This window comes from Oenanthe melanoleuca, chromosome 1 (assembly GCF_029582105.1).
Source record: "Oenanthe melanoleuca isolate GR-GAL-2019-014 chromosome 1, OMel1.0, whole genome shotgun sequence".
NCBI classification, from domain to species: Eukaryota; Metazoa; Chordata; class Aves; order Passeriformes; family Muscicapidae; genus Oenanthe; species Oenanthe melanoleuca.
The window spans coordinates 103657795-103801441 of NC_079333.1; the positions used below are offsets into that span (position 1 = coordinate 103657795).

Below are 143647 nucleotides of genomic sequence, written 5' to 3' on the forward strand. Positions count from 1 at the left end.
AGCTATGACAAGTGACTTTATTGTACTCTTAAATACAGTTTCACCTTTTGGACACTTCCCTCACCTGGTGCAGATACACCTGTTATTTAATAAAGATCGAAAACCCGTAGAAATGTAAATACCCTTTTCTCCCCTTTCCAAACCCTTCCTGAGAAATCACAGAATCGCCCCCTGAGCTGCCAGTTCAGCCCTACTAACCCCCCGCTGAAAACCAGGAGACGATACCAGCGGGATCCGCACCCTTCCCGACCCCGTCGGAAAGATGGGATGACTTGTCCTGGGTCCCCATTGTCCCCCCTGCGTGGGACGGCGGTGACACCCCGGGGCGGGCAGCGAAAGGGGAGCAGGAAGGGAGAGGAGAAGGAGGGGACGGGGAGCAGAGGAGAGGGGAGGAGGGGAAGAAGGGAGAAGAGGAGCCGCTGCGGAGGCGCTCCCGCCCGCCCCGCTCTCGACGGGTCGGGACGGCGGCTCCGGCTCCTGTCCCGCATCCCGGCCCCGCTCCCAGCAGGTCGGGACGGCGGCTCCGGCTCACGTTCCGCATCCCGGCCCCGCTCCCGTCCCATATCTCAGCCCCACTCCCGTCCGCATCCCGGCCCCGCTCCCATCCCGCATCCCAGGTCCGCTCCCTTCCCGTACCCACGCTCCCCCCACTGCCAAGTTCCCGTCCCGGATCCCGGCCCCGCTCCCATCCCGTATCCCGACCCCGTTCCCGGCCCCGCTCCAGCCGGCGAGAGGCGCTGCGGGAGCGCGGCGCGGGGCCGGGCCGGCAGCGGCAGCGGGAGCGGTGCGGCGGGACGCGCTGGAGCCACCCCCGGGAGCCGCGGGCTGCGGGAGGAGCCGGGCGGGGAGCGGGGACGGGCTGGCCGTGGCAGGGCTGCACCTGCGGGGTCGCTGCGAGCTGCCCGTGCCCCGTCTGTGCGGGGCTGTCCGGGCTGGGAGCGGCTCCGAGCTCCTGCCCGAGCCTGGAGAGGGAATTCACCTCCGGCCCCGCCGGGCTGCGGAGCTGGCAGCAGCGGCAGCCCTCGGCGGCGGCAGCGATGGTGCAGCTGGTACGTGGTTTTCCTCTCCTGCCGAGGTACCTGCCGAGGTTCCCGGTGAGTCCGACATTCTTGATAGCAACTGGTTTGGGGGGTGTTTTGGTTTTGTTCTCTTTTTCTCCCTTTTCTTTACCCCGAGAGCGGAGCCTGCGGCACGGTGCCGGTGCGGACCCTCCTACCCGGAGCGGGGGCTGCGCTGCCCCGCTCCCCCCGCCGGGAGCGGGTGCTTTGGTGTTAATAACCTGATATTAATGCCCGCATTTTTGGTTGGGGTTTTATTTCTTAACAATGCTTTTTACAATGTGTAACTGTGAAAATCCAAGGCGGTGGATCTTGCCCGTCAGTGCTGCCGTCTGGGGTGGTTGTGCCGTGGGAGGGAGGATCAAGAACGGGCAGGTCTCTGCACCACTAAGCAGGGGAGCAGCTCTGGGGCGCCTAGGCGAAGATCGGCTCTTGCCGTGTGCTGTCTAAATTCTTCTTCTTTTAAAAAGTATAGTTACTTATTCTTAAATACAATCATGTATAACTTCAAATTTATGAAAAATAAAATAATAAATCCTTTTCTTTTATACAAAGAAAAGAATAAATGATGGAGGCTGAGAATCAATTACACAGTAGTTTTGGATGCTTGATAGCCACTGAGTGCAACTAACCACCACTCATTTCAGTATTGCAAGTGTGGAATCATAGCATAGGAGCAGTTAGGGATTCTGCATCCCAGAGTTGGTGATTCATGGAAAACCTCGGCAGGAAACGTTTAATGTGACTGCCAGGGAAGTAGCCCTTTCAATGAATATGAGAAGATAGAGGAGCAGGTGGGACAATTACTCCTGAAGTGCACAGGTGTTACTGTTTTGCTGTGTGCACTTCAGCTGAGAGATTTGTTCAAGGTGCAGCCCATAAGCATTTTAAAGACCCTTGTGGTAGAGACTCTTCGAGTATGTGTTGTTTTCGGTGGATCCAAAAGGAAGAATAAGTGGTTGGATCCTTGCCTAAAAAGGTTGAGGTGAGGAATGGGCTCTTTACTATTAAAAAAAAAAAAAAAAAAAAAAAAAAAAAAGTTTAAGAACAGCTAGTGGTGGAAATTTGAAGTTTGACATCCTGAGGCTAGACTAATAAGTTCTTAGAGGTTTTCATCACTAAAAAAACTAAACCAGGGATGTTTTTTCTAAAGGCAGGTTTATTTATAGCAGGACTTTGTGTGGGAAAATCTTATGGGCTGTATGTAGGGGAGGCCAGAACAGGTGATCACAATGAACTCTTATTGCCTTCATTAGCTGCATAGTCAGGAAAACTCCATCATCTCTGAGAGCACACTCTCCATGCATCCTCTTTCCTTTGCTTCCCGATTTCCTTGATGTAAAAGGACGTTAAGATGTGAATAATGCTGAGAGCAGCCCTGAGGAGAGCTTGAGGGTGTTGGCTGATGAGAAGTTCAGTATGACCTGACAGTGTGCCCTTTGCATCCCACAAAGTCAAACGTGTCCTGGGCTCCATCAGCAGAGTGTGGGCAGCAGGTCCAGGGAGGGGATTCTCTTCCTCTGCTCTGGTGAGACCCCACCTGCAGTGCTGCTTCCAGCTCTGGGGGCCCCAGCATGGGAGGGAACCAACATGGACCTGCTGGAGTCACTTCAGAGGAGACCACAAGGATAAGCAGGGGGCTGGATGACTTCTGATATGAGGACAGGATGAGAGGTTTGGGGTTGTTCTGCCTGGATAAGGCTCTGGGGGGGCCTTGTAGCACCTTTCAGTACCTAATTGGGGTTACAAGGAAGATGGAGGGGGACTTTTGACAAGGACATATAATGATAGGACAAGGGGTAATGCCTTTAAGCTGAAAGAGGGTTGATTTAGATTGAATATTAGGAAAAAATTCTTCATTATAAGGTTGGTGAGGTACTGGAGCAGATTGCCAGAGAAACTGTAAATGGCCCATTCCTAGAAGTGTTGAAAGCCATTTTAGGTGGGGCTTTTAGTGACCTCATCCAGAGGAAACTGTCCCTGCCCGAGGCAGGAGGGATGGAACTGGATGAACCTTTGAACCCAAGCCATTCTGTGTTTCAATGGTTAGACTTTTACTATGTTTTTCTGTGTATCTTTAATAATTATTCCCCAAATGCAATTTGATCCAGAGAGCTCCATGTTTCTGTTTTCCATCTAAGCAATTTATGGAAGATGAGAGTTTCAATGAGAGTTGCTATTCATAGATCTGAGTAAGGTTTGAGGAATGTGGTTTGTAAGGCTTAGACGTGGGTGCAATTCCCAAACACTATCAAAGTGTTTAAACATTTGAAGTTAACATGTTACCATTTCTAAGCAGCCTTCAGCACTATGTTTACTCTTAAGAAACACTAAGTAGCACGTTGACATTTTTAGATTTCATGGTAGTTGAATAAAATAAAATAAATACTTATTTAACCAAAATTCTATGTGAATTTTGGGTTGTAGCTGTACTTTTTTACAGTGGGAAGACAGTAGACATGAAGGATCTTATTAAACAATTTTCAGTGTGATAGAATAGCCACCCAGTTGTTTGCCTGTCTGCAAGATATGTTTGTATTACATAATATTCTAAGTTTCCTTATCAAGAGAGATAAATTTTATATCTGATGATTAGCTACCATTTGGTCTCGTGGGGTGGAGGGAGGAAGGGAATCTGACAGCATGATGGCTGAGGACATCTGCAGAGCTGGCCTGAGTTGTGGCTGAGCACTGTTTCCCAGTGTTTTACTGCTGTTTGCCTTGCCTGCAGTTACTCTGCCTTCTCATCAAACTTTGTTCATACCAGGGATGAGCACACTCATGTATTTGTTGCCTCAGAGCCTGGAAACAGGAAGACAGAATAGGTGAGCACAGTGAGGAGAATAGACCTTGAAGACCAGCATGGATTTGGTTCTAAGGGTGGAAGGTGGGGGGTAATTTGTGGAAGGCACAGGAAACTTATGTGTGTATTTGTTTGAATTTCACTGTAACTTTTCTAAACTCTTTATGTTGAAGGAATGCATAAGCATATATACAGTATATAGCAGTGAAGCTTTCTGCATTTCTTCTGTTCCAAACAGCCTGGGTCTTCTGTAAAAAAAAAAAAAAAAAAAAATTCTGTTTTAAGCTCGTCTCTTAGTCTGTCCTAGGTGTGAGTGAGTGACCCTGTTTTGTGGGGCTTTCCATATCCTGGGACACACCTTCAGGGCAGAATCAATTGCTTGAGAACTGAATTTGTCTGTTTTGATGTTTGGTGGTTTGGGTTTTTCTTTTTTAATCTTTCTCTGCCTGCACTGAAATTTATATATTCAATTACTCTAATCTGAACGTTTTTATTTTCTTTGTAACTTTTCCCTTGGTATGCTTTTTGTATTGCTAAGAAACAGAAATGAAATCAGAAATGAAACAAAATTCCATTGTGGTTTGAACTATATTCCACAAATGAGTATTAACAAGAAGCTCCTTAAATGAGCATTTTATTTATTTTGAAGAGAGTTGCTCTGCACCTTCACTTAAATGCACCTCTGGAGTACTTATATTACCTTAGGCATCCCTCATTGCTGACATAAAACTTTTTTTGTGTGTGAGATATTATCTTTCACCACAGCCTGTCCTTTTTAGGAGTAGTTGCATTCTGTGTGGGGATGACTGGAGGTTTTCATGCAGCTGGACATGATCCTGTCTCTGACCTGGGGCTCCAGGGTCACCCTGCCACCTTTCACCTGTCCAGGCTGTGTAAGAAGCAATGCATCCACAGGTGGGAGGAAAACATGTTCACAGCATGAGGGTCTCCAAGCTTATATCATTTATAAAATATATATGGAGATGGAGGCAATGTAGGATTTGTGTACAGCACCAGTGTGTTCCCAGGGCTTGAACAGGAGTGGTGCTTGGAGAAGATGTTTGAGTTTAGGTTTTTTTTATGTGTATGATAAAAAAGTTGCAGGTATTATCTGAATAATGTGGAAGCAAATGTCCATGACCCCAGGAACATTGTTTTCAAGGATTCTGCTATTCAATATCTGGTAAAAAGTGGAGTTTGAAAGCAAGACATTTGTCACTTGGAGATTATATTTTTTCATTTGCAGTTACTGCATGACACAGCTGATGGCTTTTTGAGCAGTTTTATGTGCTTTGAATCCGAGCTTGCCTCCTTACTTCTGCAGCCATTGAGAGCTTGAAAGAAGGTCAGTCTTGAGAATAGTGCTACTTATTATTGGTTCTAAAACCTCATTCATTTTCCTGAATCTTTGCACAAAATCCCTGGTGCCTGGTGAGTCAGAGAAGAGAAAAATAGAGGGAATAAGGATCTAAATTCCCATTCTCACAATATTAAGAAAATTAAAAGGCTAATAAAGCTAATATTAACAGGTGCTTATACGCACATGCAAATTTGGAAGGCTTCAATTAAATACATATTCAATTAAATATATGGTCTATATTCACTGTAGGCATTAGTGCAGCAATGACACCAACTGCATAATGGAGTGTGTTAATATCAATAGCCAAGAGCATGAGGTTTGTGTGGGGAATGGAGAGTCTTAATCCTGTCCATAGGAATCCAGAAGACTGAAGTATGAGGAAAGTGACTGTTCTTGAAGCCTGTAGGTTTGAAACATATTTAAGTTTTGCACTGAAAATTGACAGTAAAAAAAAAAAAAAAAAGCAACATAACTGCCTGCATGGAAATGTTGCATTGCAGAAGCCACTTTTTCTAACAGTGTTTTCTAAACCAGCTGTTGTTTCTGTAATGTTTTTCAAGTTTCCAACTATAAAACATCTTTCTTGACTCTAGTCATGCTTTGGAATAGAAGTGTAAGTATATTTGTCTCTCAAGGAGCATTTCTATCCTTTTTTTATACAGATGCATTTTAAACCTTTTAAATATTTTAAAATTCAGATGCTACAGTAGTGAAAATGTCTATTAACTGTTGGCATCTTTATCCAGATTAGAGCTCTCTTTATTGATACTACCACTATGAAGTTTTAGAAGGGGGAAAATAATAAGTTTTTAATGGGAATGTAGTTCCTGACTCTGTCTAGCTTTGAACCCCTCACTGTCAGAACAATATGGATGAGTAGGAAGCAGTTAGGAGGAGAACAGCAATTAATGCACTGAAGAATAACGATTTATTAGGTAAGACTGAAAATGAATGAGGGAGAAGGTTGTACCTCCTTGCTATTATGTGTCTGCTGGGGAATTATGGCAGCAAAGAAAGGTGGAGAAGTTTGAGGAGCCTGTGCAAACACAAGTGTCACCTGGCTGGTGAGGGGTAGGTGAGGAGTGCCCTGGAAGAGGGCTGGGAATTCTATGCACCATGGGGTGTTTGCAAACCCTGTGCTTCCATTAGGGAGGGTTTGTTTGGCTTTGGCCTTCCTAGATGCTGATTCAGAACTCAAATGAAGTTTATTCATGGAAATTTAGCCATTTGTTCTCCCAGTATCTAGGCTGTCAGCATTGGGCACTAGAAATAATATTCCTTTGGATTTCCTGTTTTTCTGAATGTATTTCAGCAGGGGTTTGTTTTGGTTATGACTGGGAGCATCTTTAATGGAATCATTTAAATGGTATCATCCACAATAAAATAGAAGTCCTTCTTGATCAAGTTTTTTTCTTACAAACTGTTTTTGAGACAACCTCTGATTTTGCAGGAATTTGCTGTTTGCCATGAAATCACTTTAAACCATGACCTTGCCAGTGACATTTCACTTTTATCGTGGAAAAGAGCAGAAACACGTCAAAATGATTTGTGGTACACTAGTTTTGGAAGTGCACATTCTCAATTAAGTGTCTAAATAATTAATGTCATAGTCCTTAAATTTGAATTGAAATATGAACTCACTTATGATTAATTTTATGAAAACATTTTCATATTAGTTTGTCACACAATGTTTCCAAATATGAAAAGACTGTGTTTGGGAGTAAAAGCAGTTAAGAATTCAGTGTCAGGCTTGGTGAAGTCTTGGACCAGTGATACCTGTAAAATTCCTCTCTCTGAACATTGCAATCTATCTTCTGTCCCATTCATGTGCCCACTGAGATCATGGAGGTTCTGGATTTCAGCCATTGAACCTCTGCACTCATTCACATCTTGGTTTCTGAAGGGATTGATCTGAAACAGTTTTATTACTAAAGACAGAATAATTTCATTAAATTCATTTTAAATATACTGTAGGTTGAATCAGAGGTTCACTGTATCTGTAGTGGGCCATGTTAAAATGCATACCAATATCACAAATAATGCTTTTTTCTGCTGGCCTTTCTCTGTTTAATTGAAAAAGTAAGGTTAAACAGCAATAACTGTTTCTGAACTTTAAATCTGCAGTATCATATTTGATTTGATACCAGAAGCAGCAATCAGACAGTATGTCATGGATTATTGCAGGTTTGTTTGGGGTGTGTCAATGTGTATCACCAGCACACAAACAGCTGATCTCAGCTATGGAAACCCCATGAGCTCATGAGAAATGAGGGCACCTAAACTGCACAAGTGGGTCATGGTGGAATAGTTTTTTGTACATGACGGGTGTAGCACATGCTTTTTGTTTGCCCAAGGCTCAAGAAGCTAGATGTATTCCAAGTCTTTTTTGATACTCTTGCCTTCTGATTTGATGCTACTGATTCTCCTTGGCAGTAGAACACACCTCATGTATAAACTTGCACTATTTTCAAACTGAGTTTATTTTTGGCATTCTCAAAAAAGCCTCTTTTGAAATTCCGGCTTTTATTAATGGGGAGGGAATGAGACCAGGTTGAAGGTTTTCACTGTGACATTCAAGGAACAGAGGAATGGCAAAAGGGACAGAATAATGAATTATGTGACAGCCTCACACAGCCAGGCTGTGAGATTTTTCTTTCAGATTGGATTTTTTGGTTGTTGTTGTTGAATTGGTAATTCTAATAACAAAAGAACCAGTAACAAGATGGGTAATAATTATTGCAAGAGCCCAGTGACAATTAGCAACCTGTGCTTGTGGTTTACAAAGAGTTTCTTTGCTCCCAGTGAGTTTCTGTTGAATTTTAAAGGACCTTGTATACCTGATCAAATTGTGTTTCATTTTAAAAGCATAGACAGAAACTTACTCTTTTGAAAGAGTACCTAAAAATAGCAGTGGAAAATACCTCTAATATTGAAATGCATTCCCTGTGGTTTGATTTATTTTATTTGCCAGTGACTGTGGAGAGTGTAAAAAGAAAGTAGTCCAACTGTACAACAATCTAGAAACAAAAATCTTTCAATTGGTCAGTCACAAATCAAGCAAATGTTTTTGAATTAGCCAAATGTAATTTCTTTTTGTACTATAAAATATCTACATCCTTTAATTAAGAGACCATCACTATGTTCTCTATTAATTAATTACCACTTTTCTGTTGTTATTTAAGTGATTCCATGGCATTGCAATCCACTCAGCTTATTACTTCTGAATCTCCAGCTAATACCTGATGGAATCTGAGGATGCTGATTTGATAAATAAACAGTATTGTACAGCATAGTTTTGGTTTTCTGTCTCTGGGTTTTGTGCACTGCAGTATATAATCCTCAGTAGCAGAGGCTGACTTCTCCCATTGTGTTATTAAGCCCTGGTGTAAAATGAAACTTAAATAGAAGGTCAGCATGGTCATGGTGGTGTCATAATGAATTCTGTGTTATACTTGAGAGATTTTAGACTCTTTAGAAATAAATGGAAATTCTACAAATTCTGCTTTTTGGATGATAATGTGTCCAGTGATTCTACCAGAGGAAGAGTATGCTTTAATGTGCTGGCTTACTGCAGTTCCCTGGCTACCTGAGACCTTTTGGTTTTTCTGCAACAGCTGTAACACAATATTGTGCTAAAAGTATTGGGTTTGAGGGAAGCTAAAAATGAGCTGAAGCCCACTGAACAATATAATGACAATTCAATTTCTTCAGCAGAGCTGTATCAGTTTATATTACCAGAGAGGTTGTATCTCTGTATTTAAAGCAGCTCTAACTGGGCTCTTCATTCTCATAGACAATTCCGTCTGGCACAATGGATGGGGCTTTCCAAGGTTTGTGGCTGTTCTGTATTGGAAAAACATCTAAACTGGATTGGCTTGAGTAGGTTTTAGTCTAAAGTGAGTGAGAACAGAATGATTGGTGAAGCCACAATGGCTGAAACACAAAGGAAGTAATAGCTTTGAGCTCTAGCAAAACCAGATAGTTTTTCACAGGTCTAATTATTTCACCCTCAGAGTCCCTTTTCCAACCCCTGGTACAATTGCTCTTCAATCTTTTATTCCTCTGGAGCCCTAAAGACAGAGTGACTACTTTGCCAAAATGCTGTTATACCTTCCCCACATTAAATAACTTTAATTATTTATGTACCTAGAGACCTCAGCTAGGGTGAGGGTGAGAGAAGCTGTGACAAAATGGAACGAAAAAAAAGAAAAAAGGAAGAGCAATCAGCCAAGTGGAAAACAGCAAAATAGTATTTAAGGCTCACAACCTTTAACTGATACATTGCAATGATGTTTCATGACCTGTGCTAGTGCAGTTTTTCTTGCTCTATGAATAAGAGCATTTACATTATGCCAGAAAGTACAAAAGGAATGGAGCAAATACCAAGGAATACTTTAATTTTCATTCCCACAGTTGTCCATAAATCGAAACTTAAATGAATCCAGTGTCCCTGTACTTCTTTAGTTAAATTTGTGTCTGCACTGTTGCAGTTAATGGACCTGATAGTCTAAAAATTAAAGCCAGCTTTCTAAATTCTGTGAAACCTCCCCAACTGAGTTGTTTCTATACTGATGCCCCAGGGTATTAATCTTAGCTTTCAGTGACATGTTCTCTCAATCTCTGATTTAATTAACTTCTGCACCATTTATAGTGCTGGTTTAAATGAGAAAGTCATCAAAGGAATTATTTGTTTTCATGCATAGTATTCCTTCTTTTAACTAAGCAAATAGTCTCAGCTGTTCCAGAAGTTTTGATTTCTTTTTTTAAGGGATGGTAAAGATGGTTATAGAAGTGTTGAAAGAACTTCCCTTCTGTTAAGAGTGAGAACAGGAGAACAGATGGAATTAACTGGTTTGGATGCACTATAAATGGCATAACCAGAAATTCTTACAGACCAGGTTGCCCGATACCTCTTGCACATACTATAACTTTCATTTTGTATTTATTTATTTTGTGTTTGTGGTTGGTTTTTGTTTATTTTTTGGGTTCTTTTTCCTTCATATTCTTCCAAAATTTCCCAAATTTGACCATTGGTAAGTTTGTCTTCATGTAACTGGTAGCTTTTGCAAGACTTATTGAACATATATGAGCTATGCCTTCTTCCACAAGCTTAAAATATGGTTTTAACCAGATTTTAACAGCATCTGCAAAAAAATATTCCCTGACAGAAAATGTTTCTCATCCTTTTAAGTCTGAGGTCCCTGTCCTAAGACTTGTGTATGAATTTGTGAAAATGGAAATGGTGTACACCTATTACAAAGTAAAGCAATGTGGTGAGTTTACTTCCACGCTCTTTTCAGAATGTTCATCTAGAATGTCCCTAAGCATCAGTGTGAGTATTGCAAAAAACCTAATTTTTGTTAGGTAACATGGCAAAGTTATTGGGAAATTGACCTTTTATAATGGAAAATAAGACCTGTTTGTTTTTAACAGAGAAGGTTCCTGGCCTACCTGATGTTATATGCCAGGCAGGAAGGGAGGGATCCTATTTGCCACAGAAAAGAAAATGAGAATTTTAGGAACTTGATAGAATGGCTGCATTTTAGTGCAATATCTGGTATACCCATAAATAATATCAGTGAGGCTCGTGGCCCCTGATGTGTTTTTCCCTTGGCTTAACCTCTTGGACCAGGAGATGGGGTTGTCCCCATGTGCTGTGAGAATTTGAGAGATTTGCTGTGGTTTAGATGTGCTGGGTGGCAATGATTTCTTCTTTGTACCAGCCTGCTGCTCCTCTTGCAGGATTATCCCTTTCCATATTTTTGTATGTGCTCAGGACTTCTCATGAGCAGTGGTGAACTGATAATTTGCATGACAAAATATCACAGAACAAAAGCATCCAAGAAACTTCCCAAGAATTCGGGGGTTTTATAATAACTTACATGAAAATTACCTCTATACATGGAACTTTTATTTTAGAAATCTGTAATAAAATTACTGAGGAGACACAGTCCAATTGAAGAGAGCCAAGTAATACTAAATCTGCCTTTAAATGAATTGCAGTGAGCTTTGCTGGCTACTGCAGCAGAAGTGAATACGTGAAAAGCTGATGAAAATTTCAGAGCTCAATACAAGAAAGATGTCAGAGCAGGTAAATTGGTGCATGGATTTTGAGACTAGTATAATGGGATATTGTATATATAAGAACATATGAAATGAAATATTGTGTATTCCTCAGAATTCTGCTGAATCTGACAGTCTAAATCCTTCTTACCCATTTCTGTGGCAGCAGGAGAATGAGAAGTCTGAGTAATCTGTGTCTAAGTGGTCAGCTAATCTTCCTTCAGCAGGCTGGAGGGAATGTTCCAGTGTCTAAAGCATTCATACACTTCATATTCAATCCTATCTTCCCTTTGTCTCCACAGCAGGTCATGAGTAATCTCCTTGTCAACTGGTTTGTAGCAGCAATAAGGCCTGCACTCAGTACATCTAGGAGCAATGAATTCATTTATTAATCCTATTTTAGTCCACACCTAGAGATTTGGAAATTTAATTGTGCCTCTCCTTTTGCCTTCATGGGTAGGACATCCCTGTTTCCAAACATCTGGACTGTATATAAGTAATTCAGATTTTTTTTTTATTATTTTTTTTATTATTTAAACAGAATATTTTTGAGTATCCTGGCTTACTCACTTCACAAACAATTGAGGAGAACATCCCACCTGTGAGATCATCTCCTCAGTGATTGCACAGAGACAGCCTCTCCTTTATCTGCCAAGAATCCCAAGGAGATTCTAGTCTGGCAAATCAGATTTTATTCACATGTGAGCAAGGTATCCCTGGCCCACACCACCTCCAAACCTCTTGTTTCTCTGCCTCTGATGTGCAGGCTGGGATCCCTGGCTGTGTCATGGGAATATCTCTGCCCTGATCAGTGGGATGGCTGCTTCCCATGCACTTTGGGTTATTTGGAAGGGTTGGATCTGCACAGGGAAGCTGCACCTGGGAATTGGGTTATAGCCAGGAGAGATGTTAAGGTGTGGTGCTGCAATCAGATTTTATCCTACTCTTACCTCATCTGACAGATGTGGGGTGAGCTGACCAGTTATGTTTGTTCACAACTGTGGGAAAGCACTTGGGCTGCTGAGGGGGAGGCTGAGCAATAAAGGAGTGAATCTTATAGATGAGATTTGACAGCTCTGCATCTCTGATGGTAAAATTCTTCCTGGGAAAGGGAAAATGGAATGTTGAGAAATGAAGTAATTTCTGTAGTGTGTCTATTAGTTTGCCAAATCTACTGAGTAATATTACCAAAATATATCAAAGTTGATCATGTCTTGATTGGAAAATCCAATGATCTAAAGGTTGATCCTTTTTGTACAGAAACACAGTTCAACCTGCAACCCTTTTCCCTCACCATGCACCAAAAATGTGCTCAAGCTCTAATTTAATTAAAGGAACTGTTAAATGTTGTTGTTGTTAATGGAGTGGTGTTCCCTGCTTGAACACCACATATTTCCTTATGGCAGGAGACCTTACTGAGGATGCTGTGTGCAAACAGCTCAGCATCCTGTGGTGTCTCTGAGTGCTGGAGCTCATACTGTGTTTGACCTATGGGCTGACACAGCTGCACTGCAGTTGTGCCATCAAACAGGCTGCTAAACTATGCTGAGTTCAACCAGAAAGTTCTTCCATTTGCCACCCTGAATTGATTTGTAATGTACTGTGCTTCTCTTTTTCAGAGGCTATGCAGTAATGCTACAGGTAGTGTATTTATAAATATAAGAGATGAAGGAGTGGAGGGAGAGGCTGAGAATCTGAATACATTTGCTAAAATGTGGCTTGGAGTTTCTAGGACTCATTATTTAAGAGGAGTAGCTGCCCTTTCTGAGGATTATATATGCTTTCAGAAATGTCTTGCAGTTTTCTCAGTAACAGATTCAAGTACTAAAGACAATGTAGTCTTCAGATATTATTTTCAACAAGTATTTAACACTGAATTACCCCTCCAGAGAGATTGCAGGTTGACAAAGGGATCAGGTTAGCCTCTCTTGTTTTGGGGTTGGTCTGCAGGGTTTTGGGGTAAATTTTAATTAGTTGAGAAACTTCAATGGTCTGTTTCCAGGTACAATCCCCTCACATTGGAGGAGGATATTTCATTCTTTCAACATGCTTTTGATAGCCTGCTTTAGTGACTTTGAATTAAAGAGGAAAAGTGTGTTTGAGCTTGCTGGTTTGCAGTAATCATAGAGGAAAGACTAAAGATGTAGATAGAGCCAAACCATGGGCTTTTTTAAAACTGGGGAGGCTTATTCTTCAGTCATAAAATAAGATTTCTGGTCCTGACAAGTTCTTCTCCTTCAGTCTCTGAGGGGACCCAAATGGTGTCTGTCCCTGCATGTGGGAGCACAGGGCACTATCCACTGGGGAGTGGTGTTCCAAAACCAACAGACTGGAAAGATCACTTATCTACTATGGAATAAATCACAAAAAAACCCAGTCCTTTTCTCTTCCTTAGCCATCTTAATTTATCATATAAGGAGGCATTTTTTTCCAGATTATCTTGGTAATCTGTCCCTGACAAGATGCATTTAGGACTCCTTTTGAGAAGAATCCCTGCTAGGCTGAGCATGAGCTGTTTGCAACAGCAAGCTGATACACGGACTGGTGTGGGGAAAGTAACAAAACCTACCCCAAATCTCTGCTCTGGGTGAGTCAGTGATTGTATAGATACATCTTATTAACCTTTCAATAGTCCCAAGCTAAAACTTGTGTCCTTATCACTCCTATGTACTCCCCGGAGGCATCTATTAAACTGTAGCTGCTACACATGATATGTAAGGAGATATGGAACATGAGTATCTAGTATTGGATCACTGGAAAAAATGTAGCCTTATTCATACTGAAAATTATTAACCAGGCTTCCATAAATATATCCTTAGCACTTAAACCTGTACTGGTAAATGAGGAAGTTTGCATTACAGTCAAGTTGGATGGGATAACTGCTGTGGGGTAGCAAGAGGAGCAGCAGTGGCAAGGACACCACTATTAGCAGCTCCTGACTGTGTCCTGGACATCCTGGAGGTGTTCTTTCCCGGGGCCACCATCCCTGCTGGGCTGGCAGACTTTGGTTTCCTTCTCTGTGCACATTGACCATCTCAGAACTTGTTCTGCTCTGCAAGATTTTTCATAGATTTTTCTACTGGAAGTGTGCATCCACTGTGCTTTCTGTCTCAAACCCTGACCACTGAGTAGTTTAACCTTCACATAATGATGAATTTTGCTATAATTTCAAGTGGCATAAGCTGTCTGTATTACAAATGTAATTAAAAGGCTGAAACACTTATTATGCAGATAGCTGCACTGAATCCTGGCCAAAAAGAGGCAGAAAGATGCTGCAGAAAGGTCAAGTTGTGATTGATATCCTGTGAATGCAGCTCTGTGCAGTTTTCCCCCTGAATAATTCCTTTTTTCCCCACTTTACCTAAAAGATGGTGTCCCAGCAGTATGTTGCTTGTGCCCAACACCTGTTCTGAAAATTTGGATAAGCAGCCCTAGGATGGGCAGACAGTCTGGAAGTTCACTTCCAGGGTCCTCAACTCTCTTGCTTCTGGTGCCACTGGAATTGCACATCTAGCTGGAAAGAGAGTTTGTATGGTATGGTAATAAAGGGACCTGTAGTGAAGAAACATGATTAAAGATGTGTCTGTGCTGGAGTAGGAGCTGCTTCTTGAGGTTTCTATATCTTCCTGCTGTTTGTACAGCAGCCACTGCTATTATGTTATGGAATTGCCTTGGCAGATCACAGCCAGAAGGGTAGATGAGAAAGCTTGTGATCCTTTCTTACAATTATCAAAGACTATCATAGGATTGTGTATATTAGATGGTGTTTGTTTGAAAAAGTCAGATTGTTGCCAAAGACAGGTCAAGGCCTCAGGTCTCCTAAGGTATTGCTGCAATGGATATCTGTAATCTTCTGTCCTGTTCTCTAAAGTAATCTTTAGCAGTTCCACCCAGTTCCTTCTGGTTTGGAGCAGGTCCCACACAGCGATCCCTTGTGCAGCTTTGAACTCCACCCCTCCAGCCCTGTCCCTGGCTGCTGCTCACTGACCACTGCTGCAGGTTGTGCTGCTGGAGAGTTGTGGCTGCTTTGTGTGCAAAGTAGACAGAAGCCAGACAGACTGTTCAGCTCTGGCAGCTTCAGCTGCATGCCCTTGGCTCAGGAGACATCCATCTGAGGCACTGGGTGGGCTGCACTGCAAGGGCAGAGTTTGAAAATGGCCATGAAAGCCACCCCAGATGTTCCTCTGGTTTGAGTAACAGTGTTTTCAAAGGAACCTGCCACTTCATCACACAGTGTGTGGGAAGGGATGCTGATCCTGTGCACAGTGCTGGCAGACAGTCCCTGCAGGCTCCTGCTGGAAGGGCTCCTTGGGCTCCTAAGGAGATCCAGCAGCAGAGTCCAGCTCTTTTCTCACTCAACTAACTCTGCTCCTCAGCCATAAAGATGCATCTCCTGTTACTTTGAGCTGTTCTGGATAGGCATTGTTATAAATCCCACCTTGGGAAGCAGAGGGAAGACTCCACAGAGTCCACTACCTCCTCTGCCCTGCTGGAAGGAATCCTCAGGGCTCTGCACAACCCAGACTTCAGGCAGACAGCAGTGTAACCTGTGAGAATACATTTTTAAACTAGATTTTTGTGGGGTTTTTTTCCTGCCTGCTATAAGAATTTTGGAAAATTGTATTATTATACATGCAGACTTTCAAACCATATTCATTTTGAGGCAGATACTCTGAAGGAACACACTGCATTTCATGGAAGATTTAACAGACCTGTTAGCTTTATTTGCTGTTTGTACAGAAAACCATTGTAGCATTGTGTATAATGGAAAACAAAACAAGGCAACACTCTAAGCTCATCCCACTCTTTGATTGAGCTGTTTATATCCTTTGGCTGGTTTCTGGACAAGTGTCCTTGTGAACAGCCCATTTTATGCTGGAAATGAGAAGTAGGACAGGTTTGCTCACATGTTTTGCATGCCTGCATTTGAGGTGGTCCTGCTTCATCCCCATCACAGTCAGTGGAGAGAAATGGATGCTACCAGACAAGGGCTCCTCTGACCTTTCTAAAATGTTCCTGTGAAGATGAGGTGAGTCATGCCCTGGAAATGCCCATTTCTCTCTGTTGCTTGTTGAAAGGCAGTGGAATGATTAGGTCAGAAGAAATAAGAGAAATCATAGGATAAAGTCATGGTTTGAATTAAAAGGGACCTTTATGGATTACCTAGTCCAAAATCCACCAGCCATCCGGATCTCTACCCCTACCCTGTGCACGTGAATCTCCTAAAGACTTTTCACACCTCTACAGAGAGAAGTCACACAACCTATGATTAGACACCTTTGATATGTGTGGAGATTGGGATTGAGCTTATTTCTTTTCATTAAAATGCAAATCTATTTGCTCTGTTAAATCAAATAGAAAGTCATTATCAAGAATAGTGTAAAATGAGTGTTACTACACCACACTGTTGTGGCAGAAAGGCAAATGAGCACTTGGCATCAAACAGGCTGAGTTAATGGAGGGCTGGGGCTCTCATCTCCTACAGACACACACCACATGCACTTTCCTCATGCAAAGCACTCACACACCAGGTCTGTGCCACCTCCTCCCCAAGCCCAGAGTGGGTTTCACTGGCTTGGTGGATGCTTTCCCTCTGCTCTGACTATGCAGCAGTCTTCCTGCAGCCCTCTTGCAGAGCTCAGAGAGAAATCCATTTTGGTTTGTTCATGAAGAAAGCAAAATCAATGATTTTTGATTTGTTTCAAGTGGACTAAACCTCAGATGAGTCATGAGTTTTTCTGCAAAACGAAATGTTTGATGAAGTGAAGGCACATCCTTTGGAGTACTTTTAGTCCAGCAAATTAGTGAAAGCATTTGAATTTGAAGATACAAATAGATTCCTGTTGTGTGTTTGAAGAGCCTTCATCCATTTCTGTGAAAAATATCTGCTGCTGGTTTTTTGGTGAAAAAATACTGCTGGGGAAAAAAAAAGATAAACCTGCTGATATTTCAGTCAATCACTTTCTGCATTTAAAAGAAACAGATACATTTTTATGAAGTCTTGTTAAGTAAGGAAAATAGTCCATTTGTTCTACCCTGTATTTTCTACTCCATGTCAGATGAAGCTCCCTGTAACAGTGCTGCAGTACAGGGCACTGCCCCAGGGATCCCATAATGTGGTGGTGGCTGCAGCCTCGAGTCCCAGGGAAGAGGAGACAGGGAACTTAAGGATGATGAACAAAGGTTGTGGCCAGATCTGACCAGTGATGGACATGAGAGGGGTCAGCTCCTCCATTCCTGTGATCTTGGTGTCAGAAACAGTCATGTCATAACAAAATATATATCAATTTAACTGCTAAACTGTGTTGATACTGGAAAGAAACACTAGTGATTAGGAAGAAGAATTTGGAATCTTGCTGGCATTGTACTTGCTTTCAATTTCCACAAGAATTCAATGCCAGGAAGATTTTTCCTGCTCCCAAAACACCATGTGTATTTTAATGTGGGGAAAGGATGCTGCAGATTTTTAGAAGTAAAGAATTGATAAATTTTCTCCAACTTGTCTCAGTTAAATTTCATAATGGTGAGTCTTGGTTAAATTAATAATTTATGCATTAAGGTCAGTATTGTTTTACAACTATGTGCAAATCCATTTTATTCTAGACCTCAGTTTACTGCTTCTTTTTCCATTTCATCACAGAAAGTATAAAGACACAGGGATTAACTTAAATGTATTAAGGTAAAGTTCACTGCTGAATGAATTACTGCCTGCACACACACAGTGACTAAAAATAAGACTGAGATGACTCAAACCCTAACTCATATTTTCATGGCTGATTTAACATTGCACAGATGCTATTTGCTTCACAATAGCAGAAATATTTTTTCTTCATTCATTCTTTGATTCAGATCGGTTTGGTTTCTTTGATTTGGCAAACAGATGCATTGAATTTTCTTTCCATTCTTGCCCTGGGAAATGTCTTCTTTTCTGGCCAAATACCCAGCCACAAAGGTAAACCATATTTACCCAATGATGAGCAAAACAAAATAAAAAGGTTGCCACCCTTTTGTGTCATTCTTCCCACTCTTTGCCTCCTTTAAGATAAATAAATTATATTAAATATGACAGATTCCCCTGAATCTTCTCTGAATATAGAAAAGATTCTTAGATATTTGTTTATTCCAAAGCTCTGAAGGAATTAAATTCTTTCCTTGTTTTGCAGGATCTCTATGGAGCATGGGCTTATGCTCACAAATGAGCTGCCTGGTGTTCTTGCTACCTCTGGCTTGTTCTGCACTTGTTCCCCTGCCTGAATGGTTGTTGCATTTTTCCCAGTTTGAAAAATAAGCCAAGCTTGTTGGGGTGGCAGCCAGCAGTGTCTCTGCAGTGAACTTTCTCTGGGCAGTGCTGCTCCCTGAGGGTTTTAACCTGACTGCACAGTTGCATGAGCTGAAATTTCTACAGCAGGAAAACAGAAAATGTAATTTATTGCTTTTTTTTTTTTTTTTTTTTTTTTTTTTTTTTTTTTTTGTGGTGTTACCTGATGTTTTTTATCAGGGCTGAAAAAACAAGCAGAGGGAGACCTGTAGAAGGAGCAATGTTTAATGAATGCTCAGGCTGTCAGTGCTGAGCTTAGTCCTAGCTCTCTTATTTGTACAGTCAGGCAAGTTAATTTACTGCTTCCTCACACAGCAAGGTCTGCTTCGTAGACTTAATGAGCTTTAACATTATTGCTTCAGCCTTTAAACACTCATGATTTTGGTTTTGAAATATTATTACAGTAATTGTAAAAATTAGATATAGCTTGCAGGCATTGGCTGTGGTGGGAGAGATCTGCAGTCCTGTAGGAAGGTACACAACAGCTCTGCCAAGACATTTCCAGCTGGAATTGTGCCCAGCCTAAAAAATGAACTGCTTCTGGATCCTTTGGGTTTGTTTGATTAATAAATCTGGGTTTTTCTAATTACTCTGAAGTCAAACACACTCATACTACACTGTTTAGAAAGAAGTAGACATAAGGAATTGTATTTTCAGCCTCTGTCTCAGCCTGTATTCATTCCAATGCACTGATACCAATTTGTGCTTTAAATGACTCTTCAAACACTGTTGCTGCCACTCAGACATGATCCTTCCTTTATTGCAATACATGACTTCCCAGTTCATGGTCTTCCAGCTCTTACCTCTAAAGGGCTTTGAAGTTTGCTCTTACCCAAAGAATCTGCTGACTATTTACACTGCAATACTGACCAGAGCTCTCACAGGGCTAATCCCTGTCAATTAGCAGAGATCACATTCAATAAGTGTGGTTTGGTTTCCCTTTCTTGCCACTTGACTTCGGTGTCTTAAGTGGCTCTTTCTCACCTTACAAATGTGTTGATTTTGTGCAACAAGCATTTCCTGGTCCTTCAGGACCTGCTGACACTTGGTTTGCTCACCTGGGGTGTGCCCTCTGCAAACACCCTGCTGGGAAGTGAAGCTGGTTTGTCTCGCTCCTGTTCATGGCATTCTGCAAGCAGCATGCCTAAGTGAGAGCAGGAGGAGAAACCAAGCTGGCCACTACAGTTTCAGCATGGTAAGCTTTACATTTGTGCATTGTTATGTCTTCCTGCCATTTTATTTTAATGTGGGCAGCCCTTCTCCTCCTTCCTCCATCATTGGCTTTCATATGGCTCTGGGCCTCAGAAAATAGAGAAATAACTGTGGATGTGGACATGCTTTGGTGGTACCTACTGATACCATCTTAGTTTTGAATTTTATTTCAGACCCCACGTGAATGAACTCAGTGTACAGAGGATTTGTGTGCTTTAAGCAGCACATATATGAAATGTGCCTCTTTTCATCTGAGTGTTGAAGCTGTGTGCACTGGATTTAGACTCACCATGCTGTGAGCTACAGTGCCAGCATGATCTGGGAGGTGGAACCTGTGGCTTCCTGAAGCCTAGGGAAGAGTCAGCAATGCCATTAATCCTGTTCCTGCAGAGTTTCCAGCTGGGCTGTCATACCTCATGCAGCTTTGGTTCAAGCAGGGATTGGTGCCTTTTCAGGAGATGATCTATCTCAGCTTCTTAAGTGGCAAAAGTCAATTACAGCCACCACACCGTGCTGCATTTGGCTACTCTTGTTAGGAATTTCCTTATCAGTATAAAAATACAGTTTATGCCTATCCTAAATACACCCATGCTAGTAAATATATGTAATGCAAACATTTCTCTGCTGGCAAAGGATTTCCTGCCAGCAGTAGGTGGAGGCTCTATCACTCAAGCAGTGTGAGGCAATGCTGTGGTTCCTGTTCCACTGCAGTCAGTGCATGTGGAAAATGTTGCCTCTGTTGCTGAGTCACTAAATTGCTCCATGTCCTGGCCTCCAGCTAGGTAAACATAATGGCTCAGCCCTGGGAGCAATTTCTTGCATCAGGCAATTTGATGACAGAGCCATTGAAGAAAAGAGGATAATTCCTCTCCCTTCATCTTTCAGCTTTGTCTCTAGAGACCAGGATGCTTCTCCTCCTTCCCAGGAAGACAGGGGAGAGAGGAAGCAGATGTGTTTTGCAGTGCAGATGAGTGTTGTCTTGCTGGGCTCAGGAGGATGCCCATGGCAGGAACATTCATGGTCACTGTGCCTGTGCTAACTGCAAACACCACTGATTGCAGTGGATTCACCACAATTCCTGTTTCACCATAATTTCTGAACTGATGTCCCTCAGGGAGGTTCAGTTTTGGGGGTGCTGTAATTGCCACAAGAATCTGTGTGGCTAGAGTTAGCAAAAATAAATGGTGTGTTTTCCACACTGGAATGCTTTTTTTTTTTTCCCTGCTTTTTTGTTTTGTTGTTTATTTTTTAGGCAATCCTTAATTCTTTTGTCTTGGGAGGGTGAACAAATGCTCTCTGGATAGACATGGTATCTGTATGTAGTGGATACAGTTATATGCAGGATAAACTGTACCTTTTTATTAATTTTTGTCTAATTTAGCTGTCTTATGCTAATAAATGCATGTAATTTCTAATGAATCTTCCCACAACCACAGCTTCAAAGACTAGAACTCTGTTCTAGGGATATATTTCTATGAGGGTAAGAGAAGTGTCAGAAGCATGGGGGATAGTTTCACTGAGCATTTTTTCTACTGTTCCCATGAGGCAAGGGAAAACAACCACCGAGTTGAGAAGCTCACTTACATCCAGCCTTGGGATTATGTCACAGTGGAGCAGGAATGAATGAAAAATGTCTCCTTCCTCTGCAAGTCTGTCATCAGATCATTGCTTTACTCTGCCTTAAGAAATTGATGTTCTGACTAAGTGCTTAAAGTGGATTAGAACAAAGCCCATCCTTTTAGGGAAGGTTTGCATTTTTCCCAGTGTCCTAGTTCACATTTTATTGCTCCTCAAATGCTCTGTTGTGTGAAATCTTCACTCACTTTAGGATGAAAACAACTACATTTCCTAATCAGCCCCAGGGCTGCTTAATAAAACATCAGAAACCTGTTAAAAGGAGCATTGTCACCTTTTAAAGCTGGCTGACTGGTTTTGTTTTTAAACCCTAGGCTGATTCATGATTCAGCGTTTGTCAGCTAATTTATTCTGGACCATTTAGAAAGACAGCAAAAGTAGTGCAGGAAAGGAGAAGAGCAAATTTTCCTATTAAGTCTTAATTGGAAATACAGGCCTGGTCTCTAATAATGTGTTGTCTAAATCAGGGGAGTCTTAAGTGGTAGATTATTAACAGCAGCATCTCTTTACTTGTTTTCTCCTTTCCTGTAGAGCAAATGTCCCAGCAGGTTGTGCTGTCATTGTCCTCCTGTCTAACAGCCAGGAGTGCCACAGGAGTGCCCAGCACTCACCACAAGGGGACCAAAGCAGGTGTCCTTCTGTGAGGTGGGGGATGTTTTGGCACATCTTGTACCAGCACAAGGCAGAACAAGCAGCAGTCTTTGGAGTTTCAACACAGAATTTGTCTAATCAGGCAGGAGTGATGCAGGATGCAAGACCAAGGATTTTTTTCTTTACTAGATCTGCTTCCTGAGGGTTAAAGATATCTGCAGTATCTTCAGTCCTAAAAGTTAGCCTGACAAGGTTAACAATGTCAAAGCATTGGGAAAACTTGTTTTAGGCAAAGTCAACTGCTACCACTACTTCAGCTAGCCTGGGGTACAAAATATCACCTGGGCAGAGATCATGAGTGGAACATGTTGAGAAGGAGCCTGTCTGAGCAAAGAGGAGCTTCTCTTGAGGTATTTGCTGAAGATTCATCAGGGAGGGAGCATCTGGTTAGGAAATGCTATTTTTGAATGGCAATTTCATAGTGCAGAAGAAAATCTGGAAGGTGAGGTGAGTCTGAATCTTAGAGTCAATTTTGTGGTAGGTGCATAGGTGTTGGACAGGAAACTGAGCTGTTCAGCATCAGGGCTGTTACTGCAGCCTGAACACAGAACCTGCATTGCTGGTGAGCTCAGTGTGCTGGAGCTGTTCCCCCACAAGAGCAATTAGATAATTGGAGGATGCTGCTTTTTAAGGCTCTCCTTGGTGAGGTTTACATTTGCTAGTACTGAGTATGAGATCATTGAACAGGCAGCCATCCTGGTTCTGTAGGAGGATCCTGTTGCTAACTGACAATGTATTTTAATCTACATAAAACACATTGAACACTTAAGCAGGTAAAAATTGTATTTCCTGATAGCTGTCAAATCCCTCTGTTAGGTGACAAGGACAATTAAAATCCACAAGATTTTTGTCACAGATGTGACTGAAGGATAAATTGCGAGGAATATTCAGTAAAAAATAGAAAGAAAGCAAAACAAACCATTGTGAATAAAATTCAACTTCAGTCGATTTTAGTTATTCTACTAGAATAGAACCTACAAACATATTTCTGTTACTGTGGGTAACAGGAATGTAATTTATGTCTATCTCTCCATCTGGTAAACTTCATAATGCTCTGCATTATTCTCTATGTTGCAAACTCTGATATAGTTTCTGTTGTCTTCACAAACAAGGCTGTAATGGTTTCTAGTCAAAATTCACATAGTTCCCCATAATTCAGTTGTCAGCATGAGATACCAGAATTTTGTTGAATAGACCACTGTGGTTTAGGATTTCTTCCCTGTAAGAAACTGAATGGAATGATCTTTCAACTGATTTATGTCTGGCACAGCAATGTGTAGCACTCCCTGAAATTTTGTCTGACTTATCTGACAATTTGTGTTCTCATCACTCTTACCAGTGCTTAGTTCTGCTCTGGGCTTTGTGTATTCGACCCTCCAGGTGGCAAATGAAATAACTGGATTCCCAATTATGGCTTTGGAAATTTTGGATGTCATATGTGCCTCCCTGCTTTGAGAGAAAAATCTCCCAGGACATTCAAGGATTAGCAACACACTTAGTCAAAGGGAATATTAGAGGCTTTTTTATGGCCTGTACTAGAGTACTAATCTCTTTAGGGTTAAAAGAAAAGCTGAGAAGAAATTACCAGATGTCAAGTTAATCTCATCAAGCAGTTTTTATCTTCCCTGAATTCCCAGTCCCAGAATATCTCACAAGGTAGGGTGTCCTTGGCCTTACCACTGCACTGTGGTTCTGCCAGAACCCCTGGTTACCTGTAGCACATCATCAACCCAATAATGGTGCTTGTTAAAATGTTAAATGTTAAAAAAAAAAAAAAAACAAACAAAAAATCCAAACAGTTTTGCAGTCCCAAATTTCTAATTGTTTCTCTCAGTCCTTCCCTTTTACCTCTTGGCTTTCCTCTTCCAATAAAACCTGGTCCTTTTTTCCCCAGTTAAAAATAATAAATGCCTATGAGAATAATGCTTCATGTCACCCATGCTACCCCTGCAAGGAAAATCAGCAAACAGAATTTCAGAGCACCTTGACCAGACAAGCAATGACTGTGAGATTTGTGCTGGTGCCCCATGCTCTCCAGTCTGCTGATGTTGGCATCTGGTTGGGTTAAAAGGATTTCATCAGGCATTTTTCTAGGGAGTTCAAGGAAGAACTTGACCTTAATAATACCAAAGAACAGTTCACATGTTGGATTTCTTCCTTTTGCTTACAAGTAACTTGGTCTTATGGTATGAATAGAAACACTTTTTTCAAGAGTTGAAGAACAAACTTCATGGTGCAACATTTGATTGTTTTAGAGCTTTTTTTGGGGGGGGGACAGAGGTATAATGTTATTTTTTCCTGTTAAAATAGATTCAGAGTAAAAAAGTATATATTTTTTTCCATGTGGGTTTTTGTTACTTAGCTGTTGTATGTCTAACAGCAATCTAACCAAAAGTAGTTGTATATGGTTTGTTAGCTTGTTTCCCAATTTTCAGTGATAGGAAGCTCATAACTGGCACTTCTGACTTGTATTTCTGCCTTGCATTGACTTGTTGTGTGCTTCAGTTTTGTATCACCTTCATGTCCCATTTTCTTACTTGATGAAAGTGACCTGATAATTAGATCTGTATTGCAGAAACAATGAGATTTTTTTACTGTTTTCTTAGGGAAAAACACAAAACATTTATGGCAGTTGTGAATAAATGGCCCCTGAGATAACCTGGTAAGTCTGTAGGTCATTCTTTAGTGGTTTCTAAACCATTACTAGATTTATCTTTTGTCAAACCAGACTGTGATGGTAATTTAAAAAATCACCCATACATGTTTGTTTTGATTTCCAGGTAGTTTGATATAAATACACCCAGTGATTTTGTGGCTCCAAACTCCAATTATTCAGGAAGCTGATTCTGCAGCTGCAGTGGATGCAATCTGAAAGCCTGCAGTGAGCATCAGCCAGGACCCAAGGACCTTCAATAACCAGGAAAATGCCTGCCTTTCCCAAGGAACAATCAAAGGAGAAACCTTTACTTCTTGTCTAGCTGGAAGGAAAAGCAATACAATCTCACCAGCCAGTTAATTTAAAGGAGCATTTTTCAAAATACCTCTTGGCTGTGTGGATCTTGTAACTCTGACGCCAACGTGCCTTTGGACCTGTGCAAATAAATCATTAAAGTATTGATTGGGCAAAGTGGACATTGATAGAGTGACTCTTGGAGGATCATGACAAAGCACTCAGAGATCATCAATTTGTCATTTTTGTTGGAACATGAAAGGGAAACAATATTAGGAGTACTGAAGAGAGATGAGTACTTGAAAAAAGTTGAAGATAAAAGAATAAGGTAACCCTTTTTGTTATTGCTTTTAAATATGTGGTTGGCAGATATTTTTGTGGTGCCCAGTGGAAGTTTTCTATATGCCAATGTGGTTCGTGTTATTTTTTTTTTTTTTTTTGTAAGGAAGGAAAGGAACTAGTATGGATGCAGCCTCACACAAGGGTGAGTGCTGTGAGATGACACAGTTAACTGTAAATTCAAGTAAAGTATGCTAAAAAGAAAATTGCTTGGTAGTATGGTTCTCAGTCAACAAAAATCGTGTCTGTTGGTTCAAGACGAAAGTAGAAGAAAAATAACAAATGCAAAAATACATAGCAGTGTTTCTTAAATTTCAGATTCTGTAGGTTTAGTCCAGTTTGGCCGAATTTCCTCCTGTAAATGGAAATTTTTAGTAAGGCTCTTGAATTCCTCTGAGAGGAGCTGCACAGAGTCTGCCTTCAGAGCTGGCTGAGGGCGAGAAGCTTGGAAGGTGTCAGAGGAACAGAAAGTTGGCATCTGCCTCTGTTCAGGAATTCCTACAGCATGGGGCAAATGCAAGTTGGTGTCCTTTCTGTTCTGGTGCTTATAGAATAGGGAGGAGGGACACTTCATTTTTCAAATTACTTAGATTTACTAATAATTTAAAATCTCAAGTATTTATCTCACTGATGAATTAGAGTCTCAGGGTATTAACAGAGTCCATGTGTTTTTTTTCTACTTGGAAAAGTAAAAACCAAAGTTCAGAGAACAATGTGAGAGGCAAGCTGAGTCAGCAGCTTTAGTGGGCTCAGTTTGAGTTAGTTCAGCTAAGCATCAATTCTGGAAAGGTCCCTATGCTTTTCAAGGATGGTTTTGCTGCCTCATTTCACTTCCCCCACTGCCCTTTTAAAGTTTCATGCAGTGTTGGTTCTGAGAAGGAGGCTGAGTGTGGATGGATGCAGCACTTGGTGTTGGAAGGCTGCTGAATGTAGCAAAGGACAGAGGGAAATTTCTGCTTTTGCTGGTTTCTGTCCATGAATCCCAAGGCCAGGCTGCATTGTTCTTCTCTTTGATTTTCTAAAAACATTTTAAGCATTGTGCAAAGACATTTTAGACATCACAGAGATCAGCACCTGGTGAACCTTCTACCATGTAAAACCATTATTTGCAGAGTTAGCCACAGGTTTTGAAAGTTTTTCTCCTTCAGCTGAAGCCAGTCTAAGTGTAATGTCCCTGTTGGTGTGCAGCCCATTTACCTGGGGGAACCAGAGGCTCATCTAAAAGAAGAGGGTGAAAACTGGCTGCTTCTGCTGCTGCCAGACTGGAAGGAAAGGTGTTTCTCTAAGGTGGTGTGGGCAAATTAATCATCTTGTCTGCTTTATGGCTTGTGAGATGCAGAAGAAAACAGATGGAGCACTGTTTATTCCAGGCATTCTACTTTATTTAGTAATAAAATAAGAACTTCAAATAAATTATTTTGGATTCCTGAAGTGGTGGCCTTGTAAATGTGTGATGTGCCAATAATCATCTGTCAAAGGCATCAGTATGGAGTGTATCAGATCACCAGATTCCTTAACCCTGAAAGTTTTTTCCTACTATTGTCATTTCCCAATCTCAAATGGAAATGTGAAACTTCTGAGATTTTTTGTGGGATTTCTGTTTCATTTGGTTAATTTGTGATTTCTTTTATTGCTGTTTTCTTCTTTTTTTCTTTTCTTTTTTCTTTTTTTTTTTTCTTTTTTTTCCTTTTTTTTTCTTTTCTCTTTTTTTTTTTTTTTTTTTTTTTTTTTTTTTTTAATATGGTGTCTTAACCCCCCAAATTTCTGGTTTTTATGGCATTGCTGGAATTCACTCTGCCAAATCTACTCATTCTGGGAACTTGCAGCACCCCTGGAGGGTACAGCCCAGCACAGTTCAGTGAAGTCACCAGTGGTATTGGCTTACCAGTATTTTGGCAAAAATGGAAGAAGCACCCTAGGAAAATACTCAAAATCAAGTTAATCTGAAATATAATGCTAATTAGAATAACTAATGCTACATTGTGGTGCTAATGCATGCTTCTAGCACCTGTGTATGAACCAATTGGCTTCATATTTATTGTCACTAGACCATAATTTGGCTGATAACAGTGGAATATGGAAAGATTCCAGAAATATAAAAACTATAAACTGCTATAGACTGTTAACTGCTTCCTAGGAGACTTTTTAATTTTTCTTTCTCAGTACAACTTGGCAAGGATCTATAATCATGGCTTATAAGCATACTTCAGAGGAACATTTGTTGTCTTTAAAATTCCATTTGGTACAATCTGTTATATACCTTATTGAAATACTTGCAGAAGAGCAAGTCCCTCTTTATTTATTTTCAGGGCATTTTCCACTCTAGGAAGATGCTTACTTATACCTTGTTTTCCTATTCCACTCTTTCTGAATCTATCTTGATAATTGTTTCTTTCTCTTCCTATTAGTTTTCAAAAGCCCTTGTAACTTAAAAGACCTTTCTATTCATTATGAAAGCAATTGTAAATGCAGGAGAATGTTCTAATAAAGAAACTGTTAATGGTTGTTTTTACTGTCACTGCTTGTGCTCATGTTCTGCAGTGCAGGTGGCTCTTCTTGTATTTTTATTTGGTGCACAATTATTTCACCCACATGAGAGAGAAGCACAGGAGTCATCAAATTTTTTTTCTGAGGTCTAGTCTTGATAATACAAATAATCAACCTCCTTAATGAAGACTATGATTTATGTTCTTAACTCTAAGTGTGCATCTTGCATGACTGAAAGATTTTTTGGATATTGATTTGAAGCTAATAAGTTAGTAGATTACTTGTGTAAATAACCTAAATATTGCTTTATGATGCTTTTGATATCAGTTGAATTACCATCATGTTGTTTTCAATTGCTAAGATTGAGTAAAATCATTAATTCTTACCTCAACTGTTTTCTTAGGGTTTAAACTACAAAGTTCCTTTCCATTCTTTAAGGAGCACAGCTACAAATGCCATGCTTTGAGAGGAGATAGAGTAAAAATTGCTGAGCTGAGAAAGCAAAGAAGGAACTACCTGGTTTTGTCCAAGAAAAAGGCTTTGATGGGTTGTTGCTTGAACCTCTCAGCATTGAGGTTGCCAGAAGTTGTGTAAGAATTGCACCAGCCCCAGATCTGTATTGACAAGGAAATTAGCATTCCTGTCTTCATCTGACTAAAGTGGTATCTTCTTATCAGTCCAAAGAGACCCTTGGAAACAATTTAGGGTATTATCTTCATTATAATATGGGTGAAATTGTTATCATGGATACCACCATGTGGTAGCTACAGGCAAGTACTGTAGAGAAGCAGAAGTTTGAGGACTGGGAATGGGATGTGACTTATCTGCTGAATATACATTTGGACTTGTTTGTAAGCACAAAATGGTCCCAGGATAACATATGTAATATGGTGTATGGTCTGTGTTTCTGTAAAACTGCTTCTAAATGTTTGAAGGAGAGAGCCCTTGTGTTAAAGCACGTTGACCATCTGTACCTGGAAGCTGCAAAGTTCCTGTCTGGCAGCTCAAACATTGGTGAGGTGTATTGAACACAGTTTAACACGTTATTTCTGAATCAGAGACTTTTCCACCAAGGGTAGTTACTACTGCCAGTACTCTAAGGGCAGAGGTGCCTGTTTTGCTGTCCTGTGTTCTTTGAGAGCCATGATCCTACAGTGGTGAAAGAATTTCTCATGGTGACTAATTTTCATACACTGGGTGTGATCTGTTTTATTGAGGACTAGCAAGGAACAAACAGGGCATCTGTATTTTTTGTTTTGTTTTTTTTTTTTTTCCCCAATTTTAGTATCCATTTTTATTTGGGAGGATGACAAACTTCCATAGGTGAAACTTTTTCTGGGTAAGTTTGTCATCATTATGATATCCAGTGTAATTTCAGTTCCCATGCCTCCTTTCCTTCTTTTCACTGACTTCTGTTCTGCCATTCCTTATGCCAGGTCTCTTTTTCATTGCCAATTCACTCTTTGCTTGTTTCCTTGTGTTGCCATCAATGTGCCTCCTTGCTTGGGTGTTCTTAACACAGGTTTTTTCATGATGATCTGCTACATAAACAAAATGTGAAAACCTGTGATTGAAAAGTATAAAAGATATTTCAGCTACTCACATTTTACAATCCAAGGCGATCTCAATGGAAGTTGGCAATAGCCCAGTTCTTTCTGTGAACTCTCAATAATATTTACTGTCATTTTCTGCATACTGTGCCAGACAGTGAAGGGAATCTGGCTGAATTTGGAGAAGGTACTGAGAATCAGTCTGGAAACAAAATTCTTATTTTTCCTCATACTCAAGTATGTTGATGCCAGTTCCTGTACAGAAAAATTCTCTAGTATCTAAGTTAGCAGTTGCACACATTCAGAACAAGGATGTTTCTATTTATCTGTGCAAAAGCAATTCAATTTGTTTTCCCTGCCTAACTCTTTAGTTGTAATTGACTGAGGGAGAGGGTTGGCCTTTTTTATTTTTAATTCAATTTTTTATGACTCTTTGAACTCTGGAAATTTAGAAGGCAAAATAAAATAGGTTATATTTGGATTATGCTGCTCTACATCTTCAGAGGAAAAAGGGTTTTGAAATGGGGAGAAAGAAGATCCAGTAGAAATTTGAAAATCAAAGTCAGGAATTATGTATACTACTACATCATTTGACAGATTGTTTGGGTGTGTTTTGGGGTGTTGTTTTTTTTTTGTTTGTTTGTTTTTTGTTTTTTGGGTTTTTTTTGTGGGTTTTTTTGGTGTTTTGTTTTCTTTTTTTTATTTTGTTATTGTTTTTGTTTTTTGTTGTTTTTTTTTTTTGAATACAGAAAAAATGAGATAGAAAAAAAATCAAAATAAAAGGTTTTCTAAAATCCTACTGAAACAGAAAGAAACATCCAAACCAGACTGTTTGGTATTAAAATTAAAAGTTTCCTAGCTTTAAATAAGTGGATAATTCTTACAGAGTTAAAGGAAATTATGGCATTAATTTAATTAATTTAAGTGAATGGCTTGGGCAAAGAATGTCTTGCCCCTTGCAGCAGTATAGATATTTTACCTTTGAGGGATAAATATTCTCTAGTGCAAAGCTTACTTGTAATAAAAAATTTGATCTGTTAAGGCTTCTCATTGCTTCCCCTTTGCAGTATTAAAGGGGTTTGAGAATATTTCATCCCTTGAGGCTGCATTTGTGAAGGACCAAGGACCTTTGTCTCATTGCTTTCAGCATCCATAGGGAAGGACCTGAATTCCTTAGGGATTCCTGAGCTGGTGGGCAGCTGTGCCAAGAGCTATGAATTCTGCAGTTGGTTTATTAGTTCATTTTATTTAGTTTTGTTTTGTTTCCTGCTAAATTTTACATGGACTTTTAAGGTCATCTTTGGAAAGGCTCAGGTTAAGACATTCATTGTTACCTGGAATACTGGTTACAACAGAGCTCTTCTACAACATGCTTAACATATTTTCTCAGGCAGTAGAGGGATCTTAATATAATTCATGGTTTTGAAAAATGGCTACATATTCTGTTATACTTAGCAGAATCTAATTTTGATAGCTATCTTTCATCAAACAGCCATTTAGAAGGTTTAGAAATAAATAGAAGGTTTAGAAACTTCAATGAATTATAGGATTCTTCTTTTCCAGAAGCCTGTTAAGTTGCCTTCTGCTGTGTTTTATTTTTCCTTTCATATTACTAGGAGAAGATTGATTAATTCTTGTTTAATCTTTGTCATTAAAAATATCTAGCTTCATCTTTAAACATACTCCTTTAAAATTAAGGAGAGTGCAGATGTTAGACTGGCACAAGGAATTGGGTGTTTATAACCCAGCTGGCTCCTGCCCTGAGAAATAAATGTAAGTCAGTGCAGCTACAGGCTGCTCTTGTTATCCCTTTTCAGTGCAGTGAAAGCAGCTCAGCTGTGCTTCTTTAGGGACTGTTTGGTCATGGATTTTTTCAGATGATTCACCCACCTCCTCCTCTTCCTGGCCCTTGAGACAGTTCATTTTTTATTTTCTTAAGATATGAATTTATTTGTTGCAGTCAATGAAGAGTTCAGCTCAACAAATAATATAGGGAATCTCAAATGAAAGTTTATATCCAGTGTATCTGTCCATGCACTTTTTGTTTGCTTTTTAATTTTTCTTTCTAATTTGTTTAGTTGACTAGAGAAACTGTGGGTTGGTTTATTTTCTCTTAGTTCCCTGGAAGTCATAAAAGATAATTTATATTCAAAAATAAGAAAACAACCACTTCTTAGAATTTATGCTGTTAGCAGATCAGCTACCACCTGATAAGAATTTTAGATTGTTTTTCAAATAAGCAGTGGGAAACACTGCTGCAATCACCACTACCGAATAGTAGGAATAATGTCTTTTTAATGTCACAAGAACATTGGTAACTTTTGGTAACATGTTGATCTCTAAGCAATTTTTTTGAAAAATAAGTTCTGTTTATTGTTTTGCTCCTATAGACATTTCCTCATTTTAAATTGGAACTATTTAAAACAGTTTTTGTGCCCCAAAATACATCTAAGCCCAAAAGGGTCTGAAAGTTGCAGTGGGGAGGGAGAAGGTTGGAGTAGAAGGAGTTCAGTGGAGGCTCTGCACCTGGATGCAGTGCACAGGACACAGTGATTATTGCCAAAAACTAACAACTGCCAAAAACTGTGTGTCAAGTTTCTGAAATGCAATGGGTCATGATTAATTTAATTTTTTTTTTTCAGTAAAAAAAAGCCACTGGAAATAAATCTGTTATGAAAAAAATAAGCCTTTGCTAGTGAGTAGTATTCTAACCCTTTTGAGGATTAACAAAGTTCATCTTCTGACTCACTGTGACACTTGGGTAAGGATCAGGTGCTTGATGTGTAGACAGAGACTCAGTGCCAAAAGAAACTGGAATTGAATTATTTGTGTCTCTTTAGTTCTTTGGTACATGATTGGCTAAGTCTTTGCAAACGTGGATAAAAACTAAAAATATAGCTCTTTATCAAGATATCAAGATATCTTTATCAAGAATGTCAAACATTCATTGGTGGTTCTGCTGTATAAAAAGTCAGAGTTTTGACAGGAGACCACGAAAAAACAAGATAGAAAATGATCAATGATCAAGTAAAGAAGTGGTGGTCCAGTTTGGCAATCAAATTAGGTGAGATTAGCAGGGGAACATTGTAATTGAGAAAAAGGAGGCAAAAGGAAGGCAAGGAAAGGTGGGACCTGCTGCTGGGTGGAATAGAGGACCCAGTGACAGAGCAGAGGAAAAGGCCACTGTGCACAGCATCTTGGCTCAGTCCTTACAGCTCACACTGCTCTTTGGGAATTGCAGCTCCTGAGGTCATTGCAAAAGTCCAGCAAGGTGAATTTGAGCCTGGGAGGGGCTGCAGTACCTCTCACTGTGTGGAAGAACAATCAATCTCAACAAATTTCCCCAAGGTCAGCTGGTACTCAAAGTGGCCGTGTAGCACAGCTCTTCATCTCTGACAACTTCACATTGCTGGAGGGGTGACAGTAAATCATTTAGCATTAGTGAATGTTGTTTGATGTTTATGAGATGTGAGTGACCATGAACCTGGTGGTAATTAGAAGTCTGCACAAGCACCTAAAGGTGTATTTGTTATTCAAATGGGTAGATGTGGTGTCTCCTGAAAATGGTGTGCTCAAGAGCATTCTGGTGGTGATAGTGGTGGGTTGCCTTTAGTTCTCAGTCCACAAGAAGCAGATGAGCTCCCATTTGATGTTTGGAGGTAGATTCAAGATTGGGGCTGGCAAAAATAGGGATCATCTCCCTTCTCTGTGCACAGTGGCAACACCAGCACCACTGGCAGTTTTCACAGCACAAGACATCTGCCTGCATTTGGAGCTGGCTGACTCACAGAAGGAAATGGACACGTGCCTGGAGCCAGAAGCATCTCTGCAGGAAGTGGGGAGGTGTGAGATGCAATCAATAAACTGCAGGAACATTTAGCAAAGTACCAAGAAACCATGTGGAGCCTGGACAGACTTTTGCAGGCTCAGGCATGAGAGAAAGGCTTGGATTGGATGTGGGAGAAGGGTCTAAAGCTGGATGAAGCACTCACTTATGGATAGAGGCCAGCAGAGGAAAACCCTGGACTGGGATTTGCACCTTCTGCCTGGGGGGATTGGACATGCCCTTTTTCTAAAGCTGTCAGAGGCTGAGCATCCACAGGTCAGGTGGCTGCAGAGCAGCTGCTCATGGGCTCCCAGTGGGAAGCAAAATGCTGGCCAGTGTTTTAGCAAGGCAGTGTATCCACAAATAACCTAATTCTGTCAGAGCTGGCTCCCTGGTGGGCCAGGCAATGCTCCTGGTCTCCTTTACTGGGCTGCAACCTGCAATCTTTTATTGGTTTTATCTTCCATGTGGTTTCCTTCTGGCACATTTTTACTGATCTTTAGGTGGCAGCAGGTTTTTAAATCCCCTCTTAAGCATCTATGTGTGGGTACAGAGATAGGGATTTTAGTGAGCTGGAGTGCTTCATGGCTGAGGGACTTTGGGGGCTCCTGGCTGATGATGGGCATGAAAAACAGCATAGGAAAAGGGGACATAGCAACACCCAGGCATGTAAAACTGAAAGAATTTAGCAGCCACTTAGTTACACCTCACTGTTGTTTTCTTGTTAAGGACCCGACTTCCTGACCACTGAAATTGCAGACTTCAAAATTAAGTCTTAAACACGAATATTTTATTCTGTAGAATCAGTGATAGAACTGGTAAGATCTGCAAGTGACACTATTCAAACTGGCATTCTCCTTTTTTACTTTGTGGCATCACAGCATAACACCACTACCTATTTAGATCTTTTGGTTTGGGCTCTTTTAAGCCTTTGAATAACTGGTGCAAAGTTGCACATGTACTCCTAACTAACTCACTCCACACTGGCATATTATTAAATGCACACTAATTGCCTAAAATATTTTCTTGTTTTCCTTCTGTGCATGCCCTGGGTAGTCTCAGTTCTGAGTTGCTGTCAACCTGGGCTCAGCATGACTTGAATTATTGATGAGGGACAAGCAAAGATGGTTTATCAGTTCTCCAGAACTGCTCAGCTATCTGCAGTTACTTATAGTGATCTACCAGATTTTCCTCTAGATTGCATGTCTGACAGCTGGAGGATAGATTTATTCTGTGTTGTGTGTGTCAAGAAACGCAGCAAATACAACCAAAAAAATGCACTTACTCATGTCTTGTATTTTTAGCACAAAATTTTAATTTGTTGATAAGTTCTTACAGATCACTGAGTTAAATCTCCAAATTAAAAGATTCTATTTTTTTTTACTTCTAGGAAATTGAAAAACGAGCTCCTGGAAGTGAGACGGAAAGGCGGAAACCGCCACTCTGAGCAGGACAACAGCAGGGTCTGCATTCGCTGCCAGAAAAGCCTGGGCTTCATCTTTGACAGGGGGGAGCTGTGCCAGAGCTGCCAGCTGCGGGTGTGCAGCTCCTGCCGCGTGCTGGGAGCTGATGGGCACTGGAAGTGCTCGGTGTGCGCCAAGATTGCGTAAGTTGGGCGGTTTTATAACCACCCTCGGGGGTTACAGCCCTGACAGTGATTTTGTGCCCTGTCCTGGTTTGGAGGACAGGTGTCTGCCAATAAATACAGAAGTTTCTCTTTGAAATGGAGAATGTAAACCCCCTCCCTCCAAATTATTATAATTTTGAAATTAAGGGGCTCTCAGGCAAAGATATGGGAATTAGGAATAACAGTTCTTTACTAGGAAAATTAAAATAGAAATACAGTATTGCATAGAAAAATCCCAAAACACTGACAGAGTCAGAATACAACTTAACACCCCGTCAGTCAGTCAGTCAGGGTGTTGGCAGCAGTCCCATTAAATGGTGGCTGCATCCTCCTGCAGTGGCAGATGTGGTTCAGCTGGAGCAGTGCTCCTGTAGAAAGGTGCAATTTTCCTCTCAAGGTCCAAAGATGATATGGAAAGGTCCAGTTTTCCTCTGGAATTCAGTGGAAAGAAGGTTGCCTTGCTGTCCAAAATCTCAGTTTTTATCTAGGTACTAAATGTTTGGCTCCTCCCCCTGGCTGGAGCATCTCCCAGTGGGATGATGTAATTTTATCAGTCACACAGTGGGACTCAATGGCCCAGCAGCAATGATATTTTCCTGGAGGGAGGATGGGTTGTGGAAAAGATAAAGATGATTGCCCCAGCTGGTTTTAAAGATGGCCCATTAGCAGATAATATGTGCCAGGAGATAAGGGTCACTGCCCCACCTGGCATGAACAGATGGTGACAGAATACACATTGTTGGTCACATCCTCTACTGCAACCCAAGACATGCCCTTAGCACAAAACTGCATGCACAGAGAATACACAAGGGAAGAGGCTTTTCTGGGGTTTTTATTTCCTGCACTATCTCTTTTCCCAATTCCAAGCCCATTTCAACTAGCTTGTTTTCCAAAGACTTGGAAGAATAATTCACTTGATTAGTTTGGTAATATGGGATTCTTTAGCTTGATTTGGTAAGATAACCATGAAGGAAAGGAGAAATATGTTGGGCAACAAAACTCAGTTATGTGTCCTGACGTACGGACTGGAAGATGTAAGAGACAAGAGAAAGAATTAGAGGGATTTTTTTTTCAACAGGCTTTCAAACTAATGAGACCAGAAAAGGAAGGCTTTCTGTAAATTGTTTCAGAAAGTGAACCCAAATCGCTGGTTCTGTCAAGACTTTGGCTACCTAGACAGTTGGTAAAAAATACAGCAGGGCATGGAGTTTAGAGTTTGTGTCTTCTAACTTTAGAAGGTTGAATCCATTTTTAAGTAGATGCCTTAACCTCCTCTGCATCCAGTGGGACACATCCAAAGGAGAGTGTCTCACCTCTTAAGATGGAAAATGGTTAAGTGTTTGATTTGTGAAATGATTTTAAATTGGCATGGGCCTGGCTGAGCTCCTTGTATTTTGCCTCAGGCAGTTCTGAGATAATGTCAGTGCTGTGCCTTTCAGAAGTGACAGCATGGAGAGCAGCAAACACAATGCTACTCTTTAGAAATGAAGAAAAGAACAAGGGATTTGTTTACCCTGCCACACTACCTCTAATTTCTCTAAAAAAAAACTGAAACAAATGGTAGCTGTGTTGAGACAAGGTGACAGGATGATGAGTAAGAGCTGGCTCAAGAACAAATAATGTCAAAACCAATTTAATTTTCACCTTTGATAGGTGACAGAGGAGGATCTGTTGTTGTCTTACAACTTGGCTGAAGTTAACCTTTTGATACTCTCTCTTGTTCCTTTCTAATAGCCTGACAAATTAGGGTAGCTGTGCCCTGGAATAGATTCTGCCAGTGTGATTGCAGCCCTGCCTGGAAAATTGTAAGCTTTGTTCTCAGCATGGTTATGGACATTTCACTGTCAAAAAAACTCAAGAAAACAAAGCCCAAAACCCCCCGAACAAACAAACAAACAAAAAAAAAAAAACAAAAAGCACCACACACACAATCAAAAAACCTTCTTAAAAACCCCAGTGATACAGAGCAGAATAAATTCTGGCTTATTACTGTTAAATATTTTAGTTAAGGACTTTGATGCAGCAGATGAGTTTGCCAGTTACACCTGCAGGAGACATAAAACTGAGAGGTGCTCCAGGCATGCTGAAGCACAGGATTGGGTTTCAAAGTGATGCTTAGATTTTAGAGAAGTGGTTTGAAGGTAAAGCAAGTGATGGCTCCCTATGGGCATGTGGAAGTACTACATTTGGGAAAAAATGCAGCTGTAGAAAAATAAAATGAGGATAAAAACAGCTTCTGCAGCTGTTCCTTAGGAAAGGATCTGGGTATTGTACTGGATAAAAGCTGAACAGGAATCAACAGAATTTTCCACTGCAGAAAAACTGAGCATCACACGATGATGTACAAGCCAATTTATGGCCTGTAAAATACATTATAAAATCCTATTTTATGTAGAGTACCTGCCCATTTTTGTGTATCAGAATTAATACTGGCCACCTGGAGAATGTTCAGCAGAAAATAATGAAACTTAGCACACAGGATATCCAGGGCAATAAAAGCAATCACAGGTGTTCAGCCTAGGCAAGAGAAGACTGAAAACACCTGAGTTTTAAATCTACAGAAAGTGGCTTACAGACTGTTCTATGACCCTTCTTTGGGTAAGAAAAGTAATGTGATATAATTGCAGTGAAAGGATGTCATTTAGATGGTATGAACATTGACATGACTTGGAAGGGGTGCAGAATGTTGTTTTACAACAGGTTGGATAAACCTCTCTTGGGATGATAACACCAGTAAAGATGGTCCTGCTCTGGGGCTGAGAGATGAGGGAGGCAACTTCTCAAAACATGATGTAACCTCTGCTGCTCCTGACAGTGCTGCAATTCTGTGTGCCAAGCACTGCTCCTAGCAATCACCTGGCGATTAGTTCTGGTTGAAGTCTGCCCTCAGGTTGTTACAAACCCCGGTGTAATTTGCTTGCAAAGTGTTAAACTTTGCAATTTGTAACGTTCTGCCCATGTTGAGTATCGTTAAAAATTTGAAAACTCTCTCTTTCCTTTCTTTTTGTTCATATGCAGCGTCTCTACATGACTTCATGACAGTTAATGATGTGTAAAATATCTTTTACATTGCTGGGAGCACACAGAGAGATTATCTTCTGTGTGGGCAGTGTGGAGATGGAGGTTTGGGAAAGGCATTGCAGTTACATCATTGTTCATAGTTCTTGTTTAAATTACTTCAGTTCTGATTTTCCATCAAGTGAGAAATGCTGGGGGAATCAGGATTTTTAGGCTTTTTAATTGCAGTTGATGGAGGAAGTGATTAAGTTAATAGGGCCTTTGACAATGTGAAAAGGCAGAAGGCAAGGAGAAGAAAATAATCCAGTGCTAAGAGACATTTATGCTTTATAAGTTGCAAACAAAAAGCAGGAAGAATGGAAATATCTTTTAGTTCTGTGGCACTGACCTGCATACAGTGTTTGTGTCTGTCAAGCTGGACTGTTTTACCATGCTTCCCAAAGAGTGTTGGAAAACTTTTATATTTGTTCCTCTCCTTTGTCCCTCTTTCAGCAGCCTTGATGTCTGTACAGACTCTAGCCCCTGCTGAGTGTTCCATTGGCAGAGGCAGGTTAAACTGTTGTGATGTGGATGTCTGCTGTCATACAGACTCTGACACCCTTAAAAGTCAGGGAGAAGTTTTATGATCCTTGTGAACCTTTAACAGTTTTGGTGCTGTATTAGTTCATGGCTGTGCTCCCCAAATTTGGCTCAGTAGCATCTTTTAAGTGCTATTTAAGGTGATGGTTACAGCAGTAGCTTGTACAAGCCCTCTTCCACAGTCATGAATTACACCTGCAGGAATATGTCCAGAAGTTTTCAGAACTGTTGAAAAACCTAATTAGTACATTTGGGGTCAGAGAAGGTCTGGTACTGGGTGGAGAATGTGTTCATTCAAAGAGAAAACTACTGCACAAATTACTGCAGAATTCCCTTGAATTACTCAGGTCATCCAAAGTGTTTGCAGAAAAAAATAACTTGTGTCAATAAAAATAATGTGGGTAATACCAGCCAATATCTGCCTGTTGCTTCATTTGATACATTCTGACATTTCTTTCTTTATCAGCTTTTTGAGTTCTGCCTGTCTGGTCCTAACACTGGAGTTTGGGATGTTTTTAGTGCATTTTGTCACATGGCCTGGGATCAAATATTGTTATTGCTTTGGAGTTATGGTGGATTTAGGTCCAGCTGCCAAAAAAAAAAAAAAAAAAAAAAAAAGGTGGCAAATTGAAGCATGCTCACTTTGATTTGAACAACAGTAAATTCAAGAGGCTAATTTTATAAGTGTGTAGTAAAGCATATTATTATTGTCTGAAAAATTAAAAAGCCCCAAGCACAACATAGTAACATGGTGGTGGTTGTAGGGGTGAGATCATTTAATAATACAGTCTTTTTGCTCATCTGCCAATCAGAACATCATCTGGCAACAAGAGACTCTGACTTCCATAAAATAATATTTAGAGCATTTCATTTGCTGTTTCTCCAGGGACAGACTTGCCTGAAAAACAGCTTATGGTGATGGGGAAACTTGTTACAATACATTAATTGCATTCTGAAAAGCTTTCAAAAAAAGAGATTTAATGAATTTGAGGAAGGACAATTGAATGTGAACAGTGAAAGAGGTTCATCAGTATTTTTAAGTCTAACAAACAGATTTATATGTAAATTGTCTCACAGTTTACAGTTACAGTCAAACCATATCTTCCTTGAATGTCCATAAAGAGAAAATGACCCAGTTGGATTTTGCCCCTCATGGCTGTTATTAGCAGATAAAATATAAAGTCTCAAAACAAAGCATTTGCAGGTGAAGAAGGATTAGAGCTAAGTCTTCAGCCAAACTCTTAGCTAAGGTCAGAGAGCAGACAGTCCTTATCCCTGTGATTGTGTTTGACTGTCACGTTTTGCACTATTTAATGAGGTAAATCGAGCCTGTATGTAGTGATGCACTTCAAAGAGGAATTTTTTTGTTCTATTCCATGCATACAAGGAACTGAGGCAATCAGGAGCTTTCAAACATGGGTGTTAAAAGATCCATTAAAGTCCTTTTTTCCCCCTGCATCTTCTTAAATTATGATCAGTTTTTGTTTTAAATTTGGAAGACAAAGTGATCAGTAGATTGAGGGGAATAAAGCTCTTCCAGCTGTGTTCTGAAAGGCATATTTGACACCTTGATGCTGTCTCTATTTCTTATTGCAAGTGTGTCTAGGTGTCTGAGAGCACTGCCTTTATAAATCAAATGCCTAGGTAGCCCAAGTTATTGCAACAGAACAAAGCAGTAATGGAAAATTTATCTTAATCTCTGAAATGATTATGCTCTCTTAACATGTCATGAAAATTAATCAGTATCTTTTAGTAACACTTATTCCCATTAGGAGTCTAAAAATAGAGGCATTTCCAATGTTTTACTATGCAACTTCTTTTCAAATTTCTTATAATTTTATTTTAGTGACTTCTAGGCAAGTTTGCCTTTTTTTCACAGTGTCAAAAAATTCTGTTTAACAGCCTTACAGCATAATAAAACTTAGAGTGAATTTAATTTATGTTGTAGAAAGTACTCTGTGGAATTGAATACATACAAATATGAGGGTATATGAGGGTGTATGATAAGGGCTTTGGTATGTTCAAACACAGGCTGCATTTTATCCAGCCCTTGGTTTTGCCTTTGTTCCCACATTTTCTTCCTGAGGAGGAAGTAAAATAACTTGAGGAACAGGGGATGGAAAGGAAGGTAGGCTGAATCTCTTGCTTCTGCTGTGGATGTGAGTTGGACAGGATGATCAAATGGAGATAAAGCTGTTTAACCAGCATGGAGCTTTGCCGTAAAGAAATAATTGAAAGTAACAATTGGGACTTTCCATCTGAAATGGATTTTTTTATTATTAACAGGGACATTTGACCACGAAGTGCTTTGCAAAAATGAGAATGGAAAATCTGTGGTTTTGACAGGAGCAGGCCATTGGTTATTCTCTGTTTTTAAACTGAGCAGTGGGTCATTAATTTGTTTAGCAGGAGATCACAGAGGGGGAAGAAGCTCAGACCCATACCCTGCTCCCCTCACATGATAATGGGAGGAGGTGGATCAGTAATTAATGTAGAAGGACTTTAGCAGATACCCAAAGTATTTGGTACTCAACTTCACTGCTTGAATGTTAATTTTCCTTGTTATTCTGAGTGTGGGAAAGTGCAATGATGCAAAATCATACTTGTTATTACAATTATTACAGTTTTTAACACTGCTTTCCTTCTTTTTAAAACTACTGACTTCAGCATCTGTTGAACACCTTGGAAGGCCAGTCTAAATCCTGTTTTGGCAGAAATTAAACATATTACTTACATCATGGTCTACATCTAACTGAGAAAGTAAAGAAAATGCATGCACATACCATGGTCTGCAGTCAGATCATGGACTTTGGGCCCATTTTCAAACAACAAAGCCAAATCTGCAAGCACTAATTCAATGTGCTATTGGGTAAAGCCCTTGTTCCTTTTCAGCTGTAACAGTTCTTTAGACAGAAAGGGTTCATTTAAATTGTGTATCTGACATAGTGCTTCTTTATTCTATCTCAGTAGGAGAGAGACTCCCCTTGTCATAATCTCATGAGAATAACATTATTATTATAAGACAGTTTAGGTCTTGCTCTCCAATTTTTTGATTCAGAATGTCAAATGCAATTATTAAATTCAAACTTCAAGTCAGAGACTTAGGCAATCATTTGATCTGAAGTAATTTCTATTTATGTGCAGAACAAAAATTCTTTTAATAGGTACTCCTGACATGTATGAGTGATAAAGATAACATGAGCACTAGTCTTTGTGTGAATTGCTCAACATGCAAAATACATCCAATACTAGAAAATCAAAGATGCAAAGTTTGGGGATTTTCTTTTCAGTGCCTGTTGCTTTTCCCTTTTCACTGTGGATAAACAGGGCTGGCCAGAGGGATGAAGAACCTGACTCCAGCAGGGCAGTTCTCCCTCTCTTTGCCATGTTTTGTGCCTCATTGAGGGAGCTGTCTGTGTTTTGCCTCAGACCTCGTTCTTGTGGTGAAGTCAGAGCAGAATGGGTGTGAGCCTCTTCAGAGTGTCCATGTCCAGGAGTTGGCACCTCCTTGAAAAGGTGGATTTAATGGCATCAGTCTGTGAAGCAGGTGGGCAGCTCAGTTTGCTGTCATTACCTGAGCAGGCACACAGTCCAGCTGTCAGTGACCATCACACCCCTTTGCCTGCTCAGCCCTGAAAAAGGGATTTGCACCCTCCTCTTCCCTTGGGGCCCAATTTGTGTTTGCCAGCAAGGTCCTGGAACATCCTTGGCTGAGCAGGATGGCACAAGCTGTGTAATTTGGGGCTGTTTGATAGTGGCAGGTTGCAGAGAGAGATTAGGAAAAGAAGGAGATTGCTTAGTTATCCCTGGCCAGAAGATAAAGGAATCAACTGTTGTTGCATAAATAAACTAATCTATCCCTTCCCTGCAAAGTTTATGTTTTGAGGAAGATGACTATTGGGTCAGTAGGTACACAGGGATGGCAAGAGGAAGGGAAAGTCCTGCTGCACAGTTCTCCTTCCTCACTCCCAGCCTGGTGCCAGCCTTTCCTGTCTTGTAGACTGCTTTACTTCCAGAGAGAGAAGCAGCAGAGCTTGTTCAGAGGGAGTGGGGACACAGGGAGCTCTGTGGTGAGCTCTGAGGTCCCACACCACAGTGGGATGGAGGAGAGGAGGGCCCTCTCCCAGGGATGGATGCTGGGGAAGCCCTGCCTCCAGCAGCAGCACCACTGCTCATCCTTCCTTGGGCAGCCCAGAGCCCTCCACCCACTTCTTCCCAATCTCCTTCCACAGCTGCCCCAGCCACACTTCCCTTGTCTGCAGCTCCTTCAACCTCTCCAGCCCCCAGGGCTCTCCCTGAGCTCTTGGTCCTGCTATTGCAGGGTGAAATCTCCCCATCAGATCACAAACTAGTGGGCAGTAAAACAAGCAGACACTGCTCTCAGCCACCCTGAAAGCCCTGGGCTCCTGTGAAGCAGGAGGCACCAGAGAGGTTTTCTCTCCCTCACCTCTGTTCACATCTGGCCAGAAAATGGAAGGGATGGCTCTCCAGGAGCAAAGAGCTGAAGCAGCCCAGGGGGTGTCACTGTCAGGGCTGTGTGTGAAAATAATGATTGCAAGGTTTGGTTGTAAAAGCCTGGAGCTTTGTGTGCAGCAGCCTCCAGCTCTGCTGGAACCCTGGGTGAAGGTCACAGCTCCTTTAGGCTTCAGAGCTGGGAGAAGGGGGAAGGTGCTTCTTTGGATAAGGATGTGGGCAGGGTTCTGTCTGATCTTGATTAAGTTAAGTATTTCTGGTAAGATATCAGGGATGGTGAAATCTCCATCCAAGGGGCAAGCAGCACTTGTGGAGTTTTATGGTCAAACTTGGTGGTAACTGAGGAAGAAAATGAATGAACTATATAATCACATTGCAGTGTGGTATGTCATTCACATTGCAATGGAATTTGATGGCATAGTGAAAGGTTTGGAAGGTTTATGATTTGATATAAAACATTAAACATAAGTCTTGGTATAAAATAACTGAACAGAGAAGTGTGTGCTGTAAGGGAATTGTGAAAATACACATTCAGAGAAAAAAAACCCCACATTTTTCACACCAGTCAGGCCAGGCATAGCTTCTAATGAAGTGAATCCTTTTCAGTGTTTGGAACCAACAGAAGTAATTTAAAAATTCTTGGTTGGAGCATAAAGATTTTATTTAATACCTTTCATAATGACTGAGTGGTCATGATGATGAATTATGGAGGGCTTTTCACTAGGAGTCTGCAACAACAAGATAAGGCAATAATCTATTCCTATGCTTGTGGACATGTATTTGGGATTTTGATTTTTCTAATTTTTTTTTTTTAGTGAGTCATGGAAGATGCATGATTCACTAACAGGTTAGGACAAACTGATAATTTTAGGTTCTTTCACCAGTGTCAGGATGTTATTCTGTAATATTTAGTACTTTCTCAAGTAAGACTCCATTCAGGCATGACTCAGAAATAACTTAATAGTGAAGATATTGATCAATGCTCTGAATCTGTCTGTAGTAATTTTCATCCCCAAGAGATTGGATGATTTCTTTTCTGGTAGAGGTTAGAAAATAAGTTTTCTTATTGAACAGTAAGCAGGAACATGTCTGGAGCTAAATCAATTTTTAATGTTTGGGGGTTATTATTTTATTTATTTGCTTTTTATTAGAGTATTCATGCTTAGTAGCTTTTTCTCATCAATTGTGTGTGGTGAGGCAGTAGAAATGGTGATGCTGTGAAACTAATTCAGGAAAAGGCTAAAAACCAACATAAAAATATACCCAACAATGTCTGTACAGGTTTTCTTAATTGCTAGTATAGGCAAAAGAATTTGAAGCCAGAAAAAGGAACATTGTCCAGAACAGCAGCAAAGAGAAATTTTCATTACTCTGAACCACTGACACACAGCTAATTCATGGCAGCACTGCCTTGTGAAGAAACTGCACATAGTGTCAGCTTATAAAACCAGAAATAAAAAATAAATTTGGCTTGCAGCAACCTGTCTGTAACCACGTAGGGCCCATGAACTGCTGACTCCTCTGGCAGGAGCTTTGGTGGGGGATTTTCTCCCTCAATCCACTGTTGCTGTTTCTATGTGTCTTGTAATTTTGCAGATAGTGAAAACTGTGACACTGAGTAGTTCACAAAAGACTAGGATGACAGAATGTTCTGTGTTTTTTACAGAAATCTTGTGGTTGAAACACTTTTTTGCTGAGTAAATTTCCATCTAGTAGGAATTCCTTTCCATTCACAAAGTAAGGTGATATTTTTCTGCTAAGTGTCCTATTATTCCAAGCTCTACAATCTCTTTATACTTTATTGAACTGTATAAATGCTGTCCAGAATTTGTGAGAATGGCAGTTGATTGATGAACTGCAGTAGCTTTGATTGGCCAAGTTTGTTAATGTGTCTGTGTCTCTGGCTTTTTTCATTTTCCTTGTGCAGAGAGCTACGGATAGTGACAGGAGAATGGTTTTTTGAAGAGAGAGCAAAGCGCTTCAAACAATCAAATCTTGGAACTGATGTTGTCAGACAGTCAATCCTTCACAAGTTCCCAGGTAGGGACCTCGAGAGAGAGATTTCCTTGTGCTTTATATGTTCAAAACCTTATTTCTTGAGTGTTTGACTTGTATTTTATTCCTGACTGAAGTATATTCAGTATTTTAATCTTAATTTTTTTGTGCCTATCAGTGATTTATGAATAATTAATATTCAGGAAAGGTAAGGCCTACATGAAAAAAGTATCTCTGTGGAGACAGGGAGCTGCTGAAAAACTCACTGTCCAAACTGGTGGGATAATGCTGTTCAGCTGCAAAGCCCAGACTCTGCAAGTTCATTCTCAGTTCCTGCCTGGAAGTGTGGCTGTATGGAGACAACTCACTGCAGTCATTTTTGCCTTTGGCTCTCTTATTTGTGATAGTGGTGTGAAAAATCAATCAAATTTTCTTTTTCAACTCTGAAGAAGAAAGGTAAATGTGAAATCCTGTGCTGTCTGCTGGAGCATGGGCTGTATCCAGGCTCCTGGTATTCAGATTTCCTTTTGCCCAGGTATCTCAAACAAGCTGCACCTGCACTTTCAGGTACAGTAAATTCTGTCTGTCTCATCCAAGCACAGCCCAGTGTGTGTGAGCTGCTCTGGTACCTTGCAGGGTACCACAAGACTACTGGTGTAAGAAACAGGAGTTTATCCTGAGTGCTGATGATTTGAACACAGAAGCTGTTAGGTAGTTTATTTCAGATGTAGCATTTATGACCAGTTTCATCCCCAGCTTGTAAGGAGAAGGACTGGGTTACTGCCATTGGAAAAATACATGGTGCAAACCTGCTCCTTGGAAAATACAGACCTTGCCAATATCACTGTGCTTCAGAAGCTGTAAAACTATCAAGTGCCTAAGTTCTCGATATTATGCCAGTGGTCAGATGGGGTATTTCATGATTTTCTACTTGATAGATATATTTAAAAATGTATTTAGGTAATTTCCCCCATACCTTGCTTCGAGCTGAGCAAACATTTTAATTATGAAAACATTCTTTCATTCAACACAGTAGATACTGCACATCTCAAAATTAAATTTCAGGTCCTTTGGTTATTAAATATTGTCACTGATAAATTTAGAAGCATACTTCAAGACAAGAGCTGATAATGAAAAATATCTCAAGTTAGAGTTTTATTTTATTGCAAAGTTCCCCCAAGGTTTTTTCATTATCTGCTTTTGTAGGTTGTTTGACATGTACTGTGTTTTTTGTGCAGAAGTTCACTTTTTATTTTCTTTCTCCCTCCACTGCAGACACAGTTTCCAATGCAGATGACGAAAGAACATTCAAAGATCAACCCCAAGAGAATGAAGAAAATAACCCAGATGTACCAGTCTGCTCCACAAATGGGCACAAATCTGTCTTCAGCAGACCTAGAAAGATTGGGTAAACACTTTGATTTTGTTGATGGTTTTTGTTTTGGTTTCTGGGTTTGTTTCATTTTGGATTTTTTTTTTTTTTTTTTTTTTTTTTTTTTTTTTTGAAAACTGATAAATCTAAAAACAGCTGTGTAAGGTTGGATAGATTTTCTTTGAGTTTTTCCAGTCTTCCACATCAGCCTCAAACTTCCCAGGATTAGAAACAGCCTTCATTTAAAGGCATACTTACTATAATTAGATTGCTGTTTCCTAGGAAATGCAGCAGTAATTATCCTTCAGCTATAAAGGTAGCAGAATAAAAAGTCAATTTTACTTTTGGATTTTTCTTGTTTCTACTCAGAAATAAAAGAGTGTCCTTAAAGGCAGGCTTGCAGAGAAGCAAAGGCAAAAATCAGTATTTGTAGGACCTGTTTTTTTTATGTATGCTGCTCAGTTTGGCTCACAAGACAAGTTTTCCTTTGAGCTTCCAGCTGTGCAAGTGCAGCCTAAGAGTGTGTGTGTGACAATGAATAAACAGAGCAGCTGCTGCTCATCTTGCAGGGTTTAACCCCAGTTCTGCTGTGCCCTTTGAGGGGCACTGAGTCTCAGGGGGCACAGGCAGGTGCATTGAGTGTGTGCACAATAGCTCAAGGCTACTGGGTGCATGGGAACAAAACCTGGATGAAGTTCATGCCATGGCTGGAGCCTCCATGGTAGCTGGAAAACTTTGTTGCTGTTGAAAGGAAGAACACATTTTTATCAGGATCCTAAAGATAGGGCAGGTGGATGCTTTCCATGGCTTTTTTACTTCTGGGAGAGATGAGAATGGAGTTACCTACTCCAGCAACTGCAGAAATTACCACCAGTGATTTATCTCTCTTTAATAAAGGGAGAAAGATCATCAGAACATCTCTGGCCTCTCAAATTACAGTGAAGAAAGAACCAGCATAGAGAATCCTCTACAATAAACCTAGATTTTGCTCTGAGTCCTGCTAAGTGGTAGCTATAGTAAGAGGGCATTAAAGTTTACTTTTCTAATCCTCCTTCCATTTAAATCCCTTAAGCAAACCAATCAACCTTATTTCCTTTGAAGAAACAATTTTTTTAAAATAATTGTTATTTATTCTAGTGCTTTTTCTGTTTCTTGTGGTGACATTCCCCATAACAGAAATTTAATCTTACAAGAATTTGGCTTTCTTGTCCTAGTATATTTGGTGGCCTCTTTTAGAAATACTTTGTTATTGTTCCTCTTCCTTGCTTGCTTCTTTCCCCCCTCACATTTCACATCCATGTATCTCATGAGTGGATTTGTTTTAGCAAGGCTCTTTTGGGGCCAGCTGCAATGGAATAACTTATCAGTCTATTGTGGTTTGTAACGTCATGGGGGATACTCTGCAAAATTTCATTTCATTCACTTCTGTCCCATTAGACCACATCTTGCAGGGTAAGGGGGTGATGCTATGTTTTTTAGAAATGGCATGTTTGAGGCATTTGGTGCATATAATTATAGAAATATCTCAAGAGAAAATACATATAGCATAATTTTCTCGAGGAAAATACACACACTTAGTCAAAAATACTTTGCTAACTATAAATTCCCCCTGAAAAAGAGATGAATTTTCACAAAAGACATTCCTGGTTCTAAGCTCAAATAGAAGGAATGTTTTCATGTTTTGGTGTCTTAAAATGCAGTTTGTAGTAAATACAATGTTTTTCCCTCCAGGAACCAGTTTCATAACATTTCGTGCTCTGTTGACCTTTATATCCAGAGCTGTCCACAGGCTAGAGAGATTAAAGTAATAGACTGTACACATCACAACTTTGAAAATCTTTCATTCCCTGTTTTCAACAGGAGGGTTATCAGGGCAGTCACCAAAGGAGAAATTACACATGGAAAAGATGAAGGTGAAAGGAGCAGAGGCTCAGAGGCTGAAAGTCTGCCTGGTGGCAAATCAGCTCCAAGCTCTGAGAGGTGAGAGGGGCTGGACAGCTCCTGGGGGTGTGTGCCAGTGCCCTGGCTGCTCTCTCTCTTTGGATGCTCAGCATAAATGCTGTCTGAGAAACAGAGCTTAAAAACTCCAAAAAAACATCAACAAACCAAAAAAATTATCTCCACTCATTTTATTTTACTCTCCTGTTCAGCTGGTGACCAATGTCAACACATTGTTTTTGTTTTCTGGCTTTTAATTGATGAGTTGTGTTCATGTTACAGAACTAAGGCTCTTTGTTTCTCTTTACTAATGAAATGTTAATTGATTATAATTTACATTTTCTTCCTCAAAGGCTGCTTGCTCTTCTCTTTCCATGATTATTGTCTCAGCTATTTTATCATTCTTCTGGGCTTAAGAGATCTCTGCTAGAGCCACTGATGGCATTATAAAATTCCAAGAGCAACATTCCTGTCATATCCTACCTTCAGAACGAAGCCAAAAGGCAGCTCACTTCTCACTTCTCACTTCTCACTTTTCCCTTGTTCAGCTGGATAGCCTACACTAGATATGGACCCACATTCTTTGCTCAGGTGCACACTCCTAGAAATTATAAAATTTGGACTGAAAAAATAATAACAATTTGCTGTAAGTTCTAATAGCAATTTTCTGTCTCTAAACTACTGTTTCTGAGGGACTCCAAAGAGATATGCAGGAACAGAGGATAACAAGTAAAAGGAACATCATGGAGTGTAGTATGCACATAGAGAAACCTATCTGTTCAAGCAAGAACTTGCTTCTATTTGTTACATTTCTAGATGTTCTGCAATATGCCTAAAGCTGATGGTGGCACTCTTCTTGACAGTTGATAATTTGATTTTTTTTCCCCACTGGGTGCTGCAGCACCTACCAGCTAATCCAGCTTCCAAGCTAGTTGTTTTCTTTAATCCATCCAGTTCACTATTTTTTCTCTCTAAGTTTATTAGGCCTTCTAAATCTCACCAGACTCACACCTGACTGCTATGAGACCAGAATTAGAATTTTTACTGCTCTTCTTCATTTTCATTGAATTGAGTAGGGATGAGTGAAGGATCTAAGAGACAAAACCTGAGGAATCTGGTGTCTGTGCTGCTCAATACTGAGGTTATGCAATATTAGTAGCTTTCTCTGAGAGTTTATCAGGAAAAGGACAAAAGGATGCTTGTGAGAGGTCTGTGCAGCTCTTTTTGTGTGGCAAACTACAAGAAAGTAATCATGCAGTTAACCATTAATGAAGCAAAAAAATTTTGTTTGGGTGGGGAATTCATCACCTGATAAACTCTCTGTACAGAATTAGGAATGAAGTAGTCTGTAAAGGCAGCTTTTATGTTTGATTGCCTTGCTTCACTTTAACATAAATCATCATTTTCTAGCTGTTTCCCAGAGACAGAGTGCATGACTTGTTCAATTAGAGATATTGAGTCATTATGACAACTTCTTCTCTTCTTGTCATCTCATTTTCACATGGTGAAATTGGTGTCCTGTGCCCAAGTTCACAGTAACATTGTCAAAATTGGTAGTATTTCACCTATCAGTAGGGAAACCAAGAGAGAATTCTTACTATTTTTATACATTTCTGTTTAAGAGAAAGTGTATTGAGCTGGGAACAGGCCATGAATTCACCTCTCCTACTGGTTTATTTCTACTCCAGCAAAAATATTTAGGTGCTGAATGCTATACATGCTTTTGCTGCTGAATGAACTGGGAGGCTGCATGGGGTCAGGAAACTTCTAGGAGAAAGAGTGTGGGAATTTCAGGCTCCTTTACACAGGCACTCCACCCCACTGCACTCAGGTCTTGTCTACCTCGAGGAGAAGCCTAGCATAGTCACAACATCATTTTTATGTTTAAAATGCATCAAATCTCTCTGTAATAGCAGACTGAACTAGGAACTAGGGACACATTTAAGGATAATTTAAATTGTTTAAAAAGTGCATCAGATTACCCTTTCTAACCCCCAGTGTTCTCATGGGTTTACCAGTATTTTCTAACAGAAAAGTTCCATGGGAAAATTTTCACCTGTTTTGATGTTAGACAGCAAGTGAAGTCTGCTGGTCACAGATGATTTTTTTGGTCAATTTTACTAACGTGAAACCTCCAAGAAGACCTGTCCAACCTTTCCAAATTTTTACATTGGTTGAAAGAATCAAGTGGTTTGGGTATAGAGTCATAGCTGCAACAGGAACACAACAGTGAACAAGTTGGTGTTTTTCTGGAGACGGACGGACGGATGGATGGATGGATGGATGGATGGATGGATGGATTTATTTTAGTTTCTGGAGATAGTGCTGGAATTCAATTGGCTGTAGAAGTGTCCAGAAATGTCATGTTCCTGTAGTTTCCCTTTACACAGTGGAGCAGCCTGGCAGGAATGGTAGCATGAGTTGTCTCTCCTCCTGCTGGGTGTGAATGCAGCGTGGATTGAACAGGGACAAGCACAGCTTCTGCAGCCTGGACAGGAGGCCATCTGCAGCTCTGGTAGAAGCACTAATACTTGTATGAAATGTATGGTAAAGCAATTGTAATTCATCCTTGCCTGTGCTTTTTCTTTCCAGGTGATGCCCCAGCCCACCAGGGCTCTGATGTTCTCCTCAGTTTAGCACAGCATTTTTCTCACAGTGCTTTGCTAAAGGAGCTGCCTTGCTTTGCTCAGAGCAATAACCCTTCTCTCCTGCTGTCTCCCTGCAGAGGCAGCACGCTTTCCCTGGGCAGCAGCAGTGCAGGGGCTGCAGCAGGACGTGCCAGGGCCAGAGGCAGCTCCCCCCAGGCTCCCCGGGAGCGCTCCCCGGGGCTGGGTGCGCGCAGCGTGACCATGGACTGCAGCGGGGTAAGGGACAGTCACACAGAGGGACAGTCACACAGAGGGACAGTCACACAGAGGGACAGTCACACACAGGGACAGTCACACAGAGGGACAGTCACACAGAGGGACAGTCACACACAGGGACAATCAGACACAGGGACAATCAGACACAGGGACAGTCACACAGAGGGACAGTCACACAGAGGGACAGTCACACACAGGGACACTCACACAGAGGGACAGTCACACAGAGGGACAGTCACACAGAGGGACAGTCACACACAGGGACAGTCACACACAGGGACAATCAGACACAGGGACAATCACACAGAGGGACAGTCACACAGAGGGACAATCACACACAGGGACAGTCACACAGAGGGACAGTCACACACAGGGACACTGCACCCCAGGGACACTGCGCACACAGGGACAGTCACACACAGGAGCACTGCACCCCAGGGACAATTACACACAGGGACACTCACACACAGGGACAGTCACACAGAGGGACAGTCACACACAGGGACAGTCACACAGAGGGACAGTCACACACAGGGACACTGCACACACACAGGGACAGTCACACACAGGGACAGTCACACACAGGGACAATCACACACAGGGACACTGCACCCCAGGGACACTGCACCACAGGGACACTGCACACACAGGGACAGTGCACACACAGGGACAGTCACACACAGGGACACTGCACCCCCAGGGACAATCACACACAGGGACAATCACACACAGGGACACTGCACCCACAGGGACACTCACACACAGGGACAGTCACACACAGGGACAGTCACACACAGGGACACTGCACCCCAGGGACACTGCACCCCCAGGCACTGGGCTGCTGCCTGCCCTGCCTGGAGCTCAGCCAGGACCAGCCTGAGAGGGAAAACCTGATTTTCCCCTCAGTTCTGCTGGGGCCTGTGGGGATCTCTGCTGGGGCACAGCTCATCTCAGTGATGGGGGTTTGGTTTGGAGCACGTTTCTCTTTTGTCTAAAATCACTGTGGATGTCCAGCATTAGGTAATGAGTTACAGATTCTGGACTGGGAGGCACAAGGGATGGGAATAAGCAATTTTTTGGCACTTGAGAGCCTCGCGTAAATGCTGTGAAATAAGGACATGCCTTTCAAGCATGCACAGCCCAGCATTCTCCCACTGACTCCTAGGGGGAACTTTGCAAGTCCAGCACTTGCAGACAATCAGCCAAACTGATTTTAGTTTTTCCTGGATTTGGACACTGGGCTCTGCATAAATTATTCCATACCACAAAATGTGTGATAATCACATTATCAGAACAATTCCTCTCACGTGCTGTTAGGCATCCTGGGAGGTATTTATTGCCATTAATGTTTGGAAAAAAGGTAGATGAGTATTCAGATCAGAGCCCTATTGAATGCATCAATTTTTTTTCTAACTTCCAGATACTTGGTCTAATATGTTGTCTTTCCTAATAAAAAAGTTAGTGTATATGAAGAGAAGTTTTGGGAGTTGTAAATAAATGGTTGTTTTATTTATATTCTTGTTGGCACATAGACTGACTTGTTTTCAAATGTATTAGATTTTTTTGAAAAATCCATTTAATTTAGATGGAGTTATGTTATTAACTTTTCTTTTATAGGCAGGCAGGAGATCACAATGATATCAAGGATATTGGCTTTATTTAAGGGGTTGTACTGGCATAATTTAATTAGTTCAAGGGCATTTGGTTTTGCCCTGGCTGAAATCATTATACTAGTACAAAAACCATAGGTTTTGTTTTTTCTTTGTTTTTTTTTCCTGATTTCTGAGCTGAGTGAGCTTCTAATAGATTTGAGTGTTTCTTTTTCTCTGATACTTTACTGTGATTCTTCAGCTGCAAACTCAGAATGTAAGCAAGAATTACATCTTTGTGCAAATTTTATGCATCATCAATGCTAAGCAAAGCAGATTAGACTGGAATCTAAATATATTCAGTAATAGACTGGATGTTAAAGGAGCTTTGGAGTTCTGGAATCTAATAGAAATTATGCTTTTTATAAACTAATAGTGAATATACTTGGGCTTTGTATTTATGGCATGTGCATTTTTCCTCTTGGGCAGGACATTGGCTTGGAAAATGGCATGATTATCCCAGCAAGTGAAAGTGTGCCTGAAGATTTAGTAAAGAAGCACTGCAGGAAACCATCTGGAACACCTTCCATTGCAGTTTCTAGGGTATCTTTGTCATCAGGCAAGTATTTTCTTCTTTCTGACAGCCTTTATTATCAGAGGATTATGCCCATTCTTGTGACTCTGCTCCTTGTGTTCTTAAAACACGTTGAAAGACCAAATGTAAGTTTCATTAATTTGTTCATTCTGACAACACTTCCCTTTTACTAATGAAGTTCATGCCCTTTCACAAGTTTTATATTAAAGAATGGTAATCCTTATCCCAGAAACATTGGTACAAAGTTATTGATAGGTTACTCACATACTCTCAGAGTTGTTACAAGATTTCATTCACAGCTGCTTGTTGTTCAATCACTCTCTGTATGAAATATTACCTGTATATAATGTTACTCTGCTGCTGCCAATACATTTCACACTCACTTTGCCCAGAAGCAAATTTGGGAAACAATGAGTGGTCAGAGAACAAGACCCTCACAGACTTCTTGTGTGTTCATTTTTGTATGTGATGCTCTGAACCAGTCAATCCATCAGTAATTTACCTCATTTCATTGGAGGCTGGTGGGTGGAAAGGGTTTGCACAGCAAGGTGCTGTCACAGCCACTTTGCAGCAGTGGATGGAGATGCTCTTTTTCCTCTCAGAAACAGGAGGCAGGAGCATCCTGAACTCAGCTGGCTTCCTGCAGGGCTGATGGAGGGGTTGGGTTTACAGGCTTCTCTCTGGAGCACAGCAGGACTCACTTTATTGTAGCTGCTTTTAGCCCAAAGCAGACACCTAGAGATGTATCCCACAGAGCTAATCCAAGGAGGGAATGTTCCTTACCTCAGACATTTCAGCTTGGAAGTGTCAGATTTCCTTGAGAATATTGTTCAGCTCCAGGCAGAGGTGTTACAGATGGCTACTGAGGAAGTAAAAATTCCCCTGTTCCTGCTACCTCACAAAATAAAAGTTTCCTGGTAGATAAGAACTGACCTCGTGTTACCAAAGCAGATGGATGCTGAGCAAAACTGTAGGTTTGGGAACTTGGGAACAGGCCTCAGACTGAGCATTTGTCTCTTTGGCAAAACTCAAAGGACACTCAGCTTGGGAGAGTGACCCTTCCTGCCACATCCTGTAGAGCTGGTAGAAGATGAACAGTCAAAAACCTTTCAGATTCCTACCTGCAGGATCCCAAAGTACTCTCTTCTCCCTCTTTTCTTTCTAATTACATCTAAATACACAAAAGATTTATATGGGGAGGACTGAGAGGCTTGGAGAAAAAAAAAAAAAATATATATTTTTTTTTTCTGTGTCTTATGCTATGGACTGGATGAGAAAAACTGCTGGAGCTCTTGAGACTGTTTCCTCCTAATGTCTGCACACTGTAAATGACAGAAGTACTTTCCACATCCATCTGTATCCCCACCTGCTTGGTTCTGATGCAGATTCTGGGGAGATTTTGGTGGTGGTGGCAGAATGTGACTGTCATTGTGAACACCTGGACAGTGAGTTTTGCAGCATTCCAGGCTGGCAGACCTACCAGAGAAAGTCAAAATCTTGATGATCTGCGGTATCATCCACAGAAGACAATCACAGTAGATAAATAAATAGTACAGGGGTAAAATTATTGCCCAGAATGCTGAGCAGCACCAGAAAGCACATTTTGTCATAGTGATGTTCAGTTGCCATAGTTTTGGCAGAAAACTAAAATAATGTTTTAATTTTTTTGTTAAAAAACATTGGGGTTGGGACAACACTTGTATGGGAGATGAAATGGAATATTTCTGTACATACTATAGGAAACATTTAAATTGTTTTTGTTTCCCAGACCGCAGCCGATCTGAGATAGATTTGAGTGAATCTTTCTCTGAAGGAAATGAGGATACCCTGAGCATAAGAAGCAAATCTGTACCTAGTGCCTTAGATCAGGAATTGGTGAGTTACTAATATGTAAATGTTCACTTGGTGGAAATTCTGTTTGGACCAATGAAATCAGGACTGTATGTGTATCTATATGAAATATGGGTAAGGCAGGACATTCTTTCAGGGATTTTTAATGAGTTTTTAATAGTGTCATCTTCTGAGTATGTTTGCTATGGAGTGATTTCAATGAATAATCATGGTTCCAGCTTGTTGTTAATTTGCTGGGTCTTTGAGTTCACAGATGAAAGAAACCTAGCCTGAAAATAAATTCCAGGCACTAAATTGCACATGCTCCAAAATTCTATTAATTCATATTTTCATAAGTTTTAATTTTGTTGCTGAGAAAGTCCATAGTTTAAAGGCTTTAATCTTTGTCTGATTTGGTTTTCCACTTATCTGTATTTTTAGCAGGAAGACCCAACTTTCTGTTCTGGCAATGTTGCTTTCCTCATCTTTCTGTTGACTCTTCCATGCACATTTTTTTGTGCATTCTGTGGACTGCTTTTCCTGAAGTGGTTCACAACTTCCATTTCCTGCTATGCACACCCAAATTAGGCAATTTGCAGATGTGCTCCAATGCTATAAAAGAACATCCAAGCTTATTAAATATGCATGGGGGGGAAAGTTATTTAAATAATTCTTTCTTTAATCACAGTGTATTCTAATGTTTCCAAATGTGTGCCTGTAGCTTATGCATTTTTCCTGTTGTCATAGTCCCTCCCTTCCATCTGCTCTTTCCAGAAGGGCATTGGCCATGGCAGAAATCTCCCCCTCCTGTAGTGTTGAAATTTGAGTCTTGGTGGAAAACCATGTGTTGGGATTTCCATCTTTTCTTGGATTAGTAGCAGTCAGAGAATGTGCCTGCATCATTGCTTTGGTTAATCTTTGAGGAATTAGCAAAAGATCTTCCTGTGTGTCAGGTATTGGTGGAAGAACAACTTCAAAAATAAGTGGTTTATTTTAAAATTGTAATAAAGGAAAACGATGTGCTCTTTATTAAGGAGCTGGAAAATAATGCAGAAGAAAAGCACAAAATAAAAAATGCAGACTCCAGATTTCTTTGTATCTTTTCTCTGTTCTAATTGACAGTTACAGTTTAGATATTTCTCTGAAGCAGCTGCCAGAGATGACAAATCCAGAGAGGTTTTCTGTTCTTTGATTTCTTTCTTCTGAATCAGAGATTTTGTTTTATATTTCTTTCTTGCTGACTGAATGAAATTTCAGATTGCCTCTCTGCAACTCTGTAGGTTCTTTGCTAGCACAGGGGACCTCTCTTGTGGCATAACCTTGATTTAGCTGCTCTGGGGTCTGGTGCTAATTCCCCTTTAAAATTCATTCATAACAGGAGTCCCAGATCTCTGATTTTACCCATATCCTCACTTTCTCTGCCTTATGAAATGAATTGATTGCATTCATCAGCTTTTGTGTTACCATATTCGTTTAGGGTAGGTTGTCTCACAGGACTCCTTCAGATTCATTATGGATGCAGTGGTTTGAGATGAAAGCTGTAGTCCTGCTGGAATTTAGTTTATTTGATGCTTGCATGTAAGAGACAAAAAGAAAGGTATCTGATGATGGTAACAACAGCTCCTGCAGCCTCAGCAAGGCTGGAGTTACCCTCCTTTTCTTCCAGCTGAGGTCCTTCAGTCTCTTACTCCTGGGTGATGGGAGTGGTGTGGGAGATGCCACATGTCCATTGGATATGCAGATTGCTGGAATTTATCAGCTGAAAGGGAAAAGACTTTTAGCTACTTTGCTGCCACCTTTATCAGGGAAACCCATGGGTACATACAGAGAAATCAGCTGGAAAACTGAGTGGATCTTTTCCTTCTCTAACTTAGTATTGCTTTTGAAAATGAAAAGGGGCAAGCCCCAAAACCCACATGGTGTGGCAGAGATTTACCAAGGAGCATGGGAACCAGCTAAACTCTGTTGTGTTCAAGTGTGAGCACTTTTCCAGAGAGCTGTGTGCTGAATTCCTGACCAAGCAGTGCTCAGTGCATGCTCAGCTGCTTCCTTAGGAGTAATTGGATGATGTGCCTTTTATAGCCCCCACTGGAGACCATGAGATTAATATCCTACTAGCTCTAACTTTAATAAGCTAATAACACCAACCAATTACACAGCTGCAATTCTGTAACACCTCCTGAGAACTAAAATCGTTGTTGTGCAAAACGAATTAGGAGTGTAAGTTAAATATTAACCTTTTTTTTTTTCAAGTTTTCGATTTCTGCTTGCAGACAAAAATTTGTATTCAGCAGTTGTTAGGACTCTGTGAAGCACCCCAATCTGAAGATGTTGCCTTACTTTTTTTCCCCTGTGTTTAATTATTTTGCAGTAAAAATGTAGCACTGCTTATTTTCAAGTTCACTGGTATGCACACAAGAGTCTAAAGCAAAGAGTTTTTAATGTATAGAATTGCTTCTTCCAGTTCCATGGGAAGTAAGAAAACTGTATTCTTGTTCCAAATTTAAAACTAGACTACATCACTTGACATCTGATCTCAATGAGGGGAGGAGAAATTACAGGTGGAGTGGTGGGGATTTTTTTTGGGTTTTTTGTTTTATTCCAGGTTTTGGGGAGATGTTACTTTTGAGTCATTCAGCTGTCTGTCTCCCTGAAATAGTTTGCTGTGTTGTGCCTAAGTCTTCATTTAGTAGAATGTATCTTTTACTTACTTTTTTTTTTTTTTTTTCCTCCTATGGGGTGCTAACAGCATATTAACAGACTAGAAAAATAAGAGACCAGCAGAGCAAGCTCATGGTACATGAAACTCAAGGTTTTCCTCAGTATGTAAATTTTGGTGATAACTTGCTCTGATTTCCCTCTGCTCAACATTACATATGCAGTAACAATTGGAAAGTAGTAACAGAAAATAACTTTTAGGTGATTACATATCAGTTCAGTCACTGGAGCAAAGGAGAAGACATGTAACAGTCAGTTCTTTATAAAGTATGGCAAATGTGCTGCAATTTTTTTTATGTTAACTGTGAATTCAACTCTTCAGCAGCATTTCTCCCCTGCTCTGTTTTTGCTGATTAGCACAGAAGTCTTTGAGACTCCTAAATTTGAATACAGTATTTCTCTGTTTAGTTTCAAAGAGTGAGAAAAACTAAGCAATAGAGAATGAGGTAGGTCAAAAGGTGAGGTTTTTATAGCTGCAAAGCAGATACAAGGAAATTGAAAATCTGACTTCCATTAAAATTTAAAACAGTGTCTTTCAAAATATACATATCCTAAGGCTTAGGGAAACACTGAGATTTCCAAGATATGGCTAATAGGATTATAATTGTGTTCTGGAGTTTTTCCTGTTATTTTAAGTAAGAGTTAAGAGTCCCATTAGGACCATCAGTCACATCTAAAGATTTGGTTTAGATTTTACTTCACTGCTGTGTTTAAACTATGAGGTTTTTTTCTGTCTATAGATTAAAGATGCTAAACTTCAGTCTTGTTTATTAAAACTCAAACACCTATATGAAGCTGTGCAATTACTGATTTTACACCTTTTTATTATTAATACAATGCAGAAATTTAATTATTTTTTTAAATGCTTACCTTGATAGTGTAAGCATTTAAATGGTACCATGAAGTATATGTGTGAAGATTTCTGAGAGCACAGCTCTCTCTTCCCCTTACACTCTGTGTTTGTGCAGAGATGTGCACAAAATGTGGAAAATGTGAACAAAATTCCTCTAAAGAACAGAACTCGAATGCATTCAGCACCATCTTCCTAAAGTGAAAACTTGTGAACCCAAATTAAGTGACAGAGGCTGACCAAATACAGTACAGAATACAACTAAAATGCCTGTTTGTCATTTAGGGCTATCTGGATGAAACAGAAGAAGACATTGATGACATAGTGGCCTCTTGTTATCCAAGAAAACATGAACATTTGACAAGTGGAATATCAACAGTAAGCTCTTGAGTAGAAAACATCCATTGTCCATCCACAAAAGGCCATATTTCCTCCAGAAAGGAATTTATTTCATATCACATTCATCTTTCATTCTACACTTGAGAAAAATATTTTAACATTCAGATAGACTTTCTATTATATTATTAATGCTGTTCAAAGCTAAAAATTATGTTCTCTGCAGGGCTTGGAAAGAGAAAACTGTTTTACATACTCATTAGCAGACTTCCTCATGCTTGGGTTATTATCAAGCTTACACATGGAGAAGGCAAAGCAGAGATGTTTGCAGTATGTGACTGCTCAGCTTTGCAAAGGAGCACTTGATCTTAATTAAATTGAGACAAAGAGAAAAAGACTGTGGGGGGATTTTCCTTCTTAAACTGCTTTCTGATTTTTTAGGTTCTAGGGACACAAACATTTGTCTGTTTCAATACATCCCACTTCAATGGAATCACTGTCCACCCCCCAACTCAGCTTCTCATTCTTTATGGCATGACTGCTGTGCCACCCATATCTGGAAAGTATTTTCCTTTAGTGCAGGAGAGAGGTGCTTGGGGATTAGGCTGGTGACAATAAAGGGATAGCTGCACCTGATGGTAGCAACAAAATTGGCCTAAGAAGACTTCTGCTGTTCATTGTGCAGTCTGTTATTCACTGGGAAAGAAAATGGATAATAAAAGCAGCCTTTAACATGTCAAGTTTATTACTATCTGCAGTGTACCTCATTTTTGGGATCTGTGGGCAGCTGCTAATATCTTCAGAGATGCTCTCTGGCCACTTTTCTTTATGGCTTGTGTCTAAGAATAGCTCTGCACAAAGCTACAACAAACTCTATGAGAGTGTGTGATGCTGAAGAGGATGAAGAAAGATGAGTCTGAATACTAAAAGGGAGGAGAAATTAAGGTCTATGACAATAACCCAAGAACTGTCCCTTCTAGGTGTCACCCCATCAGTCTGTACAAGCAAGGCCAAGGGAATCCCCAATGAAGCCCTTGATCCCAATGGAGCTGGCTGAATCCAAGCTTGGCTTACATAGGAGGAGAAGGGCTGAGAATATTAACATCACAGAGCATTTTGATGGCTTAGACCTGGCCATGTCAGACCATTTTCCCCTGTGGTTTTTGTAGTTCACAGACTCAGCAGAGAGTGCAGCCCTGCACCCCACATCAGACTCCAGCACCTGTGGACCCTGGGCTAATTCCACCCATTTAGCTGAGGTGGCAGAGACTCACAGCCTCCAATGCTTGCTGCTCCCAGGGATTTCATAGACAGAATCATTTCCTATCAGTATTGATAGGAGGGTTGCAGGGGCTTAAGTGTTTTCTCTGCTAGGCCACTGATTAAGGAATTGCATTTATGGATCTTCCCTCTGTGCTTCAGGCAGTGCTCTGTCCATGTGTTGGGTTTTGTCCTTTGCTGTAGATTTCCCTCTGACCTTTCTTTTAAGCAAAGTGCAGCTTTTCCAGTGCTGTAGGTTTGAGATAATCTCACATCTCAATGCTCCCATTTCTCCTTATTCACCATGACAGGATTTTTAATGTCACTGCATGCAATGTTATGGCAAAGTTGTGAATGGCCAGCTGCTTCTCACTGCAAGAGCAGGGCAATTTTACAGGTTCATTTCTTTATTCCCCTTAAGTGTCTTACTGACATTTCCCCATCATATTTTTACCTTCACTTGGATTGTTTTAAGCCTTTGAGCCTTCTTGCACAATATGTTCTTTTATCCTGTGGTGTCAAATGACTGTTAACTATTAAGTCACATTGAAATAATGTTGTTGATGAACAGTAGACTCATTTCTGTATGATACTTTTTCCTTTTTCCTTCTCCCTTTTCCTTTTCCTTTTCCTTTTCCTTTTCCTTTTCCTTTTCCTTTTCCTTTTCCTTTTCCCTTCCCCTTTTCCATTTTTTTCCTTTATTGAATTTCAAATAAGTATGGCTCGTCTAACAATTAATATTTGATGAAAAGAAAGAAATATCACAAAGGATAAAAGACACTTGAAATCTACCTGCAACATGAATGAGCAAAAATGGAAGTGGAAAGTGACATTGAAGAGAAATTGTATCTCAGTGTTAGTCTTTTATTTTGTGTTTTCCCAGTGTTATTGCATGAACTGTGAGTTTAGTTTTCTCTTCATCCTTCATCTTCCACATATTTATGTGGTGTTGTCAAGACCCACCACATCAGTGAGACTAAAATATTCCAGGGCTTTACTGCAGCATTAAGATATGATGCAAAACAAATATAATTCTTAGTGAGATATCAAAGTGAGACTGCATCCTTCATATATTTTTTACTACTTACTAAACAGGAATATGAGTATTTGTCTTTAAGATTTTACATTTAGTGTATTCAATGTCCAGTGTAAATGCTACAGAGCAGAGTCTGGGCGTGGGGGGCAAAAAGTGCATTATATCAAATTCTACAAAATTTATTTAATTTTCTTTGTGGTTTGCAAACAGTTCAGAAATTGTGTTTGCATAAATTCAAGGGTCAGGGTTTCAGACTTTCTGTAATGGTTTTTTTCCCCCAGCCATTTATCCCTGCTGCCTGCTTACATAAAGATTGAGGAAAAAAGTATTTAGATTAGAGAGAGAGAAGTGTTTGGAGTAGAAAACAACTCATCCACCTCCTGGTACTGGTATAACCTTGGGGTTTTTTTCTGAAGTGGGCATACAAACCATTGCAGGGATAATTTAGGTATTTTCTAGCACATACTGGACTGGTTAAGTTCTATATCAGTTCCTAAGCTCCTAAGTGTTAAAGGATATTTTAATTTATTTTAGAGGTGGAAATATATAAATGGTAAAGGCTGGAATTTACCTCAAGGCATGTTAGAAATTGGGGGAAATATGTCACATTAGCTGGTATGTGTTGATAATTCTCCAGTAATATTAACCAGTAAAGTTAATGGAATTTCTGACAATTATAAAAAGGATTAAAAGGATAAGCATTTCTTTTTCTTTCCTTATTTTTTTTTTTTCTTAATTAAGGATAAAGCCAGCCAGCAGAAATACAGCAAAAGCACCTTTTTGTTGCTGTTTATTTTTCCTGCATTGGTTATAAAATTAAATTTATGGGTAATAATTGATTATATAAATAACATTTTCCCTGTCTATTGTTGTTTACCACATTGACACAGAACTGTTTATCCCTTGAGCCTCCTGTGCTGCAGGGAGCTTGGAGAGTTGGGTTTTGTCACAAACCAATTCTTTCTGTGTCCTTTCCCTGGACTGTGCTCTTCCCTGCAGCTGGCAAGGAAGGAGATGGATCAAGACACAGTTGGTGAGATCCTGCTCTAGCAAGGAGAGGAGGGAAAACATGTCCTCCAATAATGAATTGATGTGGTGGTTTTTTCCCAGAGAGTGACATGTTTCAACATATTAGTGCAATTGTCATCTATTCTTATGGACTCCACAGGGAAACTGCCCTTTCTGCCAAAGGCACTGATGCTGCAAATACAGGAATGCTTAGACTTTGACTGGCTTCAGGGAGGATTGACATGCACATGGACATGTAAATGAAAATAATCCAGATATAATCCAATATGAATCCAAACCTGCTGAGCTACTGTTTTAAAATATAAATTTTTTATTTTGATACAGAGGTTTCCTCATTTCTGTGTAATTACTTTGAACCATGCATCCTTCAGTACTTGAAGTGTATGAGAAACACATCATTTCTCTTATTTGGTGATACCTTTTTCTTACTTTCTCACTGTGGCTTTGCAATACAAACTTCCTTTACCTTTCCCTATGGATAAAGATTTCTCACTGCACTTATTTCTTCTTATTGCAGCAGTCTAATGCTCTTATCTCTTGATCTTTTGCACTGCCTTCCTTAAAGAACTCCCCAGAAGGCTCTGACAGAAAATGGACATATTTAAATGTTCCTGAAGCAGATGGTGATACTGTGAGTTCTGAATCCTCTGCTCTAGCTTACTTTTAAGGTTTCTTTCTCCCTTTTTGTTGAAGACTGTTCCTGTGTGTCTTGCAAGGTTCCTATGTGTAAGAATTTAGGTGGTTACATATATTTTGGTTTTGGAGCAATCTTGTTCAATGAGTCAAAAGAAAATATGCACCAGATTTCTCAAATGCATTTGGTTCTGGCAGTGTGTGCATTTCCCCAGTTTTCTTTTAAAAATATTCAGTTTTTTCCTATTTGTAAATTTTAGGAAGTACTCTGCATTTTATGAGTGTGAAGGAAAAGGGATTGAGGAATGATATATTATGCTGTAGAGGAAAAAAATTGTGGTAGTATTGATAAAACTTTTTGACTTTACAAAATTGGCAGCAATGGGATGAAGGTTGAATTTTGCTCCTTCTTTTAGAATTGTTAATGAGAGACAGGTGCCACTTTAAATAAATATATTTTCAAACTATATCCATTATGGGAAGCATCCTTGTAAGTTTTCCTGAGGGCTCTGTCAGCAGTTGTCTTATGAGACTCAGTAAAAATGAGGTGACCAGCTGAGCCAGAGAAATTTTATTTTTTTTTCCCTGCTTGGAACTTACATGAGCTTAAAATTTATGTAGCCTGTCTGCTCTTCAGTTCATACATTAATTAAAAGGTGGTAATTTAGATTTAGTCATGTTTATAAATAGGTTTGAGTCTTGCATGGAAAAACATCTGTCTAGACATTTAAACCACTATTAACTACGATTCTTATTCCCTTTACATCAAATCATGGCAATTCTATTCTATGATGTATCTGTTTCCATAGCAAGTCCTCAAAAGTGTGACCATATTGCAAGGCTGTAGCATTATGAAGGGGGGAAAAAAAAAGGCTATTTTGGAGAAGAGGAAAGTGTTTCAGCCCCTGAGCCCTTTTTCTGTTCCCCTGCAGACGAGCATTACCAGCATGATGAGTGTGTACAGTGAAACTGGTGACTATGGCAACGTGAAGGTCAGTGGTGAAATCCTCCTCAATATCAACTACATCTACAGAACTGGTGCCCTCAACATCCTGGTGAGGAGCTGCAGGAACCTGGCCATAGCAGATGAGAGGAAGCAAAGGACTGACCCGTAAGCACAGAGAATTTCCCCCACCACATCCCACCCAGACTGGAGCCAGGGGCTGGGATCCAAGCCTGGAGCTCACAGGACCCAGCTGCTACAGCAGCATTTTGGTGCTGGCTGGGTTTGAGTGCCCTGTGGGAAGGGCATTTCCTGTGTCCTGTTTGATACTAAAAAATAAAAATAAAAAAAAAAAAGGAAGGAATAGGCAAGCAGCATTGAATTTCTTTTTACTTCTATTATCAAAACTGAAATATATGTGATGAGTGATGTTCTAGGGGCAAGGATTAATAGAAATAACTTTGTTTTCATGTGCCCATAGATGTACTTTGCAAGCACCATGTTTTCTGAATTTCTCATTGTAGCTTTCATCGTAATATGTAAACTGTCTCAACAGAAAGTAAAAATTAGTGTCTCTAATCATGATTAATCCATGGTATACAAATTATGAAGTTTTTAATTATCTTGTATTTGTAGTGTGTAGTTTGTCACATATGACCAATTGGTAATCATATATGGTAAAAGGGAAATTGTTAAGAAAGCTTGTTGCATTTCTGAGGATAAACAAATTAATTTAACTGTACCTTTTTTAATTCTGATCTTACCTGACTAACACCACAGTGTTTAGGTACAGGCCATACCTCTCCATGTTTTGCATATTCTCTGCTATGTTTACATTCTTAACACTGCAGAAATTAATTTCCTCACAAGTTACTGATGCACAGTGCCAGCTCTTTGCTCAAACTGGCCATTTTCTGTTCCTTGCTGACCCGGTGCTGCTTGCCCTGCAGGTATGTCAAAGCCTACCTGCTGCCTGATAAGTCCCGCCAAAGCAAGCGCAAGACCAAGATTAAGAGTAACAGCACCAACCCAGAATTTAATGAGACACTGAAGGTGAGAACAGGCTCCCTCTCAGGCTCTGATGAATGTTTCACTTGTGCTTACAGGTGTTTTCTAGATGTGTTCCAGTACAGGGATTAGAACTTGGAAGAGCTGCCTCAAAAGGGAAGGCGTTTAAGGAAAAGCATCTAGTAAACCTATGAGTTGCAATTTTTGGCTTAAGGAAGGTTAAGGTTTTGTTTGTTCCCCCCTTAACAGTTAAAAATTCTATTAGTTTCCATAGATCTGTTTCAAAACTCTTCAAAACTCTGTTCCCATCCAGCTGAGCTCAGGGTTGTTAGAAGCACCTTAAAGATTTTATATGCATGATGCTGAAATAAAGCTAGATTAGAACTTCCTGTCTAACTGATGTTGAAGAGAAAATAACACTTTGCAGTAAGATCTGAGTTCTTTTGGAAGCTTGAACTTATTTCTAAAGCAGAACTAACTTTGGTAAGAAAATGCCAGCAACTGCTTCACTATTTGTCTTCTTAGAAACCTGTGGTGAAGCTCATTTTCTGCTGCAATGGACTTGATGCACTTGAGGACACAGCACCCACAGCTCTCTCCTTCCTTGCCCTTTCCCCACCCCACTGAACTCTTCAGAGCTCCTCACAATTCACCTCCCTGGCCTGTGGTGCAGGTGGGAATGGTGGGGCTGCTGCCCCATCCCTGCCTCTCTGGCATCTTGACCTCAAGGCTCCTGCTGACTCCCTTTCCTATCAAGGGATGAGTTATCCAGCAGGCTCATGAAACCAGAAACTCTTTCTAGTTTCTCCTGAAGTATGTATATATTTAATTTTAGTTAAGTTTTAAATAAGTTTCCTATAATAGAGGCAAATAAATGTTCCCTGGCTGGTGTACTTGGCTTAGCCTGGCTACAAAACCATTTTGCAGGCACACACTCAGTCTGGCCATGCTGCTTGCCAAGAAGAGCCTTTTTACAGCCTCATTTTTGAATGGCATAGAGTAAACCTAAGGCTTGCCTGAACTGGGATAAAAATAAAGTATTAGATTTTATTTATTGAGTAATATAGCACTAAACATATTTGCTGGGTGAAGACAGGACAAAGAAGTTTCTCAAAAAACAAAAGGGGGTTACTTGAAATGTCCATAGATAAGGAAGAGATGTTCATTCCAACTGAAAATCCTGTTTTAAAAAAAAAAAAAAAAAAAAAAAAAAAAGAGAAAGAATTGAATCTGTCTTGTATCTTCTCTCTTTGACTTTTACTCCATTGTTGCAGAATATGAGGTTTCTCACAGCTGGCATCTAGGCTTAGGCATTGTAGATATATGTGTGCATAATTATCCAACTGACTTGACTGTTTCAGTTTTTGGAGAGTATTTGTCCACATCCAGATATTGTTCCTCATGCAAAAATAAGACATCTGGTGTCTTCAGCTAACACTAAAAGGGTGAATGGCAGGGAAATAATGGGCTTTTTGCTAAAAGTAGAGCACAAAGAGCCAGAATTCCAGATGTTTATAATTTTCTGTGCCTTTGTTAGACTATGATGTGAGTTTTTTAATAGTTTTCATGTATTAATAGCTAGAGATGAAGTTTTTTAGCTTTCAAATACAACAATGGTTTCTGATAAACTATGCATGCCTTGCAGATGCTACTGTACATGTTTTCAGAACCATTTTTTGTCAGCTACAAAGGAAAAACTGGAAATGAGAGGATGCTTTCTGGAAAACAAGGTTCAGCAGACTCTCTTTAGGGATGAAAGAAGCAGTGGGGTTTCTTTTTTCTATCAAGCTAGAGGTTGATCTGCTTCTTTTACATAAACTTGTAGGGAATTAACAGGATCATATTTTTAGGCATCATAATTTACTTCATAGTCATAAATACCAGTAAATAATGAGAAAAAAAAAAGCCACAATAGTGATAGTAACATAAATTATCACTAGATATACACAGCAAAGAAAGATTTCACATTAACATTCTGAACTTTCTGGCTAGATCAATCTTGTTTGCAAGGAAAGCAAATCTCTTTCATGCTCCATTTGCTAACTGCTGTGGGCTTGGGGAAACTGAGCTCGAGCCATAAATGGAAAATATTATTTCTGCTTATTCTGGGAGTTTCTTTTTCTCTTTTTCTGTTGGTAGTATGTCATCAGCCACTCACAGCTGGAAACCAGGACCCTACAGCTTTCTGTCTGGCACTATGACAGGTTTGGACATAACAGCTTCCTTGGGGAAGTGGAAATTCCATTTGACTCCTGGAACTTTGAAAATCAGAGTGATGAGTGGTTTGTGCTCCAGCCCAAGGTAAGGATTTCCAGGACTGCTGAAAGTACTGGGAAGAAAATTTAGCAAGAGTTAGTTATGTTTTTCCTTTGGAACTTGTTTATAAAGCAGGACTTTAAAAGTGTCTATTGTGACAATAAAAAAAAAAGTTTACTTGTTCATAATTCAGTAAAAGCTTGCTGGTTTTAAAGTCTCCATGAAAATTTCACATATGATTGGCTACTTAAAAACAATAACAAAAAAAAAGCTTTTAGCTAAACCATAAGTTCATCTTGTAATAAACTCCAATTTAAAAAATGACCTAGTAAATACATTAATTTTTAAAATAGCACATAAACTGAAGAACTTTCCTACCATACCCCACCCAACCTTTAATAACCTTAAGAGGTTATTAAAGAAAAAAAGCTTTATTTTTTTTCAGTTCAAAGTGCTTTACACCTTTCAGATGTGTCAAAACAACTTCTTAATCTCTCATTCACTTTAACTAGAGAGGCACAAGATAAGGCTTTTCAGCCTTAAAATTAACTGGGCTGTGAAACAAAGCCCTGGAACTAGTGAAGGATGGGGTGACTTCTGTGCCCAGGGCTCCCCTGCTTTAGCAAAGGGGTTTATTTTTGACAAAATTCAAAGAGCTGTTGTAAACTAGAGGATCAAAGGCTTCTGTCTTGCTTGCTCCTGCAGCAGCCATAATCCCCAGGAATTCCAGGGGCTTACACTGGCATTTAAAAAGTGTATTTTCCTAACAGCAAAAAAAAAAAAAAAATGAGATGAGCATCTAATATTGTCAAGATTTTCAGGATTATTTGGTTTTTCTATGTTCATTATATTTAAGGAAATAATATTATCTTTTGGGTTTCAGGAGAGTGTGTTTACTTTTTGTCTTTCTGTCAAGTGGGAGATGGATCTGTTTGGTCTGTAATTAATTTTTAGGTAATTTCTCTTAATCCTAACGGGAAAATAACCAAAAATGTCATGAAGCTCTCCTAGTCATGAAAATAAGTAACGAGGCACTAAGCATTTCAGCAGTCCAGCTGGAAGGTGTTATCTGCTTATTTCCAAACCCATTAAAATGATTTTAAAATTACTTCTTTTGCTGTCAAAGAAAGCAAACACAGAATTGGCCTTGTCTGCCTCCTAAGTTGTTGCCAATAATGTTTCTAAATTTAAAACAGTGCTAAAAGTTTTGATCAGCAAGGATGATAGTTTTAAAAATCAATTATTGCTTTTTGAGTTGACAAAAAATGAGGCATTGGTCAATATCCACACAAAATACACACTGCTCTCCTGTATGGAGTGCCTGATGGAGAAAGGAGTGAAGAAATGGCAACCAAACATTTTTTGGGATTTATGATAGTGCTTTGTTTTGTCATGAATCATTTAGCTGCTTTAGTGAAAAGGTTGGAGACTTGAAGACTTGTTTCTTCTATGAGCATTGAGAGATCTGTTTTCTAGAGGAGCGTGGTTAAGTCAGAAAAAGTGGAGAAAAAAAGTAGATTTCTGTGGCTAAAGAGGCGACAGAGTATAGAGCCATGCTTTATGTGAGTTTAGGGGTAAGGCTGACAAAATTTTTCTGACATTAGGATTTACACCATTGCTTGTCCACTAGTAGAACTAAATTAAAAATAACCTTTGATACCTTTATGGGAAACGATCTGAAACTTGCTTAGTTTAGCTGCCTGACTGGCAAAATGTAGATGTGCAAATTATTCCTCAGCTGTTTTCTACAGGTTCTCTTTAGTCCTTTGTTGTAGCAGCTGGCACTGGACACTGGTGGGAGACAGGACTGTTTTCCTCAGCAGCAGCCCTGCCTGTGTTGCTCTAAAATGCCTCAAAGTCACAAAAGGGCCCTGCTGCTGTGACTAAAATTGCTTTGCTCTCTGTCCCACCCTTGGGTGCAGACTTGGCCCCAGTGAACTTGGCCAGTGCCTCAGCCTGGAGTCAGAGTGAAGGCAATGCTGACTCTGCATTCACCTTATGGATCCCTGGTGGGGTTTATTTGCTTGTTTTCTTTTGGTAATAGAATTTTGATCTTCATGGGGTGTCAGGAAACAAGCTGAATACATCTCAGAGAAATACACTCACAGGTCAGACATTCCTCTCTAAGCAGTTCTTTAAAGGCTTCTGTGCTTCTCCAGCAGTGCTTTATCCATGTCCTTTGTCCTTCTAAAAAAATCAGAAGATTTTCTCATTTGTACCCAAAGCCAAGCACTGAAGCATGCACAGGAATCACATCACAGAATCACAGGATGGTTTGGGTTTGGAGGGACCTTAAAGGTCACCCCATTCCAATCCCCTGCCATGGGCAGGGCAGCTCCCACTGGCCAGGCTGCTGAGAGCACCTGAGCAGCCCCACCTCCCTCAGTGGAGTTGGATCTCTCTGGGTTGCATCCAATGTTTCCAAAATGCAATTTCCAACTTCTGACATGAATGGAAGTTCAGTACCCTGCCTCTGAAGGCCTAATATTATTTAACAAGGATGGACTGAAGAGCATTGGTTGCATTCTTCTGGATAAGATTTAAGCATTTATAAAGAAAGATGTAGAAAGGCAGAAATAGTAGCAGTGTAAAAAAGGAAAAGGGCACTGGGAATAACAGTTTTAAAGAAGTTTTTGTGTATCAAAGTTGCACTCTGCTGTCCTTCACCTTTGTTCCCCACACATCTATTCAAAGAGTGACTCAGGAGTGACTTCTCTAAAATACATGAAATTAATTACATTTTAAACCCTGGCTGGTGGAAATAAGGGCTGTCCATCAGCTTAAAGCAGTTACAGTTTATATACTCAGAAATAAGTTTGAGGGGTTTTTTTGCTGTTGGTTTTTTTAATTTACTCATGCTAGATAACTCCTCTGTGTGTTCACTGAACAGTGTCTAATGCCACATGAGTTTATTTCTCAGAGAGATTTCGTTCCCTAGCTCAGAAAGTTTTCTAAAATGTGATTGCCTCCAATTTGGAATGTCTAATTCTCTGAAAGTGGTCTGGTGTATCTTGATGTGTTTAACTGTTTAAACCACTATATGGGTGTATTACTCTCTTTTGACAGAATTAAAATCAAAAGAAGAAGGTGAATGAGTAACCTTGGCTGGATTTCTGGTTGTTTGTTTTCTCATCAGGTGGAGGTTGTGACAGATTTTGGGCTTCAATACAAAGGAGAACTGACAGTGGTTTTACGCTATATTCCCCCAGACAGAAACCTAATGCTTCCTTTGGGGCAGTTTCAAGGTAAAACATAAATAATAATGATTCTAAAAATCAGATGCTGATGATGCATTAAAAATCCTCACTTAGGGTAAAGATTGAAATCATACTTTAATATGCTCATTCATAGAATCACAGAATGTTAATGGGTTGGAATGGACCTGAAAGACCATCAAATCCCAGCCCTTGCCATAAGCAGGCACACCTTCCACTGGATCAGGTTGCTCAAGGCCTTATCCAATGTGATTTCAATAGTTATGTGTGGAAATTCTGAACCATGTGAATGTTTCTTTTGCTTCATCCTTTTCTCTTACAACTGAACTTAAGGAAGGAAAGGAAAGGAAAAGGAATATGCAGTCAATGTTGATGCATGGCTCTGACTTGATTTAGAAAAAAAATCCAGACATTAGGTAATATAATCAAGGGCAGCCACAGAGAAATAAATTGCCTGCATTGTAGTCTGAGAGTTCTTTTTTCAGCTAGTTATATACAGTGTTTAGCTGATGAAGTAGTAGAGTTCACTTAGTTCTTCATGCTCAATTCACCTTAATCTGCCTCCTCATTTTCAGCCTTTTCTCCCCACTGCTTTCCCTCTGCTCAGTCTGACTGTATTACTTCTGCAATTTAGTCCTGTAAAATATTATTTGAGTTCTTTAGGGTGAGCCATTATTTTCACTAGCAATGAATAAGGGAATAGAGTTACTATCTCTTTACATTGTATTAGCACGAGGAGCAGCAATGCTTTGAAGGGAGAGCAATCCCTGGGTAGCACCTGAGTGCACATGGATATGCCAGATGCAGGTATATCACTGTCCTAGTGACAGTATTGCTCGTAGAAATTTGCATTTGATAGCTTTGATTTCCTTCTTTTCCTTTCTGCTTTTATGACAGATGATGTTCCCTCTGGAGCAGTAAGGTTTACTCAAGGTTTTCTCTCTCAGGTGCTGATTGTTATCAGCTCAGTCAGGATACAGTCTGCATTTTTAAAAATCAGTACATTTTAACACCACTCCTGATTTTCCTTCCCTGCTGTTTTCAGCCTGAATCAGTGTGCACAGTCTCTGCTGCCAAGGGCTCCTCAGAGCCTGCAGCAGCTGCAGGTGCCTGTGTCCTTGTGCTGCTGTTTGGGAGCAGCAGTGTTGGGAGCACTGTGGGCTCTGAGAGCAGTGCATCCCCACACAAGGATGCACCTGGCTTATTTCTGGACTTCAGGCTTTGGGACAGAGGTTTTATAGCTTCCTTTGTGGTTCAGAGCTGCCTTAATATCAGCACTGGAAGTGGATTCTGAAAAGAGGGCAGGATTCACTGGGCATGCAATATTTTGTGTTCAGCATAGCAATCCTCAAATACTTTTTTTGGGACAGGACTTCAGATAGAGCATGTTGTTGTGTCCTGCAAGGACTAGCTAATAAGGGCTTGGTCAAGTTCTCTATCAAATATAGAGTGATTTTCTGCCTTAATAAGGAATGCTTTAATCCCATTGCAATAAATTACTTTTAAAAATCTAGCCAAGAAAATTTACAGATCCAAATCAGTCTTACAGTGTAAATATAATTTCTGATTGTAATTCTCCAACTTTGTTCTATGCTTAGGAAAGAGAGGCTTCAAAAAAGGAAAAAAAGGAGATTCTCATCTGCCATCTGGAGGCATATTAGAAGTACTTATCAAAGAAGCAAAGAATTTAACAGCAGTGAAATCAGGAGGCACATCTGATACTTTTGTGAAAGGGTTTGTGGGGTCTTTTCTTCTTCTTTTTGTAATGACTGCACTGGATCTAATTTAAGATTTGTGTCACATGCCTCTAAGCATGTGAGTACACAAAAAATTTACATAGTATGACAATAGATGTGGATTTTTTTAGATATGCAGCATTTTGTGTTGGATACTCAAAATTCAAACTACATAGAATGCTTCTGTTTGAAAAAAATTAATCCTGCATCTCTCATTATAATGGATTTCTCATAAATGTAAGTTATGCAGTATAAATGTTACATTTAGAAAATAATAAATATCTTAAAATATTTTTCTTTGCCAGTTTTTGCTCTGAATGCTATTTTTCAGGCCTGCTGATTTTTAGATATGTTCCAACTCATAGTAATGGGTTGAGTGTTGTTAATAAATGGGGTCCACAGGAAACATCCTGTGTTTAATTCCTTGATGCAGCTTACAATTTATCATGATCTTCTGGTGTGCTTAAAACTATCACTCAACACATGCATTTTAAGCAGAAAAAGTAATTCCCATTTCTTTCTGGACAATCTTTTCTTGTGCCTTGAGAGGGACACTGGACAAGATGACATTCTAGCCAATGTTTTTATGACTCTGACTGTATTTAGCCTCACTGAAACAAAAATTTTGTGGTTGAGATTTGGGGCGAGGAGACTTAATTCCAGTTTTTGCTACAACTGATATTGTAGGTGTGAGAAAAAATGGAGCACAAATGGAAAATAAGCACCTGAAGTTGATGCTTAATTTAATAACAGTGGGGACATGGGGTCCTGATCCCACTTGAGCCTCTACATGATTGTTATATATTATTAACACTATGTGAAAATCCATTTCCATGTTCATTTTCCTTTTCTTTATCTCCCAGATACCTGCTCCCAGATGACAGCAAAGCTACAAAACACAAAACTCCCATAGTCAAAAGGAGTGTGAACCCCCAGTGGAATCACACCTTTGCCTTCAGTGGCCTGAATTCCAGGGACATACGGAATGTCTGCCTGGAGCTGACCGTGTGGGACAAGGAGTCTCTCTCCAGTAATATTTTTCTGGGAGGTGTCCGTTTGAGCACTGGAAATGGTAAGGCCCATCTGACTCTTGTTGCTTTTCTTATTCTGCTCTGCTCTTTCCCTACCCCACGTGATTCATGTGTATGAAGGACAGAAATGTTACTGAGTGTTTTGAAAATATACGGGAAGTTGTGGAATTTGAAAATGGAGCAAAGGCAACATGTAGATAATCTGTAGATGATTTAGTTCTTTCCTCCACTGAATGAGACACAAAAATCATGTGCCCATTTGCATTTCTGCACAGTCTAAAAGAACTGTGAATACCTTGGAAAGCATTCCTTAGTATCCCAGTGAGGAATCTACTACTTCTGCCCAGCAGCAGCCTTCTGCTGATGATGGTGTGAGCTGGAAGAGGTGTGAATCCATTCCTCCTGTATTGGGAAAAAGTTTGTGGTGCAGTATGGGGAGATTTGTGAGCCTCTGCCCTTGTGCCTGAAGGAGTTCAGTGACAAACTGGTGCTCTCCAGGAGCTGCCTGTTTTCAGTACAACTCCCTGTACAGGTGGAAGTGTAAAGTGCTTGTCATTCTCTTGTACACTGTTGTAGTAAATGAGCAGTGATGTTATCCAACTGCTTCCTAAAATGGCAAATTCCCTCATGTTTTTGCAATTGTCAGGTGTGAGCAATGGCAAGGAGGTTGACTGGATGGACTCTCAAGGGGAAGAGCAGCACCTCTGGCAGAAGATGATTGACAGCCCGGGAGTTGCAGTGGAAGGAGTGTTAATGCTGAGATCCAGCATGGGAAAACGCAGACTCTGAAAGACTTTAACTACTGGGGTGCCACAGGTACTCCTGGCTCCAGTGGTGTCCAGGCTCTTGTCACTTTGCCCATTTGAGCATCAGAAGGGTTGTACCCTTTGCCTTGGATATTAAGACTCTGAGTGAGATTTTAATGCATTCTGCACTTTCATGCACGTTTTTTACCCAGGCTTCTTGTGTGAATGGTTTCTCCTGAAGCCAGTGGAACTGGACCTTGTACAGAGATCAGACTGGCTTCCTCTGTCCCTCCTGGTGGCTTGGATGCAGCTGATGAACATTCTGCCTGAGCACTGCTCAGAGTGAGCAAATTCTCTTGCTGGTCTTTTATTGAGTAATGTCAGGTTTATGAATCTCTTTCTGGCTCAGAGATGGCCCAGAAGGCAGCAGTGGCACAGCACAAGCAGATTCAGAGTGAGTCTGTGCTTTGGTGTCTGTAAGTTAAGAAGCCATAATGTTGTGAATGACAACAGTGTTTGCTTGTTGGGCTGTGCAGTGGTGCAGCACAACAGGCTTGGGACCAAAACCCGACCAAGCAGGGCCAGTGCAGTGTGCTGCACCTAGAAACAGGCAGCAGTGAGCTGGTGGGCAGTGCTGGCGTCCTGGCATCCTCTGGGTATTTTAATGCACATGTATAAAAGGCAGACTTGGTTCAATGTAACCAAAGAGCCTCTAATGAAAATGAATCATGACAAATCCTGTTTCCAGAACTACATGATGCTACTGTGATTTCCATTCAGTTGACAGCTCTAGCCAAGACCTTCTGATGTCATTGAACAGAGGGAAAATGTCCACATGCCAGTCCCCATCTGATGTGTCACTGAGATGAGACACATGCCAGGTTTGGACAGTTAGCTAAAACTTGATTCAACAGATTGTATAGAACAGAATGGGATTAAAGCACATGCCAAAATGATTTGCATAACTGTAAAATCTTCTCTGAGTGGGGTCCCATTCAGGCCCATGCACATTATTTATAATCCAAGTAGGACATTTCTCCTGATCATCCCCCAGTGGATTTAGTGATGAGTGGGTCTTGGCCAATACAATCATTATTCCTATTAACTGTGACAATTGTTCCACAGTAATTTTGTGATTCCTCAAGGTATAAGACCAAGGAAGATCAGGACACTGAGTGAACAGCATTTCTTCTGAATTTTCCACAATTAGAACACAGCTTTCTATTTGCACTGGTAAATACATAATACTGGTAAATTCCTACATTTTGATTTTTACCCCAAAGTTTATTGCAAGAAGTCTAGATTGAGCAACAGAATATAAGTTGATAGCTAAGCAATTGGAGATTTTGACATCTGTTGTTGTCCTAGTGGAAAATTAACAGAGCTGAATTCAAAACCTTATAATGTAACATTAATTCTTTTATTTTTAAGGTATTTTATGCTGTTTTTTGTTGTAGTGGCTGTAAACTGCAGGAAAGCTTACAGCCAGTCTTCTAAAATCATAATATTATTGGATAAAAAAGTATTTATTTGTGTTGAAAACAGTGGTTTTAATAAAATTGTTTCCTTATGCATAAGTTATTTCAAAATTCTGATATGAATTCTGATATGAATTTTAAAAGTCACTGGAGGTACTGCTTGCCCAGTTGGAGGCTCACCATTTTCAGAAATTACTGAGTCATCTTTGAAAATAAAATTCTCCTACAAAATCTTGGATTGGGAGCCAAACATCAGTGGTTACTCAAGAAAACTGACTTAATTTTCCTTCTTTATCTTTTCTTCATTTCCTTCTGAAATTCAAGTCAAATTGTGCAGTGAGGGAATTTTTCCAGCCAAAATTATTCCATCATTCTACAATTCTGTACCGCAGATGCTGTGAGCTGATAAATTAGAGCACAAATATCAAGCACACAAAATTTTATGACCTTGTTCTTATCACAATAGTCTGTCTTTTAGTATTAGATTATTTTTTTATCAGTATCTTCCAAAGTGAAACCAAACCTAGCTTTTGACACCTAAATTACCTCTCTAACAGAATTGTTTTGAGTTGTCTTGGTTGTTTGTACTAGAATCCTGAGCTTATTTTGGGAATAATAATATTATACTGATGTGTAGGCACAAAATTTGTGGTTTTTTCCCTTTTGCTATAAGTTGTTTCAAACAGATAAACTTGTTGAATCTCAAGAAAATGGTTTTTCAAGGTAAAATTCCAGCTCAAGTTGTAGAGGAACACTTGTCTGTTGAATGGTTTGCTTTGATTAATCTTGATGCTGAAAATGGCAAAAATAATAACAAAAAACTCCTCCAAGTTGGACCTTGGAATGGGCACGTTTTCATTTGCCAAACTGAAACAACTTAATTTTAAATTTAATTTACTTTTGCATGGAGCATAAGCGGTCACCTAATTTTTGAATGGTATTTCCTAACCTCCTAAGCATTAAGATTTTAGCTAAACCACATCTTGCTTTAAAACAAAAAAATTGTATTTTACTGCTTCAACTTCTGCCCATTTTGGTCCTAAGGCAGAGTTTGTGATGAATGGTCTCATCTGGGAAGTGTCACCCTGCACACACATAGGCTTTAAGCTCTGCCTTTTCCTTCTAAAGAGACAAAATGTCACTCTGAAATTACCTGAATTTACAGGCTGGGCTATGAACACACTGAGTTCAGCCTCTGGAAGGAACAGTTTCACCTGGAAGGAATTCTGGCCAAGGGGTTGATGCTGTTAGTGGGTTTGGGGTAGAACAGTGAAATCACCTCCTCTGCAGCACAGTGTCAATATAACAGGTGTCACACTCACCAGAGCCTCGGAGAGATGATGAGCATCAGATAAACACTGGAGCAAATTGGAAAGTTTTGCTGTTCTCTGATGTTATCAGCTCATTTGTAGGAATCATCTGATTTATGGAAAATGTCACATTTAATTGTGTCTCTCATCTCTTTGTTCTCTTCTTCTGTAAAGATGGTTTATGGTTTGGAAAAAGCACAAGATGATTAACTGCAGATGTGATTTCTTGTTTCCCGGATATTTGAATTAATTGCCCATAATTTTGTGTCATCATGTACTGTGTGTTACCAGGCTGAACAAAAAAGACAGAAAGCCAGGAATTAGACCAAAGCTTTTCTTTTCTGTGTTTATTGGTATTGAAGGTGCATGAATGGTTTATTCAAAGCTAATTTTTAGGAGGAAATAACCACAATTTTAACATTGATTCATAAACTCCTGATCTGAGTAAACAGATACAGCAGAGATGATGTTTCTGAAGGCTTTTTCTACATGGACCTGAACAACTGAAGCTGCAACAGTGGAGAAGAAACCTGCTCTGTGGCGGGTGTAGAAAACGTCTTATAAAACATATTTTACTCTGCTACATATTTTTCTAGCAAGGTTTGTGATTAAATTTGAGGGTTCAACCCATTAAAGAAGAATAGAAGTGCAACTTTTGCTGTAAAAGGTCAAGTTGAGCCAGTAAACACATATATAAACAGCACCAATAACTATCAAAATGAGCTGATGCCGAGGGCTTTCCAAGCCCTGCCAACAGATTTGGGTATCCAGCCCTACTCTCTGGTAGTTTTCTCTATCAGCTGTATGGGGACTTCAGGCTTCTAAACCTTGCATATAAATAACACAGATAAAATAGAAATGTCCTTCCTATCTCCTGTACCTCCACCATGTTACACTTGAGTGAGAGGAGAGGAAAGCTGCAAAGACTGAGGGCTGCTGTTGCCATCTTCCTGTGCTAATCCAAGTGCCACTGCCCTCCTTGGATGCCTTTCAGATGCCACATTTCCATCCTTCTTTTCCAGCTCTAATGGTTTAACAGAGAAAGCATTGGGATGGTGGAAATGTCTTTATCCTGGTACATTAGACTTATTCTTCTGTGCCTCTTCCAATGCAGATTATGCTGAGGCAGCATGAATGAAGCATTTTTATATCATGATTTTTGATTTTTCTTTTCCTGACTGGTTATGCCCTGCTAAATGCAATTATTATAAGTTGAATTCTGCAAAATATCAACTCAACTATAGCAGCAGAGCAGCCTTTCAGGCATCCATTGGTCCTAATTGATAAGGAGAATTAACAGCAGGGCTGCATTTTAGTCTGGAGTAATTTTGACTTCTTGATGGCTCTGCACATTGCCCAGCTTCAGGAATGGAAAATTCACAGTTTGCTCAGTAGCATCAATGAAGAGAAAATCTGCTTGGGTGTCTTACACCTTTGGAGAAGAGATCAGAGTCCTGTTTTCACAGCTGTCTGGTTTGTGGGCTCACACAAGATAATAAGAGCTGTTCCTGAATCTCTGCAAGGGTCTCTCTCCCTTCACCTCTCCCTTTGGTTCAGCAGAAGGTTCTCCCTGGACACTGATCCCCAGTATTTGGGAGGGGGCAGCATGCAGAATTGATGGGAGAGCCCCACTTATTTTCTTCTCTGCGAGGGTAGGACTGAAATTTTCCTTTGTTCACACACACAGTATTGATTTTCAGCATTTCACCACCATGACAGAAACAAGTATCTTCTGAGAGCTGACCCATGCACTTTATAAACTTTTTCTAAAACTAATTAGTTGGTTTTTTTTAACCACAGAAATGTTAACATTTGAGAACCCTAGAGAAATGATGGTGAATTCCAGAACAGGATGCAGGTTTTTATTTGCCATAGCTCAGCTGCAGATGTTGAGAAGCACACTAAAAAAACCTTACCACTGTGCCCATGAATTTCCTCCCTGATGATTTCATGTTTGCAAATGCTGTTTAATAAGTGATAACAATACAGTGTTAGTTATACTGTGTATATTGACATTGGAAACTGAGTCTCAGCTTGCTTTTTAGGTGACTTTTTAAGTTGTTGTTGAAACTCATCCTGGCTACATCTTGACCTTTTACTCAGATTATTTATTTCAACAATTCTACTTTGTGGCAGTAACATTTACATGGCTGTGTGCTACTGCTCCTGACAGCTCTCTGTATATTTTTGAGAATAATTCTAATTGTTGAGGTTTGCCTAAAGCCAAGCAGAGTCATTAGTTGCAGCAATTAGAGAATGTCACATATCCCCTGTGCTGCCTTTGCTCTGCTTAAAATCTGTTGCTAGCAATTTGTTCAATTACTCTGGTGGACATGAACAGTACTAGCAGTAAATGGCACTGCAGTATGTTAAGCTCTGCCCAAACTGAGACAAAGCAATGCTTTCTGCTGAGAACATTTTTATACTGTGCATTGTACATTGTTTTGTGGACAAAGGTGGCTGGTAAGACATTTGCAGCTGTTGTCAATATTCCTGTTATGTCTTTCAAATTAAAATACTGAAATGTTGTTGTGTCTTTGTCTCTTCTAAAATGAATTATAGGAAACTATATCCCCCAGGAATATCCCATATTATCTCACTGAGGTAAAGACATCACTTATATGTGATGTATGTGATGACTGTCTCTCCTTTTTTTTTTTTTTTTTTTTTTTTTTTTTTTTTTTGTCTTAAAAGCACTTAAAGTGTAGAAATTAAGCTATTTTTTATTTTATAAGCATTAAATCTGATTTCTTTTAAATATGGAATTCTAAGAAAAGGGAAATATAGTGTTCTCTTCCTCCATGCTATAAAATTATTCTACATGTATATTAACTCTGCCTGTTCACCAGGTCCTCCCCTCCATCTCTGAATCTCCTGCCTCTTCCCTAGTTCAAGGTCCTGCCCACCTGAAAATCCAGGTATGTTCAAAATGCATCTTTTCTGTAATTTCTGGTCCTGATTTCTTTTTTTAATTACCATTATAAGAAAAAATCAACAAGCATTCAACCCCTCAATTTACACATCAGCAGAGTCATGTTCACTTCCACTTGCCTCAGAGCTGAGGGTTCTTTTACATCTTCTTGGGGTTCTCTTACATTTTCTTGTGGTTCTCCAGTTCCCTGGGCTTTTGTGTCTTGCTGTGCCTTCCCAGTGAGAAAGGAGACAAACCCTGCTCCTGGGCTCTGGGCTTGTGCTGCCTCTGCTCACTCTGGAGCAGTCTGAAAGCCTGGCTCAGTTCCTGTGCCCAGGTTAAGACCAGCTCAGCAGGGCTTGGTGGTCTCTTGGTGTGGTTTGGTCTCTTGGGCCCTCACATCACTCTTGTCTAGCTCCTCCCTGTGCTGGTTCTGGCCTTTATGGGCAGGTCAGACACCCAAAAACTGGAAGGCAGCTGCAGGTAGGGGTAAAGCCCTCCTGCCATTTCTATGCTCTCTGTACCTTTGCTCAGGACTGCACTCAAGGACTTGCTTGAGGGTCTGGAAGGCACCTCACTCCTGTACAACTGAACTGTAGTTCCTCCTGCCCTTCTCTTTGAGGTGACAGATCACAAATTATCCTTGTAAATTCTGAAGTATGTGCCATCTTAATTATTGAAATTCAGGTTTTGATTACTTTCTGGCTGTGTGGGTGGCAGTGGGAGACATATTGGTAACTACATATGCACTAGCACATTCTGCATGGACACTGGCATTTCCATTCGTTCCCTCTGTTTCACAGAGCATGCAGCAGCTGCTCACTGCTTGAAAGAGGCCAGAGAAAAAAATGCATATGCTCTCCTCAGCTGCCCCATGTCCTCACTGGCTCCTCTAGCCCAGGCAGCCTTGCTGCTCTCTGCCTTCCAGCATCTGCAGGTGCTTTCCCACTCTTCCCTTCACCAAGCCCTCCAGCCAAAAATGGGGAGAGAGAAATGGACAACAGCTACTGGCCAAGAGGAGCTGTGCCATCTCCTGACAGTGTGAAGCACTCACTCCCTTTTTGCTTCCTGGGGATGTACAGCAGGAACAGAGGCTCTGGTGAGTGGCTGGAAGTGATCAAGCACTGAGACTGCACAGCCTGAGCTCTATTATTCCCCCACCTCAATTTAAAAAGTGGGTTGTGATCGTAAGAGTATTCAAATATACTCCAGGTTACTCTTTAGCCTCTGCATTTTCATTAATTATGTGATGCAGTCTGACTCATGCTCTTATGTAAGTACTGAGCTGTAATGAAGTCCCATGTTGTGGTTGTTTAGTGCAGAGCTATAAAAGATCACTGGTGTTTTCATTTAAACACAGCACTTTCTGTCCCAGAGGGCTCTGCACTTCAAGAACAGGGACAGGCAACTTCAAATTTTGTCTCTCTTTTGAAACTGTAGAGGAGGGGTGTGACAGCAAGGGCTGTTCTCATCTAATTAGGTGGATTATCAGGTAGAATCTGGGCAAAATAGGGCTGTTTACAAAATTGTTTTTTGCTGAGAAACTGCTGCCTCCCACAATTTATCTCAATAGGGTTTGTTTTTTTTGTTGCTTTTTTTTTTTTTTTTTTTTTTTTTTTTTTTTTTTTGCAAAAGATGCTGCATGTCAGGAGCAATAATTCTTTTCTCATCCGAAATAATGGAAAACTTCTGGTCCATACTCAGAACTTCCAGCCCATGACTGTATCCACACACAGTGACATGTCACATCTACAATGAACAGCCTGGAGGTGGGATGGAAAGGGTAAGACTTATGGCAGGTCTAATATTTGTGTTTTCAATCAGATTTGCAGATTTGCATTTTGACAGCAGTGGTAGGATTAGAGCTATGGCAAGAAGAGCTGTGTTGGAAGTATGAAAGAGACTCCAGCCAGTAACTGAGAGAGGAGAATTTTCTGTGAAAACTTTAATTAAAAAAGTGCACTGGTGTAGATACTGAACCTTGCTTGTGCAGTGTTATTTTTCTGGGACGAGAAGTGTACAGGATGAGTTTACTGGAATGTATTTGCATATATAAATGCTGGGCTAAAGCCAGAAATGCAAAATCCCTTGTTCAAACACTCCCAAAAGGCCATTCTACTAAATCCCTGCATACCATACATGCAGGCTGATTCTCCAAAACAGAGATGGCACATGGTATTTTTCACTGTTCCCCACAAAAATGTACAACAGAAAATGCCAGAAACCTTGTATTACTAATCAAGAACAGCTTTTCTTTATCACAGGATTTTAACAGATGTTCTGTGCAGAATATAACTAGTAATCCAATCACTCATGCACTCTGCCATACTTAATTCAATTTCCTGTAACAGCCTAGTGATTGCAATCACTTCCCTGATTGTAGCAATTGTACAGCCCTGCTCCTGTTCATCCAGTTGTGAAGGGTGACTGGATGCACTGACTCTGTATCTAAATCAAAATGGAGCAGCAGCAGATTGGAATTGCAGCAATACAGGACAAAAATCAGACCAATCTGAGATTTTTATTTTTGTAATATAATTTTAATCATTATAAATCAGTTGCTCTCCTTTTTCAGTAAGGAAAGTGAGGGTGAAAAAAGCCCTCGAGCTGTGGGGCTGTCCACCTGTGATTCATGCTCTAAGCATGTGCATGGTGGAGAACCTGAGCAGAGAACTGGGGCCACAGCACTCTGTGTATGGTGTGTCCTTGGGCTGCTTCTGTTCCACAGGCACAGAACCACACAATGGTTTGAGTTGGAAGGGGCCTTAGAGATCATCTTGTTCCAATCTCCCTGCTCCAGAGATCCCCATCCAACCTGGCCCTGAACACCTCCAGATTCCTGGGCCCCATCACCATCAGAATTCCTTCCTAATTAATCTAAGCCTGTCTTCCTTCAGCTTAAGGCCTTTTCTATCACTGCATGCCCTTCTAAAAATCACTGTCCAGCTCTCTTGCAGCCCCTTTAGGCTGCTCTAAGATCTCCCTGGAGCCTTCTCTTCCCCAGGCTGAACAGCCCCAGTGCTCTCAGCCTGTCTCCACAGGAGAGGTGCTCCAGCCCTGAGACCACCTCAGTGGCTCTTCTCTGGTCTCCTTCCACAGCTCCATGTCCTTGGTGTGCCCAGCCCTGATTTCCTTAACCACTGACTGCTGTTAGGCAGCAGAGGGAAGGCAGCTTGGGGTACAGCTGTGTCCACCACCCCATGGGCTCTTACCTTTCTTGCTCCTTCACAGCAGGTTCAGAATTTCCTTTATTGTTTGTTTGGTGAGGTCTGGAAGAAAAATGGATTTTTGCCACCCTTACCCCTTTTTCCTAACAGCAACACCTGGAAAGCTTCCTTACCCCTCAGCTGCTCATCCTGGCAAACTTGGCACCACCACCTGCAGAGTTCAGGGTGTATCCTGATCTTCTTGGCCTTTGGCACCAGCACTGCAGGGCCAAGCAATGCTTTCATAGCTGTTCTTGGGAGTTCAGCAACACTCTCCTAACACTGGGAAGCTGATCATCCTGTTCAGAAGACATAGCACTCCTCCCCACAGCTCCTCTCTGGTGCTGTCATGCTTTGGCTTTGGCTAGCTGGTGTCAAGGCTGACTTACCTCTTTTCACATCCACTCTCTCATTAATTCACTTGCAGAACCAATCTTTTTTAAAGTTCTTTCCTTTTTTTTTTTTTTTTTTTTGTCATTTCAGAGGATGGTGAGAGATCAAATTCTGGTAAGGATTGCTTTAGAGATGCTGGTAAAACTGTTCTGCTGACACCACTGTAAAATTTAAAACTCTACCTTATGGTCAAAGTCAAAGAAGCATTTGGCTGAAAAAAGATTGTGCTCTTGAGGGGAAAGAATGAACAGCACAGATGCTGGAGTGCTAGTTCAGACAGTCAAATCATGCATCACACCCTGTGAACAGGCATCCAAACTGAAACTCACAGTTTCACTCCTCTGACACTTGTATTCTTCATGCATGATGTGTATTCTTTGCAGTGGATTGTCAAGACTGTGGGCTGAAATAGGAAAATTTTTCCTGTTTTGATTGCCTCCTGGTATTTTTTTGTTAAATAGGGAACTTTTTTGGTTAATTTCAAAGTGATGACTTTCAAACAAGTATTTTCACAGCTCTGGAAGTGACAAATCCTTGATGACATTTCCCTGGAGTAATGTTTCTCTGCCATCAAGCAAAAGCCTGGTCTGTCTCCAAGGTGAAAAAAGTTGCTACTCCAAGACTGTTGGACATTAAAAACCAGAAGGAGAAGTGTAGCAGGTAAGAGCATACATTCCTAAGAAGAACTGCAGGACATGGGCCTTAGTAATTATTGCCTATCTTCCACACTGATCACTGCTCCCTCACCATACTCCCTGAGGCAAGGACTTCCACGCTCCTGCTATCACCAATTTTCTCCTTGCTGCTGCTGAAAATCCATGCTTGTGTTGCCTTTGGCTAATGCTTTTTGTCTGTCATTGACACTTTTTTAGTGGAACTAAAAGGTAGCAGTGGCTTCCTTGTACACTTCCAATGAGAGGCTGATGTCTTTTATAATGGTTTGCAGAAATATATTTTGAACCAACTTTTGTATCAGTTGACCAATTTTAACCCCCAAGAGGAATTTTAGACAACTATCTGTTTGCAAAACAATATTTTATTAATAAAAAGAATTATAAACAGTAAGAAAGAAACCCCAGTTTTACACTGAATGAAAAATTCAAAATAAACTCCCAGAAATGTGTCTCTGTTCTTCACTCTCTGTACAAGAAATTCCACTAGGTAGTAAATACTACATCCACATTCATCCAGCTGTGGGGTGCCCAGCAGGAGGAAGGACTTGAACCTGTCAGAGCAAGTCCAGAGAAGGCCACTGAGGTGATCAGAGGGACAGAGCACCTCTCCTGTGAGGAAAGGCTGAGAGAATGGGGATTGTTCAGCCTGGAAAAGAGAAGGCTTAGGGGTGACCTAATTGCAGGCTTCCAGTCCCTGAACAGAGCCTACAGGAAAGATGGAGAGGGATTTTTTACAAGAGTCAGGAGTAACAGACAAGGGGGAATGGCTTCAACTTGTAAGAGAACAGGTTCAGATTAGATATTAGGGAAAAATTCTTCACTGTGCAGGTGGTAAGGCACTGGACTGGTACAAGCTGCCCAGAGAAGCTGTGGATGCCTCATCCCTGGTTGTGTTCAAGGCCAGGCTAGATGGGGCTCTGAGCAACCTGGGATAGTGCAAGATATCCCTGCCCACAGCAGCAGGGTCAGAACTGGATGACATTTAAAGTCACTTCCAACCCAGGCCATTCTACTATCTAAAGATGACTGAAAGTACAAAAGAGCATTGTGCACCCTTCTATGCAGAGCAGCTACATGGCTGGACAGATTCACCAATACACACAAAAAATCACATCAGTGATTAAAAATGCCATGCTTTGTGTAGCACCAAGGGGAGAATTATGTGGATTAAAAAAATTCACCTACAACTGCAGGCCCTGAAATGCTGAATTAGGGACATGACTGACCAATTTCTGCTTGCAATTTCATCTCATCTTTTCTCAGGGGGAATTTGTCAATAAGGGCAAAGAGCTCAGCTGGTGTTGCAGGGAAAGGGTAGCGTTCCTTGTCCATGCCGTGCTTGTCCATCACCACGATGTTGAAATTGTAATGGGGGATCCTCAGCAGCAGCCTGCAAAGTAAGGAACTGGTTTTGTTAAAGGGCACCACCAGCCTCTTGAGTCTGAGCAGAGAAAGGTGGGGATGGCCACAGGGGCTACACAGAGCTCAGCTGGTTTCAGCATTAACAAGGTGCCAGAGAAAGAGCAGGTCCCTGCATGGGCTGCAGGCTCTGCCTCTGCATTAGGGGAGTGTCAAGGTGACTGCACCCAGCTCTGTTCTCTGCCATTACCCACTGCTGTCACAAGAGTGAAACAGGGTTAAACAAAAAAGGTAGTATGAATATTGCCTAAAGAAAATCCTTCTGATGATGCTTGATTTATAAGTAAGACTATTCCTTTTCCTGGCTTTCCTTGATATAAAAATCACAGCAAGAAAAAGCAGGACAAAATTATTGGTATCTGCTTTCACTGCTACCTAATAATAACAATCCTCTGTGACTAATTTTAGAGGAATAAAAGCCACTGCTAATCATGGAGGAGTCCTTCTTCCAAAATGGTAGAAGTGGTCATTTAAACTCCTCAAGAAACAAAAGCTATATAAGTAACAAAAATTTATCTGTGGTGCTCTTTTCATCTTTTGCTTGAAGGAGTAATATACTAAAAGATCTTTACATATGCAGTCAACATCATTAGTGTGGAGTAAATAAATTCAGGCAGCCATGAGAGAATGAAAGAAAGCTGCCATGAAGAATAGTCTGGGGGGGATCTTGGAAAGGTGTGAAGCACCAAAATTGGCTTTCCTCAGCCTCCTAACAAGTCTGAGTGCTCTAGGCATAGTTTTGTCACAATCAGGGAGCCTGGCCATTCAATTCAAACTAAAATAAAGATTAAAGCCAAGCAATGATGATAGGAAACTACATTCATCTTGTGCCATATATCACCTAAGAAAAAGTGTTTCTAAAAATCCAAATGCTAAACTTCAGTGCTTTCCAAAGTTTTAACTGGGGTACCTGTGCTCATTAGCTTACTGAAATTCAGGACAACACTTTCATTCTTAGGAGTGTATTTCCTATTGATTTGAGCACCTTGCAGAACTGGAACGCTGTAATTCACACACTAAGCAACAAAAAAGAAAACATCAATGGAAAACTAACTTTCACTGAGTGCAGGGCAGGTCATACTATACCAATTTCTGAAATGTAGCTTCATTAAAGGTTATAGGGGATCAGGGAATGAGGTGTTAAGAGAATTTCTTATTTTCTACAGAGCCATGAGAAAACCATTTCAACTTTAATAGAAGTGTCTTTTTAAAAAAAAAAAAAAAGAGTGGTTTTGTGCTCTCCTTTTACTTTTATTGAGAACATTTTTTTTCAAATAATTTTTAAAAATCCCATCTTTGCTGTGTCAGCAATTTTCATTGTCTATAATTAAAACTTCTCCCTTTCCTCAGGCATATCACAGATTATGTTGCCTAAAATGCTCCTTGACTTTTTTCTAAACAGCTCTTTATTTTCCTGCCAACGAGGCCTTCACTTTTAGCTCTTTTTTCACTTCCTAGGAAATGCTGGCACTTGAAGTCTCCCTTTCAAGTGGAAACCAATCCTCTGCCAGTCTAAAACCAAGTCAAAACAGTTTAGGCACTTCAGTAAAACTGCTGATGCTGCAGTCAGGCTGGGGAGGCTGAGATAATTTCCTCTTTAAAATACTGCCCATCTCATTCCTACATGTGGGACTTCAGAGTTTCCCCTTTCACTGCTTCCCCTTTAGGCCTGGCCACAACCACCACCAGCCCTGTGCAGAAGATTGGCTGTCTCTGCCACTTGTGGCTGTCCTTGCAAAGGAGCAAGTCCAATACAAATACAGACAGACTCTGAAGTGTTTTCAGTGGCAGCACCCAAAAATACAAACACAGACATATTAAATATATTATTAATAAGTTATTGTATTTTAATTGTATTAAAATTAATTTCATACCTCTATTAAACAGAGAGCAAATTAATCCTAAAGTGTGCTCACCAATATCTACTTTCCAGTGTCTAGCTGTGTACATTAGAGTAGAATACACGTATTTGGAGAGTAAGATGCAGGGATCAAAAGCAATGCATCTTGCAGGATAAGGTGCAAATGCAACAGCAGTGAGAGCTTCCTTTACCTGAGCTGCAGGGCAAGTGATGGGGGCAGCAGCTTCACTCCTATCCTTCCTATCTGTGCTGGGAAGACACCAACCAACTCCACCACGGTGACGTGTCGCAGGTCCAACCCGCACTGTGCCGGCTGCGAGGGTTAAGAGCAGAAAGAGGGGGTTGGTTCTCCCTGAGAGAACAGGGGGATGTCTGGAGTGTGCAGCAACTGGTCACAGAGTCCCCTCTTCTTAGTTGAATGTTTTAAATTGATTTGAGAGCGTATTTTGCAAACACTCAGATTCTCATGGCAAAGAATGAGAGCTTCATGATTCAAGGGGAGGTTTAGCAACAGATTCTCAGATACTCTATGAAAACCAACACACAGGGACCACCTAGGAGAAATATCAACTTGTGTCTGCAGTTATATGAAAAGATGTCATGATATTAAGCATTGTACCAACAATCTAATTTGGAAATCAAACCAACTTATGTGAAATGGAAGTTAACTGCAGAAACTTTTCTTTCATGCCAACTCATTTGCCCACTGTCTAGAAGTGGAAAATGTACTATAGCCATTAAATTCAGTTTGATCAATATATTGTATTTTCTTGCTAATTTTATCTAATAGGGAAAAGGAGCTGGTTTTGTTCTTTTTTCTTAAATACAACTGTAATTTAAGCCAAAATTTAAGACACATTGTAACATTCATATTTCAGTGCTTATTTATACTGCATTTGTTATAAATTGTGAGAAAAAAAAAAAATAGAAACACTTGTAGCTGTCAAAGAATACAGGAGTGGTTCCTTTCCCTGAGGACACAGATAGACTTTGGAGATCTATCCCTAAGTCTAGCAAAAAGCCAACACGGGCATCACACCTGCAACACATAAGAAAAATTACCAAGTTTTGAGGTTTTTGGAACGAATCACCCCAGTGTTATCTCCAGCACTCTGGATGATTTCTGTGCTGTGTCTCTGGTCCTTTGTGGTTCTGGTGCACTTTTTATTTCTGAAGCTATTCTCACTTCCTTGCATTGTAGTTGCAAATTCTGTAAGCCTGGTCTGCATGAGCTGCTTAAGAGTTGAAGGGTTGGGTTTGGGTTTTTTTTAAACTTCTTTAGCAGCTGAGATAGGGAATTAGTATTGAGCATGAGTCAAACTAACTTGGGAAGGATGGAAGGGCCAGAATTGCCTGGGATTCAGTGACTGGTCAAAGGCAGCACAATCCAGAATGGAGCTGAGTTAGATACTGGGGGGAGATTTCAACCCAAACCCCTGTGAAAAGGATTAATCTAGAATCATGACTGCTTGAGCCAGATCTTCCAGTGGCTACAACAGAACAGCTTAAGTTTGTGGATTTACATAACACAGTGGAGCGTGTCCTCTTGTGTCTTTATTTAAGGAAAAAGAAAAAACCAGTTGCACATCCCCCTTAAATGTGTTTTACCTGCAGCATCCCCAGCTGCATCCTGTAGAAGAAGTTAGCTGCAGTAGGAGTTGAAATAATTAGCAGTCTCCGCTTCTCATAAAACTGATCCAGAAGTGCAGCTGCAGTCCTCACATTCACATTAATATTCATGGCTGGAATGAAATTAAAGCAAAAATGATGGAGCATACTGAAAACAGATCTATTTCTAGAGACAGAGTTAGCAGAAACACAAAAACAAAAAATACTAAAGAAGACATGGGTGAAATGCTGGCCCCATTGAAGCCAACAATTTTACTGTAGACTGCTCTAGCCTGCACACTGGAGTGACTCCAGAATGTGACATTTTGTGGAAAGCTTTGAGCTAAAACTAACTCTAGGAAAGAGCAGTCAAAGGTGGCAAAGGCTTCAGTCGTAAGTACAAACTGGCAGGGGAGACAAAGATGATGTTAAATTTCATATCTCTGGGACACTGGCAGCTGTATTCCATCCCACACCCCCTTCCCAAATTCCCACTGCCCTAAGAACCATTTTGCTGGATTCCTCCTGGCAGAGTGGTGAAATACTCACTTACGTGCACAGGTTGGCTCCACTCCTGACCACCCCAAATTGTACTGGCAGACTCGAGCTGGGCTTCCTTGCAGCTCATAGCCACCAATGCAGGAGAACTCACAGGTAGCCCCATAGTTATTTCCATCACCTGAGCACTTGATGTAGCCATTATCTGGGGCATTTAACTTCACACAGCGCCTGACTTTGAGCAAGAGAAAAAAAAAAAACAAAATGAAAGACTCCTTATGAATCACCACTGGTTACTAAGGTAGCACAGGTCAGTTGAATACCGGTATCAAAGACATTTTTCTGTTTGCTTTCTGTATTATTAGTCATGCACTTAAAAAACCCTAAACAACCAACCTGAACTCCCCCACCCCTCACTCTTATGTAAAATGAAACAGATGTGTAGGTGTATGCCTGTGACAAAAGGTCATGGAGCACAAAGGCCTGAAGCTGAAAACTATAGGTCACTTCTGTATATTCAACTCCAGAGGTTAACACCTGGACCTGTGAAAGGGCAGCCCTGCTTGAGAGATGTGAGCTTCAGCTGAAAAAAATGCCTTCACCTCCTTGTTTCAGCAGCTCACAGGCTATGCATCATGGAGAAACTAGCAAGAGGGAAGGAGTATGGACCTGGAGGCAGGGCTGATCAAAGCAGCTTCTTTCTCCTAGATGTGCAGGAATGCTGCAGACCTGGCCCCCAGGCTCTTCAGAAAGACTATGTTCTCCCTTTCAGAATCACCACAGGAGTTTATATACACAGACATATGCAGATAAATACAAAAATGAGGACATTTTCAAATTGCCTGCTAAGCAAGGTGCAAATCAGTGTCTGTACTTTCAGGGTAAAACACCATCCTTACCTCTGACTTTAACAAGAAATTTGCAAGTGCCTTTGTTTTCAGCTCTGTCGTACACAGTATACTGGATTTTGTGGTCGCCTTCTGGAAAATGTGACCCTGGTGGCAGGCCTTTCAAAATAACACTAAACCAAGAGATAAAACAGAACAGACATTCATAAATTCACCAGTATTTATTTACTCACAATGCTGTAAAAGCCTGAAAAGGGATGCTTGTGGCATGCCAGGATTGTCTGGCTGCCTGCAGGACTGAAGACTTGAGAGTAAGCAAAGGAAGAAGCTGGGCAGCAGCAACCAGAGTATTTAAATTTGCTGCCTATAGCCCACCCTGCTGAGACAAGGGGGTTAGAGAGGGCAGAGTCTGCTCCCTTCCTATAAAACAATTCATAGTGTAGCCAAGCCCATCATGCCCAGAGGAACTCAAACTTCCTTCTACTTACATAAGAAAAAATCAACACTAAGAATAAAAACTTCCAGCCTCTTACAGTGGGGATGTATTCCCACCTGGCTGCTCTGAACTGCTCCTATGATTGTCATTTGTGACTGTTAATATGTACAGAAATGAAGAGAAAGTGAGATTCAGTGTCACAGCAGAAGAGTGTAGTGACCCACAGCAGCATTTTCACCTGGAATTTGCCCCTGTCCTGCAAACAAGGTGGGAGAATTCAGAAGTATACAACATAATCTCAGTATTGAAGCAGAGAGCATCTAACCAAAGAGGCTTCCATGTAACGGAAAAGCTTTTGTACTCCTGAAACTGAAGGACTGTACATTTAAGAAAAGCACTGCACACTCTATAAAACAGCACAGTTTAGCAATATTTTATAAAAATAGAGATGTAATTTATGGAAAAGCTTCCACTGAGTCAAGATCTTGACTGAGCTGACAACAGTTTTTTTCGTATGACAAAGTCTACATGGGATATTCCCCATTTTTTTGCCTATCAGACCCTCCTTTGTCAAAAAGACTTAGAAATTTCTTCATTCTGACATTTTCCAAGGTTTTACTTTACCAGGTGTAATTTTTGATGTTGTTGTCACCGAATTGTTATGTCAGACCTTAAGGGCAATTAATTTTTTTATTACACAATGAATTCTTCTTTACAAAATTATTAAATTATAGCAGTAAAGGGCATTATTGTCTTTCATTGTTTTTTTGTATTCACATGAAACTGTAAACATCTTCAAGCTTAACAACTTTGAGCTTTTAAGCTTAACCAGTCCACTAATGTAATAACATAACTTGCTTTCTAAAAGAAACAGATTTCCATGCTCCTACCATTACAATAATCCAGACAGACTGACCTAAATCCTGCATGATAAAAATGGGAAAATCAGAGACAGTAGTACCACCAGAAGTACACCATATTCCTCTGGAAAATGGGACTGTGAAACCACACAAATGGACAAAGGAATTTTGAAGCGTTATGCCTAAATTCAGTGTTTAAATCCATCAAGGCTGCAAACAAGAAATGTTACTTTAAAGGTAACTGCAGAATCCTGGAACGTAAGTAGCCAGCACTACCTTAGGAAGAAACCTAAAGATATTATTTTGCAGATATTATTTTGGGTTTTTTTAAGATAGTCAAACTTAGCTCTTCTGCTACCTCCAATGCACTACTCTGCTTTCATTCTTACGTACAAAAGGTAACTTGGTAAGAAGAGGTAAGAAAACTTGATTATGAGACCCACAAAGAAGCTCTGCAAAACTTCCCAGGTGCAGTAAAAAAGCTGATTTGTTTATTCTAAATAACCACAACTGGGTAACCAGCTCCTGAACAACTCACCTCCAAATTGCCACCTTTTCCAGTTAAACATGCAATTCTTTATAGAGCGGTGGTATCTGACAGCAGTAAAAAAGCATCTTGGATGAATGAAGGGAGAAGGATACCTGGCCTGCTGAACTGCTCTAAAAGAGTAATTTTATGAGAAAGTGCAGACGTGCAGATTGTCACCTACTCGGTGAGAATGCCGTCGGCAGTGTCCCGCCCCTCCGGGGTGTCCCAGAACACTCTGGCTGTCAGCTTGTTGGGCTCCGCCGTTTTCTCCTTCACGCTCGGGCACTGGATCCTCGGAGGCTCAGTATCTGTGGAAATGAGAGTCACAGAAAAGGGCACTGGAGCATCTGCATTTTCCTCACAGCTCCTTCCCTGCTGTAAGGGTAACCCAGGACCATCCCCAGCTGGCCTCCTCAGCGCTGGATTCATCCCAGCCAAGGCACGTGGAGCTTCTATGTCTCACCTTTTTGTAAGAAGAGCTGTCAATGATCAGCCCTTTGCAATGCAAAAAACCCAACTGAAAGTAGTTACTGTAAATTTCTGTACATAGTTCAGTTAAAAAGTAAGGTTGACAAATGGATGGCTTTGAACTCCATCCCTCCATGAAGGACAGCTGTCCAAGATCACACCCAAGGAGCCTGGATGTTCTTTTTATCTGCATTCTTTTCTTTGTCCACCTGGGCAGTAGTTAATGTGATTAAGAGCATTTTTAAAGCACACTGAACATCAATCTGTCTCTGTATAGTAACTTTGAGTGTTATTCTTAACACGCTGGTTATTTTTCCTGCAGTAATGGCAAAATGAGAAACAACATGTCAGAAGACTGACACAATTACCATTTTGTGGAGGATCAATGCTGCTTTGATTTTTTCCTAGTAACTCTTATAATAATGTCTTACATCAGTAGCCAGCACTACTAGGACAAGAATCCTATCAATACAGCCTCAGGATGTGACAAAAGGATCACTTAGCTTGGTGACAGCCATTTACCACATCCTCTGTTATACAACCAGCAGGAAAAGGCAATCTCTTCAGATGAAAAGACAGTGACATTTCTCAATCTTCTAGAGGAAATATCTATTTCAATACATGTTACAGTGCATTAAAGATATAATGGAAATATTATTCAAGTGAATATTGGCATTTTAGCTAACTGATAACCAACACTAGCTGTACATTGATTTTTCTTTTAATTAAAATTATTTCAGCAACATGAGGGATATCCTTCCTCTTAGAGGGTGGGGACAGGAGACAGTCTGCTTTGTTAGGGACAGAATACTCACTAACCATAAGGATTTCTGTAAGCCACTGCTAGAACATATCTAATTTTTTAAAAAATTATCTTTTTTTTTCCTTTTAATGAATATATGTTTAACTACTGAAAGGCCTTATGTCTTTCCTACATGGATCTTCACTGCTGCACTGCAAAGCCCACGTAATTTAGTGCAAAAGTGCTACACAGTACAACTGCAGTATAAAAGGGTAAAGGAAAGCCCCTTGTTTTCAAGAGCACTTTAAGGTCAGGTCTGAAGTAATTTTAGCCATACTCAATGCCAAAAGCTGTGCAATCCCCAAGACACTTCCATGAATGAAGCTTACCAGCTCCATGCCTCTGATCACAAGTAGCATCCCTACTGTGCACAGTGCAACTAATTGTATATCAAAGTTAAGAAATTATGCAGCCTTTTTGCCTTTGTATTTCATTGCTCCCCTCAATTTCACTCCTCAGCTGAAAGTGAGCTGTTCAGCCAGTCCTCTCCTGGCCACTGTGCAGGCTGCAGTTCTGCAACTTCTGAATTACACCAAGGAACAATTGAACAATTAAGGGTTCAATTGCAAACATCATTATACTGTTAGAATTATGTCTGGCCACAATTATGTCTGTGATGTCTGGTCACAAAAAAAATCTCTATCCTGCCTATCAAGAGGCCAAAATATAACCTTATGAAAGTCTGCTAACAGCAGATCTCACTATTTGCATATAGGAACTGTGTGTACACAAGTTTTGAAGGGACCTTCTACAAACTATGTGGTACTACCACAACTTAAATCTTAAATATTACTTTTACTGGGTTATTGGGACCTGTAATCCTAGGCAACAATTGGGACTTGAAACCCTATGCAGGAACTACTCCACATTTTTTGAATAAAAAAGAAATGTTAGTGTTAACTTAGCCTCTTTTCTTTGCTGCTTAAGGTACTTGCTTACTTTACTCTGCAAGACAGCATCCTTTGTAAATAAGCATACTATCTCTGCAAACAGATGAGCTTCAGAAAGTGCCAGGAAATACAGAGGACAATATTTTACCATTTCCAAACTTAAAAGGTTTGTTTTTCTTCCTCTGCCCACACCACTGAGAAGGACAAAGCTTGTTTTAGCAAACAAGAACAAGAGACACCACAAACAGTCTAGATCTAAGCAGCTCATTTCTACATTTGTACAATACCAAGTAACAGGAAACCTGAAAATTATTTTATGAACATAAGGCCACAGTGGAGAAGCTCTAAAGCCATTTGCCAACCTAGACTGAGACACAGGCATAATGAAGAAAACCAAGTTATCATACAAACAAGACACTAAGCACAAACATTCTACCACCCACATGCTTTAAATTACTGGTAGCTATTTCAGATGGCCAAAAATTACTTTCCTTTGTGGGTGGCTGCTGAAGCTTTTATCATAGGCTTCCCAGAAACTGGGCCAGCAGGCTGAGACTTCACTACGTGCTGAAATGTTTGCAGTCAGGAAAGTTAAATCTCAATGTTTATTTCTTTAGATTTATGTATATAGAGATACTTCTTCCAGTCGAGGTTCCCAAGAGACTGCTGACTATGAAATGAAAATTGCTGGCATAACTAGAGTGAACTAGGCTGAAATTTAAATCAGCTCACTGCAACCAAGCTGGTAAGTACAATCCATTCGCATTCTCTGGATATATTCGAAGACCATGATCCCAAGGAAGAAAAATGCAGACAATATATTTACTTTCAAAGCTGTTTTTAATCATTAAGCAGAAGAGAGTGAGACAGATTCCAGCACACAGAACATGCTAGAAGAGCAGCACAGTAATACCAGGCTACCAAGGAGCCACTCAAGTATCACCAAGGCTATTACAAGCATTGCAAAGTGCTGGCCATTTACACCAGACTCATCTCTATTAAGTGCTAATGCTTGGCCACTGACTTTGGACTGAAAGTACTGAGTGACAGAACACTGCACCCTTGGTTTTCTGCTTCCTTAAGAGGAACAGTTGTATTTTCTGCCCATGAAGTGGATAAAGGCCGTTTGGAATCAGTGTGTGCAGGCCTTGGCACTGGCAGGCACCTCGGGCTGCAGCCCAGGGTCCACTCACCGAGGCAGGCGGGCGGGCGGCCGCTCCAGGCCTTGCTGTCCGTGCAGGTGACGATGCGGTCCCCCTTCAGCTGGTACCCTGGGGAGCAGTAGTACTCACACCTGGAGCCAAAGTAGGCACCGTCCACACACTTGAAGCCCCCGTTGGTCGGCATGGACAGGGTAGGGCAACGCTTTTCTGGAAAAGGAAACGAAGACTTCTGGAAACCTGCTGCCCTCCCTTTACAGAAATGCACATGTAGGATATTACACAGAAATAAAAACACAGCTGGAAAACAAGTGGGAGAAAGTCTTGTTCTATGTGAGGCTTTTCCACACTGTTCTCATTAGATGCATCTCAAATTTAACTCTACATAGGCGTTATGGCCTGATACAATATTTATATCAGAAAAGGGATGACAAGTACCTATTCCTCTCTTCTCAGAAAAAGTTTTATTGTAAGAGTCCATTTAGTAACCTGGTAAAAATTGTGTCAACTTAGAAAGTCTAAGATGGGCAATATTTTAAAACAGCTTTATGGCTCTGTCATAATACTATTCCCACAAACCACATTGATAAAATATAAATAAAAAATATACATAAAATATTCCCTATCTGCCAAGAACGTTTGTACCACCGAGATGCCTGTCACGTCATGTAGCCCTGTGAGATCCTCAACAACAAACTAATCTACATATCCAAGCACACTGCCAACCTTTAAAAGAAAAAAAAAACAAACCAAAAACAATCAAAAGATCAGTTTCAATGGCAAATAAGGATTTACTGTCTGAACACAAGTCACACATGGATATTTTGCAAGCACTTACGTTTGCACAGCACCTTCCCAGACCAGCGTTTGCTTGACTGACAGATGAGCTGGTGGGGGCCGTGCAGTTCGTAGCCCTTTTGACAGCGAATATCACATCTTGTGCCCAACACATTCTTGTAATATTCCCCTTGAGGTGTCCTGCAGTTTGCATAACCATGTTTCACTTTAATGGGGGAGCACCACGGTGTTTCTGGCACAGAGAAGAAAAAAAACCCCATACATAGCAATTAGAAAAATGTGAAAGTCCAGACACAAATATAAAATCACTGCTTAATCAAGGTCACAGAGAAGAAAAGGAAAAAACCCTCTTATTTAAAAAGCCACCAATCTTTAGAGTGGAGAACACTGCAGAGGTACACACACATGAGGAGGTCAGCCCTCTAAAGACTGGAAGCTTTTTTTTTATGACAAACATTAAAGATTGTAGCCATTATATTGGAGGGGTTGGGAGGGCAGGTGGGGTTTTATATGCTTTTTGTCCACGGAACAAGTGTGCCACCATGTGGGCAGTTTGATGGCAACTGGGCTGTTTTTCCCTCTTGCTTCTAAGCAGACATATCTAACTGTCTTTGATAAGAGAAGTTTGCATTAGGAACATCTTGGTCTAGTTGCAGTTGTCATTTTTCCACATTTAGCTTAGTGCTCATTAAAAAAATTAAGCTCTGCTTTCATAATAATCTGTGCCTTGTAAAACTCAGTGATGGTTCAAGCTCTCCCACAGTTAGAAGATACCAATTACATAAATCATATTGCCAATGTGTCACATTGAACCTGCTCAAACTGAACCTTTATTAACCTTTATAACCAGGGCTATGCTGTAAACTATTCAGGATATGGGTACCCTCACCTTGTGAGGATTTACCACCACACTGTGGTGCTGATGAGAACAGTATCAAGTAGAGACTTCCCTTCCCAGCCAAAGTTTCACATTCTTTATTTTAGCTTTGACAACAGGGTGCACCAAGAGAGCAGGCAGCTCCTCAGAGGGAGTTTCCTACACAAGGAGTGACTAAGCCTGACTCTTTCTCAGATCCAAGATTTGAAAAGCATCTATTGGGATAGGAGAGAGGGAGGAAGAGAGGGATTGCGAATCAGAAAGGTAAAGCTGAAAAATCCTGAAATCTTGTGTGACAATGTGTGACATGAGGGAGGGGCATGAAAAAACATTTGAATTTTGCAAGAAAGGTGGGGAAAAAACCCCTAAACAAACAAAACACATGAGTTTCAGCCTTCATACTTAAAAAGTCACAAACAACACTAAAAAATTTTCTAGATCATGTTTGGCAGATGTTCACTTCTAGCTCAATTCCAATAGTTCTTAAATACATTTTCCTACACTACTTGGATCAGCTCCACACATAAATAAACAGCAAGCAATACAGAATTTCTTATACATGGAATATTTATATTCAGTGCACTGTGTCTCTAGGACATATTTACACTTTCCTAATGGAAACTACACTTTACATCTGTATTTTGCAGTGCTGGTCCTGACTAAACACAAACAGCATCTGCAGACTAAAATCAGAGACTAAATATCAATCTTTTGCCTAGATCAAGGGTGCATTTCCTCTAAACTAGTCCAGTTCTGAAGCAGTTGTACTGTGATATGTTTATTCTTATCTTTCACCAATACAAGTAAAAACCCTTTGCAAAGATGTGTAGGTGGAATTATTCTCAGTGTCACCAAACACACAGCAATTGAGGCACACGACACAAGCAGGACAGTCTAACAGCACTCCTCAGGTTAAGGCAGAGTACAGTTCAGCTTTTTGCCTAAGCCACACAATCATCCCAGCTCTGCTTCCTCCCACCTACAAGCCTGTTTTCTCAATGTCAAATACACCCTCTGCTCTTTACCTTGCAATTATGCAAAGTGCTTTGGTGGAGAGTGGGTTTTGGTTTGGAGGTTTGATTTTTTTTAGAACTATTTCCTGTCCTTCACCCTAATCTCTACCCCACAGCTCCCACAACACATTTAAAAAATTCCCACATCCACTGACTAGGACCATTTTGTTGAGGGGCTGTATCACAGTGGCTCCCATTTTTCATTCTTGTTGTGCACCACATTAAAGCTGACACAAGAGATGAGGAGTGTGAGCTAATGGGAACAGAAATCAACTGCTGAAAAACTGAGTGATGCCAACACCCAGCTCTGCTTCCTTAACTGCTAGCCCAGGGCTGCTGGTGCAGTCTCAGGCACCACCTCCAACCTCTCTGGGGAATCCACACATCTTGGATTCACAGCCTCTGTCTCATTCACCTCCTGGACAAATCCTCCTGCTCCTGAGCTTTCCAAAATCTCTGCTTCAGTGGTCTCATGCCCAAACTCTCCAGCTTTTCTGTCTCACTTGCTCTACCTATGCCCTGAGACCTCTAAACTTCAATTAATTTACACATCCAAACTTGTAAGATCTCCTTAACTAAGAACTCAGCTTCAGATTTTCTGCAGAATAGCTTAAACCTGAAGTTACTAAGAAAACACTGCCTGCACAGGCAGGATTGGGTGGATGAAAACTCATTTGGGCTGAGTTTTCACCCCAGCCAGTTATGTAATCCTTCAGCAAATTAGTTCAAGACATTTATGCCTTGAGTTTTCCACATGTATAAACTCCAAATGCACATTGCTGACTTCCTTTGTAAAAGGTGTTAAGACAAATATGCTTTGCAACATGATCAAGAGGCTAATAAAAATAAAATAAAGATGGCAAAGAAGATGTGTCAGGTATTTCAAATTGCCTTGAGTTTTTCTGCAAATTTTTGTGGTTTTACAAACACACCTGACTTGAATAAACAGCTACCTATATATATATTAAAAATAAAGGTAGCTAACAAGTAAAAAACGCAGTTTAATGCACAAACACAATACTGAAAATGTAAAAGCCTTTCCCATAGTGTTGTTGCAGCTACAGTGGTTTACAGAGAAAAACAAAGCAAGCTCCTAGATGAGGGCAAAATGCATCTTACACTGGACCAAACGATTCTGCCAGAAAGAAGAACAAAAGCAAACATGCTTTTGGATGCAGATAACTTGAACAGCTTATGAGGAACATCTGTTTGATTAAAAACATTACAATGCTTACTCTAGAACTGATTGTAACGAGAAGAAAGTGGGTGAGGCAGGATTTACAAACCATTTACAAATATTGGGGGTTAGACCAAGTGATACTGCTGGAAAAAAATCCAGCTAACTTGAAAAGCACATCAAACAATACAAAAAAGTTTTAGATCAAAGTTTGTTTATTTTAAAGTGAAGGCACATATTGATTTTCAAAGGCTAAGCAGCTACATAGAGCACTTGTGGAATATTAGGTTTGTGTGAGGCCCCAAGGGGTTACACAAGCTGTTCCCTGCCTCAAGGCTTTGGGGATTATAAAATCTGAAGGTTTCCCAGACATCTTTTCTGGAATTTCACCATCTATACCAGGCTCTGTTCACCCAACTGAAATTTGAGTTTTCAGGTACCAGGACTGATATGTAAAAACTGTTTTTTTGTTTAACAGAAAGTTTGCACTTCAGGACAAAAAACGAACTAAAAAGTCCCTCAGCAATTCAATAGTCTGAATATTCACTTAGTAGTAAAACATTCCTGAGACTCAAACCTGTGTTTGAAACCACTGGAAAACAGGCAGCAAACAGGCTGAAGCCCCAGTGTTACCTTTAGAGCAATGGATACTGCTTGATCATTACAGCACCTGAGAAAACATATTAGGAATGAGGATCATCAGAGCAGTGAGCTGTGATGAACACAGGAACTGCTGCATTCAGGAAACCTTTCCTCATGAAACATGATCAGAGATGCCAAGAGGCAGGAAGGAAAGCACTTTTTAGAGCATCATCTCCTCCAGCCCCTTGGTCCTGGTTTAAACACCAGCCTCAGCTGAGCCCTTCCTTCACAAATTGCATGTCAAGTGACCAGCTTGCCTGCTGCTACACCAGCCAACAGAGCTGATGGTTCACCAGAGAGGAAGGGAAAAACTCCTTTAAAATGCTGTAGGCACAGAAAATCTTGGCCATGTTTCTCTGGAAAACTGATCAAGTGGGAAAACATCCAGATGAAGACAAAAGGGTTTAGTAGGAGGCTGATTTTCACCCCTTCCAGTAAACTGCAATGTTTTGTTTGCAGATGTCAAAGAGGATGAATCTGTGTGCTCGCTTGCAGACGTGTAGGAAGAAAAAACAAAACAATGCTGCTTACATATGTGAATATCAATTTCGAAAATCCATTCAGTTCCTGTTATTGGTAAGTTTTATTTGCTAAGAAATGAGCCACACCCAAAATGCTGGACTGCACATCTGAGGAGAAGCTCTGAAGATTGCTACACAGCCCGTTTTTCCCTGCTTTGTCTTTCTCTACTCCCTTCCCCGCCAAACCAACATAAAGAAATATGCTAATGAAGAATCAGCCTTTTCTGTTCCAATGCTTTATACTCTTAGATTCACATTGTCTGTTCCTCAACATTTAGCAGTAGTGCTTCCAAACTTGGGGCAGTTTTTAATATCTGTGTGAACGAGTCATTATGTTTCACTTACCCTGGTGACATTTTGGCTGACATGAGTACAATCCATTTTGGATCACCATACAAAAGGAATTTACACAGAATCCACATTTTAACTACTTGCCTGCCCTGGCATTGATTTATCTTCATGATCTCTGAGTTCTTTTTCAATGTGTCTGCAGAGAATCACATGTTAAAAGGCAAAGAAAAATGACTTAACCTAAATAAAGCTTTACAGAATTTTTCATGCATGTTTGAAAGCAAAATTTTATACCTGAGAATTTTATTAGGAGGAAGATGAAACATTTATGAAAACAGCAACATAGTCATAAAAGCTCTGCTTTCCCCTTGGCTGTTCATAAATGTCTGAATTATTTTATGACTTACCTCTGATACGGCCCATTGATTCTTTGCAGAGAATCAATAATGTACAACAAGACACCAATGACCAGTATTTTCAAGTAATCAAAAGAATGGCAACTTTAGTATCTCCATAGATTAATTTACTAAAAAGAAACACAGTTACCACTTAAATGACAAATGAAATGTTATGTTTTTTTAATGTCTAGGCTTCTGAGGGATTTTGGCAGAGAAGAATGATATTAAGACAAAAGCAGACTCTTTAGATAATGGATACAGCAACTGGAAGATTTACTAGTAGTAGCAAAAAACTTCTCACTCTTGCTGAATGGCAAAGGATATCTTCCAGAATAGGGAATAAAACCTAAATTTGCTTTATAAACATGTCAGTCTGTTCACTCATCCAACTGCATAATTTGATTTTGGAATGCACACATGCATTTATTTGTTAAACACACTTCACTTGGCACTTCAGGTAGCAGATTAACCTGAAATGCAAGCAATTTTATGGAAAGTAAAAAAGCTATGAAAATCAAGTTCTCTTGCAAGTACTTCTATACATTACCATCAGTAAGCCCAGGTTTCGAGTCAGCTTATCATTGATGGTTTTGTTAGCATGTATGGATAAGAAAGAGAACCTCTTCCTGATTTTCATAATTCAACAACCTGCTCTCCCAGGAGCAAAGGCAATGTAAAAGTTACTTACTTGGGTGCATGAAATAGTTGTGATCAATATTTGGTCTAATTTCCATTGTTAAAAACAGCAGAAATTAAATCTTGATCTAAATATCCATGAGAAAAAACATGGAGCTGGATCACCAAGATTGTATAATCCATGAAAAGAAAAAAGAATGAAGCTTTCTGTCAGCAAGCAGTTGATCCTCTTTAGCACATAAGCAAAGCATTCACCTTTGTATCTACTGCGTGCATAAACATCCTCATCATCTTCAAGGGGTGAATATCCCGATCCTACAACACAAAATAAGAGAAAAAAAACTGCAGCAAGAAAGGAAATGTAAATTAAAAATAAAAGACAGCTTTGAGAAAAGACATGCAAGATTAGGATGCAATAATCTATGCAATGTCATCAGCAGGGGCTTCTCTGAAGCTCAGAGTCATAGCAGACCCACTTTATAGTGAATTTGGAAGGGGCAAATTGATTTGATAATCAAGTCAACACTAAATTTCTCCTAGAACAATGTTGTGCAATGTTAAATGGCACGTGCCAAAGTACAGCTCCTCTATTACAGAAAGCCCATGTACCATGTAGGTGATCTATGGGCAGAGAGAGCAGAGCAGGTACAGGTGAAGGACTTCATCAAAGGCTTCACTATAAAGTGGTTCCTGATAGTGAAATTGCTGTTAAGTGTCAATGATTGTTAACAGCCATCAGGCCCAACAGCAAAAGTGAAATGTAAATAACTCAAATACAACCACCCTTAATGACCTGGAAGATCCTCACACTGAGAACAAGACATTGAAGTACAAGACCTGCAAATGCAAGTTAGACTCAAATCAAAAACACGGTTTGGTTTCAAGCATTCTTCTGGCGTTGTTCAAATAAAGACACAACAAAGCTCCATACTTTTAAAACCCTGCACAATGGTTGAAAACTTAAAATAAAGGTAGAAGCTGCTTTCTGAAAACCAGAAACCAGTTAGAGCACTACTACTCAAATAATCCATCAATAAAACAAAGAAGTTGGCAAGAAAGTCTTCAAAATTCCCTAAACAACACTTATTTAAAATTAGCTACTTCAGAGCATGAAGTCTAGTTACATTCTAGAAACATTTTTTTCTACAAAGAAAGGCTCATACAAATTCCCCCTTTGAAATATCCATTTAAAAACCTTGCATGCAATAGGCAGGTACTCAGGGGCCACAGGAGCTTCCCACATGGTATCTCAAGTTACAGCATTTGGGGTTATTTCATCACCATTTGTTGATGTCTGAGACTATGTCTGTGCAAGCCGCTGCTTAGACAAAAATATTTAATTTAGGCACCTCAATAAGCTAATGATTCCATGTGCAAAGCATACAACTGCTCAGCAACCCAAGAGTTTGATTTCTGTCAACATCTGTCAACACAGTTCATTTCTTACTAAAAAAAACCCCAAAATATCTGCCCAGAAAATGGTGAAATCTGATTTCTTACTGTACCAGACTCAAGAAGACCCAGCCAATGTATCTGCAGCTGCTCCATGGGAGCATCTTCCCCAGCATTGGATCACTGGGAATCCCTCCACCAGTTTGAGCTGGGACCTGAAGAAGTGAATTTCCAAGCAACTTCTCCTCTAAAATTGAGGGATTTATACATGACAAAGTATTGCTATCATTTAGAATAATTTCTCTGGATTTTTTATATTTACTGTTGAAATTCAATTTTGATACTTAAACACTGACTTCTGAACATAAAGCCAAACATTTCTTGTACTTGAAATTTGACTGCATAGCAAAAAGAGCAACCTGTGATCCCTGAGGGCTTCAGGAAGACCTTGATATGTAAATGAATACCTCTCTAAGCATCACTTTTTCTGCCAGAAATTGGAATACTCTTAGCTTTGAGGGTTATAAAACTGTTACCTCAGTATTATCACTATTAATTTTCCAATTATTAGTGATAACTCTAATGCAGTGTTATCACTAATGTTACTAAAATGGAGTGATTTTACCATTTAAAATTAGTAAATCTTAGAATTATGTGAACTCTTATGCATTTGCCTTTCCTTAAACAAGAAACAATTAAATGCTTTCGAAAGTTTTCTAAGAAAAACTGGCCATAAAGAGTTACTCACTACTTTTGCCCTGAAACAAGGCTCTCTTGGTAGAGCTCAACATCTCTCATTTCCAGCTCATTTTCCAGCTCAAAATGAGAAGTGAGTCAGGTCTTTTTCCTAACAATCAATGTTTTCTTAATAACCACAACAGGCTTGGTTTGGGGAGCCACAAATCAAAGTGTTTCTGCTTCACATACGTTCAAAACTGGCTACCAAGCCACGTAAGGACACAGCATTGTTCTGTGCTGGAAGTGCTAAAATTACCACAGCTCAGGGTATAGAAGGTCCTGCCAAAAACAGCTGTGGACTTTGTTCTGGCAGATGTCAAGCAAAACACATGAATTAACACTTTTATTTTAAGATTCAGCTATGGGTTTACACTATTCTATTTATGTCAGAAAAAAGAAAGATTTCTTCATTCACGAAATAAATTTCTGTCCCCATCACAAAGGTTCACCTGTACTGGTCTGATGGCAAGATCAGGGCACAAGAAAATAGTGCCAAGCCAGGCACTGCATACACACAAACAGCCCTTCACATGCTATAAATCCTTTCTAACAGAGTAAAAGAGGGAATGTGACACTTAAGAAGAAGAAGAGCTATAAACACTTGCTTTTCCAGGACTCACATAAGAATTATTTACCTCTCTGAGTTTAATTTAGAGTAAGCTAGAGGCAACAACAGTATAGCACATTAAGCCAACCTGAAACTTTTCAGTTTACTGCCCTGAAATAGCACAAGTTCTGGAACCAAGTCCTAGAAGGAATTGCTGAGGGAGCTGGGGTTGTTAAACCCGGAGAAAAGGAGGCTCATCACTCTCTCTAACTCCCTGAAAAGATGCTGGAGCCAGGTGAGCTGTATCTCTTCTCCCACGTAATAACCAACAGGACGAGAGAGAGGAAACAGCTCCAGGGAAAGTTTAAAATAGTTATTAGGAAAAATTTCTTCACTGAAGGGGTTGTCAAAAGCATTCGAACAGGCTGCCCAGGGAAGTGACTGAGTCAGTATCCCTGCAGGAATTTAGAAGACACTAAGATGCGGCACTTAAGAGACATGGTACAGTGGAGTATTAAAAAGAGACATCTTGTAATCATTTCACAATCATAATTTTTGGGGTGTATAAGCCCGTATCTTCAGCTTCTGTAAACTGACCTTACCCCAAAGAGCACCTGAAAAAAGTGTGTCAGGAAACAGGGCTCGTAACTCATCACTCTGTCTGCCTTAGAGTACTTTTTATGCTGCTAAACTAATGGAAAATTTGGCTTCTAACAATCCTGATCAGAACCTTGAAGGGAGATTCTGAGGAAGCGTGGCCTTATGCCACTGCAAAGCTCCGGCACAGCGGAGAACACGGTTCGTGTGGAAAGCAGAGCTCGGTGCTGTCATTTCCAAACCAAGACCCACTGCAGCGGCCCCGGCCCCGCTCCCGGCCCGCCGCCCCTTCCTCCCCTCCTCACCCTCGTACTCCAGGCTGGCCCGGGCGCCCAGGGCGAGCAGCGCGGCGAGGCGCAGCCAGCAGCTCCCCATGCTCCTCACGGCGGCTCTGCCCGGCCCGAAGGGGCGGCAGGAGGAGGAGGAGGAGGAGGAGGAGGAGGAGGAGGAGGAGGAGTGGGACGGGGACATTCTGCCAGCGGCTCCCGCCACCGCCCGAGTCTCCTCCTCCCGCTGCCCGGCCCCGCCTCGCCTCGGGTGCTCGGGGCGCTGTGCCGGGGTGCGGTGTCGCCTGTGCCCTGCGTTGTCCCCTCAGAGATGAGCGGGGTCCCCGCTCGCTCCGTGAGCCCGGACTGGCTGCGCCGGCCCCACCTCAACCAGGGCACCGAGCGGGCCGGGACAGCGTGTCCCAGATCTCTTCCCATAGGATCACAGCTAGGTTGGAAAAGACATCTAATATCATGGAGTCTGACCTATGACCACCGTGTCAACTATAAGGTGGCACCGAGTGCCACATCCAGTCTTTCCTTAAATACCTGCAGGGAGAGTGACTCCCCCACCTCCCTGGACTGCCCTTTCCGATGTCTCATCACCCTTTCTGAGAAAAAAAAAATTCTTCCTAATGTTCCTGCCGTGGTGCAGATTAAGACCACGTCCTCTCATCGTATCACTTGCTGTCTGGTGGAAGAGACCCACCCTCATTTTGGTACACCGTCCTTTCGGGGAGGTGTAGGGAGCAGTAAGGTGCCCACTGAGCTCCTTTATTCCAGGCTAAACCCAGCTCCCTCAGCCTCTTCTCACCTGTGCTCCACACCCTTCCCAGCTCTGTTCCCTTCCCTGGACACGCTCCAGCCCCTCAATGTCCCTCCTGAATTAAAGGGCCCAGAGCTGGACACGGCACTCGAGGTGTGGCCCCAGCAGTGCCCAGGACAGGGGATGGTCACTGCCTGCTCCTGCTGCCACACTGCTCCCGATCCAGGCCAGGTGCCACTGCCCTCCTTGGTCCCCTGGCACACCTGGCTCATGTTCTGCCCCTGCTGACCAGCACCTCCAGGTCCTTTTCCTCCAGGCACCTTTCCAGCCACTCTGCCCACAGTGCAAAGATCACAACATTTCCAACTTTTTAAACACTGCTGGGAAATGGAGAACAGCAACCCCCCCCCCAAAAATACAACAATAATAGCCAATTTCAGCTGCATGGCAGTTTTAATAGAACAAAAAGAAAAGAGCAAAATTTAAAAAAACCCAAAAAACCAACAAAAACCAACAAACCAAAAGCCAGCTCAAAACTATGAGCACACAGAAACAACATAAATTAAATAAACCTAAGCAGCATCTTCTGTAGTCTGCCAGCACTGGCTACTCTTGATACTGGGAGGAAAGAGAAAGCTCCTTTCACATTTAACCTATCCTTCAAATCAGAGAAAAAGTGCTTGGGAATTCCATTTTCAGAAAGTTCATCAGTTTATGTATGTGTAAGAAGAGAATGACCAGTTTCCACCAGTAAGTCTGCAACATCTGGATTTAGTTCCTCCAATGTTTTGCCTCAGAATTTTACATTCCACAGTACCTGAAAGCATATCAAATATGTGAATTTAAAACCTTAGCTCCACTGCAGCAAACTGAAAAGAGTGTGGCAGGGCTAAGGTCACTCTAAGACCTCAGAAGTCTGGACGAAGCACATGATGGGTCAGAAAAGGCACAAAATGGTCATGATGTTCACATTTTGTGTGCAAAAATACTTACATTCATTTTTATGATGGTACTAAAAATGGAAAGCTGGGTTTTTCATCTCATTCTTTACTGGCTGAACATTACATCCAGAGGTCTGCAAAGTTCATGTTAAAAAAACATTTGCTTTGGTGGGACCTCAGTATTTGTTTAAAAATTGCCTGCACACTTAGGTGCTTTGTTGCATCTGGTCTGTGAAGCTTTTTTATACATATATACATACATATACATATACATATACATATACATATACATATACATATACATATATAATTTATTTGTTTGTTATAGAAATCCTGCAATCATAGAATGGTTTGGGTTGGAATGGACCTTAAAGAATTGGAACACAACCATTATTTAGCAATAGTTGTGCTCAACTGAGAAGCAGAGTATATCAAGAAAATCAGGGCATGTTCCTGAATGCCAACCAAGTTAATAATCCTGTGTGCAGTTTATTAGCTCAAATGATTAACTTCCAGAGATGTTTAAGCATTTGACTGTTCATATATATGGAAATGCACAGGTGTACAGCACAGATTTGAGTTTCCATGCATAGCCACAAGCTCCAGTCCACTGCTGTGCTTCTATTCCTTGCAGGTGTACAGTCTTTCAGGCACAAAAAGTAATCCTACACCAAGAAGATCCCCTCAGGGCTGTACACAGATTAATTCACTGTCTCTCAGTATTGATTAAGATGCAAACACCATGTTTTAGCACACAGGTTTTAACTTGCTTCAAGAGAGATGCCTCATACAAGATCCCATCAAAGAACAGCATTTTCAAAGTCACAATCAAAGCACAACTGAAATGCAGAACAGAAAGCTTCAGAATTATCAAGCTCAAAAGAGGTCAGAGTTTGCATGCCAGCAGTAGCTTATGCTTTGTGAAGTAAAACCACCCAATTAGACAGAAATCATGAATTGGATTAGGAAAATACAGGCATGGGTTCTTTTCCAAAAAGATAATCTCTTTCCTCCTCCCTTGCCATGTGTGACCCAATGAAGAAACACTGCAGCTGACACTAAGCCATGAAGATATTTCCAAACAGATTAATTACATGTTGAGAGAGCTATTGCTTTGCACAAAAGGCATCTAACAAAATAAAACCTGTTTCACGTGTTAGCAAACTGCAACAAAATAAACACTACTCCTGGCTCAAGGAGTTTCCTTCACTTCAATGAAGCCCCATATCCAGAAGCAGGTAGCCATGCCCATGCAGTTTACTCTCAGAAAAATCAGTGGTGGGATGGAAACTGCATGGACACAGAAGTTGGTGCTAGTCCAGAAAAGCTCTGTAAAATAAAAGCTGAATTCTGCTCCCTTTTATGGACACAGATAGATGTCTTAGATACAACAAAACCAAAGCAAAACACTTTCCACCACTGATTTTGGTTTATTTTTCCCACTCCAGACTGGCAATAAAAAGTGGAAGTGGCTCAAGTGGCTCTGACTCAATGCAGGCAGAAGTCCTGTAACACAGCTGCAGTCAAGGGAAAGCTGGCAGACATAACAAGAAGCTACAAACCCCTCTGCCAACACATCCATATGATCCAGGAACCTTAGTGCAGTCCCAGGCTGCTCCTGGATACCTTGCTCCATTGGAGATTAATTTGCTTTCACTGTAATCACGTGTTCAGTGTTAGAATGAACAGTATATTAAAATGCTGCTTGCAGTTTACACACTTAAATGGCCCAAAGTTTTTAAATACTATTCACTTGAAGCTGTCAAAAAAACAAAACAAAGTAACAAACAAACAAAAACAAACAAAAAACTTCATGAAAATGGTGTCCTTATTTTCAACGAAAACAAACGAGGCATTTTCAGAATACAAATTCTTGAAATTCTAAAGACAATTCCAGAATCCTAATTCTGGAAATTCTGGTTTGCCCTGAATTACTCTTGTGATGTGACATTTTGGGTGATTCAATGGAAAGTGAGGATTTAATTTAAAGTTATCAAGTGTATATACATATACATACTGAGTTTTCAGCAGAAAACTAAAGAAAATGTAGACAAAAAAAAAGTGGAATATATGGATGAAAGGCCTTGCTATTGAAATAAAGTGTTGATTACTGTGGGGGGGAAAAAGGAAGCTCAAAATGCCAACATGGATACACCTGGGAGTTAACATTGGCACAACTTCAAGAAAATTAGCAGTCATCTCCTTTGTTGATCCATGTTTCCCACAGAAGCCATGTTCCCTTGGCTGATGAGCAACATGAACCACAAGGTGCCACAATGATTCATTAAGGAGATGGGCTCAAGCTCGGAGCTTGGCTCAAAGGGAAAAATCTGAACATTATATATATGAATAGTGCCCTGAAGTGATACTGATTTTCAGCCTGACTTGGGTTTTGTTTGTTTTGGAGCAGAGGAAGAGATTAGTTTCCATGATTTTTTATGGTGTAAAGACAAATTCCAAAAATTGTTTTCCTCCCTTTTAAAAAGGGCTCCACCTCAACGAGGATCTCTCAATAAAGTGAAATACAGCACAACAAAATAAAAACTCTGAAAAGAGAGGCAATGATCATTTGGAGAGGCACCTAGTTATGCCAGCAGGAAACTAACAGGGAGGAGACCGGAGAAAAATGTTTTCTTTTTTCAGGCTGTGAGGAATTCAAAGTTTGATTTTTGATAAAGGCACTCCTCAATAAATAATGCTGAAAAATTTAGTGGCAGCATCTCTTTTTATGATCAGAAACTGTCACAGGCTGTTACCAGAGAAAGGATGAAAAGTGTCATGAACACTAAAATGCAAATCAATTCAGCTGAACAAAATGTACACCCTTTAATCGATAGGTTTAAGGAAGGTAAGCTCTGCATTATATCTACACAAAACACAGATATTGACCTGCAAACTGCAAAATATAATTGTTATCCTGAACACAGATGTGTCAGTGCTTTCCTGCTATGCCTAAACTCTGGTTAAGCCTTCAGCAGGGGTATAGCAGCTATGGGGTTGTCCATGGATATAGAAGAATGTTTTATACAGAAGAATTTGCACTGTGTGTCTGACAAACTTCAAGAGGCTCTGCAAAGGCTGTTTCCTGCAGGGGCTGTGAGGGGTCAGAGCTTGGAGCAGTGTATCTGTGGTTACTCCATATCACACACATCATCACTGCAGGCAGGAGTAAGGGACTCACTTCTGGGAAGGGAGTGGCTTTGAGTGGAAAAAAGATAAATAATTCCATACTTCAATATGGGTTTTTCCCTTATATTAAGATATTTAGAGTCTTTAATGTAGGCCTACATTTTAGAAGCACATTGAAAACATGGAAAAACAGGAAGTCACCTATAGAAGGCCAATAAGGGACTGAAAAGAGGAGAACTATTAGTAACTGTTCAATTAAGTAAAGACCATTTAAGCTGAAAGTCTCTCTAATGACAAGTTCCAGTGGATTTTGAATAACTTTCCAAAGGAGGAGACTGAAAACTAATCCTGATCTATTCTGAATTGGTGGCAGATGGAAGAATTTTTTCTTTTTAATGTTGACACTGGAAACTGGCACATCTCAGTTTATAACTTTTAATACTACAGTACCACATACACTGGAGTTTTTTATCCTTAAGACACATTATTTCTGAAACTCTGCCATTTTAAAAAGGTTTTTCAGATTTTATGAGCAGACTAAAAGAAAGCTCCCTATGAAAAAAATATCAGCTTGAAGTGTCAGACACTACACCAACACTTGAAAACTAGCATCAGGAGCTGCCTGTAATTCATAGGAAACTCTCCAACAAATTCCTAGAAAACAGAAGGGGAGTGGAAAAATGTGATGTTACTGACAGTGATCTCCTCCTGCTCTTCAGTGAGTGGAGTCACAGAGTCTCAGAAGCAACACAGAATACTATAAACCCTAAGCTGGCAGCAAGCACACATCTTTGAAGAAAATAGGGACTTTAGGGACTCCAGGAATACCTCTATTCATGCTTTATTAGTGCTTTGCAATGGTGGAAAACAAGCAGGCATTACAACAGTGAGGAACAGCTGAAGGAACAACTCCAGGGGAAGTAGGGCAGTCAACAAGACAAAAACTGAGCAAAGACAACAGAAAAACGGGTGGAACTCAAAATCCAAAAAAAGATTTAAAGTAGTTTCAAATTTAATAGCAAACCAATAATTGAAGGAAAAAGAAAGCAACTGCTTTCAATACTCAGGAGATAGGAATTTAATTATTTTACAAAGAATAGTATAAAACCAGCCTCACAACAAACAATATTTAATATAACCAAAAGCACAGAACTTGTATAAACCAGTTTATGAGAAGTGGCTTGCTCCTTTTGTTTAAAATAATCAATGTTAATCATATCCTAAGGTAGAGTCAAAAGTTCTTTTCACAGAGCCAGCATAAAAATAATGCTGATTAGATTTTAAAGGAACATCTGAGACAGCCCCTCCAAACCCCTGCTCTTTTTTCATTAATATTCATGTCAGTGGCAAATCCCATCAAGGGGATGTTCTCACTTCCATCAAAATCAAGAGGGTAAACAAATTTCCTTCTGAAAGATTGGTTACCAAGGTCATTTGTGAGGATATTGGCTTAGAAGATCCAGTTTCACTGATGATACACACTGTTTGGGGTACCACAATATAAAAAAGAAATCAAAATAATATCCAATTTCCTCTGCCTTTGGAACCCTAACTGCTGGTTTAAGGCAAAAGGAGACCTGGCAACAACAATATAATAACTTAATGACCTCAACATGCCGAGGCCATGTTTCCAGAATTACACCCAGCTTCTTCAGGAGAGGGAAAAGGGCTATGGAAAATCCACTGCCACTAGCAGAAACAGGAGAGGTGACTGAAGCACCTAAAATGGCATCCTAAAAGAAACCTGTTTGGAAAGAAGAGGAACATGTACACAGCCAACCTGTAGGCTTTACAAAAGGTATGGCCAGCACCATGGTCCTCAGAAAGAAAGATGACGATGCCTGTTTCCTTCAGCTTTTAAACATGCAGTGGCCAGTCCAGCCCCAGCCTCCTGACATCAGGATAGAGCATGCTGGAAGCTGCAGGGCTAAGCAGGGAAATGTGTATTTGGTGCAGCTACATTACCTAAGGGTGGCCACACTCTGGGTCCCTTTCACTAAGGGCAGGCTGATATGTAGGGATTGATGAACAACATCTGGCAGAAATGGCCAACTGCAGTAAGCAAAGCTAGCAGACAGCTTCAAATTACCAAAGTCAGAGTTCACTTAACATAATTAGAATATTATCCTTTAATAGTCAGTTGTATGAATTTTATTTTCCACAAAATCAGTTTGGTACTGAACAAATTCTCAAGTTTCATAAACATCCTGAAGATGACAACTAAAGACTGTTAGGAAAAAACCCCAAAAATAAACAAAACAAGAGAAACTTGTAGGAGAACAGATATTTTTAAATAACAGATGTATACACCTGTTGATATCCTTGTTACACCAGTTTCTTCTGAGTGTCAAAATATTACACTAGTCAAAGACACTGAAGACATACACCAATGATCAGTTGTTTGCCTCAGAGTGGTAGGACTGAGGTGCCATTGTATTTCTGTTTCCTTCTCACAGAAGCATCCAAGTCTGAGAAACTAACTTGTGAGGTTTCAGAGTTTGCCATTAAAAGCAGACTGACAACCTGCAAATCTGCCATGTGGAGCAGAGATATGGGTGTAAAAAGGGAGCATGTCAAACACACTAGGGGAATAACAATCCACAGAAAAGGTACAAAGTAGTAATAATTCTCACAGAAAAATGAAACCACTGCCTAAATTGTTACTGAGAGTTAATACACTGTAAATAATGTGGAATTTTACCAAACATGTGAGACATATCACTACCCATAACACTCCAGCCCTGACAGGAGCTTGGCCTTGGGGTGCCCCTGTCCCTGCAGCCAGAGCTGATCCCTGTCCCAGCTCTGCTGATGCCTCTGGGCTGCTGGGGGAGATCCCTGTCCCACTACCAGCCCCCATAGAACCAGGACAGACCTAACCCTGCAGGCTTCTGTGTAGAAAACAGAAATTAAATTCCCCTCCTTTTTAAAAAATAATTGAAAATCATCAGTTCTGCACTTTCCTATGTATCTCAATCAGGTATGATGTTTCATGAAAAATAACCTCTTCAGCTGAGGAACCTAGGTTTTGCAAAAAACCATAATGATTTCAATCACCAGACACAAACATAAAATCAAGTGCTCACATTCCTGAATGTAATGCTGTCACCTTCCCTTAGCAAATCTGATCCCGTGTCGTTAAAAATGCACAAGGATTTGACATGGATTTCCATTGCAGACAGACCAAATAACCAAAAGATACACACAATTGTCTATCTAAACATGTGCTTCTTAGTTGATTCCTTTCCATGATTTAAAGCTTTCCCTTTTACAAAATTTTACCATAACACACAAAAAAATTAGAAACATACCGTACAGTCAGTTCCACAGTGTGGTGTGTCTTGTGTGCAAAAGACAATCAGCATCACTCCCTTGCTGTCACTACCACAGACCTGTACTGGCCTCACTCATCGAGGAAAATGGGATGTTATGTTTGGCAGGAAGTCCTGGCAGAAGCCAGAGGGTCAGACCAGCCACACATGGCAGATCCCCAGTCACTTGCCTCTCTCCACTCTGCCCCTCTGCAGTCACAGGCTCTTACTTGTAAGGATTCAACAGCAACCTGAGACAAAATCAACATTTGCCAGTGAGAAAACAGGCCAAGGGTAACCTCCAGAAACACCTGACAGTAACCCAGCCGACTCTGGGAACAGGAAACATTTTCTGGGAAAAAGCAGATATAGTACAGCTTGTTTCAACCATCCCTCGACATCCCGCTGCCTTGGCAAGGAGCTGTCAGCAGGAGCAGTCCATCAGCCAGCTGCCTGATGTGAGCTTGCTCCAGCTGCCAGAATTTTTCAGGAGCCTGTTACAGGGCTGGAGCACTCTCATTGCAGGTGGCTGACAAGTAAAAGCCTAAAAGAGCTGCAGTCCTGTCTGAACTTGTGAGTTGCTGTGTTTGGTGCCTGCCAAGCTTTCCCATCCCCTGCTCAAACTCACACAGAAAGTACCTCACTGCAATGGCAAGGATTCCTCACAGCTCTTGCCACATTGGAAATGAGAGGTGACAAGGAATTCAATGGCATGGTTTTAGAAGAAATGTTTATAATACAAAACATGAGTTGCTTCATCCACTCTGAAAAGGGCTTTAGAGGAAGGCAAGGAGTTTGTTGAATGGAACTGGTGCACTGGGCTTGCCAGCTGAACTTTATTTAAATTATTCATCTTTACAGACATTAGGTCTTACTTTTGTTTTCTCTCCGTGCACTTCTGTTGCCATTCATTAGTACCACTTACTATAGTGTCGTCAGACAAGAAAGGCCAAGAACATTTTGGAGAGCATGGCTTCCTGTGAACTGGAACCCTGAGCACAATCTACACCATAAAATCCATTATTAATACTTTAGTTTATTCTCTCTTGTGTGTCACATACTATAAGCATGATTTTTTTTTCTGTTCCCTGTCCTGCCTCCTTGTGGTCTATGTGCAGTAAGAGAAGCTTTGTTAATGGCTTCAAACACAGACCTGATTGCACTTTAAAGACAACATTCACCCACTGCAAATAAATCTAACCCCACACTCCCTGTGATGGGCTTACAAATAGGGAAATATTTTCTAACTCAGATGGAGGACTTACTTTCAATTCCTTTGGACTGATCTGTTTAGGCAAACCAATTTACTCTTCCAACAGGGAAATGAGCTATAAATCAGTAATATCTGCCTTTTATTACACACAAAGTATTTATGGCTTTTAATGCATATTATTGCTAAAATGTCTGAGTGATTTTCTAAGTATGACACATATAAACAATATGCCTACAATATGACAGACAAAAATATTGCAAAAGAATGGCTTGGATAAGAATAAAATGAAAGAACTTAAAGGGCTGCAGTGCATGTCTCATGCTCTACTGGTATCCAAGAGGTCTGAAATGCCTTGAAGACATCTAAAGGTACAGTTTAATATTCTTGGTTTGGACATGCAGTTGGAGAGAGGTACAGAATCCCCAATCAGAAACACTTCTCCTAAAAACAGAGCCAAAACACAGTTTGGGTGTTCCAATTTCCAGAAAGATGACAAGCTGTCAGACAGTCAAACACTGCAAGCTTCCAGAGCGCTGGTGAAACAGAGGCATCAGTGACACACCAACAGCACTGCTGGCATTCCTGCAAATGCTGCCTTGCCTTATTAAAGAACCACTCAAAATTTGATGTATTTGACTGCAAATTTCCCTAAACTTTAAGTCAAAACAAGTTTCCAGTTATGATTATCTCCTGTTCCTTCCAGACATGTATTTCCTACCTCATTATAATAAATGTCAAGTACCGACAAGAAACACAAAATATGTTTCTCAACAACCAACGAAATGGGTGCACATCCAGAATCTTTAACTGAAGCAGTAAGAAGGAGAGCAATGGAAAGACAAGCCAGAAGAGCACACAGGAATGCTCAGAGTCACAACCAGGTCCAGGTCACCCCTTTTCAGCTCCAAAGAGACACAGAAGCCACCTGTAGCATTTCCATAGCAAATTCACACACAGTGTTACTCAATATAGTGCACTGCACAGGCAATGGCAATAACTGCAGCTGAATGAATGCTTTCAGTCAAAGCTCTCTGGACAAACAATATTACAAAGGGGATGCAGACACAGCTGCCTTAATGGGACAAAAAAGAAATCAGTGCTGCAAAGCTGAAGCAAACTACCAGTCAGATATCTTCACAAGAAATGCCTTCAACAAATCATCCATTTTTTTTCTTACTACATTAATAGGAAAGGTGCCTGTTTCCAGAACAGGGCATTCACATCCATTCCTTTCCCAGAAAAGTATTGGAAAGACTTTCATATTATTTATTGGGATGGTTTTCTTATTTACACATGTCACTATGACTGTAACTCAGCACCAGATATAATGTTTCTGGTATCTGTCCCTGGGTAGTTTAGAACAGGGAATGTCTACAAGCCAACATGATTTTAATCTTCAGGAATAGCTGTACAGAGGCATGTTAATTTTGGTCTTTTTTACTAACAAATCACACAGTATAACTAGAAAGCCACAATGGATGGACTCAAGACAGGCAGACTGGAATCAAGTAATTACATTTGAGTGCACTGCCTTGCAGTTGACAATTCCAAAGAAAACTCTAACAGGCACAGGCTCACAATTTAACTGAGGCAGGATTTGGAAGCAGCATCTTCCCCCTTTGTCAGCATCAGGAACCCTGACAAAAGATCTCTGAGGGACACCAGAATGGACCACAGACCCTGGCAGGTTAAAACTCTGAAGACACAGCCTAAAAGGAGACAGACTTTGCTGAGTGGCTCATGTTGCCAGCCCACACTGGTTAAGTGTAGGCTTTGGGTAAACCATCACAGCACAGCATGGCTGCAGAAGCCTGAATACAGCACTACTTCCAAACTGCAGTGCTATTCTTAGTGAATGTATGTGCAACACATCTAAATCCAGTACCCTAAATAACAATGGCATTTACTCAAAAGAACATGAAGAGGGTGAGAAGTAGGGAAAGAAAAAATATCATATGTCTTCAATCATGCTGCTCAAATTATAAGGAAATGTTTCTATTCAGAGTTGTGACAAATTTTAAATTTTACACAAGAGGACAGAAAGGGTTTCCTTCCATATCAACACCACAGTAATTTCAGAATCTTCAAAACATTATTAACTTATAAAACTGCTATATCATCCAATCTGCACATGATCTCACACATGCATATTTTTATCTACTGCAAGATCTGAAGCAAGTGATAGCACTAACATAAAATTTAATGTTATATATCTTACTGCAAAGCTGCAGAAGGTTCTTCTGTGTCTCCCTGAAGGTCACAGCTGCACACCACAAATTAAAGACTATACAAATCAAAGATGTATACACCCATATGGAGATATTTATTCATCAGTTTCAAATAAATGAATGCAATCAAGAATCTTTGATACACATCCTTCATGTTTCAGTTGTGAGTCTCTTTTCTCTCCTCAAAACCAGCTCATAATGACCTGCTAGCGTCCCACAAGAACAACCCAAAATACGCAAAATTTCAAGCATTCTTCATTTTTCAGGTCTATGTATAAGGCAGCAAACTTGGCCTTTAAGAGCAGCCCATCTGAACCCACAGATGTCATCTGTCCTTAGCTGAAGACATATTTTCACTGAGCAAGCAAAAAAGCATGAAGCTGCACAAACTCTATCTGCTCAAATGGCAAAAAACCTTTGCCAAAAATGTCCAGCCATCCCCAGCTTGAGCTGCACAGGCTGGCAGAGGCTCAGCACTCTGACATGGCTGGAGGTGTTTCCCTCTCCCAGCCTGTAATTTGCCCTGCATGCTGCCAGCTCTTCCCAACTACTCAATGTTCAACAGCCAAAGGAGGGCAGTGAAGACGTGCAGAAGGCTGGAAAGGACAGCACCATCCAGAGCAGCAAGATGGGTCCCACCCTCAGTGCTTATTTCACATTACATAGCACAAGAGGGCACAGGAGAACATCCAAAAAAATTTATGGGAATCATGCCCTGAACTGGCTAGCAGGCTTCCCTCTCCCCTGAGCCTTGTGGTCCCATGGAAAACACTAATATAAGAACACTGTGTTAACTCACACCCAGGGAGCCAGGGATGCTCACCAGGGAAAGGCAGGACAGCTGGGCAGCCCACCTCAGACTCAGGGGTTAGTTAAAATACACAAACAGGAGAGAAGCTATAAGCTGAAACTGCTGCCAAGGTGAGAGATTTCAGAGAATTCACAGAATCACTGGGTTGGAAGAGACTTTCAAGATCACCAAGTCCAACCCATCCCCTAACACCTCAACTAGACAATGGCACCAAGTGCCACATCCAGCCTTTTTTTAAACACATCCAGGGGTGGTGACTCCACCACCTTCCCAGGCAGACCCTTCCAGTACTTTATCACCCTTTCTGTGAAAAACTTTTTCCTAATTTCCAACCTATTTTTCCTTTGACGCAGCTTGAGACAGTGTCCTCTCATTGTGTCAGTTGCTGCCTGGAGAAAGAGACCAACCCCACCTGAGCACAGCCACCTTTCAGGCAGTTGTAGAGAGTGATAAGGTCACCTCTGGGTCTCCTTTTCTCCAGGCTAAACAACCCCAGCTCCCTCATCACCCTGGAATGGATCCCATCTGGTCCCATAGATTTATGAACATCCAAGTGTCTCAGCAGTTCTCTGACTGCCTCCTACTGGGTAACGGGGGGAAGGAGAATGTTATCCTTGTGCATAACATTCTGAACAAGAGGAGATGTCTCCAGCAGTACAAAATAGGTTTGGGAAAAAGCTGTTTTGGAAATCTCCCCCACACTGCAGACATGCCTGGGAACCCTGGCCAGAGTCCAGATCTGGGCCCTGCTGGGTCAGCACCTGAACAGAGACTGAGGCAAAGGATCCTACCCAAGGTCTGGGATGCCAGGAATGAGGCAGCAGGGATGGGTCAGAGGAGGACCAGGGCAGTGATGGGGATAACACAGAGTCCACCAGGATCAGCTACAGGCCACAGCTGCCTAATGTTTCCTGGAGGGAATGCACAGCTCCCAAAAGCAATCAAATTAAGAGATACTGCTGGGAAGAATGACAGGCTGAAGGAAGGCAAAGTAGCTGCTTTTCCAAGGTAGCATCTGCTAAGTGCTAGAGGAAAAGTACAAGAACAGCACAGAAATAAAATCAAGAGGGTTGATAAGGGCTGGCCAGCCAGTCCAGTAACTTGTGTTAAGGAAACAAACCAAAACTCACAAGCAACACTTTCTCTCCAAATAAGCCTTTCAGCAGAAAAAAATCCATTCTAACAGTAGTCCAACACCAAGGTATCTGGACAGACTCATTTTTGCAAGCTACTAGCAGGCTCTTAATGTGCTCCCATGCCAAATGCATTCTCCCTCCATCCTCAGAGAAATAAAGAAGCATAATTTTAGACATTTCTCTCAGGAAAAATTTCTGCAGCTGCCAAGAAACACCATTTAGAGGTAATGGTGGGTTGGGGAAGGATTTCTTATCATCCTGATGCTGATTTTGACAGAGCTTTACTCTCTGTGTAACTACTCCTTCCACATTTCTGTGTTTTGTACATGCCAGAGATACAATTTATTTCCTCAGGCACAATGGAATCTCGTCAAGATTGTTCAGGCAAATCAATGGAAAACATTGGCAAAGCTGTGCTTGCAATATGTATTAACTTGGGGAAACCTAATTTTTTCCTTGCATCTCTAAAGAAGTACAAAAATCCTTTCTCTCTTCCTATGAAGATGTGCCAAATGACAAGTCAAAGTGGTTTCAAACTCAGGCAGAGATCTTAAGTGGATTTTTAGTTACAGGAAAGATCAAAATAGTTAAATTTAAAACTCACAATTTGGAGCCATTTTCAAGGTACTGCAGCACAAATTTTCAGTTTGAACAAACTTAACAGTGCCCTTTAGATACAATCAATAGTTAGAAATAGTGGCAGAGAAGTGCCAGACAGCCAACCATGTCCTGTATGCTGAGATGTTCATTTACTGCATTAAAAAAAATTAAGTGAATGCCTTGTGAAATGGGTGATAAAAATACATTGTAATTTTTCATATAACTTGAAACAGCAAATTAAAAGAAAAAAAAACAACAAACTCAAACCAACCAAAACACAGCCATTTTGGAAGCTGAAAAATTAGCCAAGTATTTAGAGTAACATATAACCTGTTACCTCCAGTCAGGGAAAAAACAGTTTCAAAAGTTTCACATAAGTACCAGGAAAGACTGGCAATATTAAATTCAAGTCTGTATTACAATGCACTACATGCTAGAATTTCGTGAATTGTTAGATTGCAGATATAGTTTTTGGACAAAAAATGAGAGTGTGATAGGGGTGCTGGGAGGGAGGGAGGGATAGGTTTTGGTTGCCTCTTCACTGCTTTCCACTCCAATGTGCTGAACTGAGAATAAAACTGTATTTCGGTGATGCTCATTTCTAAATACTCATTTCAACTGTCAGACAAGGAGACAAAAGTAAAACACAAACCAGCATTTCCATATTACTTTTAGAATCAATGCTTTTGATAAACGAAATTATAAGCACATTTATACCTTTCACAGAAAGAACCTCACACATACTGATGGCTGTCTCAAGTGCAAGCTTTTATAAACACTCTGGTTTTTACACTACAGATGTTTGGCAAGTCCTTGTTATGCCAGCACTTACTGCTACAGTGGATCAAGAAGATAGGGGGGTACAGCAGCTTGCAGGCATGAAAAAATCTGCCATTGATGGTTCTATGGCACCTCCTGTACCACCTCCCATGCTTGTCCAGAGTTAGTTACCCAAGGAATTAAATATAGTTAGCCTGTCTGTGCTGTCTGGCAAGGTGTACTTCACTGTGAGAGAAAGGACAGTTCAACAACTCATTGAAATATCCTTAATTTCACTCTGTTTTTGTGATCTCATCCTGAAGATTTCAGTTGCACCGAAGCCCCCAGGTGCTGCTGAGGAGTGAGCAGAGAGGATGCAATGACCTGATTATTTAAGGCCCACTCAGGAAGAAATGTTCTGCTTTGGTAATGCTTATAAAGCCACTAAGAATTTTCAGTAGGGAATTACTACAGCTCATGAAAATGGTCCATTTCACACAGGAATATATGAAAGCAGTGTCAGGAGATGAGTTAACATTACTGATTGACACTAACATGATATATCTGTTATGGCTGAGGTCACCTGAGAATGTAATTTCTATTAGGCTTCTCTGCTGCTGGAAGTCTTACTCACATGCAACTATCAAGATAACTGGAGCTTGTTCAGACAGAGCCAGCCCATCCAAAGCACAACTGTAGATAAGGCTGTGCCTCAGAACACACCTGCTTGCATTCAGAACATCACAGAGCCAAGAATGGCTTGGATTGGAAGGGAACTTAAAGCTGTTCCAAGCCCCCTGCTGTGGACAGGGACACATTTCCTTGGAGTATCCATTCCCATGGTGGGTTTTGTGCTGTATTTGGCAGCACACAACTCCTCCAGGTCTGTGCCCACCACGGGTCACGAGTGGCACCCATAGCTCCCCACGTGGATCCTGTACTTACAAATTGTCACCCAGAATTGACAAGGCAGCCAGCAAACTGTGCTTAAAAGAAAAACACAACAAAAGAACTCTCAGCTGGCACAACAGGCCCCACCCTTGGCACTGCAGAGCAGCAGCTGCTCAGGGCTCTGGAGATTGCTTCGTGACCACTCTGCAGCTTGGTCTGATGGAGAGGAGCTACGAGTAGGAATCAAATTATTGTGATGCCAGATTTTTTTAAAGCCTGCCATTTGACTTTAAGCAATCTTAAATTCTTTCTTCCTCCAGTTTTGTCCTCCTATCCTTTCTCTGTTTATAGTATAAACTCTGTTGGGCAAGAACTGCCTCTCTCTAAAGGGCTGAAGCACTCAGAAGTCTCACTCAAAGCTGCACACCTTGATCTTGAGGAGAACTACCCTCTCCATAACATGACTTCCATCTACTCATATTTAACCCATAATATACATAGGTTATAAGCATACAACACTTATGCATATATTGTTTTCTTTGAATTAAATCTCATACAGCTTTTGAAAATAGTTCCATAATATTACATGGTCTTCAAGTGATTTTAGTGACATCTCTCTCAAGGTTCATGGCCCCTTCACTCCAGTACCCTGCTCCAGTCCATTTATTCTATCGTAGATAAGCTTTTCTTTTCATCTACCAAAAGTGTGAGACACAAGTACCACAGCCTTACATCATACAGTAACACTTGATTTCAGCTTCACATCCCCCAATACGAACAAGGGATCTCCATATAAATATATGTACATGTGGACAGCTGTACCCTCCCCAACACCACAGAAAGTCACTGAAGAGCTCCAAGATCACATCTCCCTCTTCAGTCATTCAGGAAAAGGTTTTACTTGTTTTAACTTCCAAAATGTGCATCTCTAAACTGTTCTTGAAGAGAAAACAGACTTTCCTCTAAGTAGTGCCACCAGAGAGATTTTGTCAGTGCTTCATTATCTTTGAGTGTACCAACATTAGAATACCACAGCATCCTTTCAAAACTTGAAATTACAGTTACAGCTGAAACAGTTGCCGCTTCTAAGGCGTTTTGAGTATTTCAAGAATTTTAATTATTTGGATATTTTTCCATTTTCTTCCTTCTGCTGAGCAGATAAATTAGTTCAATTACATTTTCACAGGTGGAATACTGGCTTGATTTGTACTTGCCTACCAGCAGAAAACTGATAGCAGAATTCTTAGGGCATGAAAATTCCACCTATTTAGTGTGATGTTTAACATACTCTTTGGAATTATGGAGCACAAATGTCCTACACCAAAAACTTCAGTGTTACCAAATTATGAGTTCAAGAGCTGATTAGACTATTCCTGATGTTTAAAGAACAATCTACTATTGAATACAAGCATTTTGCATGAATCCAAACAGACTGCTTGGCTCTGTTTACAAAGTAGTCCAGTGTCAACATCTTGGTAAGGGTTCAATAAGCTTGTGCCTGTATAATCAAGAGAGCCCCAAACAGTGATGCTGTTGAGATTTTTCTTTGTAAAAAGTCTATTTTAGTTTACTTAATGGCACTCTGTACCTAATGTGCATGGTTACATACCAACACACTACCAATATTAGAGAAAACATCTATTAACAGTTTCACTAGATTTCATACTGGGAGTAAAGATCTGAAAGAGTATCACATTTCTCTACTAAAAACAAACAGAAGAAAAGTAACATGAAACACTAACTTAATATTAGGGTTTACAATTACAGATGCTGATGATTTAAGCACTTTGGACCTTTGACACGAAGCATAAGGAGGAAACTGGACTTTCAAATGAGTGAAAGATGAAACAAGAAGGCTTTTGTGCAGCCAACTTTAGATTGCATGCAAAAATTAGACTTTTGAGATTAGAGAGATTACATTTGGCCTTTTAGGAAAACAGAGGATAGGATATTAGCATCCTCTGTAAACTACTTGAAGACTGTAACATTCTCATGAACCGCAAACTAAAGCATTCACTCATCTTCCTAAGAAAATAAAGAGAATTTGGCAGTGCAGTAATCTTCAGAGAAATGCCAGGACAGGAACTTCTGCTGTCTTTGTTGATTTAGCAGCTGATGTGTCCAATACCTTAGTGTTTGGTAAAGAGAAAAAGGTAACAGTGTGTTCTCCTATCTTTCATCTTGGAAAGAAGCCACTCGGAACCCGCCAAGGAAAATAAGGAAAGCTAAGCTTCAACTCACAAATACCAACATTATACCATTTTACACCCCTCCATGGACAGAACTACATATCAAGTAGGGATAGCTCCAGGAAACAACAAATGGGTATCACCAACGTGCACCTCCGAGCTGTATTAGTGTTCACTGCCACCCTTCCCTTTCAACCCAGAAATGTACCTTTGAAGCCATAACCGCTTATGTAGAAGGCTTTTCTGACCACAGATTCTCACTGCACCTGTTAAACCACCACCAGGGATGCCAGTTTGCACGGCCTTTGTTTGCAATGCTGCCGAATCAGAAATGTTTAACCAGGTAGGATGCAGCTGCTTTAGAACAGGCAGAACCCACATACCCAATTCCTTTCACATGGAAACGGGACCTAAATTTGAGCTCATTTCAAATTTTGCTATGGGAAGCGCAAACAGTAAGAAGCGAAATAGCATCACCATGCCTTTTCTTTCTTTATTTTTTTTTTTTTTTAATTTTTTTTTTTTTTAAATTTTTTTTTATTTACTAGAAACCAGGCAGACTCACCCATTCATTTCTCACACTAAAAACTGAGATCACCTTGCTGCACGCACACTCTCCCCCGGGCACCAAAAACTGCTGCAAGGCTCCGAAGTGCCAGGCTCCAAGAGGCAGGGCTGGCCCATCGGAATTGCACTTTACACTCAGGAACAACACAGAGCCGCTCTCTCCTCCTTCAGCAGCTGTGAGCGGTGTCGCCTCCTCTGTGCGCCGGCCGAGCTGGCGGCACGGAGGTGACACGGGTCAGGTGAGAGAGAACGGCCGGGCTGCCAGCAACCCGCACCGGCAGCGCTTAAACCCGGCGCGGCCGCAAGCTGCACTGGCTTTACCCACGGCAGCGATAACCCGGCACTCCACACGCAGCATGAGGATTCACCCCTGCCGGCGGCTGGAGCGGCTGGAGCAGCACAGAGCGAGCACAGAGCGAGCACAGAGCGAGCACAGAGCGAGCACAGAGCCCACAGCGCGCTGCGGGCGGGCAGCGAGCGGGACGGGCCCGGCCCCTCAGGCTGCCGCGGACCCCGCGGCGCTCCCGCCGCCCCCGGCCCGGCCCCGCTCCCGGCCCGGCCCCGGGCCCTCCTCACCCTCGTACTCCAGGCTGGCCCGGGCGCCCAGGGCGAGCAGCGCGGCGAGGCGCAGCCAGCAGCTCCCCATGCTCCTCACGGCGGCTCTGCCCGGCCCGAAGGGGCGGCAGGAGGAGGAGGAGGACGAGGAGGAGGAGGAGGAGTGGGACGGGGACATTCTGCCAGCGGCTCCCGCCGCCCGAGTCTCCTCCTCCCGCTGCCCGGCCCCGCCTCGCCTCGGGTGCTCGGGGCGCTGTGCCGGGGTGCGGTGTCGCCCGTGCCCTGCGTTGTCCCCTCAGGGGCTCCTGGGCCCGCTGCTCTCCGACTGAGCCTCCGGGAATCGGCCGGTGGTGCCCTGGCCAGGAGAGGGGTCATGGAATCATAGGATGAGGATGGTTTGTACAGAAAGGGACCATAAAGATAAGCTGGTTCCACCCCCACCGCCTCCTCTCTCTGGACTCGCTCCAGCATCTCCATCTCCTGCTGTGTGGGGTGCCCGGAGCTGGATGCGCTGTTCCGGCTGGGGCGGAATCCCCTCCCTGGGCTCGCTGCCCACGCTGGGTCCGTGCTCGGTGCCGTGAGCCCGACCCGAGCCAGGCACCGAGCTGCCTGGGACAGGGTGTCTGTCACCGCTGTCCTCCCGTCTGTCCCTCCCAGGCAGGGAGGCTCCCAGTGGACAAGGGCAAGATGGGGAGGATGAGTCCCTCGTGCTCCCTCCGGTGACTTTTCTGGCGTGGTAGGTCCTCTCTGGGGATGTGCCATGCTGCCGGCTCCCATCCCATCCCATCCCATCCCATCCCATCCCATCCCATCCCATCCCATCCCATCCCATCCCATCCCATCCCATCCCATCCCATCCCATCCCATCCCATCCCATCCCATCCCATCCCATCCCATCCCATCCCATCCCATCCCATCCCATCCCATCCCATCCCACAGTGCTTGCCCATGCAGGCAGCAGTGCAGGGAAACAGACTGCATTTCTCCAGGTGAGCTGCTCTGGTTGCTCAGAAGTTTGCAGATGGCCAGCTTTAAATGTTAAAAAAAAGAATGCTTAAGTCATGAGAGTAAGAAAAGAAAGTTTGGAATCATCACATTTCTCATTAATTTTTTAGCTGCCAGGGTGTTGCAGAGTTACATATTCAGGCTTTCTTCCATAGCCACAAAGACTAGAGGCTTTTTTCCCTGCCTTTCACATGAAAGGAAATTCCCCAGACACTTCAAGCCTATGGAAGTGGAAGCTTCAGGCAGAGCCTCAAATGCTCCAACACTTTGGATTTGACATCTATCAACTTGACTACAGGTGGACTTGGGATCTCCTTCTTTTTGCATTTCCTACCATGAGCATTTAATGTGCAATCTAAACTAGTGAAGTTATGGGAAAAGCCGTAGCCCCAGCCAGAGTTTGTGTGCTGGGGTAGTGCAGGGGAGTGAGCCCAGGGAGTTCCAAGGGTCCCTCTCACATTCTGTGCTGTTTCCTGGACAAACAGGGAAATACTACCTAGTCAGGAAAGCAATATGTCTTTAGAAATAAGGCACACAGAATTGCAGAGGAAGGAGAGTCATCTTAAGGGGAAATGTCAGTCTGGAAACAGAAGAAGGTGACAATTCTGCCACACTTTGAGGCTGCCAATACCAAAGTGGCCTAAGAAAAATGCGACCTTGCTGGTAATTAAAAGAGTAATCTGCGTGGGTGGTGTCTTTGGGAGCTTTCTCCAAAGCATTTTCTTTTCATCTGACTTTTTCTTTGGATCAGGAATTCGCTGGATGCCTCCCCACTTGGATCCCCTAATTTGCTGTTTGAGACTGGGATGTGCACAGGAGCTCTGGGGCCAGGCTAGAGCTCCTCTGGGGTAAAATATCTGGTGAGGTTGGGTGGGCACTGGGGCCTCCAAGTTCTCCAAGTTGCTCTGCCCAGTACAGTTGGAGCCTGAGTATGCTTGGGCTCAATAATCTGTTTTGCCAAAAAATGAAAAAGAAATATGGTAACAAAAACAATGGCAGTTTCATCAAAGCAACTGCAGTTTAACAGCCTAAGGAATTCTTAGATTTCCACACGTGAAGAGATTAAAATACTAACATTGCATGTTTAAAGAACGTCAGGAAAAGGAGTGCTTTAATCTGACAGTGATAATTGCTGTAGTTTATCTGTGCTGCAAAGCTTTGGTGAGAGTTCAGCGTTCCAATGTACTGGAACAATAAAGAGACCTGAAGCAGATCTTAATAGGTCAAGTATCTCTCTCTTTCTCTTTGTGTATTGTCCTTGAAGCTGCTCATTTCCAAGACACTGCCTTCACTTAGGTATTTCTGTGAGTATAAGGTCTGTACTGGTATGAGAGCATTTGTTCAAGAAGCTGCTGCCAGCAGAAGTGTGAATGCAGCTGCAGCTTCTCCATCAGCTGTCCCTACCACCCTGCCCATGGGTCACAGCCTCCGTCCTGGGCAGCCTGTGGGAGCCATTCCAAGCTGCATGGCCACAGTGCAGAACTGTGGTGATTGTGGTGACAAATCCTCCTTGCTGGGTTGTCTCCTCAGTGTGAGAGACGAAGGTGTCAGTCGTAGGTGCCATCGGTGACTGCAGCTGTGGTGTCCAGGTTAGTACAGGCAAGAATCCTGTTTGGTTCCCTGGCATCAGTGGGACCTCAAACTGCTTTCCTGTTGTTCCTGATGGTGCATGTGAAATTCCATCTGCTCAAACAACATAACCACTGGTGTTTGCAGAATTTTTACTTTGTCTTGCCTGTCCACTGCATGGGGTTCTTGCAGTGGGCACTGAGCAGGTGTGCCTGCAATGCTGCTTTTCCTCTGACATCCAGCTCCTCAGTGTCCAAACTGCCCTGAGAAAGGCAAGAGATTTAACAGCTCACACAGTCTGCAACTTACAGCTCAAATTTAGACACAAGTGTGAGCATAAGTAGCTGTGGGAATGCATCCTTCCTGTCCAGTTTGAAATGAGCCTTGGAAAAACGCCAGCGCCCAGGCGTGCACTCAGCCAGGCTCCAGTTTGCTCTGGAGTTTCTCTGTGCAGGTAACACTCATTCTTCGTGTTTGATAGAATGACAGCAATGTTAAATCACTCAAAAATCACTTTGCTTGAAAGGCAAATTCAAGGCAACTTTAAAAAAATATTGAAGTCCTAATAACAAATTAGATTTTTGTAGTTTTCTTAAGGGACCTTATAATAGGAGGAAGCATGTGGAACTATGAATGAATTTTTAAAAAGTCACATATATTGAATTTGAAGGCACAGTCCATTTATCTTCTCTGAGTTCAGCTTTTAATTTTTATAGAAAAAATTCCAACTATTTAAGCTTGTGGTTAGTTGGAGTTCTTGGCACTCCTGGCATTACACAAGAATTAACCAGTCTGCTTTTCATGGAGAATTCAGGTTTTGACTGTTCAAAGGTAAATGAAAATTTTCAAGACTGAAATCAAGCAACACTAGAGAACTGAAATGTGTGAAAATATCGTGGTTGAATAGAAAAATAAAGCCCAAAGCAAGGTTAAGTGCTCTTGGAGACTTAAAAAAATATTCTTGTTATGTCAAAGAATTAGTCTAAAGACATAATTTTTCTTTTCTGCTTTTTTTAATAGCAGTTCAGAAGCATAATTGTATTACTCTGTGCCAGAATAGCTGTAACAACTGCAGTTACAGTGATAATAAAAATAAAGCTTTTGATGGAGAGGAAAAATTTATTAAAATCAAATTTTAATAATGTTTAACAATCTAGTATTTTTTTTCCAAACAGTAAAATAATGATAAGGAAATAAAAACAATACCCAGACAACCGGTGTGTGTGTAATGAAGTTTTTTGGATCCCCCAGTAAAGTCTGATTAGTCATAGGAGGATGACAAATAGGGCCCAAATCCAAACCACACAGTTTTAGCCTAGTGAATTGCCTGAGTGCAAATACTCTGATACTTAGAATTACTCTTGTAAATATCTGCAGAAATAAGAAGTCATGACATAAAATAACAATCATAATAATGCATTTCTTCTGTACAATTCCTAGAATCCTTGGAGCTTATTATTACTTTCACGTGATGTTTAGTGGCAGCAACGCTCACAGTTTTCAAAAGTCATCTCCCCTGCACATGCCATGCCTGTCAAAGGCACTTGGCTCATTTTGCATTTTAAGTGATATATTTATGTTTGCTAATAGAAATCTGCTTTTCCTAAAATGACAGGAAAAAACCACTGGAGGCCAGCTTATGAGAGGACAGCATTGGCTAAAAATGTCAGGAAGATGTGCACCAATGAAGATTCTTGTTCTGGAAGCTTAAATAACAGAGATGATGATCCCACAGTTTCTTGTGTGAAATAATAAACTTAGGTTCTATCCTCATAACTTTATTTCCTAGATCACACCTAAACCTCAGTGGCACACTCCTCATCAAAAACACAAAAGATACTGCCCTGACTGTAAAACTAGTGTATTGTAGGGAAATGAAATGTTCTTCAGAGCAGCAGTCTCTGGCTGTGTCCCTGAGGACTTTCCTGCTCCCTACACGAACAATCTGAAGAAATCTCCTTGGCTCTTCAGTTAAAGGTGGCCTCATGCCCTTCCTCCCAGCAGTGGCACAAAGGAGATGGCAAGAGTAACGTTCCCTCAATTTCTCCATTACCAAAACCCTTGCTATGGAAAATTTCAACATGGAAGTCTGAGTCAGGCATACAGAAAGCACATACATGGACCACACATGGAGCAAGTTCTTGGAGAACACCAGTTGCCTTTTTCCATTCCATCTGGCAGGGTTGGTGTGTCTTAGGCAGCCAGCAAAACAGAAGATTTTGGGGGGAAGACAATATTGCAATCCCAGTTTGACACTGACTGATGCATCAGTATATGGGAAATCAGCAGATACATGGCCTCATGTTTAATAGATGTACTGAAAAACAAAATCTCTGTATTTTTTTTTTTTAATGCTGTTAACATCCCTTAAAATTCTAACTGTTAATATCTCTTCAGTTTTTGATGAGTGTGATTGGAAACAGCTGTGTCTAAACTGTTTTGACATTAAATGAGAATGGTCTCAAAAATAAAAGACTTCTTTGTGTACAAATAAAAGAACTACAGTTTAGCCAGATTTAGATTTTGCAAGGCTTTTGCTGAGCCATTACAATCTGGTCCTGAAAAAGAAAGTGATAAATTCATAGCATGAATAAAATGTAATCCCAAAACCGTCTTGAAAGGCAAATAGGTGTGAACTTTAGAGCTCATCACTTTGAGATACTAAGCAAAGCAGATTTACTACAAAGCATTAATGTCTCCAGTTCTTGGCACTGATGGTGGTCTCATTACACTTAATCAAAACATTATTTATGTTCTTAAAGGAATTTCGACATAACAGAGTGTGAAAATGTTTCAAAACTCTTCTAAGTAGTGAGTAGTATGAATAATATAGCTCCTAAAAGCACTGTGAGGGAATTAAGAGGTAGAATATTTATATTTATATTTATATTTATATTTATATTTATATTTATATTTATATTTATATTTATATTTATATTTATATTTATATTTATATTTATATTTATATTTATATTTATATTTATATCTATCTTTTAAAGAGCTAAAGTAGCTCAAGTACATGAGTATGTTTTAAGTGAACCCATACTTAATCTCTCAATATTCATGCAATATTAGCTTCTGTATTCTTGAATATCAGGACTTACAGTGGTTTACCATCATGATATGAATTCAGTTCATTTCAACTACCTTAATGTCAACAGCATGACTTAAAATATTCCTCAGGAACAAAGACTGGATGTATTTTGCATATTGTACAAGTAATACCTGGAAGAAAAAGGAAGAAGTTGCACAAAAGTTAATTATGATTATGGATTATTAACTTTGAGCATATAAAATAGTGTCTAAAAGCATGTTCTCTCCTTTTTTAATTTCAGTCACCACAAACTTGCATAGGAACAGCAGCTGCATAAATGAATCCTGTGCTTCTGGAAAGCAGTAAAATTGGATGGGTAAATATATGGATTAAATGGAAATTTCAGGAGGTCAGGCAGATGTTTGATCATCCATGTGCACACACACATACACACATATTCTGTATATCTGTCTATAAATGCACACATATGTCTCAATGCACATACATGTATATCTGTGTATGCAAGGTGCAAATACCACTTCAGTTTAAATCAAACATGTATATTTAGACTTACATTTATTTATCAGAACTTGACCACTTTCCATCTATATATACTTAGAAATAAATGGGTAATTGTATATTTTTATCTTTATATTTTTACACATACACACAGTTTAGAACTTTCAAAATGCACTAAACAAATACACTGAGGCACAGGGTACTTTATGCCAAAAGCAATATGCCAGAAAACATAAAGTTTTCTGAGAATTTGGAAACAGAAAATTTGATACAGAATGAGTATCTTTAACTTCTTTCAGGGGCCATGAGAAGGAGAATTTCTGGCTCCAGGGGCTGGTTACACCTTTGAAGAGCACAAACTCCACCTAGTGATAAATTTAGTGGTAAAATTTTAGAAACCAAACAATTCTAAAGCACAATCTCAGGCAGGACTATAAAAATGAGAAATAAAGACTTAAGTTTATACAATTAATCCTTGGGAAAGTAAGAAAAAAGCAGAGAAATATGTACTATAAATGTTTCTAGATTTTTTTGCTGCTCATCTGTTTATGAAAACATTTCAGTAATAAAAAATTTTCACATTTTTATCATAAGTGTTGTGAACTTGTTAAAAATCCCTATAAGTTAATACACATGCACATTATTTGTTTAATCTTTTTTATTAAAAATTAAGACATGAAAAAAGACATTGGAATGGGTTAATATATTCCTGCTTCTTGTTGAGCAAAGTGTGTGGACAAGATAAATGTACCAGTCCCTGAAACTGCTCAGACATACAGCAATTTACAGTCCATGATGTAAACTTCTGTAGCATTAGATTTGAGGGTAATTCCCATTTTAAAGAAATATTTCTCACTAAATTCATTCACCTTTAAAAAAAGAAATTGTCCTTACAGTAAAAATATCTATGACTGATGTCTTTAAAAATAATTAAAGCTTATTTAAATTAATGGGGGCGCCATTTACTTTATTTCTCCTTTTCCACTTCACTCTTCTCAACAGTATCCAAATAGAACAGAAACCACATGTGCATTCAGAAAAATAAGAAAATACATAAATATAATGGAGGAGAAAAACCCTTCAAGTAAGGTTCACTGCAGAACACAGGAGTAGCCCAAAGAAAAAGAAAAGACACAAAAGGATCCAAACTAACCCTGGCAAAGGATGACCCAAGCACCCAGGTTTTTAGTATGATGATTAAGGAAGCACAGAGGAGGCCCTGTGAAAGAATCTGGGCCATACTTACAAGGACAAAGCATTCAGGTGAACTGACTCCTGGGATGAAATCAACTCTGGACACTTCTGATCTTTTATATAAAATTTAGGCAACTCTGAAACTAGGAAAATTAAAGGAAGAACTGGGAAGTAACCAGCCCAGCTGTCCACCAGTTCACTGTGTGGTCAGGAATCACTTTGGGGTCACTGACCACCAGGGACAGCAAAGAGTGCATGTAAAGGGGAGAGAAAATATATTAATGATTTCAGGGAAATTATTTATCATGTATATGATTATTCTGGAAAAATCAATGACTATGTATGCAAAATACAGTATATAAACAGGAGTTTTTTCTGTACTCAGCCTGCACAATATTTTGGAGGAGATATCCCCATGAGCATCTGGCTGAATAAAGAATTTCTGCTTCTCAATGCTACTGTGGTGTTAAGCAGTTTTTATCTGTACTGATTTTTGGCTCCTCCTAAGTGTCCATCTGAAGAAAAGCCAGTCTGCCTGAGAAAAACATGAATATTTACCCCATAATGATCAGTTTGTTGTATTGATGCCCAGTACCTCTGGTTACATTATTTTTCTGTAAGAAAATCGTCACTGGAGACTCATTAAGGTGTGGGTGTTCAGAGAATACAGGATTAGAATCCAAGTGAAACAAGAGGGTGTCCAGTTTTCACTGGGCCTGATTCAATGAGGAGAGAGGCCCATCAGCCTATGCCAATTTCAGCAGGAGCAAAGGTTTTCAGCACCTCTCAGAAATAAAAGCTTTCTCCCCGTCCCAGTTTGGCAGGATAATTCTGTACTTACACTGTTTCCACTGGGACTGCTGCCATGCATGAGATTAGGCACATACTCAAGTAACTTCTTCCATAATGCCCTACAAGTTAACTTGAAAGTTTTCCTGCTATTTTTTCTATGTCAAAACAGAAAGGAACATGTATATTTCTGAGTACCTTCAATATTCTTAACTGGTTGTTAAACCAAATAATATATTACATCAAATATTGTAATTTTGTTGGAGTATCATGCTGAAAGTGGTACTCTGTAGACTGATACAGAATAAAATTATTTAGCAAAAACCATAAGATGCCTGTATTCAACTTTTCACATAAAATCCCCCCATATTTTGTTTTAGAACATCAACAGATAAGGCCACAGAACTCCAGCAAGGTGCTGATAAGCATATCATTTTGAAGTAGTAGAATTACCAATAAATACCAAGAAAATCATCTGCCTATTTAAAATTACAGCAATCCAATCAATCAAAAAAAGCAGCCATCAACATCTCGAGTCATAACTGTTTTCAAGTAAAAATTGCATTATGTGCTTTAAGACTGTCACATTTTCATATATTTTAACAGTGTTACAGCAATATACATGTTTTCACCCTTCTGTCCTGATTAGTCACAGTTTCACTGGAATTCTCCAGTGTATTCTGATTTTCATCCTTACTGTCTTCATCAGGTAAATCTTCCTTTTCTTTTTCTTCACTCTGCAATGGCTTTTCAGAGCTGTCTTCCTTTTTGCTACATACATTCTTCTGGCTTGTCAGTGGCTTTCGCTTAAACAGGGAAAACTGAAGTGAAAAAAACAGGTCAATTATATGACTGAAACAGCAGTGAAATTCAAGATTAAAACAAACCTCTTTCTTTGTATGTACTAAAGTTAAATGAGACAGATTTCTCCTTGACAAATTTTTTTTTAAAACAAAATTATTTAAAAATGTTAACAAGAAACATTTGCAATATTTGAATTGTGGTGAAATAGCTCATGGGAAATCAGAAAAGTTAAAGTGATTGCACATTGCACAGTTTGTACACAATTCTGTAAGTGGTGCATTCATTTGTGTTTTTGTCAAATAAAAGCCTGAGGCAAAGTGCAAAAATAAATCCCCAGAGCAGTCAGTGCTTACAATGCCTCCTGATAAATGTGTGTGCTGCCATTAATGACAGTGCTTGTGCTCAGTGAGACCACACACAGCAAATGCTGCTTAAGGTCTTTTGTCAACAGGAAACTCAGCAGCCTCTGCAGGAGCCTCTGGATCCAAAAACCTGGAAATTCTGTATCAGGGACTCCTCAGCATGCTCATGCACCTATATAGAGATATATATGATGACAAAATCAGTGCTTGTTGCAACTAAATGCAAGGTCAACGAGCTCAGCTGCTGCTTTCAGAGACAAATAAGGGAGGAAATCTTTTTAGATAATGTCCCTTAGGAATCAAGTCCTAAGTTTTCACCTTACCAGTACATGATGTGATAAACAATCTCTCTTTCAGGGACATGCCATCCATGAAGAGGCCATAATGGGCTTTAACTCATTTCTGTTATTTGGACAATTTAAAGTTATTTTATCAAAAATTAAAATCAAGTCTTAAACAGAACAGTTTAATAATCTATGCAGATCATGTGAGTTAGGATATTTGCTTTGATAACTGCCCACTGGCTTCTTGGCCACTGGCAGAGCTAGAAAGAAACATCAGGCTACAAACCTTTTTTCTCCCCACAATTCCTCCAGTTTTTTGGTCATCAGTGTTTTCTGAAGAACTGTTCACAGTGTGATTGTCAGTGCTTTCCTTCTCTACAATAATATAAACATTTATATTAACTTTCTTCTGATTCATGCAAATCAGAAAAATATCACAGAAAAGTAGAAAAAAATTGCTCTTCAGATTATTTTTGAAGTAGAGGTCACAAAATAAAACTTAAAAATCAATCAGAATATTTAGTAAAACTTCATGCCTAGCCTGAAAAGTTTATTTTTATTCTTAATCTCTCCATATAATGTCCTGATGTTACTCTCCAGATGCTTGATTTTTAAGAACAGAACACTTACAGCAGTGACAATTTATAAAATACTTTTACTTGACACTCAACAGTTTCCTTTTGCTGACAGGAGACAGTGTCTTGCACACTTATTTGCAAGTATATTCTAATTTGGTAAAGCTAATTTTTAGGGCAGGAGTTACAGTTCAGCATGGAGTTTATTCCATAGAAACAATTCTGGGAAAGGAAAAACTTTCCATCTCAGTTGATGTTCCTGTGTTTAAATTTTCCTATACTCCCTACATGAATCATATAAATTTCAAACTTAATATCAAAACTTCCAGATCACTGGATAGTGGAAAAATATTTAAGCATCCCTTTTGTACAAGCTATTTCCATTATAATATTGAAAATAAATGGCAAAACTTCATTATAAAGGCTGTGGTCTGTTTTATATCACACTGGTTATTTTCTTTCAAAAGAACCATTCTAGATTATTCCAAAATTTCTAAAATAAAAGAAGTCCTACACATATAGGGCACCCAACTTCATGTTCCCCAGCTTTTCTAAAGGAGTATATAGTTCTCATAAACTGCCATCAAAGCTGCAAGGAGCTTTTACACTTACATCTTCAGCATCCTGACCAGTGTTCAGCAATTATCACACTTCACCTAAAATAATCTCTTTGTGAATGGAACGAGGAAATGTCAGCTGAAAAAGGTGGGGAAGAATTCTGAGAAGCTTCTTGATTGAAGTGAGACACAGGGCACCTAAAGAAGTTGCCTGAGAGATAATAAAACTGCCATGATTTGGCACTGCACAGCCAGAACTGCTCTTAGAAGGATACAGTCCTAAGAGAAAGTCCTTCTCATGGACTTCCTCCATCACATAACTGGGAAAAGTATTTATTTCTTTCAACTCACCAACAATTAATAATGGGGATTTGCCCCTCAAATTTCATTATTTCTCAAGAACTGCTTTACCAACTATGAACAAGAACTGTGTTGTCAAGTATTTTTAGAATATTGTTTAGAAAACTTTTATCTGTATTTAGAAACTGCATTCTTACCCTGCTGAATGATGGTCTCTTCCTGAGTAGTCTCCTCTGTGGTCTCTTTCTGAGTCATCTCCTCTGTCTATAGACCAAAAAAAATACCAAAATCCACAAACCCTCTTTCAAAATTGTTTTTAAAAAGAGATATTTCATTATTAACACCTACATGTGTTTCTCCCTCTACCAAAACCACCCCAAACAACAACTATGCATTTACAGGATAGCTACACAAGTATCAAACTGAAGTTATAGAACCAAATTTTTTCAGAGACCAGCAACTTTATAGGAGTAAATGCCTTTACCTCTCCAGTTTCCACAGTGCTACTATTACTGCTGTTTGTCTCTCCCTCAGGTGATTTACGATCCTTTTCTTTTCCATTTTTGTCCTCTTTTTTCTCTTCTTTCTCTGTTTCTTTTCCTGCTTCATCTCCTTCTGTTTCTTCTTTTTCTTCTAATTCTTCTATTTCTTCTTCTATGCTTTCTTCTTCTTCTTCTGTTTCTTCTTCTTCGTCATCATCATCATCATCATCTATTTCTTCATCTCCAGACAAGTTTTGTTCCTTAGACAAAATTGCCAAAACATAATTTTGAAACTCAAGCTGTACAATGATCATGATCCTCATCCTACAGCAGTTCATCACACATCAGAATTTGACTAAGAACAAGAAAACTCAGAAGGGAATGTTCTAGGGAGTAGATAGAAGAACAGACACAGGCGATCTCAATCAAAGTTTGCTAATTTTAATATATTTTTTAAAAACTGCCCTCCAGGGAGCATTAGGAGTGCAGCTGACTTATGTTTTGCCAACATGTGCCTCCTTAAAGGAAAAGCAATGAAAACAATATTTTTTTTTAAAGAAAATATTTATTTTAAATGTTTGAAATAAGCATAATTGACACAGTAGTAATTCCAACACAAAAAAACCCAAAAACTAATTAATTCTCAAGAAAATTTAATGAAGAAATGCCAGATACAATGCTTTTATTCATGTGATTCAATACAGACCTTATAATTTGAATTTAAGTTATTTTCAGCCTAAGATAAAACTTCAATATAGTAAAAATAAAATGGCCAAAGGCATTACAAAATAACTATTTTAAAACATAACTATTTCTGTAAAATGTGTAAAAAAATGAACCAATTATATTCTTCTTACTTCCTTCAATCAGATGTCCTTATAACAGCATAAAATACAATATTTAAATAAGAAACATTCTCCTTCCCATTGCAGAAAAATAAAGGCCTAAACCAAGGGCTCCCAAGGTCAAATCAAGTGAAGGCTCATCACTGCCCAGAAGGGGAACATCTGTGTTCCACTGCAGCCAATGTCACAGGGGTAACTGGTGGGAAGTGCCTGCACACCCTTTGGAAGTGTGGTGGAGGAATGAACTTCCTACACCTGGTTCCACATGTTGTCTCCTATCTTTTGTTAATGTTTTCCCTATTCTCTCTTACTTCTTTGGAGTTTTGCCTGTTGCCTCCCCAGCTGTTCTCATGGTCATTAGAAGGTAACTTGCTGGTGAGGAGGAGACCACCAGTGAATGTTCCCAGAAGCTGGAGCACAGAGACCTTTGGTGGAATTCCTTTGCTAAGCACAATTCACACATCCCAGGAATCTGAGACATCCTTACAGGGGACTTATGAAGACTTGCATCACTCTGGACCCCAGCTCACAGCCTACAGCACCTAAAACCACACTAGATGAATTTATTTCAGCAACTGAGCCATACTCCTCATCCTCACTCCTTTTACTCCAAGGAAGCCACTTGTTTAACTGAACAGCTTCCCAGACTGACCCCATTTCCATTTACTGCAGCTTTTCACAGGTGTCTCTGGCTGCCACCTCATCTGTTCAACTCCCAAAATAGCACATTTTGCATCATAACTCTGATAGCACAGTTCTATTACTGTTACTTCTGGTTGCCCATTTATAGGCATGTTTCGGAGATTTTACCAATGGTAGGGAATGATCTGAGGATGTCATACTACAGATATGATTTTACCTTAAAGGATGAATCATCTGACCATTCAAACTTATACCTGAAGAATTTAAGAATCTAGGCTACTAATTAAAGTACATATATGTGCATATATATGTATTATATGTATATGTTATATGCAAATGTTATATATATCTACAATCTCTTCCATATTCTCTTTCGTCATGCTTTAGGGGGTTTATTTTGTTATTTCGCTCTAAATTCCTTTTTCATAGAAAGATAATCCTGAAAGAACACCTTCAATACCTCTAAAGTTGAGCCACAGAGAAGCTGTTTGGGCCAAGGTCACACACAGAGAGTCAAAAGTAGTAGAGAGCATACAAATGAAATATTTCAAACTGGTTTAATTTAGGCTTGAGATTCCAGTTTCTTCAAGGACAAAACTGTGGTTGTTACTGTGAACAGCCTTAAACATTTTGTACCTCCAGTGTAATAAATCAGTACAGCACAACAGCAGTCTAGAAAATATAATCCACTACACAGATTTTTGTAGAGCTGTCTTTGCTGAATTTTTTTCATGCATTTATTCTGGTTTTCCTGTAAATCCAGACCTTCATAACTAGACATTCTTAAACATAAATTTGCTGTTTCAAAGCTTATGGAGACATTTTTGGCAAAAGTATTGCCTTAGTGGGTGTAACTCAGTGGGTATAACTCTTTTGCTAAAATGGCTGTAGCTGGCTTTTCTTTGGGCAGATTAATACAGAATAAGGACATTTCTTTTCAGAATGCTCTATAAAAATGCAGTCCTATGTCCACACAAGAGAGGGAAAAAACTTAGCTCTGTTCTGTACTGTTGTTTCACCTGGTGCCATGACCTGACTAAAAGTCTCACTGAAGACTGAGACACATCTCATGGTAGACCTTACTCAAGTGACAGCTGCAAACAAGGTTTCTCTGTATTTCTGTAATTGTTTCATTATGAACCCCTCCTGCTTAGTTCACGGAAATAGCTCTGGCAGATGGGCTGCTCATTATTAGCATTTCAGAAGGGAAGGCTTATGGTATCTTTCCACATCTCCTAAAAAGTCAAAATAATGTTTGCCACCACCGTTTTATATTTTTAGGGAAGAAAATCTCAAAGACACTGATGGGACAAATTTAGTTTTTTTAAAAAATCTGATGAAAACTCAGTGATGAAGAGAAAGCTGTAATTATTATGTGCACAGCTCAAAGTGGAGAGTTCTAGGAAGCTCTGGTTAATAGAGATGTTTCTGTTTGCAGTTGTCTTGGAAACTGTTAAAAATCCACAGAGAAGGTTATTAAAGAGTTGAGAATGAAGTAGGTAGCTGCATGTCTGTTCCTGTGTGGTGCTCTGCCAAGCAGCCCTAAACCAGCAATTGCTTAGCAGAGTTTTTACTCATTTGAGTAGTGTATTTCTCCATTACCTGCCCAGCTCATAAGCTTGACATGCCCAAAAGCATTCTCATGGCCATTTTGCATGTCTACAGGGTAAATGAATAGTATAAATACCAAGTATGAATTTCCCTATGAAGTAGAAGACTGGGTGTTAGGTCCAAGGAGGTCGGGCAATGGGCATAGTGCTTCATATGGTCTGAACAGTGCTCCCTTTCTGGAGCACTGGTAGAGACAAATACAAAACTCATTCTACAGACTAGCTTCTTGCTTTGATGCAGGACTGAAGAGGAATGGGAGAGGTATCACATCCTATGCTAGCTGTCATTCTGCTCTCCAAAAACCTCGTGCACATCCATGTCTGCAACTGTCTATGCTGGGAAAATGCACTAGATTAACATTTTACTAAAACAGCATTGAAAGTAACAATACCAACCCTGATCTTACATACAGATGAGTGAAAACAACCCCAAAACCAAACACTCAGTTTACCCTTTGTGGGTTGGAGGTACATGGACGGGTAGACGTGTAACATTTTCTTGATACTGATCAGGGTGTCAAGGAATCTGATGGGAAGTGACTGGAAATACTGCCTGACAAATCTGTTAGCAAAGCTAAGATCCACACCATGTAGTTTCTTACCAAGCAGTTCCAGAGACAGCTTAACACCTTAAAGTCCACAGTGTTAGCCAGTTGTCATCAGGTACTTGAACTGTTTTCATTTTGTAGCTATTAATATAGAGAAGTTATTAGCTCAGCTACTCTAAGCCTTAGAGAAATATCCTTCACTTTAATGATTATTAAAGAAAGCTGTCCAGTTTAAAGACTGACAAAATTCAAAGATATGAATACTCAAATGAGAGATTTAGAAGCTTATCCTTCAACTTACAAGTGGTAAAGCAGCCAAACTAAGCTTTCCTTATATATTGTCACGGAGACAAACATAAAAGCTCAGCTGAATACACTTAGAAGAATTTCCAGTAAAAAGCTGAGCCTGCCACCATAACTTGTCTAAAAGTTAATACTTAGGCTTCTACTAGAACATATTTTTTGTTCATTCCCCAAGATAAGTCAACATCTGAAATAGCTCAGATGTACTACACCTTTCATACACAAAACCTTTTGTATATTACCTTCTCATAAAAGTTTTCTTTCTTTGGAGAACAAATAGAAAATATAAATTTCCAAGCAAAAAGGGGGTAAAAAACTTCTGTAGAACTAGAAATAATTTTTAAAGTGTTTTGTGAAAACCATAAAACAAGTTAGAGACTGTTTTCATCAAGTATAAAGTCTTATGAAGTATTTTACATAGTAATATAAATACCTTCTAATATTCAGTCACTCAGAAATAGCATACCAACATAACTCATGGGTACTTAAGCAAAACAGGAGAATATAATGAGCAGCTCTAGAATATGTTGGTGTTATCTGAAAAACTTACTGTGTCTCTGGAAGATATTACACTGTATAAAATGAATTTTTAATGCTAAGAGACACAGAGAAAAAAAATTACTTAGGAATATTGGCCTACACTTGGATGCAGATTATGCATATTTTCCAAATACTTATAGAAAAAAAATTTAGTGTCTGGAGTTTGTCATGCAGCTCCTGTATATCTGCAAGTGAATGAGGAATAGTCACTACTTTCTGCTTTTATTGTGCACATAGCTTAGAGTACTGCATGTCTCTTCCAAATCCTGCCTTAATCATGCTGGTTTTCATTCAGTGCTTCGATAAAAATACTGGTAAAGGCCAATTTTTGCCAAAGCACCAAAGCAGGCAGGAAGATTTTTTGAGATTCTTTAACTCTGTACATTCCTCAAAGAGCTGGTTCATGAGTCACTGCTAAAACCTCCATAGACTGCAAGACTGGGTCTCAGGGCAGAGCCCCCATTTCAAAATACTCTGATGCAAAAGTGGTAATTTTTACACAGCCAACACTAATCCTTAAGCCCCTTCTCATTTCACAGATTTTTCAAGGCACACCCAAGTCAAAGTGCCACCAGCTTCCCCATGGAATTGTTCTCCACATTGTGCCAGCACTTGTGGAAGTTCTCCCTCAGCCACTGCAAGGCTGGCTTTAAAGCACAGCTTGACTTCTTTCTGTACCCTTGATACAGGTTTGCTTTGTTCTTTTTCTGCTCACAGATGATAATGAAGTGCCTTGTAAAAGAGGTTAAATTTTGCAGCAGTTCTACTGCTGTGTTTCTAATTATGAAAGAAGTTTTGTGCTTTGGATAGATGCTGGATAGAATGAAAGTGAAGTATTTTACACTGTCTGTAAGAAAGCCAGGCTCTGCCAGGGTGGCTCACAAGCTCCTTTTAGGTTGATATTTATTGTTCACTTTCCAGTCGAACAGCAAACGCTCTTGTACTAACATTAGTACACAGGGGGCTTGAAATATTACTCTTCAATACTACTGTGATCTAGATCCTTACAAAAAAGGTGCAGATAAAGGCTTTGTTTAATATAAAATTATTTTAAAGCCACATTTGTTTCTCTTTCTCACTCTCCCTATGACAGCACAAATACTTTACATTTCAGACAAACCACAAATGAGACTCTGTAAGAAAGGTGTAGCAGTCATGATAAATTATAAAGCACAAAATCCATACCATTGAACCTGTGATACTCCAGCAGACAGACCTGCAACCCACTACAGACCAAAAGAGTAATTTCTTATATTTCAATGCTGGAGAAATAAGAAAACCAGAATGGTCAGTATTTTTACACTAACCATTTTAGGGCCCTGATAAGAATTATTTTCATAACTAAGCATGGGGGTTTGAGATAACAGTATTAATATTTGTTTAAATTATTATAGTATAAGGTTGACATGCAAAAAAAGCAGTGAGCACTATCATAAATCCTTAAAAAAAGAGAGTGATTAAGTGTACTTGCTTCTTCTTCTGGCAATAGAAAAAGAAAATCTCTGCTGCTCTCTGCAGTGCAATTTTCTGATGCCAAAGCTGTCTCTTCAAAATCCTTTCAATAGGCAATAAGTTAACCTCTCCTGTCTCCATTAAAACATAAATAAGTATATAAGAATGTTACAGCTCAGTGACTTTGGATCCCAAACAAGCTCAGAACTTTACTGAGCACAATACTATGGGTTTGCAATTTGTGCAAACAAGAAATTTGCTCAGTTGCTCATAGGATGCCACAGTACTAAATACTGTCACTTCCACAATTAGAAATTAAATGAAAAATTACCCTTTCACATTTACTTTGCCCTTTTTTGGCCTTTTTACAGATCCTTAATGCTATGTGAGAGATAGTATCTAGAAGGTAGTGTCATCTTGGGAGAAAATAAGCTAAAATTTATATTAATAGATGTCTAAAGGTAAAAAAAACTAGGAGGGAAAAAATGTAAGAGCAATGAAAACAAAAACTAGATGTCCTTTCTGCATAATTCTGAAAGGCCTTGTTCTAAAAAATATCCATGTAGTCATCCAGATAAGAAACTGGAACAAAAAATAATGAGTGAAACCTGGACATTTTATGTAGATTGGAGAAGGATGTTTTTGTTATTCAGCATCAGTTATGCAAAGAGATCTACTATCTGAATAAATGGTTTGATACATTCGGCTACAATGGAGAAATGTATCTGCTGACATTTTGCAGGCACAAGACAAGAGCTGTGCTACAGAATATTCCAGAGTCACCCAGAGCATCCTCACCTGTAAGCAGAGCTGTGAGGCAGCAGCAGACCTGCACCCAGCCCTCTGAAAGTGCCAGAGCTGTTGGTGTTGGATACCCACTGAAAAAGGCAGCAGTGCCCTGTAATTCTGTGAATGTGTCTGTGAGGCTGTGCAGGGGATTACAACTTCTGAGACCAGCTGCAGGGAGTGCCTAGAAATTCATAGGTGCTTATTAACACTTTAAGGATGTCCAGTGTTTCTGTCAACTGCTGTGTTGCTGCTCTTGAATTAAGCATGTAGGTGGTTGATTGCTGGTTAACTGTAATTAATAAATCAATAAACTACTTATTGTAGACTTAAACTTCAGAACTGAACAGTTTTTTCTTGTGACAATTGTTAGGGAATAAATCATGAAGAGGGAGTAAATGCTCTTTTTCATACTATAAGAATACAAAGACATCAAATGATGCAAATGAAAAGAGGAGATACTTCTCCAAACATTGAGTAAAGAAAAAGAAATCTAAGAATTACTTTCCAAAACATACTAAACAGGTTAAAAATTGATTGAAAGAAATTCATGGGAAGAAAATGGATGTTAAATATAATACATATATCTGCTGAACCACACATTATTGAAAATGCTGAATATATTCATTATACTGAATGATTACAGGGCTGAAGTAACCTGTTTGTGCTCCTCTAATACTCTAATTTATTTTTTTTTTCAGGCACTCACAAGAAGACACTGGTAGAAAAATGATGGACAGATCTTCAGTCTGGGCAATTGTTGTTTTCTCTCTCAAATGCAGGATTTTTTTCTCTTCTAAAAACTAACTCAGGACTATTTCTGCCATGTTTCTTCAGTACTGCATATAAATCTCTGTATGCCATAATGAATACCAAGGATATACTGAATTTTCACAAAACCACAAGTAGCAAACTTTATAAAGCAGAATGAGTCAAACTGAATAAAATTCCAGTCGTTATGCTAATGGAGTTCCAAAGTCCCCTCAAAGCCCAGAAATGCTGGCACAGAGCACAATTTATGAAACGAGTCTGTGGAAAACCCCTAGAAGTGCTGGAGTAAAGCTCTGCTTTTCCCCTACCACAGGAATGATCCACAAAACTACAGAAAATCAGTTCTCAAATCAATGAATTTTCATCCAGACAAAACAAAGAAGAGGAGATGCCCATAAGTTGGCTTC

The 143647-nt window shown here is 40.3% G+C and overlaps 2 protein-coding genes across 4 annotated transcripts; one reads left to right on the plus strand and one right to left on the minus strand.

Annotated features, from left to right (window-relative positions):
- Positions 1-830: 830 nt before the first annotated feature.
- Positions 831-79252, plus strand: SYTL5 (synaptotagmin like 5). Of its 2 annotated transcripts, XM_056502538.1 has the most exons (19): positions 831-1094; positions 5108-5206; positions 24881-25378; positions 34643-34858; positions 44877-44989; positions 46220-46352; positions 48177-48296; positions 50980-51118; positions 53197-53326; positions 55071-55177; positions 58986-59078; positions 62927-62992; positions 63927-64105; positions 64888-64990; positions 67085-67246; positions 70338-70446; positions 72015-72150; positions 73016-73224; positions 73830-79252. In XM_056502538.1, the coding sequence occupies exons 3-19, from the start codon at positions 25260-25262 to the stop codon at positions 73970-73972; spliced, it is 2277 nt and encodes a 758-aa protein (XP_056358513.1). In that variant the 5' UTR covers positions 831-1094; positions 5108-5206; positions 24881-25259; the 3' UTR covers positions 73973-79252. The 2 variants fall into 2 exon arrangements, with proteins under 2 accessions (XP_056358513.1, XP_056358520.1); XM_056502545.1 differs by lacking the exons at positions 5108-5206; positions 48177-48296; positions 58986-59078; positions 62927-62992.
- A 4991-nt stretch (positions 79253-84243) lies between these two features.
- On the minus strand, positions 84244-105355 carry SRPX (sushi repeat containing protein X-linked). Of its 2 annotated transcripts, XM_056502054.1 has the most exons (10): positions 105213-105355; positions 101889-101948; positions 96119-96310; positions 95314-95490; positions 92142-92268; positions 90187-90308; positions 89343-89522; positions 88790-88923; positions 87373-87494; positions 84244-85291 (listed from the first exon to the last, which is right to left on the minus strand). In XM_056502054.1, exons 1-10 carry the CDS (start codon positions 105280-105282, stop codon positions 85111-85113), a joined length of 1365 nt encoding a protein of 454 aa, XP_056358029.1. In that variant the 5' UTR covers positions 105283-105355; the 3' UTR covers positions 84244-85110. The 2 variants fall into 2 exon arrangements, with proteins under 2 accessions (XP_056358029.1, XP_056358037.1); XM_056502062.1 differs by lacking the exon at positions 101889-101948.
- Between the last annotated feature and the right edge of the window lie 38292 nt (positions 105356-143647).

What these genes read in the sequence shown, in the direction of transcription:
- SYTL5 (XM_056502538.1), top strand. Translation starts at nt 25,260, where the DNA reads ATGACAAAGCACTCAGAGATCATCAATTTGTCATTTTTGTTGGAACAT. An exon ending in TAGGGTATCTTTGTCATCAG is followed by an intron (nt 53,327 to 55,070) that starts GCAAGTATTTTC and finishes TTTGTTTCCCAG; the next exon opens with ACCGCAGCCGATCTGAGATA. An exon ending in GGTTTGTGCTCCAGCCCAAG is followed by an intron (nt 67,247 to 70,337) that starts GTAAGGATTTCC and finishes TTTTCTCATCAG; the next exon opens with GTGGAGGTTGTGACAGATTT.
- SRPX (XM_056502054.1), bottom strand. Translation starts at nt 105,282, where the DNA reads ATGGGGAGCTGCTGGCTGCGCCTCGCCGCGCTGCTCGCCCTGGGCGCC. An exon ending in GCCGACGGCATTCTCACCGA is followed by an intron (nt 90,309 to 92,141) that starts GTAGGTGACAAT and finishes CTCTTGGTTTAG; the next exon opens with TGTTATTTTGAAAGGCCTGC. An exon ending in TGCAGCTGGGGATGCTGCAG is followed by an intron (nt 87,495 to 88,789) that starts GTAAAACACATT and finishes TAACCCTCGCAG; the next exon opens with CCGGCACAGTGCGGGTTGGA.